Source organism: Serinus canaria, chromosome 3, assembly GCF_022539315.1.
Source record: "Serinus canaria isolate serCan28SL12 chromosome 3, serCan2020, whole genome shotgun sequence".
In the NCBI taxonomy this organism is placed as follows: Eukaryota; Metazoa; Chordata; class Aves; order Passeriformes; family Fringillidae; genus Serinus; species Serinus canaria.
The window spans coordinates 21,136,696-21,280,874 of NC_066316.1; the positions used below are offsets into that span (position 1 = coordinate 21,136,696).

Consider the following 144,179-nt stretch of genomic DNA (forward strand, 5'->3'; position numbering starts at 1 on the left):
TGTGCACGGAGAGCAGAGAAATGGGTTTGTGAATTGTAGTTTGCTACTCAGTAAATGACAGAAAACAAGCCACAGGGACTTCATCCTTCACTGTTAGCCTGTTTGCTATTTTTGACAATTCAATAAAAATTCTGTTTTCTCAGGTACCACACATAAGAAATATGAAATGGGGAGACTGCTCAACAGAGCAACTCCAGAGTTACTGGAGTTAGCCAGTGGCACTCTAAAGTTACTTAGGAGGAAAGAACTTCATGAAAGTAAGCCAAGCCAGTGAAAGCCTGCTCCAGGAGTCATGCCTTCCTTCATCAAGTCATTATGTTCCTGCACTTTTCATATGTGAATCCTTTGTGTATTTTTGGTGGTTTTTTCCCAGCTGTGGATTGTGTGTGTCCCCACACATCACTGCAACTTACACCTGTCAATCAGCATCTCCTGCCTATCTTTTATATAAATATCAAGCTTTCTGGGGCAGAAAAACCCACTTTATTTGATGTTTACAAAGCTCCTAACGCAGCAAAGATCTGGTCCAGAACTGGTTCATATAGGTAATGTGGCAATTCAGATAATTAGCAATAAAAAAATACTTCACAAACAGTGCATCTATAATTCAGCTGTAGTAGAAGGAATCAACTGTTTTTACTGAAAGGTAAATCAGTCATAGCTACTAAAGCTTGGAACTCCAAGCCTCAGGATAGCTATGGATTGTAATGTTGTTATAGATTAAAGACAGAAGAAAATCCTTTTCTATACTGGAACACTCTGCTTGGAAGAAAGAAGCAATGGCCCGTCTCAGGGAGAGGATGCAGGACAACATGGATCTTGAGCATTCTGACTACAAAACTACATATAAGCAAAAGGCTGCAACATGAACACAGTTATAAGAGAAGACCAGGACATGCCCAGCAATGCTAAACATCCATGCCTTATGTTTTCACATCAGTTTGGTTTTGTCAAATATAGCTCTTACTAATTCCTTGTCCTTTCTGTTTAGTAAAGCAGTGGCCTAATGTTCATGCCACTGAACACTACATTTTCCTTTCCCAAGGAAGCCATTAATTTATAAGCCGTGGCTTGGATCCTTAGCTGCTTGAAAGGTTAACAATTATACACCTTTGTATATTATTCATAACTATGTTAAAATAATTGCCATATTAGAAAATTTGAATTAATCTGGAAGTTTATATAGTACTAATTTTACATTAGGCTGTAAAAAGATACTTTCGAAGACCTTTTAGAACAAAATATGCTAAAATGATATTTGAGATCATTTTCTATCATAAAATGGTAGAGACATTTAGTCTATCAATTATAACTTTGATATTATTAAATAAGACTCCCTCTGAGTTAGATGAAATTAGTAGAAATATAGAATAAGATTTTAGACTTGGAGCCAGGAATTGCAGCATGCTATTGTTTATGTTCATGGCACAGGAAAAAAAAAGCCATTTCTGCAGTGATGGACTGCTCCAGCTCTCCAGCTAAAATATTTACAGACTATTTAGCAAAGAACCTCCTGATTAAGGTGGAATTTAATTTAATATATTTTGCATTCCATTACCACACTTCACAGATTTTTTCAATTCAGTAAGAATTTCTAGTGAGGGATTTAAGGCAATAAATCCAGGGATTTGTATTTCTGTGTGGGTATGTATTTTTAGCTACTTATTACAAGGTAACTTTTTCTTTTGTGTTTAAAACTGAAACCCTATGACAAATGGCCTTTCAAAAGATTATCTGGTTGAGAGACACTTAAACCCCCATGTGCTGATGTTTCACTGAGCAGGCTTTCAAAACAGTTTTTAAATTACATATTTTTCAACAAGTTGATTTTTATGAAGGAACAGCTGTTGAGTAAAGAGAAGAATGAGAAACAGAGACAATGTGAAAATGTGGGAAAACTAAGCATGCAAAACTAAATACACTTTGGTGAATGCCACCATACCTCAAAGGACCCTTTTGTTTGTAAACAAATGGGTACAACCTCTTTTTGTTATTTATGCATCAAAATATAGTTTCTCTAGATCCTGCTCAAGTCATTTCAGGTCAAAGTTTCAGCAGAAAAAGAATCAGACAAATGCAGCACAGTTTTCTGCTGGATTTGTTTCCTGGTTCAACTTGTCCAAGCAGCTTTAGGGAAAGCTCAGGTCCACAGAAAAGCACATAGATTGTGCATAGGGAGAAGTGTTCTGAGGTCAGTTTGTGAAATCTCAGTCCAATTCAAAGGCTGCTGAAGTCTACAGCCAACTTTGTCATAATTTTATAGATGAAGATTAGAGCATCACATTCACAGGGCATCAACAGGTAACCTGCAAGCAGTCACTCTACATTTCTCTAAGTGTACATGAACAAAATTCCTTCTGCAGTTACAGAAAGGGGATTCAATAAATCGTTTGAATGGGTTTTAGCTCCCCTATATCAGTATTTTTAAATTTTAGCACCGCTAGTCCAAAAGGGTGGGAGGTTTTGTGACTGGTTTGGTGGGGATGCATGATTTGGGGGTTTGGGGAAAGGGAAGTGTTTGATTTTTGTTTCTGGCAGTTTTGGCTGGGTTTTTTTGTGATTCCAACTTGGCTCGAAGATTTTTATCACTAAGTGAAATGACAGGATGGTGAAATCCATTAGGGAGGAGCAGCTGCTCAACTATTTTCCCTCACAATTCCCATTACCCCATGAGCAACCTGCTGTTTCCCACCATGAGTAACTGAGCAAGGGCAAACTGATTTAAGGAAGAGCAGCCATTTCTACAGACAGTCCAAAACACACCTCAGACACCTTTCCCTCAAAGCCACTTTGGGTCTCGGGTTGTGCAAGACTTTTTGGGTGCCAGAAGCCCCTCTGAGCAGGGGAAAAGAGGGCAGGGCACGTGTTTGCTACACCAGAGCAACAGAGGGAAAAGTTCCATCTCCTCCCTCACACTGCCCTGGCACAGTGACCATGCCAGGCAAGGGGCAGGTCACCATCTGGGGAGGGAGATTTAATGACAATAAGCATTCCTGGCTCATTAGTGATTTCATGGCGAGGGAAGAGGGAAGGTGAAGGTTGTCAACCTTAATTAATGCCTGTTTTAAAAGCACTTTACCTTCCTTGCCTGATGTGTGCTTCACAAAAGCCAAGAGTTGTTGTTGTTAACAGCTTACAACATAAACACACTTGGCCTGACTTTCCTCTCCCACACAAAAGGCTTGATGCTGGTTTAGGTCCCAACTGGGATAGAACAAGGAGGCTTTCTGTGGTCAGTGCAAGGGGAGGGCCTGAGAGGTGCCACACAAGAACCTCCAGAAGAAAAGCCAGCAGAAATAGAAAAAATTATCTTGGCTAAGTGCTCCATTTCTTGAAGGCTGAGCACAGAATCAAAACAACATCAATTGTATAAACCTTTGCTTCTGTTAGCTTCTTACTCGGTTGAGTGAAAAATTGTCTTGTTTGGAAAATTATTTTTTCACAAAGACTTTTTTCCTTTTTACTGTGTCAAACTGCTTATGATACAGCTAGAGCTAGGGAGACATCAAAGAAGCTCTGCTGAGATGCTTTGATCAGGAAAAAAAATGAACCACAAAAAAAAAAATGTAGGAAAGAAAAGAGACAGGGCTCATCAGCTTGGATCCTGAAACACTTTTCTGTAAAGCATTAAGATATTTGGAGAGAAAAAAAATCTCCACCAAACCCTATCCTGTTCTCAGATCAGTCCCAGAGGTTATAAGCTTTAATGTTCTGCAGGTCACAGGGGGCTCTTTAGTTTGTCCTTGATCCTTTCAAGTAGCTGGAAATGAAAACACGGTGCAGAAGCTGTGGCTTCAATTAGACATAATACCAAAAAAAAGGTTAATAGCTCTTCCTTGCTAATGAGGAAAAAAAAAATAAGTGCTGTGGAAGAACACCACCCCACCCTACCAGCTGACGTCAATAGAGCAATCACACACATCTAAATATCATAAGTCAGGGTAGCTCACAAACACATTTTACACCTTTTTCCTCTTCTGCCTGACTCCTTCAGAATGAAGCTAAATCTGTCCCTTTCCTAAGTTTTTAATGTTTTCCTCTCATCTTTTTAGCACTTCAGAAAAAAACAAATCAGCTGAGAAAGAAGGTGCTGGTTCCTTCCTTTTTCCCTCCTTCTCCTCTAATTTGCAAATTACAGCAAGGAACCAAAACAGCTACGTCTGAAATCACTGTTATTCTGACCAGTATGCCTTAATAGCAGAGAAGAGGTGTCTAAGCTTTCCCTGGAGAGATAATATTAATTTTGGAGAGGAGACAGTTGAGGGAGTTTAAATATCAGTTTCAGTCCTCATTCTGCTTAACATGGTTTGTGTGTGTGCAGGTGTTTATGTAAAGCACCTCTGCCTTCACTTGGTGCTTTTTTACATAACTCAGTTTATTGTCTGAAGAGCAGGAGGAGATCAGCATTAAAACCAAAATCAAACCAAACAAGCAAGCAATCAGAGGAACTATAGAATTGGGAAGAAAATTAAATGATCCATATACATTTAGACCAGATTTTAATACCACAAGAGCTTTAACTCCTGAATTACTACAATGACCAAGGTTCCTGCCAGCTTGGACCTAGGGATGGTCAGCATCCATATCCACAGGATAAGATGGCCTAAAATCAAAGCTGATGCAATGAATGACTACTGAAGCTCCTTATGAAACAGCTAAATATTTTGGTCTGCAGCAAATACCTTGAAAATATCCCTCCACTATACAATGGAACTCAGAAAAGGACCAAGAATGTGAGTATATTTGTGGGGTTTTTGAATGATTATTACTGTAGCCCCAAGTAATCAAATCTCTTTCAGTAAAAAGATATTACTTGTCCTACACTTAAGGAGAGAGTGTTGGATTCAGTTCTCTTGCCCTTGCACATGTGCAAGAAGTAGTCTTTTCCTTTCATCAACACCTGGGAAGAAGTAGTGTATTTGCTTGTGCACAATTTTACTTAGAGTTACATGTAATTTAAATAATGTACCAGTGACTTTTACGGACTATTATTACTTAAAATATAATGTAAAATGTACAGAATACAGTGATACCTTCAAGCAGTAGCTCACAGCCAGCATTTCACACATCAGTGTAGGGAAGGGCAATTTGATAGAAGGAGAGAAACAGCTTAGCCTTCCACCCCCACCTACCTCTAGTATTTCTCAAAGATATATCTTGAAAGAGTCAGGTCTGGTTTTTGGAAGGCAATAGCTTCAAGCCCAACCCCACAGCCAGGCCTTGCTCCTCTCCAGCACCACCACTGCTGCTGTCTTCTCTGGTGACCAAAGACAGAAGTGAGGGATCAAAAACAGATTTACTAAAGAAGCAAAATAATGGCTATTTCCTCAACTGAGACTTAACTAAAATAAAACAAGAAAACAATTTCTCAGAGCATTATGTATTTTAAATTCTTCAAACAATCTTTCTCCAGTCTTTAGCACTGTGGGTTTTTTTTTACAAGCCTCCTAACCCAAACTGCTAATGGAATTGCATAGCTTAGCTGTTATAATGGAAAGTGTCAGAAAACCTTCCTAAGACCCTTCTTTTGGTTAGTTATGACTTTGAAAAGCCCTAATCACTCTATGGATTTTGTGTCAAGGAGGCAGGCTCCCTAGATCCTATTAATAGTACCTTTGATAATCATTTGTTTGCAGTTAATTTCCAGAGACTTGCTGGCCCTTGACAGCTGCAATGTTTATAAACCTTGCTGAGTGTAGAGTGACCATACAGTCCTTCCTGTTGAAGGGCTCACACATTCATTAGGCTAAAACCAAAGCTGAGCATGCCCTAACCCTTTATAACCCCTTCATGGGCTCTTCCCAGAGCAGTGAAATGTTAGTGCAGTTTTCAGGCTTCTTAAATTAACTTTAGCCATGCCTCGTCGTGTAGACGTGCAATGAAAAACAAAAGTAGGAAAACTGGCTCTGTGGAAAGCTCCAAGTTCACAGCTTCCCAAGCACATTTATTCATCTCCATCTTCTCCCCTGAGCCATCCAGAAGGAATTGCAAGCACAGCAGCTCAGACTCCCAAATGACACAATTTACAGCACTTTTAATTGCTAAGGCTTTGAGGAAAAAGCCTTTTGCCCACAAAACTCAGACCCTCATTTTGTGCCACTTGTACCAAAAATCAGTTGTTATGATTGGCACTTTCACAAATGAACATGAAATTCTAGCATTACAGCCACTCATTTCAAGAAGCATCACTTCAGAAATATTGGTACACCACTACTGGTTATAATAACCTCCTTCAGTGCATATCTCTTGCTTTTTATTCTTTTGCATGGGGTGGAGTGTTTCCAATCAGACATTTCAAAGTTTATAGTCACCACTGCTCTGATGGTTCTTTTTGGGATGGCCAATGGCTACACAGGTACAGTGACTATAGACAATACTTTTTAGTTTATAAAAAAATATAGCAACTGAATGGTAAGAAACCTGCTCCTAAAGGAAGCTTTCTTTGAGGAGGGAACATTTAATTTCCAATTTAATCTCAGATAGAATAACTAGAGCACTTCTATTGCTCCCTTTTCACCACTGCATGTGGCAGAAAAAGAGGACAATTATTAGGCATTCTATTCCAGGAAAAATTCTGAAGCGAGTTGCTTGAAATTACACCTTAACTTTTTACCTCCAAGGATAAGATCACCACCATCTGTAAAATATCTGCATATATGTGGGTGTAAAATTCTGTAAATGAGTTTTGAAAATAAATCTGCTTTCAGAAATAATTAACCCTTTTTCATCATTCTTTCCTTTCTGGGTTAGAAGACAAAAAGTAAGAAAATGTTTTAGCTACCCTCAAGCAAAGGTGTGGGGTTATGCTGGTGATATTCTTATGTTTTGATCTCAACTAAATGCCAGCAAACCTCAAAAAAATGAAAATTTCAGGAACTGAAAATTATATAAGACAGTAGGTTCATGAAGACCTGGAGAGCTGCACATTCTCTGTTCATATGCTAAAAAAGGCAAGTACAGAATGCCTTTTAGTAAATCCTTAATTGTTCAAGAACAACATAATACAAACAAAATATATAAATATGGAGCTTTATTTATATCTTTCTTATCTAAACATGGTGTGTTTAGTTCCTCAGATGACAATCAGCAGAAGTTATGGTTGCCTGCAAAAGAGCTAGGCTAATGAGTAGTCAGCAACTAAGTTAGTAAAGAGTCTGGAGGGTTTTTGGCAATTCAACAAGGGAAATAACTAGCTTGATTAAGTGGTCATCCCTGAAGGACCTCAAGAAATTCTACTTTAGCAAAAAAGCAGCCTGAAACAACCCAGGCCAGCCATTAGAAAAGTTTTAATTAGAAGCAGTTATTCAGCCTTTAAAAATGTTTTGCATTTCAAGAAAAGCTCTAGAACTAGATCCAAAACACATTTTCCTATTTATACTGTTTCAAAACTCAGCAGAATTCCAATTTAAATCCAGACACATCCAGGTAAAATTTATCTATCTAAACAAAGCAGGACCTTTTCCCACACAGCAGCTGTAAAAGACAGGAATTTTAACTGCGGGAATGGGAGAGAATTCTTCTCTTCTTGAGCAAAGTAGAATGTCTTATGTTTTATTTCTATGTACATTACATTATTATTACATGCTTTATTATAACTATATAATGAATTGTATGTTGTGCATGTACTGTACTATTTTTAAAAAAACCCAAATCACTGTTTTAATATATGGTATAGGTAAAATTTGCACCCAAGTCAATTTGATGGATAATTCAAAATAAGCCTCTCCTCTCCAGCATTTAAAAAAAAAACCATGTAACTTTAGATTAGTACAGTTAAGAGGTAAACTCTACCTGATATAATAAATACAGGCCAAATAAATGGCATTGTCTTCCTGAGAAGAGTTTTTCCCTGCTTTCTTTCAGATTCTTTTCCCTCTGTGAAGAAGAGCACAAGGCTTTTTTAAGTCATTACTTCAAAATTCACAATAAATAATACACAATAAATCTTCAAAAACTTCATTTTTTATAGTACTTCCATATAAGATTAATACTGCAGCCTCATTTACTGTTAGGTAAACCTTGATCTAATTTTAGAGAATTGCTGGAAAACTTCTGTCTTCATATGCCCACCTAAACGTGAAGCCCTCTTTATGCCACAGATCCTTCAATGAGGTCCTCAGTACACAAATGGCCTCAGCCAGCTCAGATACCAAAACCCACTGATTCCTAACAGGGTGGGACACTTGCACCTTCCCCTTTCCATTTCCATCTCAAATCTCACATGGGCAGACTCTTGACATTATGGATCTGCTCTCTAAATTTGTACCACAAACAGCAATTGAAAATACAATTTCCACAAAATGAAACCTTTGCTAACTGAACTTCAGTTTTCAGAAATAAACAGCTAAAAGTACACTTGCTTAAAATTATTTCTAGAAAGAACTAAGTCATGTATCTAGGATCCATAGCACTGATTTAGAAAGTTTAGATCATCTACCACTCCAAAAAATGGCTGGAATAATAGGATTTCTTTGAAAGGGAAATAGGGTATTTCCTTACTTGAAGAAAAATGAGAAGATGCCCAGTTTACTTGAAATTTATCTCCAGGACACACACTTCTAGAACTCAAACAAATTTTTTAACAAACATATAAATTATTCTACTGGCTACTTATGGAAGCCAACAGAAAAAATAAGTCATATATAAAATTGTCAATACCCACTTTAATTTAGACTTCAAATGATGAAGAAAAGGCCTGCATATCCTTGGAGAATCCAGCTCTTAACATTACCAACTATAAATAGAAAAATAAAACCCCAGATTTAAATTGTACTGATCTTCCCTACAATTAAATTAAAAGCAGAATTAGACACTGAATTGGTAAATCCAATGACATAAAGTCCCTAAGTTTAGTCAGAGATGATCATTAGGAGGCAGCAAATTATTTCCCATCTCAATAGCAAGAGAAACATTCTCCAAACTTATTTTTTAATTGTCAGGGAAAATACCCAAAGCAAAAAGGAAAGAAAAAAAAAATGCAGGCCTCAAAACTCTTTTAACCTTTCTAAAAGAGCACAAATGTTCTGGGCTTTGCCCTTGATTAAAACAGACAGGCCACCCATGCCACAGAGAAGAGCACATACTCTCAGCTGAACTTCTACCTCTTTGGTTCAAAGGATAATATCTTGGCATTAATCAGGGAAATGCAAAGGCATAACCAGTCAACAGCAGCAAAAACCCATTGTCACTTCAGCATGATTTTCAAATGAGACAAGTTTGGCTGGCTTAGGCCAAGCTGTAGAAAGACACCCCTACCTGCAGCACAAGGTGAACATTGAGATTATTACCACAACAGCAAACCAAACCCAGCTACAAAGGGATGGGTGCTGCCACTTTGGAGATAGAACTATGAAAACACATTGAGGAGTATTGGTCATTAGAAAGGAAACAAAAGAATCCTAATTTTTTGTTGTTTGACAACAGAATTTGTTTTTCTCTTGCAAGATCTTTCCCGTTGTTTCACAAAAACTGAGGCTTTGCAAGGAAAGGATACATTTTTAGGCTGGCTATGTCCAGGAGCACTGGGAACATGATTCAACTCTCACTAACTACCCAGGCTACATTTCAGATCAAACAGGTGCCTACACACTTACATTACCATCCCCTCCTGGAAGGAGTTGAAGATTCAAAGAATAAAAAGCAAGTTTGAAGAATACCTTTGGTTTCTACCCTGACAGAATACTGATACTCAGAGAGATGAAAAGCCTCATTTTATCCAGAGGGCAAGAATAGCCCTTGGAGCACAGACAAGCACTGGAAGCTTCCTGTGTTGTCCTACCCCTCAGAAAATACTGAAACAGCAAACAACTTGGAAAAAAACCCACACTGTTTATTAATTCCAATGGATTTCAACTTCATCCTCTCCCCACTCAAATGAATCTGGAATGCCCAATATGCCATTCCAAATAATGATGATGATGATGATAAAAATAATGTATCCTCCATTTCCAAAGCACTATAGACAGCAGTAAATCATAGAACAGTACTCCTGTTCCCAAACACCAATGTCTTGGTCTTTCCTGGCTCAAATATCTCTTCCTAGTAAGGGACTAAGAAGGGTAGACACAGGGTTTATAGTCAATCACATCATTAAGAGAAATTTTGGTGGTGATTTCAGAGGTATGAAACTTTTGCTTGAAATGCTTGGTATCCTCAGATCAGCACTACTAAACCTTAAGAATTTCCTGTATAGCCCTTAATTTTTAAGAAGTCTTCTCTTCATGTAAGTAAGACTGAGAAAATTAGTACAGCAGTTCAATGTCTGTAGTCAGTGTTCTGTATTCCAGTACTTCTGTATTCAGAAATGTTTAATTGTTTTAGAAAGCAGCTTCAAGAGCACTGAGGGACATGATAAGGCTTGACAGTCACTTGCTTCAGCTGTGGATGTCCCATGAACAGATTTGCTCTCTCATCTAGCTTCAGAAGTTTCTCTGGCAGCTATAAATGATATCCAGAGGACAAGCAGATTTAGTAGAGCCAAGAGCCTTCACCACAAAAAAAATGGCCGGTGTCATCACATCATTCAGAAACAACAAAATTAAGACTAGGTAAAGATAGAAGTGACTGTTAATAACCTTAGTTTGGGTTTCATCTAATCTATAATGGTGGGATGAAATGATCAGATGTCTCTCTAGTTGGTGTTCCATCCAAGCATTTGCCATTTCAGACTGAGGAAAGTGGGTGAATAAAGGTATGACTTGCCAGCAAATGGACTGCTGCTCTTCAAGAACCCTTTTCTGGTGCTGCTTAACCTAAAAGTAGCTCCAAATGAAGGTGCAGATTTCTCAAAGGCATTGCAGATTTCCAAAAGCTGATGTAAAGCTCACAGACCTGAAAGATGGCTGGCACCTGTTGACATTTGACCCACGTAATTCATAATAGATTTTATCAGCACTTTTAAATACCCAGAAATGCATTATGTAACTGAGCTCACATTTAATTCCTACCAACTTGTCTGCTAATAAAGACAAAAAATGCAAACCAGACTCAGCATGTCAGGACAGCAGCAAGCAGAGTAGGTTTTCAGTTTCCATCATTACTTGTAGTGAGTTCCACAGGATAATTACTGCAGAGCATCACTGAGATTTGGATGAAACTCTGCCAAGCTCCAGGTTATACAAATAAAGAATTAGCTGGATATAAGAAAATGAAGAGACCATAGAGGATGTTGTTTACTAAAAGCTTCAGTATTTCAGTCTTTAATACCCTCCTTGCCACTGGCAGAAACAGAACTGTATAAAGCTACATTTAGGGAGATGTCTGCTGAAAATCCAGCCAGTACAATTACCCTCTTAGGCAGTTCAGTTGCACTGAGTTCTAGTTACTGTGAGAGTCTGTGCAAAGCAGATACACTGAGCACAGCTGCAGCTCCTTTTGGAGCTGGGCTGTTATTGAGACCATATGGCCATTTTGCTGGTGGTGTTTCCTCTTTTATTCTCTTCTCTCAACAAATATTATATCTTTAAATGTGCTAACATCCTTCAGAGCTGGCCTGAACACTGCTGTATTTTTATCCTGAGATGCTAACACTTACACATAATCAAAGACCAAGGGAAAAGTGTGCAGGTGTTCAAAATCCACCCCTCTTTTTCTTCATTAACATCAAGATTACAGCACAATTTGAAAATAAACTACAATCTTTTTTACAATGCACATATTAGTTCTAGAGCTGTTGCTTGGAATCCCAAAATCATTAACTGCAAGAGCCAAAAAATTCAAAAATTCAGGTTTTCTTGTTTAATCTTGCCCTGTTGAAGGATTTGCCAATAAGGCTGTACAAGTAATATGCAGAAATTAAATTCACTTGATTCTAAAACTAAGCTCTATATGACCACACGGTCTAAAAATATTTAACTACCTGATACAGGGTTGGGGGCAAAGCAGCCCTGTGGATATCAGAAAGATGAAGGTGGGGGATTTCCTCAGGTCATTGCTGCAGAAGGACAGAGTCAACACACACTTTAATTTCTTTACAGAGGGCAGCTCTGCATAGTCTATTCTAAACAATCTTGATTTAATTTCAAAGTCCTGTTTGCCAGCAGTTTGACTACATATTAAGCCTAATATATGTGTCCTGCTTTCCACTGGGATAGAGTTAATTTTCTTCTTAGTGGCTGGTGCAGAGCTGTGTTTTGGATTTAGGATGAGACTAATGCTGGTAACACTCTGATGGTTTAGTTGTGGCTGAGTAATGCTAAAAAAGAGTTCCTAAAATACTTGTAGAAATAGTCTAAATCAAGGCACTTTCAGCTCCCCATGCTCTGCCAGCAGCCCAAACTCACCAAGGGGATATTCCAAGCCATAGAGTATCACACTGAGGTGGTGCATCCTTCTCCCCATGCCTGCAGCACCGCAGGAGCCCTGGCAGGCCTTGACTGAACCATCTGAGCCTTGAAGTGCCCCTTTGCCAGACCAGCTGGGCAGCAGGGCATCCCTGCCCATTACAAGGAGCTCCTGCAGGATAAAGATAATGCAGGAAACAGCCCTGACCATAACAGGAACATCAGCTGCTGGACCAAGGTGGGGAACAAAGGATAATCAGACATCCCCTGGCAGCCCTGGGACATTCCCTACCCAAATCACAGCCCAGGTGAAACAGGACTGTTGTTTCCAGTAGTTCCCAACTTGGGATACAGTCAGGATGGAAACTTACTGATGACTGAAGCTAATCATCTTGAGATCTTATTAACAGCAGTCCCAAATGAGGCCCGTGGAGCTCTCCTGGATTGCAGCTGGCTGTGCCAGCACCTCCCCCTGACTGGAACACTCCCAGAGCCCGGGAGCCCTCTGGTCTGCCACACTCAAAGGACCAAGGCTGACACAAGGCTTAGGCTGATACCCCTGCCACACTGAGACTGCTCCAAGTGCAGCTCATGCCTGGTGAGAAACACCAATGGATTGGATGTGAGTATTCCCTGAGCCCTAGGGGAGTTTTGGATAGGAGCCTTTATCTTCATATAGATGTATACACACCTCTCTGCCTAGGAGTTGATTATGGGATGGGTGTTGTTATTGTGAATCTATAATGAAGTCATGGTTATAACTGTAGAAAATCCTATAGAATTGCTTTTTTAAATGTTAAATTTGCTGATGATTAAGTGCTGATAATCCCTTTTGTACCCATATTCTTTGCACCCTTTCCCTCTTGCCTCCCTGGTCCTTGTGTAAGTAATTCCAAATCGATTCTAATTCAATTTTCTTATGTGTCCTTCCCCTATGTAGTAAGTAACAGAGTGAGCCTGGCCATGGATTCATAAATTCATATTAGAACCTGCTTTTTGCCAATGCTTTTGATGGTGATTCTTTAAACAGTCAAACTACTCATCTGTGAGACAGTCCCAGTATATAAACTGGAGGGAGCTGGCCAAGAGCCATGATTGCTGTTTGGGGGCAGGCTGGGCATCAGTCAGGGGGTGGTGAGCAACTGGGTTGTGCCCCACTTGTTTCTCTTGAATTTTTTTAGTCTCTTTATCACCTTTTCATTATTATTACTATATTTTACTTTATTTCAGTCATTAAGTTTTCCTAATCTCAACCCATTAGTTTTATCTTTCTTCCCTGATTCTCCTCCCCATCCCACCATGGGCATAGGAGTGAGCAAGTGGTTGCAAGGTACTTAGTTGCTGGCTGGGAGCAGACCACAGGAGTAAGAAATATAAATACATATATAATATAAGATCAAGAAAATTGCCTGAAGGAGTACTGTAGACTAAGACCAACTAGCCAATATCAACAATAACAAAAACCCTCACTTCTTCTAAAATTTACCAGAGAAACGCATAAACACCTGCTAAGTTTATAAATATTTTTAAAATATTTGCATATTTCTGGTAAGAAGTCTACTGCAGGATGCTTTTGATTAAATGCAGAAGAGATTTTGGCATGTGACAGTGGCTCGGTGGTGCAGTCAAGCATTTTACATCTGCCCTGGAATGGTCCTCTCCGGAACGAGGGGAAAGGACCATGCCACAAAACCAGCAAAATTTACTGCTCAAGGGTTTTCCTGGTAAGGGGAGAGGGGGATATAGAAATTAATAAAAAAAAAAAAAAAAAAAAAAAGAAAAAAAGAAGAAAAAAAGAAAAAGAGGTGGAGAAAAAAAAAAACGAGGCAGCAAGGGTGGGGAAGTGCTTGTTTTATTGTTTAGCTCTCATGGGAAAGAATGCCACATGCCTCCTGTTGTTAGGATCTTTCACCAAGGAGTCATCTGCGCTGTCATCTTGCCAGCACAGTCGCAACATAAAAACCTTATTTCTCAATTTTACTTTTGGAAACAGCAACCTGGCAGCAGCATGCTTCTTTTTGGGCACAGGCCATTCTTTAGTCCTTGGTCTGATGCCTCTTCCAGCTCTTTCAGAGACATGCTTCAATTCTGATTTCACTCATGCAAAAATGCAAACTTTCTTACAAACCTCTACAGGCAGAGATTAGAACAAGGTCAGACAATCAGCGAGTAGTGACCCTAGAAATATTTTGCAGGTTGACATAAATGTGAAGTTGCCAGGGGCTGACACACACAGAAAAAAGATTCCCAGACTCTCCAAGGGCGTTCCCACAACTCCTGGCTCCCTCAGCTCATGGCAGGAATGGAGAGGGATAAGCCTGGTCATACACATGCCAGAGCAGAGAGGGATCTACCTGGGGCTAGGGGAGAGCATTTGCAGCTCCCAAAGCAATCTCAAACTGCAGTGGAGTCAGTACAAAGAGAGCACCAGAGTGGAAGCAGGCTGAGGCAGGACAGAATAAAGGAGGAGGAAGTGTCTGTTCCCCCTGAATGCAAAAAGGAAGATTTTATAATCGAGCACACGCGTCTGGCAGATGCAAACCAGAACCCAGCAATGTTTGCTTTTTAATCCATTTCTCTGCAGGAAAAGCAAACAAACATTTCTAACTCTATCAGCCCGCAATATCTCAGCTGACATTGCCATGTGGCCACCAAAAGCCCTTGACTCCAGACACTGTGGGCTCCTGCACATGGCTTTCTGTGTCCTGTTGCCATGGCCTGGCAACAATGTCAATGAACAGTCAGTTCAAAGCCAGGACTGGAACCTTTGTGCAAACATGAAAGTGAGAGCTGGAGTGCTCTGGGTGAGGAGGAAACACAGCCTTTCCCAGATGGATGTGGGACAGAACCAGGGGATGGAACCAACACAGAAGGACAAAGGGATCAACAACAGTTGTCTGGGGGAAGTTTCAAAACTAAATCTATGTATTTGTTTATTATGACCAGGTACTGGGTTTTCAAGGCTAGGTTTTGGTAGCAAGGAGGTGACAAGGGGTGGCTTCTGTGAGATGCTTCCAAGAGCTTGTCTTGTGTCCCATATAGCCAGCCAGCTCCAAGATGGACACACCACTGGCCAAGCCTGAGTCCCACAGCACTGGCAGTGGCACCTTGGGGATTATGTATTTAGGAAGGGAGGGAAAAAAACCTGTGCAACACCAACTGGAGCTGGAGAGAGGCATGAGAATAAATGAGAGGAGCAGACCTGCCAGAGCTGAGGTCAGTGAAGGAGGGGAGGGAGTGCTCCAGGCACCAGAGCAGATATTCTGGTGATGAAGACCACAGGGAGGCAGCTGCAGCCCTGAGCCCGTGAAGATCCATGGGCTCTTCCCCTGCCCATGCAGGAGTCCCTCTCTGGAGCAGGTGGATGCCTGAAAGAGGGCTGCAGCCCAGCAGGAAGCCTAAAACAAAGCAGATTTTCTGGCAGGACTTAGGACTCTGTGGGAGACCCACAGAGGCACAGCCTGCTCCTGAGGGTCTGGAACCTGTGGAAGGGACCCACACTGGAGCAGTTCACAAAGAACTGTAGCCTGTGGGAATGACACATCCTGGAGAAGCTTGTGGAGTCTCTTGTGGAGCAGGGCAAGGGTGGGAGGAGTACTCAGTACTCCCCTGAGGGGGAAAGTGCAACAGAGAGGAGTGATGAACTGATCACAACCCCCATTCCCCAGAGATCCTGGTGGGGAGAAGGTAGAGAAAATCAGGAGCAAGGTTGAGGCCAGTAAGAAGGGAGGCACGGGATGAAAGTGTTTTAAGACTTATCTTTTATTTCTCATTTTCCTGTTCCAATTTGATTGGCAATAAATTACATGAGTTTTCCCTTGAGTCTGTTTTGTCTGGGACAGTAATTGCAGACTGATCCCTCCCTGCCCTTCCTTATCTTGACCCACAAGCCTTTCAACATTCTTTCTCTCCAGCTTAGGAGGAGCTTAGGATGGAGTGAATTTGGTAGGCACTGGGCATCCAGCCAGAGCCAGCCCAACACAGCCCAAAAAGGGAGGCTTGCAGTGTGGTTTTTTTGAGAGCCAGAACAACAAAGCCATCTAATATTTTGGTTGTTTGTAGTGATTGTCCCTGAATTATCTCAGTATTGTTTTTGTATACCCAAACCTAGTGTCACTTTTTTCAGATCCACATTTAGCTTTTCCTAGTTTGATAAATTCACCTGACAGCCCTACAGATTTTATTCATTTAGAAAACAAACACACACACAAAATCATAAAAAAAATGCTCCCCTGAAAACCCAAAACAGGCAAACAGAGACACAAAAATATGACTGGGAATAATGATGTATTTTTAGATATCATTCTTCACACTGCATCAGTTCAGATGAATTTGGACCAAAGACAGAAGAGAATAGAAAACAAAGGGCCATTGGGAACTTATAGAAAAGCCAACTTGCACAGAACTTCTTCCTTTAGGAAAATGGACTAAAATGCAGACTTGCTTGACTCCTCTTCTGAGAAGCAGCAGCACACAATGATAATTACTTTGTTATTGTAATTATATCTGGCAAAACCCCACATTCATTAAGTAACCTTCAGCAATAAACTTGAAAAAGCATTTTTTTCAGCCAGCTATCAACATAAAAACCATGAAGAACTGTAACAGGCAACTCATCTGATTTTGCACAGCACATTTTCTTTTCCCCTAAGCATTTGATTAATATGCTGCTTCTGCTCAATTTCTCTCTCTGCAGCAGGGTTGCTGCTGGATTCCCTACCATGTAGTTCACTTAATATCGTTGGGACATTTCCTATAGCTCTCCAGGAATGCCATAATTGTAGGAAGAATATTAACTTGTCACCACCAGTCATAATATTTTCTGCAGCAGGCATCACTAACTTGGCTCAAGCACAAAGCAACATCAGACTTAACAAAATCCTCACTTCTAGGTAGGGAGAAAAGCAGCAACATGGTGTGTTAGGAAATATTAGTTTCTTGAATTGTGGAGCAGTACTGGTGGAGCAGTATAGCTCCCCAGCACCTGTCCCTTGATTCCCAGCCTGGATACAGCTCACCTCTGCAGAGGCCCCTCTGCTTGGCAGGCACATAAACCTGCAGTCCCTCCAGCCATGGGCAATCCCAGTGAGAACCAAAACAGCAGCAAACCCTCATCCATCTACTTAAAATGAAAGCAAACAAACAGACAGGAAAACCAAAGCAAAACAGCCACAGTCAAGACAGACCTTCCTCCCCTTTCTCCAACAAGGCCTGAAGTCAGGGCCCTCTCAAACCAGGAGCAAGGGACCACACACAACCCTCCCCTAGCTACAGCTCACTCACCACCCTTTGCTCACACACAACCCTCCCCTGGCTATAGTTCACTCACCACCCTTGGCTGGGATGCACCAGTGATGATCCAAGGGTGTTTCACACACTCACACTTCCCTGTGCAGGCCCCGGCTCTCCATGCAGCCCAGGGACTGAGATGCCTCCACAGCCACCCTGACATCACCTCCTGCACCACAATCGGTTCCAGCACCTCCAACACAGGCTCCAGCACCTGCACAGGCTGGAGTCACCTCCCCCAGCACAGCTCCCAGAGCAGAGGCCTTGAGGCCTTGCTGCAGGTCCCAATTCCACCATGTTTCCCAGACTTGGGTCCATCCTTTCCATCCTGGAGAGCTGTATTTTTGGGGATAGGCTGTTTTCCAGGTGCAGCCTGACTCCTCAGGCCGGTACCCAGGGATGTCTCTCAGGCTGGAGGCTGCCTGGCAGTCTCTGTCCCCAGAGCTGGTTAACTCTGCATCCCTCATTCACAGGGGCAGGGAGTCAGCCACGGGGCTCAGCTCTGTGGGACTCACTGCCTTGCACCTGAGCTGTGCAGGTCCTCCCACCTCTCAGCTCCGTCCTTTGCCATCTTCCACTTCAGTTTCGAGCAGAAGTTAATCATCCACTCCAGCTAATGAAGTTCAATCTCCCAGAGAGCTCCAGGGTAAGAGCTATTGTGTAAAAAGAGACAGCAGCAAAACCCACTTCAGCCCTCTGTGGCTGCACAACAAAAAGTCCTGCCAAGTGCTTTGAGGGGGCAAAACCCTCAGCAGCACATTAGTTCAAGGACTGGGAAGAAGCATGTCCCAGCATCCTCAGACACATCTTGCATATAAGGCCTCCTTCTGCTTTTTTGGCATCTCTGTTGTTTAAACAGGTCTAGACACGAGGATTAAACGGGGAGCTAAAGGAGATGGCAATTCAGCAAAGCCTGATGTTTCTTATCAGGGGGGAGGAGAGCTGAGTTGCTGCTCAGCCACCCCTCAGTGCCACATCCCCACATCATCAGCCCAGTCACGTTTAGCCTGGCTGAGTGTGGGCAGGCTGAGGGCACCAAGCTTAGCCCCCATCTGATGAGCTGAGAGATTTTCTGGACTGCTTTGTTGCTCTAGGGCCTCAGTAATATGCACAGGGCTCTGGGTCCCTATCTGGGGACCAAATGATGGAAAATTAGGTTCTGTATTTACTATTTTTAGGTACATAAATTCTTCATTGGACCTAAATCTCAGAGCTATACTGAATGAAGGCATCAATTATTAAGTCTCGCTTCAGTAATTAGTCTTTCATGTTAGCTGAAAAGCTCAGCATTCCCTCATTTGATCAGAGGTCTCTGTCTCTGTCATTTCAGATTTATTTATGTCAAGCTTGATCTTTTAAACTTGAGGACTTATGAATTGGAAGGAAAATGTACTTTAATATAATGAAAGTGAGGGCTAAAAGTTATTCTAATGTATGCTAATTAACTGTATATTTTATTCCACAAAAAACCCCAAACCAGTGGTTGGCAGGTGCTTTTACATACTGTAAGAATTCAGCAGCACAGAGGTCACTCAAAAATGGGGCAAGACTAAATAGATCAGTCCCACCACATGATATTCCAGCCTCATCTCTTGTGCTCATCATCTCCATGTGACTTGCAAAGCAAAATTTAGACATACCGTGTCCTTTCCTTTACGAGTCTTAGATACATAAAGATTGCCTTAGAAAGTGTTTTCTCAGAGTGGGTGTTTTGTTTTTTTTCTTTTAGTCAAGTGATACCATGACCTTTTTTTTTCCCTCTATGGGCCTGAAGGTTTGACAACATTTTCAGGTGGTGTGAGGAGTGACATTGGAGAAGGATGAAGATGAAGCTGAGTTCCTCCCCTTCATCCACTTCCTTTTCCTAGCTTAACTTATTTAAAAAACAAAACCAAAAAAACCAAAAAACAACAACAACAGCAAACCCCTCATCTGTCAGCCCATCTATGCTCCAACATATGGAATAAACCAAGAGTGGCAACGACAGGACAAGCACTCCCTTGGGTGGGAAAAGCATCTTCAGGTGGTTTGGCTGCTCTGCAGAATGCAGAAACTCAAAAACACTTTGAGGCAGCTCAGGACACTCACTGTCACTCATTCAGAAATCTGCAGCTGAACCAGCAAACGTCCCAGAAGCTCAGGGGGTTGGAGGTGCCACAGTAAGGTGACTATTCTGCTCCCAGCCTGAATTCATGCTTGTCACTGTGACACACAGGATGCATCTTTCCCGTGCAGAGCCAGCAGAAGAGGTCTGAAGGGAACAGGGGTTGCACAGCCTAGGACAGCTCCAGTTCAGCTCCCCTCATCGCCACAGGGCTGCTGTCCTCAGCAGCTTTGGGCCCTTCTGCCACTCAGCCACAGGGACAGTGAGCTGAGGTGGCTGCAGGTCCCCCACCAACCTGGAAGTGACTTGGGTTTGTAGATTTGATTGCCAAGCTGAATGAACATTTGGGCAGATCAGTGATGTCATTACACTTAATTGCACTGGCATTAAGCTCCCACTCACTGCATAAATTGTGCTTTTGCAATTATTAAGCCTTGTTATTGGGCTAGAGCAAACCTTTCCTGCAATGTCCTCAGTCTCCCACTTTTTTCTGAGGACAATATCTCTCCGTGGGTTATTGGAGCAGAAGCAGCTGTGATATTTATATGCACAGCTCAACTGCACAAGCAAGTGAGAAGAAACTGCAAGAAAAGTCTTTTGTTTGTATTGCCCTTATTCAGAAACTACACAATAGCATAATTTCAAAAACAGGATCAAAGAAAATGGTTGGAAAGACATTTTAACACTTTTCATCCAAATTTTAGAACCCTGGAGAGGCACACAGCATTGAAATTCTCTCCACAATCCCTGTGTTCCTATTTTTTGCCCAATCCTTCCATTCCTTTGGGTAGTAACCACCGTGTTTTACCCTACCCCAGGAGGAGACTGGGGGACAGAGTTAGTCAAAGAGGTTTAGAAATGAGATCGTGGTATTCTGCTCAGATGAAAAGACATCCATTTAAATAACTGCTTCCTGTGAGAAGAATCTCATGTTGCCTTTAGTGACAGCTTATTTGACATGAAAAACAGGACTCTGCCTCCTGGGCTTTTGATTCTTGGAGGCAACACTCAAAGCAAGACTCTCCTTTTGTATTTTCTCTTGTATATTTTTTTTATTTCATGTACCTACCAATGGACTCAGATTTTTCACCCCTGAAGCATTCCACCAATCTGGCTACCTCATGTATCAAAGCAGATTCATGTCCAGCATTTACCTGGAATTTGGCAGCACAGCTTTCTGTAAATTAATAATTGCTGTCATCTCCCATGAAAGAGAAAGGGGAATATGAAGGTAACAATTGCTCCAGCCAAAAGGATGGGTCCATGGGTCCAAGTGCATGAAGGTTCCCCTTCATGCACTTTTCAGGAGTCTGTACTCAAAGGTTTGCCTATTCTGAAGAAAAATTAGGATGTTTAATGAGTGCTGGTTTCCAGGCTAGCACTAGGAAGTTGCAGTGAGCCAGCAGTTCTCCTCAGGGGAAAAGTCCAAACCCCAAGTGCTGGTTTTAATTAAACATGCCTGTCATTATGATGACTAGACAGATGTTTGGATTGCTCTCAAATAAACCTTACAAACAGAATTTACACCCTTATCTGTAGTTCCCGTACTTCTCACTACTATTTATTTATTACATAGGCACAAATCTTTCCCAGTAAACTGCTTTAGCCAAGAATTATAGCATCATCCTAATTCCATGAACACACAGCAATACTTTTTAGCATCCTCATTCAAAAAGATTTCTTCTATGAGCAACAATTTTCCTTTTTTTTTAGTCACCCTGCACTTCACTAGATGTCCAAGGCAATAAACAAACCTAGGAATCAAGGGAATGTGAGAAGTTCCTGGGAGTCTGCATGATGGGGGTATTCAAGATGACTGCTTTGCCTTGCCACAGGAGAGGAATGAGACACTTTGGTATCCAAGCCAGTGAAAAGATAAAAACTGCCTGATCCCATCATGAATCTGCATTTCTACAGCATGAACCAGCCATGAACAGAGAACCTCTTTGGGCAGGCCAGAGAGGGGAGCAGGGAGCAAAGAGGTGGCTCTTGCCTCCAAATCCCAGGACAAGAAAAGGATTCAGAGAGATATGAAATATCTCAGCAAAATAGAAACAAACCAAAATGAGTGACCACAAGAAATTTGCTCTGGGCATGCCTGCAGCCATGAAGGACTCTTTCTTTTTACCACTGTAAAAGGGAATTTTTTAGAGATTGAAGAAAAGGGGATAAAATGCTTGTAGAGAGTTTTTCTCAAGCACAAAGGGAAGAATGTGCTGGAACTCAGCCCCTGAGATCAGCTCAGTTGGCTGGACCATGCTGCTAATAACACACACAGTAGTGGGTTCCATCCCCAGATGGAACACCCACTTAGGAGATGACCTTGATGGTCCTTGAGGGTCCCTTCCAACTCAGAATATTCTGCAACAATAAAAAGAAAACAGAAAAGCAAATCCAGAATGCTTTCCATGTAAGGTTTTTGTTTTGGTTGATTGTTTTTTGGTTTGTTTTGTTTTTAAATATATCCCAATGCAATTGTTACCTATGCTACAAAAGTTAATCTTTCTGCTCCCTAAGTAAGTCCCAAACTGGAATAGAGTACACAAACCTAACTCTCAACTTCCTCTCTGACTGCTCAACAACGCAAAAAAAAGTAAAATAAAATGGGAAAAGGGAAAGATAAAAAAAGTCACATTAGGGTGGGGGGATATTGCTGGAAAATACTGAGGAAAGAATGAATTTTCCACTGTGGGACTGTTTTAGTTTTGGGTTTTGTTCTTCAGGGATTTTTGTGAGGAATTTTCAGGCTAGTGATTTTTAATTCTAGTTTTTATCATTATCTCTCAGATGTCAAAGAAATACAAAGTCAGGTGTAAATAACCTGACTTTAGAGTATCCTGATTTTTCATGCCAATTTATAATAACCCCTTACCTCAGGTATAGCTCAAATACAGACAGACCATCAAAAGCTCCCAAGGTAATAACCATCTCCAAAACCTTGCTATTATTTCTTTGAAACCATTTTTAGTTTCTTTATTTCTGAGTTAGTGGAGGATTACAGACAGTTTCAAACCCAAGCTATATATCTGCAGAGATGAGACAGCACTTCAATTGTCAAAGGTATGTCTCTCACACAGCTCCCAAATAGTGCAGGTGGAGAAAAGGACACTTGAGAACTTGATATAATCACCACAGCTGTCCCCATTGTTCAGGTTAGTATCCCCTGTCTTCCTCTACTTCTAACTGGCTTCAAAAAAAGGGTTTTTTGCTGGTAAATTACCAAGCTGACAGGCAGACAGGCTGGAAGAAGTAGGAAGGAAGCTTTATGCTTGTTGCATGCAATTCCCACAGCTCCCTTAGGTACTGCAAGGCATGGCAGCCCCATGCTGATCTGCACGTGATCATGTCATGCTGTGGCCTCCACAATAACAGACTTTTTTGTTTTCCAAAATTTTGGCATATTAATTGGGAAAACACTAGTCAGATGCTTATTCCTTCTTAACCATTTTTCACACATGTTTTTCACAAATAGCCCGTTTTCCCCTACCCTGGAGAATGTTTTTTAACTTCTAAAAGGACCAAAATGTGCAAACCAGAGGCAAACAGCACATAAATTCAGTGAGTTACATTTAATATGCAAGATGCCACATTAAAATGTATGAAGTCTTTTAACTCTAGCCCACAGACAAACAGAAACAACAAGAAAAATAAGGAAAGGAAAATATCCTGCCCTATCTTTGTAGCCAGGGGTGCATTTCTGCACTGTGCAGGAAACTGTCTTTGGATTTGTAACAGAAAGGAAGAAAGGTTTATGGTGTGCTCTGTAGTTACAGGCTTTACATGTTCTCCTTTGTAATCCTTTACTCTTGGAGCAGGCAGCTCAGTAAGTATGGAGCAATGTGCAAATGCAGCCCTTCTATACTGACAATAAAAGTTTCTTTTCTAAACCTGATTCCATGATCACCAACCAGCAGCTTGAATTTGGAGGAATATTTTAATTTCTAACTCTGAAGGAATGGTTTTCTTGTCGTTTCTGCCTACACAAGCAGAAACCACTTCCAGTGCTAGTGCTGTGCTAGTCTTGCTCATTTAGAGACAAGCCAAGCTCAAAAGTAGCATGCAGCTGCAGTGATAAAACAAAACTGCAGCTTCTACTCTGATCTTGGTAGAGCAAATAGGAATCCATTTTTCCAAAAACAAACATTTCTTTACATAAAACAGTTTTAAGGACTTCATATTAGCAAAAGTGAAATTGGTCCAGCGTTCAGCTGTGTCCTGCCTCTTTCCAAGGCCAAGTTATTCCTACAACAGCCCAACCCATCTCTTCTTACCCCACCTGTGCTGCACAAGCAAGAGAAAGTGAACCCACCCCACCACTGCCAGCCAAGTGGCACCCAGGAAGGAACAGTGGGTGCAGTGCCTCTACAGCTGGGGCACGTTCAAAGCTTGCAAAAGAGGAAAAGCACAGTGATGTAAGGCAGGCTACACTCTGACTCTCTCCTGACAGTCCCTGAGGACACTGAGAAATGAAAAGGTCTTTGTGTCTGTACCACCTCCACTTTATGAAGTACAATGGTACGTGACACGTTACTCCCACTTTCACTTCTCACAGCAGAGCCTCATTTCTTATGCTTCTTTTTGCTACAAGCCACTGTGGTATTCTCTAAAAGAGCATTCAGACTTTGTGACTTATCAGTCTGCAGTTCAGAAGGGCCCAGCCTGCAGCTCTTGGGCTGTTATGCTGTCCAAATGTGCAACATGATGCCTTCAAATCTGTAAATTCTTTCTCTTTTGTTACAGAACAAGCAAGGTGACAAATGGTTCTGAATGCCAATACATTACAGAGAAGGATATGCTAACTACAGCTGGGATAGTTAAAGCAGAACCTCTCTTTATCACATTTCATACCACATCTAGTGGGCTTTGCATGCTTGAGCACATTAATACTGAATACTACAGTGTTGCAGAAAAAGCAAAATCCACGCAAAACAGAAGCAGACCTGTCACTGGTATCAAAGTAAAAATCAACAGTACAGTGATGTATTCTCTCGTGCTCCCATAAGAAAGTTTTCAATATATGTGTTCACTTTTCCAGTCACTCAGTATCCCCTGAGCCAAACAAGACTAAAATACATCTTTCACAGGAAGTGTATTGCTTCAGCAAAACTTCTCAGAACACCCTGTTTAATGTAAAGGATCAAATTAATAGTGAAAGAAAAAGAAATTGGGCCAACACTAAACTGCTCTTTGAGGAGTCATTTCAGGCTATTGATTATCTTCTGAAGAATATTGTTATTTATTGCTAAAGACAAATAGTATGTTCCCATCAGGATCTCTTTATACATGTGTTATATGCCTTCTCTGGAGGATGAAGATCTGGCTGCATATAATTAGTCTTGAGAATTAGCTATTATTAACAATTGAATTAACACAGTCTTCCAAAGCAGTTTCTCACTAAGTACATTTGTTTGCCAAAGTCAAACTAGAGAGGTCTATATAAACACTCTTGTGACATTCCCAGAAAAATCAGTGCACCCAGAGAATTTAATGAATGCTGCTACTGATAATTAGTAACAGTGCAGGCAGAACAGAATATCTTAGTTTTAACCACTATGAATTCTCATACCAGCAGCCCAGTCATTGTGCATTGATCACAAACCATGGAGATGAGTTGCTTTCTTCATAATGATCTGTCTCCAGCAACTGTGGTAGGAAAAGAGCTTATATTCAGCAATAACTAAAGCAGGCAATCAATAAGATATTATTTATTACATCACCAGTGCTGAGAGACTGTTATAATTCATAAAAAGTTGTGAAGTTTATTGATTTTCTAAGATACTGGCTTAAAATTGAGCTATATTTTCAAATCACTGAGTTTACATGAAACTACAGTCATTATACCAAAGTGGGTTTTTTAGACAATTTGAGATGCAACACTGTCAATACATATTAAAGGCACAAATATATCTGGGTTCTGAACATAAAGCTGCATGTGCTACTAAATCAGTTGTTATGCATGAAGGGGACTTCTTGTTCTACAATAAGTAATGTCCTTGTTTACAAGCCTATTTGATATACTCCTCTGGAAGTTCATAAAAGCATGATAAACAATGGCCTAAAATTGAAAAACTCAAGTTTTCCAAGTGCAATAAAACTATACCTATTGATTCTCACCAAGGCTCTTTACAATTGTAACAATAATTTGGCAAAGCAGAGAATGCTTGCTCAAATGAAAAAGCTGACATTTTTAATTTCCATGTAGCTCAACAGCTTGTTATTTCCAATAACACTAAACAGCATTTTGTCTACTTTTCCCAAAAGGAGCACTTTATTCACTACAAGGTTATGTTGCTCATTTAAATCTGTAGGGCAACAAAAAAAAAATCTTTTAGTGATGAAATAATTAACTGTGAAAGTCATGCAAAATGTGTATTTCTCCATATGTATGAAATCCTTTCAAACAGTACTGCAGGGTAGGAAAGAAAAGTTAATTATCACTGAAGTGTATGACAGGAATTTATTAGAAGCATTACTGCTGTGTTTCAACACTGCAGGTAGTTTCCCTGACAGGAAAATCTCCTTCCCAGGAATCAGTTCTAAATGTACATCCACTTTTGATGTGCATGTAGATTTGACTTGGCTTTTGAAAGTAGAGCAGCCTCCTTTCTTCTTCTGCAGGGTGTGTTGGGCTCCTCTTTAGAGGTCATTGGTGTAGGAAAAATGCTGGAGGAGGAAGAACTCCAAACAAATGTTCAGATCTCCCATCTGCCATCCTGGTGTCACAGTGTGACCCAAGGAAGGTCCACTTCAGGTCAAGGGTGGGAATTTAGAGGTTCCGCTTTTCTGTGGGTTTCTCTTACCCTCAAGCTTTCCTTCCAGGGAATTGGGAAGAGGTGGAGAGAGAGAGAGACTTGGCTGGGATGCTCATGAGATTCTGCAAGCTTCTGGATTTGATCCTTCCATGCTTTTCACTGCTCTGACAGCAGCACCTAAAGGCTTCCAAAATATTGGAAAAAGGGGAAGAGGCAGCTTGGGGCTACAAAGCACATGGAGGGAATGCCAAAGAAAGTTCTTGCTGGGTACTCAAGCAAGAATGGGGCATGGTACAAACTCTCTGCAACCTGATATTCCTGGCTTTCATGCAGGGCTACCCAAAAATTGAGGGTTTCATCAACATAGACACTTCATCAGGTACAGCACACCAAAAAATACAAAGAAAAAAAATTACAAGATTACCACAGCCAACAGCAAACAATACAGATCACCTCTAGCTACCACTTCAAGAGATTTCAAACTGGTTTTTTTAATTAAGTGTTTACAGTAATACTGAGAAATAAATTCTTCTGTTAGGTGGCACATGTGTCTTTATAGATTCTTATGTGCCACAATTTGTCTCTCATCCAGAAGATATTTTTCCAATGCCTTTTTTTTGGTTTTTTCAGTATTAAAGAAAACAGCCCCTTACCATTTTCACAAGCTTGCTTAAGTACCAAGCACATTAGCAGTCTGAAATGTTTCTATGGGTGACAGAAAAAATGGATCCTAATTCATACTTAGGTAGCTCCATATTTGGAAGGGAAAATAAGCTTTGCAGAATTTCCTGAGGCAAGAAAGACAGGGTTTTAATACAAAAATCTGTTCTTATGGGAATAAAGAGAAAAACCTTTGAGTTCATCAAGTATTATGAATTAACTGAGCCATCCATAGACTTTGTGGTCTCTTACTGTATGTGGAGAGGGAAGAAAAGATTAAAGTTATTAATGACACTGGACATGTTAGGATCATGATAATTTTACCTATCTATACCATCTGGACTGTGGTATCTTTTCTCCTTCAATTATTAAACTTCCAAATAAAGGATTTTATTTATTTGTGCTTTGTTCACTACAGGTAAATCAATTTTGATAAGGAAGGATAATTTAGATCTGTTACAAAAGTGAAAAAATAAATATATATAAATTAACAGGGATTTTTTCCCAGAGATCATATTCAAAAGTCAAAGCAAATAAAACCTGACTGGGTTTAAGTATCCATGCTTGTATCTCAAACATTGCCACAGGATCTCCAAAAAATATGGTGTATTTAGCAGGTCCTGAGACTCTTTTAAATGAAAGAAACCACAAAGCCCAGCACTTCCTGATAACTGGATGGTAACTGGAAACAAGCTGGTTAGAGGTTGGTAACAGGAAACAAGGCTTTAAGCTATCTCAGGGAATCATGGACAATAAACTTTGAACATTACCTGTCCCTTTCTGAAAGATCAGCTCCAAAAGGCACTAAAACACACCCCAGACACATCAGGTTGAAACAATACAAAAACCCCAGTCCTCCTCACTTACCACCAGGCTGGTGTGGGCTCCCATTCCCTTGGCCAAGACCTAATTAAAGAGGCCCCTGGAAAATATTGACTGTAGAAAAAACCACTGCAGTGTGAAGGGCTGCTGTCCTTAGAGGTTCTTGTTCACACACTCTGCAGGAAGGTGCCAGCAACCCCAGGAGTCCTGCAGCCCTGAGGGGCAGAGCCCCCTGCACCTCCCCAGGCAAGGATGGAGCAACTGCCAGGAGCTCTGGAGCACATGATGGAAGGAAGGGAATCCTGATGAGTTGTTGAAACAAAATAGCAAGAAACACAACTTGAGGTATGGCAACCAAAGAGCATATTCTTTAATATCAAGGAAAAAAAAATAGTAATTTCTGTGCTGGGTAAGTCAAGCCTTTATTGCTAAACCAGCTTAAACTAAAGCAGGTGGCAAACTGCTATACTCTGTAACCAATGAAAGCATAAAAATCAGTTTCACAAATTATTCCTTAGCATTCCAGTTGTAGCAAGCAGGAGATTCAGGAAAACTTACTTTAATTAAAAACTTTATTTTTCATTACAATTCACAGTTTATACATGGCAAGAGGAACCCTGGCCATGTGGACATTCAGAACACTGTGCTGGGGAGACAAGGGTCTTTGTTATAAGAGCATTGCTCGGTGCTGTGTCATGGAACTTTCTTAGTTTTAAAAGCATACTCTCTGTAAATGTTAATTGACTGATATTTACACTGAATGTACATATTAACTTATATTTATTAGAAAACAAGCTAAGCATCCAAAAAACATGAACATTCATATCTTGTATGTTACCTAATGGTCAGAGATGCTGTAAGATTTGCCACTTGAATCATGCCCAATCAGCAAAGTCCCATTCATTTTTAATTTACAGAGCCTAAATTTTTCTTTAAGGCCTGTTCTATTCATTTTATGTACAGCCAGGTTACAGTAGACTAACATAAGGAAAAAAATGCAAAATTATCCATTCCATCCTGCATTTCTTCTGAATCTCATGTACAACCTATAAGCAAAACAGAAGGTACAAAATTAATGTGTTTTCTTAAAACCAATAAAGAAAACCCACAGTCTGGTTTAGAGCTGCTTCTTGTCAGCCTATCCTGTCTGAACAATCATGGGTATTCAGATTGTGCTATTTATCAGCTCTTCTTCATGCCTGCATTGATATTCAGAGCCATTTCTATTTGAAATGTAGAAAGTCACAGTGATACCAGTTTCAATTGCATTCCCACGTTAGCCACAGCTCTGGCACAGGCAGCCCACGTGACATTCAGGAAAGCACTCCACCAGGATTCCTGGGTAAAATATCATGTAGCCTCTGGGGTGACTTGGCTTAAAAAGGAAATTAAGAATCCTATTCATACCAAATATCTGGCAGAAGATTTATGTTTATTAAAAATAGCAGTATTCTTCTGCATTGTTTTTTTGGATGTGATTATTAGAACACAGCAATTTAAAGCCTCCCCCTGCCTCTCGTCAAAACAATAATTTTTACTTGCTCTTGTCATCTACCAAATAATTTAGTGATAGATAAGCTGCAGATTTTTTTGGTACATCTGATGCAGAGAAAAACAACTGCTGAACACTGCTTGGAAAACTAAGACCTGAAAAGGGTCTGCAAATCCTACAAGTCAGCATGAACGAGTATCAGCTGGACCTGAGTAAAACAAAATGCTTCTGGGGGACAAGTTTGCAACTTTTGAAACTGCAGTGCCTTTAAATTTGGAGCTAACAACATCAATTGATGATTGTTGAGTTTTGGCATTCATTCATGCTGGTTGGTATCTTCACAACAGACACCTTTGAAACACCGCCATTTCAAGAAGAAAGAAAGGCTTAAATGAAATACACTTCTCATGCAAAAAACCCAAACAAACAAAAGTCATACAGGAACTGTAGAGGTTCTGGTTCTTCAAAAGATAAGGCACTGACCAAAATTTCTTAGGTAAAAGGCTGCATAAGAATTTCTTGCCATTTACAAATGTGTTGTAGTCCAGAAATTGTCCATTCCTAGGCTCAGTAAGGTAGACCCTGAAATTTTAAGGACTGATCCCTCAAAGCTACATTGTTACCATAAACAAGTGAGATTCATTCGTGAGGCCATATGGCACATTAGAAGAGAAAAACAGTCTGGGCAGATAAAGGCAGAAAACATTGCTTGTTCCAGCATCTTTCGGAAAGAGCAGTGCCGTTCATCTATGTGTCTCTGAAGAGATGCGATGGTAACTCGGGACTGGAGTTTTTCTGTGGAACACATGCACACATATAAAATGCTGCTAGCACTGGTCGTCGACAGGGTGGAAAAAAAAAGGTGTATGGCTAGTCTAAGCCAAGAGCTTCCCAAGGGCTGGGAGCCAAAGTCACGGCTACTTAATGTTCTCGATCACGGCTATCTCTTCTGCTGCACAGTGCGGCGTCAAACCATTCATGTAAATGCTGTCCGTCTTTGTCAGGGCTGGCAAGAGGTCCTTCTCGCTGGTCAGGTGGTTCACTGACAGTGTTCTCTTGCAGGGGGTCAGGTCTTGGTTGTGGTTGACAGCAAGTTCTGCAGAGAGCTTCCTTTTGATGGAGGTGGCGCGCTGGAACTTGTCGTAGATCTCCACGCTCAGGCGCCTTCGCGTCTCCTTGAACTCGGCGGTGACGTTGGCTGTCCACTCTGCAGCATGGGCTCTGAACTCCCCGACCTGCAGCAAAAATCAGCAGGGAAAAGGAAGCATTATGGCACCAAGGACTTCAGACACTGTTTATCTTCAGGAGCATGGAGAGATGCAGGGCTGCCAAAGAGTTGCCGCTGCCACTGGCACAAATTTCTCATGCCAAAGACTCACTCTTTTATTGACAGCAGCTAAAGAAGAAACATTTCACTGCTAGGAGTTAACAACAGTTCCAAAACCACAAAAATCTTTTCTGCTGTTTTTTTTTATTATTATTGTTATCATAGGCAGTCAGCAATACAGGGAAGCTGCAAAGGCTTGACAGCTGCACAATACCCAGCTGGTCAGGGGATGCTGAGATCCCAGGAATCCAGGCCGTGTTATGTATTGTTACTAGGGTGAGGGGTTATTTATGAGCTCTTTCACTGTCTCTGGAAAGATCCTTGGGAGACTTGGCAAAGAATTTTCTAAATTTAGACAGAAAAGCTTTTTCAAAGGAAACCATCAGCTGTTTGCACCCTCTTTCCTGTACCTGCTCAAAGATATCACCAGCACAGCAACTGTTAAAAGTCACCTCAGTGGCATGTCTGCTTCCCAGCCTGAATCCCAAATCATCCTTATTTTTCCTCAGATATGGCATAAGGTAGACTGAGCAGATATAATCTGGGGTAAACTGTGGCTTGTCATTTATTTATTATTTATATTTTTGCACTTGTATTTTAGTCAAACCACTGTTACATTAAATAAGTTATGTAGGTAACTAAAGGAAGCACCTTTTGTTGATATTATCTCATGGTAACTCAAAAGGAAATAGATTGTTTCTCTTTAAATCTCTTCTCCCTCAACAGCTTAATATTGGGAAGGTACAGCACAGGGAATATAGGCTACTCATAAGTATAACTCCAAAAGTGAAGCTTTCCCGGAGAACTTAACCCACAGAAATTAGTCTAACTGGTGCTGTTCAGTCCAGAATTTCAATCACTGCCAAGCAAACTCTGACTTGGTAAGCACAGAAATGAAAAAAGTATTTACACAGAGAAATACAGGGGGCAAAACATCAGAGAAAAAGCCACAAGTTTATTCATGCTTTGCAGTGCAGTGGAAAACAGGAATATAATGAAGGTAAAAATTAATCAGCTCATCCAGGAGTGAGAGAATTTCAGGAAAACTTTCCCCCCTCCAGAAACAAAACAAGATGATCTCTTTACCCGAGGATGATTTTATTACATTCATCTCCCCTTCAGTGAATTACACAGATGACAAATGTGGGCAAAGGTCTGTTTTCTAAAGCAAGGGTATTTATCTGCAATACACAGAGGACTCACTTAGCTGAATGATTATTAGTATTTAATTTGTGCAGCTAGGATCAGACACATTAAACTTCAGGTCTGAAAATAATGAAATCTGCAACGCTGAAACATGTCAGCTAGTCCAATATTTTACTTGTAGAAAACAAGTAATAAAAAAATGATAAATAGTATCAGTTCACACCCTGGGGCAGTTTTTTCCTTTTCTCAAGCCTTACTAAAGACAGGCTGCACAGGTCCTGGAGAGTGGCTCTGTCTAGGCAAGCAAAGAGCCAGTACACAGATTTCCTCTTTCCTGTATATATCTGTATCCCTCACCAGTTGTGTAAGCATTTAACAGACCAGGGATTTTGCTCAGGCACACATATCTGGCATGTGGTCACATTCAAGAGATGCTATCAGGATTTAAAATTATTATTTCAATTTTTTTCTTTTTTCTTTTTAAGCTCCCACATAATTTTATATTTGTCCAGGAGAGAAAATCAACTGGCCTTGCTTCTGAAGTAAGGAAGTTTATGTGATGAACTCTAGGATAGGCTCAAAATGTTCCTGGTGATGGACCTGTCTTGCACAGGGCAAGCTGTTTTTGGGCATTCAGGTTTTTCAGGAGAATCTTTAAATTGTTGTTGCTGGGATATCTGATGTCAGAATTCTAGTGAGATTTGTTTGGGGAAGAAAGTTTATGCAGCCAGCTGAAGAGCATCAATACCTGTGCCTTTGGAGATAGGCTCCAGTGGAACACCCTGGCATGGTGGACACACTTCTACCTGCCCATACACCAAGGCTGTAATGCTGGCTTATATTAAATTTGTAGGAGAAAAACACAAATTGAAATATGCTGTTATTAATGCTATTGCAAAGTAGAATCAAGATGCATTAGTAGAAAAACAGAGAGAATTGGAACACATTAAGAACCAGGAGTCCAGAACCAGCAGGCCCCAAATCACTGCCTTTGGCCCCTACTTTTCATGTGAACTGAAATGCATCCAAAAATATTACCTATTTGAAACAAACCTCTCAATTCCATAGCACTTACAGACTCAGGCAGGGTTGTAAGAAAAGGATTATAAGAAAAGAACTGTGCCATTTGAACCACCAGTGCACATTAGTAACTTGCTTATATAATTGGATCCCTCCTTGATCCACAGGGACATATCTGTAATATGTTCAGGTTCTTTCTGTCCTCAGGTTATGACATTTTAACACACTGCATTACAGCTCCTCTTCATCTGGGCTCTGACAACCAAAACATGTCTCATGCAGAGCAACTGAAATGCTAGTTGCCTGTGCTGCTCAAAAGAAATTAAATTCTTGGCAGAGCTACATACTGTAACAAAAATTTACTTTTCTCCAGATCTCTTGCCTCATTACAGCACAGCTCTGTCGACTCTGCAGCTGTCATAGTTGGGGGCAGTGTGACATGAGGACAAGGCCTCTTAGTCACAGAAATTATTGACAACTACATACCTAACATAAGGCTGAACGTCACAGAATATTTCAGAAGCAATAGGAAAAACATGTCTCAGTGATAGCACCTGACTCAGCCATACAAGAAGCAGCACTAATTTGGTGATGCTTCTCACTTTAACCTTCAGGGAAGAGAAATGCTACTAGTAATGGGGACATGGCCCCTATCCCAGCTCCTGAATTGACTTCCAGCACATCAAAATCCAAATTAGACTGCAAGGTGTTAGACATATTTCACAAGGAGTATCAACCTAGCTAGGCTGAACATCAACAGCAAGCAACTGCATCATGTATTTAAGAAGCAGGAAGCAGCACCCTACTGCCTTATGATTTCAGGGGAGACAAGTCTCAATAACAAGTTCTCGAGAATGATGGTATATAGTAACACAACCAAGTATTCCACACAGCACACTTCAACACAAAACAAAACCAAAAAAAAATTAAAAATAAGAAGATGCCAAAAAACAAAAACAACCCCCAGAAACCAACACCCACAGCTTTTCCAACAAATGAACAGCATTGACCCAATTCCTTGCCCAGCCCAGGTCACCTGACCTCCAGCTACCTCTGCCAGGGTATCCCATATGATCTGCACCATATCCAACAACCCTATGAGGATGTCTCAAATACCACAGATCATCTCCAGTAACACCTGCCAGTGTCTGTGCCAATTTATGTCTCTACCTGTGGTGGAGTCATCACATTTACTCATTTAGGATATAATGAGAAATTGCCTCTGAACCATTTGTGGAGAGCGTTCTACTCATTCTTGTTAAAGTCACTGCTGGGTTTTTGTGGGGGGGTTGTAGTGAAAAACAAGCAGACATCAGTGAAGTACTGCATGAACTTCCTGAATGACCAAACAGTTCCCAGGCTGCATGATCACCAATATAACTTCAAGACAGATACACTGAATTTGACAGAGCTAGAAAAAAATATGGACATTAAGCCACCACTCCTCCACCTACTCCTGCCAAAATCCATCTAAATGAATAATATCCTAGAACTGGCTCTCAGTCAATATCTCCAGTAGGGTCAAAAGTTCCTATGCAGTTTCATTGCTGCTGTGTTTTAGCTTTCTGTCTAGCTGAGCTCCACACTTGGGTAAAGGCCAACAGCATAAACCAGAATGTAAGAATGGCCAAGGGGATGCTACTGTTGAAACTAAAAAAACATTTGAACATACTGAAGCACCTGCTTCATGCTACAGTACATTTGCTCTAATTCCTTATACTTGTCAAGAGTTTGAGGTATTGAAAATCTTTCTGGACACTCACAAAATTATCCAAATACTAATGCACTCAAAACTTACCACCATTCAGGAAAACCACTCATCCTATTAAGTATCTGGAAAGCACAAGCCATGTAGCCATATACAAGTAATCTGTACTTTGAATTAAGCCACATCTGTGCTCTAGCAGGAAAACAAACAATCAAAAGCATAATTAAGGACATCCTTAAATAGGCCAAGACAAATGCACTTGCCTGACTTAACTTTGCCTTAGTTTTGCTCTACTGTCACATATTCTTGAAAAACCCCAACATCACAGTAAAATCAGTTAATCTACTTCTGCTTACAGAGGGGGAAGAAATATAATCCTGCTTGGATGGAGCTCAGATATGACATGAAAGCTATGATATACTCAGGAGGAGGTATACCACTGAGTAGTATATAAGAAAAAAATAGCATTATATATATGTCATGCAAGAAAATGAAAACATATATTTCAAAGTAATGTGTGCAGCCTTTTCTGTCATAGCTGAGCATTATGCTGTTTCCCTTTGGCATACAGGGCTCATACATTTTATGATGAGCATGTTAGTGCAAGCCAAAAAACTGAATTTAAAAAGCAAGTAGATGAGCTGGAGGTACCCATTCGACTACATTTTAGGGTGAAAAACAGGTGCCCTTCCTTACAGATATTCTTAATGGTCTAGATGTTGCCCAGGATAAAATTTCTCACATTTATCCCTAATGCATTCTCCGAATTTTCATAGCTGCATTTTTCCTCTCCAGTGTACTTTATCCTGCTACTTAAAAATAACACATCCAATAACCTCTCTATGATATGCTACTCAGACAAAACTAGAAAGTGCATTACATGTCAAATTATGCAGGCAGCAGAATATAGAGCATAACATTTTGTCTTAGCTCACAAGAAATTCAGCCAGTGTTCGCAGAAATTGTTCACAAAGCTCATTTTAAAAAATGCAGGTACAGAGAGGGGTGATGGGATTTAACAACTCAGCTGCTGGGTGTGTTTATCCCTGAGTGCATCAGAGGGGTTTCCTACCTGCCATCTCACTTTTCTGCAGTTCTGGGCAGGCATATGCTGCCTTTTCTCATGCAAGTTGCTCCTGGACAAAAATTTTTATTCACCACGTCAGTTTCTATAGGCTAGAGAAGAGCAGAGTGCAGAAGAGAAAAAGAGAAGCTTCACAAAAATTGTTAGTGAAACCTGTGCATTTGCTGCACATGAAGGGAATCTCATTTATATTCCACCTCAAATTCCCAACCCAACGATCTGGCTTTCAGTATTTCTGCTGTCATAGTGTTATTAGTATATACCCAAAATACCTGTGGAGGGTGTTTAGAGAAGAGTGTGCTCTACTTGTCTTTAAAGGTAAACAGCCACAAAAAGCAAGAAATACCACAGGCATTAATGTGACACCTATGCTGAGCTTTCCCAGGTCCACCATGCTCTATGATGAACCACCCTCTTCCATGCCTTCATCCTGTCAGGACCTCGGTTCTGTAGCAGGCAGCTCTCCTTCATCAGGTCTTCAAGGTACCAGACCTTGATTTCAAGATGAATGGCACACACGGAGCAGTAAGTGATGCCTGTTTTGATTCCACTCACTGGTATACACATCCTTCTGTTTTTTAGATAAGTATCAGAGGGGAAAAGACTCTCTTTTGTGAAATTGTTATCTTCTGGGGTAAGGCTTCAGTTACATAGACAATTGTATTTTTGTAGCCATGGTGGTCAGAAATTTTTGGGAACAATTGGGAACAAACAGCTCTCCTGATGGAAACTGGATGGTTGAGTCCCATAATAAGCAATGATTGTGAGCTCATTGTGGTGAGCAATGATTGTTTGGTTTCACCCACCTAACTTCCATGAACACATCTGATGTCTTGGATGAAATAAACCACATTCTCCAATGGGAATGCAGAGACTCCATGAATTTTGATTCTTTTATTTGTGGAGGAACATTTATGGTGGCAGCTGTGGGAATATGTTTTGTGGAGATGTAACAGATGGCAGATGCAAGAAATGGCCTTTTCCTTTATCACGGTTTGATTCAACAAAATAAAAACAGCCTGAAAAATCATGCTTACAAAACAGAAGCAGATATACTAGGAGTCAACACAGTTATTTTGTTTCACCTTTTATTTTTTCCATAAATATGAAGACTGCTATGCTAGGTATTTCCTCAGAGCTCTTATTGAGTATTGCCCATCAGATATGTCTTTTTATAGATCTGCATATGTGTAGTCTCAGTAGGGTAGACAAGTTATGGGCCTGATTATCTCACTCTCTATTGTTCTGCTTTATTATTAGCTTCCAATGGTAAAGACTGAAAATAAAAAAAAAATGTTGAAATTTTTCTTTAAAAATCAGTTCTATTTCGTGGTTTCAGCTGCCTCAGAGAGCCATCCAACCCCTCTTTCAACCTGGTGAGAGTGAATGCCATGCACCTGTATTAGCCACAAGAAACTACTTAGGTTTGCATAAAGCTCTGCCAGCTGAGCCTGAGGTGGTTCAGGGGACCAGTGTGTCTCCTCTGCCTGTGCTATACAGCCAACAACTTGGCTGCAGCCAGCAATTGCAAACATTTTAAGAACTGTACTAGAAGCATAATGAAACCCAAGCCACAGGCAGTTGAAAGACTGCCTAAACTTTCTCCCAGAGGAAAGAGACAACAATTGTTTCATAAACTCACTGGCCTTTTTTTAGCTTATAAAGATATGCTAGAAAACAACAAACATAAAAAAGGAATTTTAATTTTTACTTGGTAATAAGGAATGGATATATTAACTACTTGGTCAAGTCCCAGAAAGAACTGTTTATTTCTTAACTTTCTAGTGTCTGGAGTGATATTTGTGTGAAATATTTAAACTCCAATTTTGCTGTTCAACACTAGTATTACAACTGCACCTATCCCTTGTGAAAGGCAGCATTCTGCAGCTTTTTTGGTCCCTTTTATCTGCAATTGCAGAGCATTTTCCTCAGCATCAACACACCTACTTGCAAGGGCATTCTGCTGAACTTGCTTTGTCTGGGAACTCATCCTCAAGACAGCTATCAGATTCAAACACTCAGCATTAGTAACAATCTGGAGAATTTTCCTAACAATATCCAAGCACTGAAATTATCCTAAAAAATAAAAAAAAAGTGAGGTTTTCAGGAATATTAATCATGAAAATATCAGTGATATTTAACTTGGAATATTTTCAGCCTAGAATAAAGTAAACCACAGACATATTTTTTGCTGTAACAAAGGATCAATTACATCTTATCTCCAAAAATTAAGATTTCTCAATGTAGATCATCACAATATACATTCTGGGAATCTTCATGGGTAATTAATGCCAATAAATGCCATTGTTATAACTGATCTCTCTTTAATCAATTTCTCTTATTATGAAGTATAAGTCTCTTGCTCCAGTTTTATTTTGCGAATTCAATAGCTCTTGCCTTTGCTCCCTTGCTGCATGGAGCCTTCACTGGAATAATTCCTCCCTGAACACTGTGGGAGAGCAGGGCCAGGCACAGGGGCTGGCATGAGAGACACTGACAGTGTTCCCATGCCCTGGGCCATGCTGCTCCTCATGGAAGAGTCCTTGGCAGCACATCTCCTGTAATCAGCACCCCAGCAGGACCTGGTACTGAATATGCAGTAACAAAACAGCAGTCTCTAAATGCCTGGTATGCCCAGCTAATAGGCATGATACAAATAGAAATATAACCACAGCAAAACTGTGGAAATGTTATCTGTGTGCATGCTGAATCTGAAGTGAAGCAAGCATCAGACGTCCAAAGTACGCAAAACTACGAGGAAAGATCTCAAAAAAGTGTCAAAAGCCATCAGCTGTTTAGTTTTCCTGGAATTCTCAGAACAAGATGTTCTTTCCTATCCATTATTGTACACATTGCCACAGCAGATTTCTAAAAGACTGATCAATACAGAAAGTCAGTATTACAGACTGTTGCTAGGGCAGATTCAGGAACATCACCAGGATAACATAAACTCATAGAAAGGAAGAGAAGAAATTGCATTCAGAACCAGGCCAGTCATTTCCATCTCCTCTTACACCAAAACCACTCTTTATGCATCCCTGAGACTCTGGGCTGCTATAGACAGGCTGTACTCCCAGCTTTTAGTTTGGGTTTGTTTTGGTTGCATTTTTTGTCCTCTTGCTAGTCAAATTTGACTGGAGACATGCAGTTGTTTTGACTGGAGAAAGATTTTATATTTCTCCCCATCTCACAGAAATTATTAAAAACAATCACCTTTTTGAACATGGCTGTTCCTTCCCAAAGAGACTTTTCTGCACATCTTGGATGTACTGGAAAAAAAACCTCTTAATGCAAGACAGATTTCTCTTCAGATGCTTCCCTTGCCATTTTTGTAGCTCTCTGCATTCTTCCTGGAGTTTAGACCACAAACCTAGTGGCTGTTTTGCTGTAATATACCTTTTAACAACATCTGCAGCAGTACTACCACTTTCCTACAGAAACTTGATTAATTCCGGCTTGCACATCTTAGAATTGTTACCCTTATTAATCTATTAATTTTGCTTTGCAAAATTACTTTGCATGCCATGGCTTTGACACTGCATTTTTCTCCCACAAATATTTATAATTCAGTGCTTTCTAGGAACAGAAAGCACTGAAAGCACTTTCCATCACATCAGCCTAACCAACTCAGTGAACTTGTGGATATCAAATTTGCCAAACTGCTGCAGTTTGGTTTGGTTTTTTGGGTTTTGGTTCGTAAGGGGTTTGGGGGTTTTTTTTTGGGATTTGTTTTGAGGTGGTTTTTTATGTTTTTGCCTATTTTTCTTTTATGTTTTGGATTGTTTGTCCATTTTCTTTTGCCAGGAGGTGGGAGGGTTGGTTGATTGGGGGGAGTGGATATATGAAAAGTCCAAATAGTTGTTTTATTCAAGAGAAGCTGACCCATCTCACTTGAAACAATGTAAAATGGACCAGCAAGTGACTCTGATCACCAGCCTAAAGAGTTACTCTCTACCATCTTCATTTCTAAGGGAACAGATTTTGTTTCCTAAAACAGGGAGAGCCAGCTCAAGAGTTCCTTGAACAACTGGACAACTTCTTCCTCCATTTAGGTCAGACACCCTCTCTCAGCCTCTGAAGAGAATCTCTTTGCCTGGAGAGTGAAAACCCTTCAAAACTGTTTCTCACTTGAGTCCACTAATTTTTTTTTCATTTTTTCATGCCTACAAGCCTACATCTAGGGTCTCTCTTTGGGGGCTGTGAGAAACAAGCTCAAGTTCTCTTTACACTGGGTCCCTTATGCTGGGTGAGTGCCTTCAGCCTAAAGCTAATAAAAAGGCAACAAATTATATAGGGAGTGCAATAACCTCCACAGCATCATCATGACAAGTCTAATTCTGTTTTGACAGACTTGAGTGACAGCTCTGTCACTGGTGCCATGAAGATTCAACTGAATGATGATTCAGATGAGTCAAATTTGTTGAATTTGTTTATAAATATCAAATATAGCAGCTGCCTCTTGATTTTCCACAAGAAGTGAATGTTCTACTTCTCATGAAATTTCAGGCTTGGTCTTTAAAGCTGGCTGCTCAATGTTACTCAATTCAAAAGACAGATGGGCAGCATGAAAAAACCACTTGTCCAAACTGAGCTGATATCTAACATTAGTCCGTCACCTGGACTCCTGATACACAGAAAAGGGAACAGGATCCTCCAGGATCTATAGCCCAAATGCCCAAGATTTTTGGTTGGGTAGGCATTTTTTGCTGAAAATTCTGGAATTCAGAAGCTCTGCATACAGAAGTAAAAGAAAAAATATGACAAGGAAAAAAATCCTGCTGAAAATTTACCTTTTAAAGAGACTAAAATCAGAAGACTTTAAAAGTGCTCTGAGTAATCAGAGTGTAGAGAATAATGAAGAGGAGGGAGTTTAAGGCAAGCTAGTGTAGCTGAGGCTGAACTTCAGAGACAGATCGCCTACTTAAGATTACAGCACACAGCATGTTCCAGTGACTTTCTGACATTTCATCTATCTTACTGTATCAGCTGCTTCCAGATCTACCCTTCTAAAACTCCCACTTCTGTCTCTACTTGTCTTTCACTTCCCTCCCCATTTGATGCATTCAAAGTTCTCCAGAGTGTTTCAGGAGACAAAAGCCACCAGAGCAACTGACTGACATACTGGTAATCTGGATTTAAATAACAAAATATAGCAGTTCTCTGCATGAGTGCATTTCTGAACAGATTTTTTTTTGGTCTCAGATCCACTTGCATATGGCTAACTTTCCTGCTAGAATACTGAAAAGAATATAGATGTTTTATTTGGTTGAAACCATGAAATGCATTATTACCTCTAAGTCTTATGTAAACTGCTTCTAATAACAACACCACTACATTAAAATATATGAATATACAGATTTTAGGTGATATCCATTAAGAGCATGGTTCCTCCCTGGAATAAGGAGAATTTCCCCTTCATGCCCTAAATATGATGGTATTTATTGATACATTTTACTTTAGACTGCAGGAAAAGGCAAAAAAGAGATTATATCTGATACCAAAAGAGATGTACCTCTGATGACAGCTACTTTTGGTCCTTGGGGGGAAGTAAAGAACAACACTTGCAACCTCTCTGTCTCCCTCTGGACTCAGGTAACATTCTCTAGATTTTGCTACCTAGACTGCTGAAACCAGCACAATTGATCACTACTGAATGATCTGCTCCTTCCTGTACCTAAAACATGTTAGATCATTCTTTTCTAGGAAAGCAGGCTATAAGTCCTACACAAAACCTTGTTTATTTGTTGATACTCATAACAATCCCCATCATTTTCAGGAAAGTTTTCAGCATCCTATCTCTTAGGAAATGCATTAAACTGCTTCAGCTTTCAGAGTGCCCTGATCACAGTTCTGTAGATTTTTTCATGGGCTCTCTATCTCAATAGGTTTTACTATATAACATTGTTTCCCACTTCAAAGGCCACTTTTAGGTACAAGGAGTTATTTCCCCAAGGACTGACAGTTAAAAAATTCACTCCATACTTTGAACTAGGTTTTTTCATTGCACACATGGATATTGGAACTCTAGAGAGGTTCCTCTGCTATAATCTGCATCCATAGAAGCTGGAACAGCCCACTGTAAATTTAGGTTTAACTGAAAAAAAGACAAGACATTCAGTCTCATCTGGCTTCTGCTGGCACAGAAGTTGATAACTGCATTTCCACTAAACTCCTTCAGCATCTTCCCTCAGATTTTCCCAGGAAGATGGCAAGAATGGGCTAAGCAGTTTTTATCAAATGGAATCTGTAGAAAAGTGAATATTACTAAAATGCTTATAGCCAATCTTATAACAAAATGCAACATATTTATATTACTTCCTACAAAGTATCATCAGGATAGAAGATGGAATACTTTTTTATATTTTCTAACTACCACACAACTTAAGGTATGTCATAATTCAATTCTCAGACTGGTCTCTGCCGTTGTTAAAACCATTGAATTTTAAACTGCTGAAGCATTTTATTCCTGCTATGAATTCTCACACATGCCTGGGCAATGGCTTAAGAAGTAGGGAGGGAGAATTTCTGACCATCAGAGATATGATTAATTGAACAAATGGCACCAATTATGTTATGTCTGTCTTTAATCTAACCCAACACACATGAGACTTCTATACTGCAGAATTCCCAATACCTGCTTCAGCCAAGAGAACTCTGATATAGCTGAAGAATGAGGCTTTCCTTGCTGTAGACAAAATTAATATGCTTGTTTAGGCTATAAAGGTGAGAAAGAATGAAAAGATGGACTAGGTTACACATTCCCAGTGCCTGAGAAAACTCAGCACTGCATAACCTGGCAGAGTTTTCCCTGACAAAAATAGGAATGCTTTTGATGTGTTAGAGGTTTTCTTGGGATTCTTCAATTTATGTGTCTTTAAATCCTTTCCAGAATTAGTCTATATTGAAATGGCTTCACAAAGAGCTACAAATTTCAAACATTCTTAATATATTATCATCATTATAAGATTGAAACCTCCACTTGTTATATATTCAACTATATGGTTAAGATACTAAGATCGCTGGATAACAGAAAAGAATATGAGAAAACTGAGGTTAAAGATCAGATCAATTCTAGGAAGTAGTGTGAAGAACTAAAATGTGCCAACAGTGTAGGAGAAAACACAGCAAAAACAAGCCTGGAGAATATTTTTGCATAGTCTGAAGTCTTAGTGCCTCAGTCACATCATATTTTTTCCAAAACATCCAGACACAAGGAACCCAGGGAAACTAAAGACAGCTTAGGAAATGCCCCAAGCTGAGAAGAGTTAGACACCAGGAGACTGCCCAGAGGAAACACCACTCTTAGAACCATGGAATATCCTGAGTTCAAAGGGACCCACAAGGATAACTGAAATCCAACTCCTGGTTCTGCACAAAAATTCCAAGGTGTGCCTGAGAGCATTGTCCAAATGCTTTGTGAACTCTGGCAGGCTTGGTGCTGTGACCTCTTCCCTGGGGAGCCTGAGCCAGTGTTCTCCTACTTCTTCCTATTGCAGAAGGGAAAATGGGCAAGACCAGCCTAATTCTGAATTTCAACATAACCAAATACAATCATGCAGGTTACTGGCATTTGAGGTGATGCACTGGATTCCCTGCAGCCAGAGTAAGCCAGGTAAGGCTGGATGTTAAAGTGCTCTTCCAGAAAACAGAAATCCTGTGATCCTGCCAGCTGTTCAACCTGCAAATGAGAACACTCAGCTGATCCCTGCTGCTCCCTATCTGTGGAGGGCACTAGTAAAGCTCATTGTGGAAGGGAAGTCATAAATACCCTTTCAAATTTACAGCAAGCAGCAAAAGATGGCACTCTTGAACTGAAACTGTTTGAATAAATATTGTGCTCTGCATCAGGGCTAAGTGGTTATGAATTGCCTGCTAAAAGTGCACTTAGAGCAGACCTGTCACAGTGCTGTCTCTAACCATGAGCACAACGAGGGCAAGAGAAAAGGGCTTCCCCTTCCCCCACGTTCCTTACAAAGTCAGCTTAATCCTGCCCAGGATCCCAGCTCCCACCCTCCTGCTCAGAAGGTGCAGGCACCCCGAGGGACTGCAGCCAGTGAAAGCAAGCAGGGGGAAGCCACCCTTCAGAGCAAAGGCTTGGGAACTCCAGGATTGCCAGGAATACATCCAGGCATTGATGCCATGCCCTGCAGCTAGGAAAACTATTCAAAACAATGTAAGTAGCAGGCCACTGCACAGTAGCCAACATATTCCTTCCATCAAAAACAAATTAGTGTTTTTATGTTTGAGTAGCATAAATCAACTGAAGCGTGCAAGAGAACTCAAGCTAAATTAGAGGGAAATAATATGTTACTTCAAACAAAATTAATTTCTCAGACTTCCAGTAAAACCTGAACCATGCAAGCTACAATTGAAGGAAATTTTATTTACACTCAAACATTTTCAAAACCAGGACATTTTTTTAAAGTACAAAAGGTAAAACGTTGTATCATTAGGATTATAAACACAAGTGAAAACAAGAGAAAACAAGTGAAATTTACAAAGGAAAACTTATTTCAATTGAAAGCAACATACTTGACTACAAATATTGAATAATTATGTGGAAGATATTATGATAAAATACGCCCAGGGATAGTTAAACAATTCATTCCAATACCTTGCATGATATTAAAAAATTATTTTCTTACCACTATAGAGCATGGTATCTCAAATATAACCACCTAAGTACTTTCTTTACATACCTGCATCACTTACAGAAACAAAACAGAATTATTTTTACCTGAAAAATTAAGGCATTCTACTACCTAGAACAGTAGTTTAGGATTTTTTTCCACATAAATCAAGTGCAACTATTCACATACACCTTAATAATACATTTAGTCTCATTTTCTATGCAGACATATGAAAATTAACATTATGTTTAAATTGACTGCTACCTAGTTTCCTGCAGTTTGAGCTGCAGCATTACAGTTCATACACAAACAGTTTTGACCTATGCACCCTAAGAGCAAAAGCAGCCATAAGCTCAGCTGGCTTCTAGTCAAAGTTTTTAAAAAGGAATATTTCTTCCCTTTTCAAAATATTCTTACCTCTTCCTTTGTCTTTTTTGATATGACCCTTAGCCAGTCTCCAATCATGCTGAGGACAGCTGCAAAGTAAGCCAGCCCAACAAGGATCCAGAACCACACCACTGGCTTGTAAAAATCTAGGTATTCAATATCTGATCCCCCTGAAAAACAATAGAGTAAAAATTAATTCACACTTAAAGCTATAGAGGCAAAGATGTTTTTTAAATCAATTTTCCAAGAAAAAAAAAGTTTGGTATACCTTCTGTATTTTTACCCATGCAAAATATTTAATAGGATTTGGACAAATTATATAAATTAGTTCATTCTTTACAGTACAATCTGGAGTTTGCAAATTTTAGAGAAAGATTGTTAACAAGTCATAATAACTATTGAATGAACACAAACTGATTCAACTTCTGATACACTATCATTTAAGATAGAGGCCACTGAAGACAGCTTGAATGAAATGACTTGCCACCTGCTCCAAAAAATGATGCTGTGCCAGAGTTTAAAGTATTGTTCCAAAGAATGCAATGTGTTCATATCCTGAGAAATCTGTTTATGCAAGAACTTTAAAACACCTCAGTGCTTTATTAAAACCTTCAGCCTCAGTAAAGAAAGAGTAGCACCTGCATTAACAAGTGTCCCTGGTGGGTACTCAAACATTATCTTCTCCATTCTGCAGAAGGAAACCACAGTGCAGGGACTTGATTGAACTCATCATACCACCCCTCCAAAAAAAAAAAAAAGGTGGATAAAAGAAGTGTGCTGAAGGCAAGTTTTTCGAGTCCCACTGCCATAAGCACTAGTCACTTCTTTTCAGTGTTAAAGTATAAAAAGTATAAATTTCAGAGGTGTCTGTAATGGAGCTTTCAGGTATAATACAGCTATAAGGAACAGATGTCTTATTTCCACACAAAAATAAGTTATGTTCATCCAGAGCTCTTGACAACACCAAATTACTCACATTTCACATCTTGCCATGCAATAAAACAGAAGCCATAAACTTGTAATTCAGCTGTGTTACAACAAATGAAACCAGACTTATGAAACCAGACTTCTGGTTTGGACTGCTGCAAGAAGTTTGATGTGTGTATCTGCCCATAATTGAAGAGACTCTGCAGTAAAACCTTCTCAGGCACATTAAAGTAGCCTCTGCAGGTACACAGTACTTTGTTTTATGGATCTGCATCCTATACTGAAGTGAATCAAAGGAAAATTGTCCCCAAAATATCAAGCACCTTGTCAAGGTACTGAGATTGACTCTCATAGAGAATAATGTTTTTATTTAGCTTTATTATGACTGAGATTACATGCAAATAACAAAGAATTTTACTGATGGCTAGCTTTGTATGGAACCCCTCCCAGAGAGAAATTTTATTTTCATGTCAATTACAACTTTTCATAAAAAAAAAATTTAAAAAGCATTGAGCTGCAATGGTTTGCTCAGCTATCCAAGAGATGAATCCACATTGTGAAAGCAGATATCCTTTGTTGCCTTTGTAGTCCTGAGCAGAGGTAGAAGACAGGGCTCTGCTTAGAACAGAAGACACCCAGCCAAAGGGGCTGAGTTTGTCACAGCACAAGGCAAACAAAACACCAAATCATTTGTTATCAACATCCATCTCATGTCAATCTAGTAAAACAGTATTTTAGGGATGAATCACCCCAAATTCATTGCAACTCAAAAAAATGGTTGATTACCACAATGTCATTGCCATAGTAATGGGCCACTCTTGGTGGCTCATCCTCTTCTCCAGCTGTTCATACCATGCACAAGAAAATATCATAGAAAACACCCCTAGGGTTGGCTTTTAATTTTTGGCATATTATTTTTACAAACTGAAACTGGGACCTAACTCTGCCAGTCTACAGGAAGCACTTCCTACACAGTTTATAATTATTTTATTTACAGCAAAGTTCATCACTGGGGCAAGAGTTAGGACATATTCATGTTCAGCCAAGTTTTCTGTGCTGTCTGGCCAGGAGATGGCTCCATCTAGCCATGCCCAAAGAAGCTCAGCTCTCCTGAAGCTGAAGGGACAACAGGCACCCAAGGAAATACTCTAGGATAAGGCTTTGAAGCCAGAACCTTTATTGGCTGTTGAGCTTCTGAATTTCAAGGACTCCTCGGATGATTTTGCAATTTAATCAAATCTTAAGGGAGAGAGAGACGTACCTGAGGATGTTTGTCCTGACATAACTGTCTCTTGTGATGCTCAAACTGCCACAATGAAGTTACCTGGGAATGTCATTAAACAGGATTTCATAGAGAAATGTGATCACAACTCAACTGTACTGAATTTAAACTACAGGAATTCATTATCTACCAAATTCACTTAAATGGATATAAATGCATTTGGGTATGAGTATGCATAGCTAAATGCACTTTTACTGGAGTATATGAGGTAATCTAATGATTTTAGGGGCAACATGGTAAAAAGCATATCAGTATGCTACACTATCATGTTTCTTTTGCACAGCAAAGTGGTTCATGCAGCCCTCTAGGAAGCAAAATGCTGAGAAGGCAGAAGATGAACTTTGTTGCTTGTTTGGCAAACACAGTTTTGTGGGCTGAGGGACAAAGCTTTTCCCAGCTTTCTTTAGCCTCCACCCAAAATGGGTTGAAACCACAATGAAGAAGCAATCTAGCAGTCTCACTGCCATCATCTGTTACCAAGAGCAGACACAGTTTACTGCCAAGGTGTTTTCTGGTAAAGATTTGATCTAAAGTTGCTTGAAGACTATGACAAAAACAGGTTTCCCATCCATCAGCATCACAGGCTACTGTATTGCTGCTGCCACCATTCTCACATCTGCCAAATGCCAAACAAATTTGAATTGGGATTTTCAACACTTTGGAAAACATAAATTGTTCTATGGCCCAAACATATTCCTTACTAAGGTCAAGAACTCTGTTTCAGTGAAGAAAGGCTGTAGTGAATAGCTCAGGCATGCTTTAGGACAGATTCTGGTTCTCAGGTAAGAGATCAGGGTTTCAAGTATATATTTTTTACTTATTTATTTTTGTAAAACAAGCCCTTTGAAAGTAAATAATTGTCTTCCTTTTTGCCACACATTTTTCCCATTCTTTCTACAGTAACTGGCTCAAAATAGAAACATGTAATTATTTCTATAAAGTTGGTTGGCTTTGCATTTTTACTTCAAAATTAGAAGGAGAGAATAGAAATGCTGTCAATATTGAGTATCTTAGTTCCATACCAGCAAAAATTTCTGGGTTATTCAAAAGTTGGCACTGCAAACAAGGAAATGTCTATAATTTTTCATCAGCAGTAAAAATTACTCTAGATATAGAAAAATTGTATAATCCAGTTTTCATTGCAGAATAACAAGTAGCTGTCCACCATCCCTGCTGTGACAAACCTGGCAAACATGTTTAATCCAGAAATGCAATTTGTCCCACTCCAAAGACACATGGAGGTTCATGGAGCTTGAAAGGAATTACCTCTGAGGGCTGCAAGAAAAGGGGGGGACAGAGTAAGACTAGCTCCTGTGGCAACATGGAAATGCAGAAGGCTGGGGCCAAGGCAGCATTGCACTGCCAGAGATGGAATGTAAGAAGCCAGAGAAGCCACTTGATGCCACTCAGTGGAAAATGGAGAGCTACTTCAGAGAACAAAGCACAGACCTAAAACACTCCTCACACGCTGTCCTGCACAGACATCAGGCAAGTCAGAGCTGCATCTTCAGCTGAAAGCCCAGCTCACAGCAGAGAGCCCCTGTCACAGACACTGAGCCCCAGGGGGCAAAGAGCTCCTCCAAATGCCAAAAGGGACTCAGAGTCTCGGGAAGAGCACAGAGCTCTCCTCCAGGATGCTGGACACACCCCTGGCTCAGCATGACAGCAATTTCTCTCTGCTGGTGCGTGGCATCACACAGGGCCAGCAGATCAACTGGGCTGCTGTGACCACCGGGTCAAGTGCCCCATTGTGGTGACATTAAATGAGACTAAAATATCTCATTTCTCTACAAACTGGGTCTCAGGCCAAGCAACACAGTGCAGAGCCAGGTATGGGTATCACAGTGGCAATACAGCAGAGTTGATTACAGAATGAAACAGTGAACAAGCAGTAAGTTAAAAATCAGGGTTTAAACATGGAAAATAAACCAAGAAAAAAAAAAAAACCAAAAAAAAACCAAACAAAAAAACTCCCACTAAAGCAACAAGAGTTAGAATACATTTTTAAAGTAACATTTTCAGAATTCTGTGATCTGTTTCACCAAACCAGTTGAGACAATCTTATATCATCATTATGCTCCACTGTGAAACAGACTACTGATATGTTATTTATATTTTTGCCTTCTACTTAATTTAGTCAAGTTTTGGACATGTCACCTAATTTGGATTTGAAACCTGTTAGATTAATGCCATTAGAAATATTTGAATATACTTTCCAAACTGCACTGCATGTGAACAATATATTGCCAATTATACAGATAGATTCATGTGCCACAGTGCAAACCTTAGCAGCCAGAAATATATTTCATTGTACTGAAATCATCACACATTCAACATGAGAAGATTTCTCTTTCACAAGATAATACTTTAATACTTTTGGTTGGGTTTTCTTCTGTCATGTGAAAGTCAATGTTTTCTCTTGAAAACCAGAAAAGGGATGTTTGACTATATCCTGATATTCATAAGGCAGTGCAGGCTGTAGCACAGTTTTTCTTCTTTTTTTGCAAAAAAAGCTACAATAATTTTTCTTCAAATAAAAAAAATATTTCTCTCCCTCCAAAAAAATGAAACCATTCTAAAAACTTGAAAAATCAAGTAATTTTATAAGACAGAGAAGCAGTCAATTTGTTTGGAATACTTTTAATATATTTTCTGGAACATGAATTGCAAGGGCTTTTCATCTTTTCCTTCCTTGCATGCACCAGGAGTGATCAGTCTATTATGTTTTCCTTAAGGCTTTTCTTGCTGAAGTTTCCACAGGCTCCAAATAACACCTCAGACTCTGACTAACAAAGGCAACCTTTCCTCTTTCTGGTTTCTGTGAATAGAGCACATGGTCTGCAGGACAAAAAAGAAAGTTCCAAAAAAAATCCTGGAGAACTGAAAGAATTTCTAATATGACAGCCTGTACTACAGCCAATGATACCATTACATTCCTGGATCCCATGTTCAGCTGTTGGTTCCCTTTTGGTACAGCTGCTGAGTAACACTCTGTTCTTTACCTCCTGAAAGTTCTTCAGGGCTTTTTTACAGCTCTTGCTTGCAGTGGCACCAGAAAGCAGAACGTTTCATGTCAGTGAAAAATGATGGGTATTTTGCAAATTCTTCCCCACACACCAACACAAATGTAAACACAATCATGGGATAATCTGGGGCTTGGAAAATCATGAGTTTTTTCTCTGAGATGGCAGTTCCCAGAAAAAAACATTTCAAAGTTTTCAAATATATAGGAATTCGAGGAGTTTGAGAGAACTTTATGGGCCAAACCTGACACACATATATGGATTATCACATGGGCCTCCAGAGAGCTAAAAAGAATTATCAATTTGACTTTTATTGCAAGAAGTACAGTCTGATATAATTGCAAATCAGACCATCACTGCCCACCATTATGGTCTAAGTTTGACTATAATGCTAAGTGGAAGAAGGTAATTTTCACTGTAAGTGTTGCTTAAGGAAAAAAAGTCAGAAAAACAAACAAATAAATTAATGCCAGTGTGAGGAGTTTTTCAGAATGTGCTGCATCTAGGCACCAAACAGACTGAAACATCATTCTGTCTGCTGGTCTTTGCCTCACCATGGCAAACCAGAACCAAGACCAGCACGCTCTAGAACCACAGTACTCTAATCATGACCACCTCTTTTACAGATTTATACAGAATTACAGGTCTTAACTCTTCATGTTCCTCTCTTTTTTGTGATACCCAGTTTTCCTAAACTTCAAGGAGAGTTATCCAGACAAAGCCTACCACAAAAATATCAGTGGCCCTTACTGTCCACTCTGTAGTTATGACTTACTTAAAAGAGAAACAAACAAACCAAAAAATCATGAAGAAAAGGCACTAATTTGTTGGGGTGCAAAAAATTCTGCATACTTCCTCAAAATTAATAAGGAAGCTTAGCTCTTAGGACAAATTCTATCAGCTCTGTTGAGAATTGCAATGTCAGTTTCCTTCAAATAATTTTTTACTTATATACACACCAATGACTGAAGACTTCCACTATGCAAAGCTCAATCAATTAATACCTGACCTATTTTTCAAAAATTTTATTTAACTGGCCAATTATGTACTGCAAAGAAAACAAATTTTTGAAAAATCCTTCAAGTCCCCGGCCAAGACCAGAGTATTTTAGTTCACCTAAAGATATTATTGACTTCATCCCTGTCAGAATATATTCCCATGGGAATGTTAACCTCCCAGCTGTGATGGAGACAGCCATTTAACCCTGTTCTTTAGAGCATTGGCTTTGCAAGCACAAATCCCATTGCCCCTTTAAGTCAATAACACATTGCAGCTCAAACACAAGTCTTATGCACTTTGCTCCAAGAAACTAGACAACATTTCAGATGCATTCAAATAATGGACTTACAGTAGGATTGGAAATTAAATAAAGAACATCATTCAGGTGAACCATAAAAGACCATCAGCTATAGAACAATGTAATTCAAGGACATTCTGTAGAAAGAGAAAGTGTTTCCTGGTAGAATTAAAAAGCAGACAATGTAGGGAAAAAATTATGCTATCAAATGGTCTGAAAATAGAAAAGTCTATGGAAATTTATAATGGGAGTAATGATGAATGTACTCAGTGTTCTAGTTAGAGCCAAGTGGGCCATTTCACATAATGCTTTACAGTAAATATAACCAGGCCTTTATACACTATCATTTTTATTCCCTGTCATACACATACCCTTCAGGAATGAAAGTCTAAAACACCCCAGATTCTTGACTTAGAAACAGCTTAAATTTTTTATTTCATGCTAGTTGTTATCTGACCAGAATCACAAATTCTGAAGACAAAATGGAAAATAAGAAAACGAACAGGTTAAAAAAAATGGAAAGGCAGAAGTCAAGACAAATACAAAGACATTTGGAAACATCACAAATAACTATGTAAAAGTCAAAAGAAATCTGATTTGCTATTTTACAGTTCAGTTCTATAATTTACAAGAATCTTTGGCAAGTTTGCAAGCAGTCTAAAAATGAAGGCTGCCTGAGTAGCTTAGTATCTTCAACAACAACTAATTTTACCCCCATTTTTCCCACATCATTTATAAATATGTCAAGCAGTTCCAAAACTTTAGTGGTCCTTTTTGGACCTCACCAACCTGAAAAACCTCTGCCTGTGACAAGCCCCTTTTCTGCCATCAAGGCAAGACTTTAGGCAGATCTACAAGAGGAGTTACCCAACCTGAGAACCCCAGCTTGGCACGCCTGGACTCACACAACAGCCACGGGCACAGACAAGGCTCAGGAGGAGCCCTGAGAGGCTCTACTGAAAACAATTCTCTCCAGCAGAGTCTCTCACTGAGAGCAGACCAGCAGAAAAGGCCTTGTGAGCCACCTCTGCCTTGCACAGAGTTCAGAGGTGGGAGAGAGGCATTTCATGAGAGAAATGATGGTTCTGTATCAGCAGAAGGCCAAGGAAAAAGAGTCTCAGGTTTGGAGCACGAGGCTCTGCGTTCCTCATCCTCACCTCTACCCATCACTGACTTGGATCCATGTGCTTCCTCAGCACAAACAGCAAATGCTTACACAAATCTGAGAGGTGAACTAACACCTCTGACGTATTTTCAAGAAAAAAGTTGACACAGAGAACTGGCCCAGACTTTTTTTTAGCTCAGTATATCAAAGTAATTTACAGATAATTCAGCTTAATGGAACCATAAGAATTGGACATGTTATCTATGGCTTGTGCTAAAACTTCTCCTGACATTACAAAAAACACATGGGCAAATGTGTACTGGCAGAGTCACAGAGGAGGATGCAGCAGATCCGATAGAATACAGACATTTCAATGGCAGAAAAAGAGCTCTGGAATATTTTGAAAGTAATGGATGCACACAAAACTTCTATCACTTCACAGGGTGAGGCATTTCAAACAAGTCCAGCTGAAAAATGTATTCAGAATAAAATGTTCTATTAGTGCTTGCACTTTGTAACCTGTAAGAAAAATAAATCAAAACCCTTACCTAAATGATACTCTACTTAATTTTTAATAATACAGGGAGAGAAAAAAAACTTGGCAGAGGAATGCACCATAAATTTCACAGTCCCACCTCCCATCTCTACACTGCCACATCAACCAAAATGAGGACAGGCCCCACCACATGAATGATGAAGGATTAATCTAGGAGAGGGGTACCTCAAGAGAGACACATCTGTCCAAAAGCTAAGAAAAAAAAATGCAGAATAAATATCATTGTGCAAAACATTATAAGACAGAGTTATGAAAAAAAATCTTACCTGCAACATAGTCACCAAATCCAATGGTGGTTAAAGTGATAACCACAAAGTAAATTGCATCTAATGTGTTCCAGCCTTCTATGTGCTTGAAGATCACTGCAGGAAGGGCAACAAACAGCACGCAGCCAAACAGAATGAATATTATTGTTGAAATGATGCGAATCTTTGTCTGACTCACATTCCATTTCTGGAAAGGAAAGGGGAAAGAGAAGAAACCCATTGATAACAAAACTGCAGCCATGCACATCAGCACCCATCACCCCCCAGTGTGCACTACACAGCCCTAGAGGACACTGCATTATAATTCTCCAACCAGCAGGAAAACTCAAGCAGGATTTTATTCTGAAAGGGGTTTCAAAGCAAGCATGACTATCCTGGGAAACATTTGCCAGCAGTAAATGCAGAGCAGGGCGGGACTCTTCACAGGGGAGCAGGATATGCAGCATTCAGTAACACCAGCAGCTGGTGGTATAAAAGTTTTGAGGGCTGTCTAGATATTCGAGTGAGTTACAAGTAGTGCATGCACCTGCAATGTCTCTTATTTTGTACATCCACAAATAATCAACTAAATAAGGTGAATTTTAATCATACAGTTCTCTGCAATCAAATAATCAGCTAAACCATATCCTACAAAGCAGAGCTGGAAAGGATGTAAGAGAGCCAAACCTGTCCAAGGACAAAATAAACCTGCCTAGGCCACTGCAAATACATTGCTGGCCAGGCAACCTGTGATCATACTCTTGTAATCTGATAATTTTCCTGATGCTTAACCTACATTTCAACTCCTTCTGTTTAAGTGTACTGTTTATGATCTTATCCAAGACAAATACAGAAATTGTTAATTTTCTCTTTCCAGCAAATTTTCATATGTGTTCTCTTTCAGTTAGGTTTTCTTTAAACCAAATTTATTTATTTCCTTTTCTTCCCCTTCCTATTTTTTTTGCAATCCCTTGGCACCAACAAACTAGCCCATGTTTCACTAAGTGTTGTACTCAAAAGTAGACATGAAAAAATAGCACAAAACTGAATGGAATGAGCCTTTCTTATGCTTTGCCTATTTTTCATGGCAGTATGACATTAACCCATGTTAGCATGGTAACTTCTAGAGTCCACAGAGCATTTCCACAAAATTACACCTAGACAGCTGTTTCCTGACATGCAGCTGCATATTTTATTATTCCTTCATATATTACTTTGAATTTGTCCTGCTTAAATTTAATCCTGTCTAGTCAGACTTCTTTTCAAAAATTGAGATCATTTTGATCCTCCAAGTTTTAGTTGTCTCCCCAGCTTGAGACCATCTGCAGATTTAATGAACCACGTCATTTAGCTGTTGTGTATGCTATTAACATTTTTTTAAACTGCACTACAGCTAGAACAGACCCCTGCAAAATTCCATTTTGCATGCCCAGACAATTTGACATTTTTCATCCATCCAATGCATGTCAGTTCAACCTAAAAAGAAGGGATTAAACTTCCACAGAAATCGACTGAAAATGAAATCATGCTGTTCACAATGGATGTTTTCTTGTTTTTAAGTTTCAGTGGGAACTGTGTTTACAGTCAGCATGACCAAGGTCGAGCTTTTGTAACCCAAAACAGAGTAATAGATTGTGTTATGGCAACACAAGCTATTACACCTGCTCTGACCCATCAGCATCTCTCAGCTCTTTAGCCAAGCTAATAAACAGAATTAGAGAGTGTTCCAGACTGCAACATCTAGATCAATGTTTTCACTCAGATATTGTCATAAGAGGGAATGATACTGCTTTTTATCTTGGGGCATTCTTTTTGTAGGGATACACTCAAAATAAAAAAATGGAAAATCATTATCTGTACAAGCAAAAGAGAGGCACAAATTGATCTCAGAACTTCTATACCTTTCTGGAAAAAAAAAATCAGCTATGAAGAACCAGAAATTATAATATGTTCTTATGGAATGTTCTTGCCTTTTTCAGACAAATCTCAGTGGGAATCTATGCTGTTCACCAGTACCTTGTCTGGACTCAAACTGATGTTTCAAAGCTGAAAATGCATGCCTTCTCTTGAAAAGCTTTCAAGCTTGTGTTTGCCTATTACATAAGACTACTTAGCACAGGCCCAGTTTGCTTTGCACCAAAAACAAAGCCATGTCAGACCTTTTCCATACAGAAAAGGTGCCCTGCATGCAAGGGTAGGGCTTGGTGTGGAAAACCAGTCCTAACTCTTGCAGTGCTGATGCAAACAGCTTAAAAAATGGTTACTAAGCATCCATTGCTTCAAAAATCTCAGTGAATACATTTCTTATCACAGTCTAGCTAAAAACCTTGAAGGGCAAGCATCACAGCAAGCCTACGAGTAACAAGGACAGAGCAAAACCAAAATTCTTTGGGTCTTATTCCTCCTCCCAACCATAACAATGGCAGGGAATATGTCTTCACCCAATTCTCAGAGGTGTTCATTAGCGAGTTCAGACTGTGCCAAGTCCTTCCTACTTTTTCCTGTTCATCTGATTGCAACAATGAGCTATACCCTGGTTTTCAGGCTTTTCATTTCACTTGTGAGAGTCAGAACAAGCAGCAAAAGAACAAAATGAGGCAGTCAGCATACTCACAACAAAGGTATCTTCTACTTTGGCAATTCCTTTTCCAAAGATTGTCCCTAGTTGATCTCCAACACCAGCCAACAGAAAACCAAACAGAGGAATTCCCAATAAGGCATAGATGATACAGAATATCTTTCCACCTTGTGTGCGTGGGGAGATGTTTCCAAAGCCTAAATTACAAACAACTTGAGATGTTTAATAGGTTACACATAATACATTGTAAGTTTTAAAAGAACTGTGGGAACAGAACAGTTAAAAACAGGCTAACCAGGTTAACCATATAACACAGCAAACATTGTGAGAAATTAGGTGAAAATGTAGGTTGTAAAATCCTCTCTGAGCTACTCTCTTACCATCTGCTACATGCAGTTAATAGCAATTGATTGATCTATGCCTGAGACTGCCAGTGTTTGTCACTGGGCATTTAACAGGCTGCAGCACCAGTAAATTACACAGGTGCAAACACAACACAGCACCTGTAGGCAGCACAATTTTCCTTTACAAGGGCCAAGTTTCAAAGTGAAGCAGCTTTAAAAAAGCCCAAACCACTTGGATGAGCAAAACAGGGATTTCTACCGTAAATGGGATTGCCTAGATTCTTCATTATTAAAGGCTTTGGTTCCTTCAAAGTTAGAGATACAGCTCATGGCTCTGTCCTTGTGAAAGGGGAAATCATTTTGTCTTCACAGGCTTTTGTAAAAGAGCACCCCAAATTCCTCTGATGGGGGGATTGCTGCTGGTCCACTCGGACCAGAGAAAGTGAAACACAGAGAGCTCAGGGCCCAGCACCTGTGGAATGCCCTCAGTACATCTCCCAGGATCAGTATTTAATGATTTTGGACAAGGTCACACAGGCAGAACCCTACAAAAAAGTTTCACAAGCTTAAGCCCTGATTTTTAATTTAAATGTTTTTCTCCTCCAAAGGATCAGTCGAGTTTTGAGGGAGCAGCAGCAGTAACACTCCAGATTTCCTGACATTATTTCACTTTTTAGCAGAACAACATGCCCTTCAAAGGAGGCAAAAGGGAAAACTTGTCATAAAAAGACTTATCTTTAGAAATTAAGACAAAATCTTCTTTTAACATTACCTTCTTCCTAGAAAAATAACTTGCAAATAAAAAGCAAAGTGGTTTGGCATGTAGTTGAGACATTTGTCTTAGTGTCCTAAATTTTTCATAAGAAAAATACCACAGGTACAAAAATCTCTCAAAGAAAATCTATTTTTCTGGAAACAATCTGAAAAATTTTATTTTTAAAGTAGCTTAACATTTTTTCACTACCTGACAAAAATTCCTAGAATATAAAACACATTTAATGAATGTCTTAACTATTTATCAGCATTTGTAATTAAAGATTCTGAGCATGAAGGTTTAAAATGTAGATTTTCTTTATGAAATTTATTATCTTAATTTCTGGTTCTGCTCTCATGTAGGTAAGCTACACCAAAGCTCTGTTGCTAAAACTACTTTTTCCTCCCAGAACACACAAGACAAAACTGTCCCTCACTTAACTTGGAATGGAATGCTCAGAGAAGCTGTGGATGCCCCATCCCTGGAAGTGTTCAAGGCCAGGCTGGATGGAGCTCTGAGGAATGTGATCTAGTGTAAGGCGTCCCTGCCCATGGCAGGGAAGTAAGAACTAGATGATCTTTAAGATCCCTTCCAATCCAGGCCACTTTATGATTCATTACCATAAAATTAAATGCCAATGAGAATATATTTTACTCCTAGATAATTCTCTCTGAAATGAGTTTTCAGATTGCACTTCTGTAAACAACAAATGCAATATTGATAGAATTCAGTCACAGAAAAGAAAGTTCATATTTAAATTTTCCCTAAATCTTGCCTCATAAATCTTATAAAAAAAAAAAAAAAAGAAAAAAAAAGGGAACAAAATCACAGGAAATACCAATTACAGGTTGCAGAGTCCTACAATCTTGCAAATGTTCCCTGAACTAATATGTGAAAGAAAGCCTGACTCAGAAAACTGGGAAAAAGTCACAGCAACTTTAGACCAACCCAATGTGCTTCCTTAAACCAGAGTCAGGGTTAAAATTATAATTCAGGAAATTTCAGCTCCACTGAGTTCACTCTGTCCCTTCGTGCACCAAGGAGCAAAGTTTTAAAATAAAATTAGCTCATCACCAATCAAATAGGGACAAACAGATCCAAGCTACTCTGTTTTCATAAACATGCCTGTTTATGCATCAACAGAAGCTTGAATTGTTCCAGGTTATAATTCCTGGGAGGTCTTAATGCAATTCAGAATCAGGGGTCTGGATACACCAGATTTAGAAAACTCATGCTAGGGGATTTGGCAGTCACGTTTTATTTACTTCTCTACAAAAGCAATGTCTTGCAGTGGTGACAAAACACCAGCCCAGTGGAGCACATGCCAAGCAGGCAGTTTTGCTTGGCTGGCCCCATAAAACAAGCAGGCACTCTGAGAGCATCCCAGAGCTCTTCCAGAGGCTGTTGCTCTGCTGCACGCTTCTCATCTGCTGCTAATTGGTACGCGGACACCGCGTCCACATCCAGCTCTGGGTGTTCTCCCCAAATCAGGTTTATATCTTCTTTAAAGGAAGGATGGTAGCTCACTTTTATGCTCAAATTCTTGTTTTTTATCCTAAAAACTGCCAAATGCTTTCCTTCCACAAACACAGAAAAGGTATTGTGTGATAACTGTATGATTAAATCCCACATTACTGGATAAAACAGCACTCCACCAGGTAGCAGTTCCTTTCTGTCCAGATGCTCACTGAGCATAACACAAACCATGGCTAGGGCACATACTTTAGTGACCTGATCTACCAAGGGGTTTCCATCACACATTAATCACATTTCCTACTGTGTCATGTTTTATAACAGTCTGCTGCTGTACACCACAGCCTACTTTGAGAGTTACACAAGTTGTCCTTAAATCCTACTCTCAGCTTCTCCAGTGAAAACCTAATCCATTATTTATACAACGGCAGAGAAAACGTATTTATATTTCATATGGTTGATGTAATTCCCAAGAGGTTTGTGTCAGAAAAGTAGTATTTCTTTCTTTAAATAATTATAATAAAGACAAAAAAAAAGAATTCTGTTGCTAGGTAAAAACCAAGGAAACCTTAATTTTGGCCCTGTGCTGGTGGAAAAGAACATGGTCACAGGAATTCTGCTGCACATCCCTGTGTACCACAGAGCTCCTGCATGTGGAGGGCAGGAATGTCTGGCCCCAGTAGCAGTGCAGTAGCTCCCTGGCATATTTTCACTTCAGAGTTCCCCTTTCCACTCAAGAGGCAGCATAAAGTCTGGCTAGGACTGCCTTGCTCACAGACAAACCTTGGGGAATCAGCCACATGGCCTGCTGGCTCTTCCCTGCCTCGGAGCTCCTTGCTTGGATGGGATGGGGACAGGATGTGCCCACTGCAACTGCACAGGCAGCCTCAGTGCCTTGCTTATCCTTCACATCTTCAGTCCTGTGCAGCTCATCCCTTCCCCTCTTTCTAAGGGGGAAATTCCTAGAACTGGTCCATTCCCCACTTCAACCCAATATACTTGGGTTTGATTGTGGAAATTGCTTCATTTAAACTTCTACATTCATCAGACTGCTTCTCTCAAAGCTTTTAATCAGTGCTATCTGCCATGAGCAGTGCAGAGTACAAAATTTAACTTGCTAAATGGGATCTGTTTCATCCAAAATACTGTCAGCATCCTTTTCACACTGTCCTTCCCCAATGCATCTCCACACTTCACTTCCATAACCAGGAGGATTATTTCCTCCTAATTTCACCAAATCCTTTTCATGTTCTGCTAAATTCTCAGTATGCTTTTAATGAACAAAGGACTTGTCTCTGACAAGCAGCTGTGGACAAGAAATGCATTTTACAAGGAGCTTCCAGTAACCCTAGAGTGAATTCTGATTCTTTGATTCTGTGTGAATTAAGAATAAAATCCCATTGTAAGTAGATTGTAACTAATTGCTCCACTCAAAAAAAGTAACATATTCCAGGGTTTCAGCTCCAAACTCCCAGGAGTCTCTGAGATTCAAATCAGGATCAAAGGAAATCTGTATCCCTTTGGTCAGCTATAGAGGTGGAAGCAGGGGTATGCAAAATGAAAAGGATTTAAAAAAAATAAAAACAAAAAAACCCAAACAAAGAAATATTTTATAGGATTCTTTACTTTCATATAGTCTTTTTTGACATATTTCTGGGAGAATGAAAGCATCTGTAACTTTCCCATGAGAAGCAGACTCGCTGTGAAGCAGATATAAGTAACTTTAATAACTATATATCACTGCTTTTGAGCAAAACAATGTTTGAAGTTTCAAATTCTAGTTGAGTCTACTCTCATGACAAACAATAGATTATATTGCAAATATGAAAAATCTTGAAATGCTATAAATTCTCATACAATTGACATGATACTTTTGTAGGTGGCAAGCATCCCTGTATTCAAACCTTCATAAAAAGGAAGACTGAAAACTAATTTAATTTTTTTCCAATTTTAAAACTAATTAAAATTAATTTGAATTTTTTTTCTAATTAAACCTTTTTTTTTTTCTGCTATAACTAGAGAGAGCAATTCCTTTGCTTTCTAGTTAACCAATACCTTCAGAAAACTCTTGTGGATACACATTTTCAAAATGGAGTTAGAAATACAGAGATTCCAAATATGCATGTTTTTTACATAAAATTCCTAGACAAAGCAGGGCACTTACTGAAACTCTAGCTGCAATTATTTCTCATGTGATAGATTCTGGGTGCTTTTGAGAATTCTAAGACTAGATTTTACTTGCTAAATTGACTGGAAGAAAGTGCTACCACCTATGATTCATTTATTTCAAGTACCTCAGGTGGGATTGAAAGTTCTGGGGAAGTTCTGAAACATCTTCTTTCTATACAAGGAAATGTAAATTCAAGTACAAGCAAATGTTTTCTCCATGTTTATGACAAACCTCAGATTAAACAAGGCATCATTCACGAGCTATCAAAAATAAATAAAGTTTAAATTAATGCTGTATATTTTAAGGTATGAGAAACTACTCTCAGCAGTAAGTTTGCATATGCAGCCCATTGGTGGAAGGGCTCAATACTGAGGATAAATGATTTGGTGAACAGGCACACTCTGAATTACACAAAAGTGGGTTACAGAAAGTTGATACTGAGATTTCACAGAGTCAGAGAAAAGGGAGAGCTCCTGGCTGCTGACTGCCAGGAGGCTGGAGCCACAGGAAGCAGCTGCCATGGCCTTGGCCTCAGCCACCAAACTGTGTGTGCCACTGCCAGTGGTGTTTCCATGGTTCACACGCACCCTGACCACGCCGCTCAGTCACAGCGACTGCCCTTCTCAAAGGGCACACGGGGCTTTGGACACTGAATGTCAAACTGATTTTAAGAGACAAAAGATGCTTTCTCCAGGCCCTGAGGAGCTATCTGGTAAAATCTTTATAAAAGGCACCTCACTGAATTTCTAGAAGATAAAATGCTTTCTTTCTTCCCTTTGGATCTGCACTGGGGCTCAGGAGATTGGCATTAAATACACCCCCACCCAACAGTGCCAAAGTAGAGATATGCACTTAATCAGATGAATAAAATAATCTTTTTAGCATAAATAATGGTCTAGACATGATGATTAAACAAAAAGGCAATGTTTGTACCCATACTGACTATGGGGAAATCCCTGCATACACTGCAGAAATAGCAAAACTTCCATGTTTGTGCTCATTGTTTGAAAAACAATCCCCATTTTTACACTGATCTCTTTTCCTTTCCTTCTCTTAACTCTTTCCTACACCTCCAGTTTGACATGCTTTTGTATGCCTGTGCAATATATTTGCATATTTATAAACACATGTTCCATGAGGTTTTATGGCTTTGGATAGTACAACTATAAGGGCTTTTCCAGTTCTCCATGTTACTTTCCTCCCAACATCACCAAGTAGGTAGAATATTCCTATTTCCCTTTTTATAGGTAGGTAAGTGAAGCACAGAAGGAAGGAAAGTCCAAAATTCTCTGTATCATTTAGGTCCATAACTGACACCAAATCAATGGTTGAGCACTATGCATTACAGTGACCTTTAATTACTGAAAGTCTGTCATCTGAAGCCCTCAAAGACCCCCAGGCTTGCTCAAGCTAGAGATACACAGAGATGGGTGTTGCCCATAGCTAGAAACTCTGGACTCCCCTCCTGTCAGGGCCAACACATGTGCATGCACACACGTCCCTGAACATAGAGCAGGAGAATTTGAAGGTTGAACAAGTACAAGGATTACTTTAAAATCTAAACCCCAAATGAATTGAATACAAATTCTTTTGCTTTGAAAGTACATTTCTGTGCTATATATACACATGAATTCTTTCACCCATGCACATACTATGTGTCACAGCCCCTGCTCACAAGCTGCTGCCTGTGGAATCCCACCATGAGTAGACAGTGCTCCTCCTTCAAGTTAATTCATCATTGCATCCACAGAAAATAATTTAACTTTCCAATTTAAGAAATTCCTGCAAGAATCCTCCTGATGGAAGAGCCCTGTGCAATAACACAGATGAAGATCTCTCTGTTTTAGACCATGGTCTGCTAAGAAACCAAAACTCTTTGCTTTACAGAAGTTTGGTGTAATTTCTTCATAGAATTGTTAAGGGAGGGAAAGACCTTTGAAGACTGAGTCCAACCATTAAGCTAACACCACCAAGCCCATCATTAAACCATGTCCCTAGGTGCCACTTCCACACATCATTTATATGCCTCCAGGGCTGGTGACTCAACCACTTCACTCACCCACTCCAGCTTCCAGAAGCCAATTCTCACAGTTTTGTCAGGGATTTGGGAACCACATTAGCACAAATTGCTGCTGTTTATTGAGTGTTTGGTATTCTCTGGATCCCCAACTACAAGATCCTGATTTTTAGCACTGGCCCAAAATTCTGTGTCACAAAACTGCAAATAGATTATTTAGAGGGTTTTGATGTTCTGTCTCAAAAATAAAATACATTAAAAATACTGATTTTTAATCTGTCTGAAAAAAAGACATTACCAATACTTCTCTTATAACTAGGAATAATAACAGGAAAGCCTAGACTGACATTAATAAAGTGTGCAATATTCAAGAACTGACAAGACAGAGGTTGATCTCCTTTCAGTGGTTTCTTTTCATCTGTGTTCTGTGGGAGCACTAATCAAATCAATAAAACTTCTTGTAAAAGAACAGGCTATAAATATTCATAGAAAGTAAGTTTCCTTCAAGTCAAAGTGCTGTACTGGAGAGGTGAAGGAGTATTCCAAGCAAGGTCTCTGTATGGATATGGCAGTATTCAATAGCTCACAATGAGTTGCTAAGGCAATTTCTAAAGGAACTGGGTAATGATTATTAAAATATTCTTAGAAGCTTAAACATCAACTCAGATGGCTCTGCCTCCCAGCACAGATTCTGCATTTCATTCAGCTGTCACTTTGCCCAGTAAAGAGTATCTACATCTCATCAGTAGTAGAACTTCCGTGCTTTCTTCAATTATTTCCTTTTTGTTGCTGTTGTTGTTATTGTTTGCATTAATTTTACCTCTAATTCTGATTCTAACAAAATTGAATCAGCTCCAAAAACCAGAAATTCCCACTTGCTTATTTCCTCTGAGATTGCTTCATGGGAACAAGATGCCAGGCTAACACAGCTAGCAAAAACATGATGCACTTTAAAGTGAAAAGTTGATATTCCATCATTTTGTGAAACTTTTACTAGCCACATATTCTTATCAAGTGTGAACACATATCAAATACGACAAAGCAACATTCATTCTGCAAAAAACTTCATTACTGATGTGTGATAAAATACATTGTTCCTGTTGATCCACAGAAAAACAAAAATGGTGAATTTTACATGTAGTGACAAAAACAACCTGGTGCTGCAACTTTAATGGAAATCTGAAATAACTTTTTTCTAGTGTTTGATGGCTTTCTTACAATCCTTTTGTTTCCTAGAAACAAGTTGGCATTTTTGTTTACAAGAAAATCAATTCTCAGTGAGTGCTGGGTAAAACAGGCTCTTGCTGGCCTCTCCATCCTAGGGGCAAGGCAATCCAAATGCTGCCCTGCAGAACAGAAAACTACCCTGCCTGGACATGTTTCTACCTTCTCTAGAAAAAAATAAAATGTGGTAGAAGCACTCAGAAATTAAGCTATGCCAGACTTAAAGCAACAAACTGTAAAAACACCTTGGTGCCAGTGAAGTCACAGATTTCAAACAAGAACTGCAGATCCCATAACCCTGCACTCAGCAGACTGGGATCAGACCATGACAAGCTGATACAAGTGGTCAAAATGACTGCAGGTACCCTGACCTGCTAGGTAAGCTACAATCCTCTCTCTGGTTTTAAACCATTCACACACCCTGTCTCACTTCAAAAGGCCTTTCCCCAGGTCAGTGTTCAAAAATGCATGCTTATTTTGCCTCATCAGTTTTTCTTCCTGTATCTATCCTTCCTTGTAAGCCACACATATACAGCCCATGTATCCAGGGAAAACCTGGCAAAAACAGCAGTCCAGGGGAGATGGGCAGCAATGATAGAAATACCTATAGAGGCATCTATACCAGGATAGAAAAATTCCTCATTTGCACATATTTAATACAGATTTGCTAAATATTTATAAGACAAATAATAGGAAAGAGAAAGAGAAAATATATACACACACATTATTTTGTGCATAATGTCAAATAGCTGAATATTTTATTTTACTAGCAAAAATGCTTCTCTCCACAGTCCTACCAACATATTATAAAACAAACAAAAAAAAAAGGTTAAGGTTAAAAAAGAAGAAATACTACCAAGTTTCTAAAATAAAAGGCTCTGAAGGTTTTTGTTCATATTATTATTTTCTTTAAAAAGAAAATTAATATTTTGCCAGTGAGGTTCACCAGGCGCATGAAGGTGTGAGCCTCTTCTTCCTTGTTATTCTCTTTTTTCTCCTCCAATAATCTTTGGAATTAAAACTAATACAGAATCTTACAAAAAGAAAAAAAAAAATGAACTTCCACTGAATTTTCCCTTTGACTTCCAAGTAGTTATGTGGTACATGCCTGATTCAGCAAAGCAAGTGACATGTTTAACTTTAAAAATGTTTAAATTTATCTCTCTTGAGGTTAAATAACTGAGCATGAGCATACACTTTCTTTTAGTATATACATCTGCAAAGATGAACAACACATAGTTTGTCAAAGGAAACTCTTAGCAAATTTTCAACTGATTTTTCAACACTGCCATGAGAGAAATCACACTGTCACCAGCTCTTTAATTTCACAGAATTCCACACCATGTAACAAAAGATTTTTGATAAAATGTCATTAACCAAGCAATTCAAGAAAGAGCAATTACAAGACTGCAGAAATATTCTGAGGAACAAGTATTAATTTCTGCTTCCAGAGCTTTCAGTTTTTAGTGACTTTAAACGATGCAGGTGTGTGGGATTTTCCTCTGCAGTGAGAGTGCTCCAAAAGGCAGTGGAGGATGAGCCCTCTGTGCCTCACCAGCACCCTAGCAATGCCTCTTCCACTGAGACAAGGGTCTTGCCCTGCCTCTGCCATGCCTCCATCCAAGACACTCAGTGAGCTGCCACCCTAGACATTCTCACTGATTCTTTGGCAAAGAGAGCACTCTAAAGACAGGGATCTACAGAAAAGAAGTTTCTTATAAAAGTTTATGATTCTAAACAGAGGTTTCTAGCAGAGAAGTAATTGAATGTAAAATTTTCTCTGTGCATGTTGTAAAGCCATTTAAATTATTATTGTCAGGAGGTGCAAAATAAATTCCAAATGTTTTTTGCTTTTAGTACACTGAAGTATTTTGTTTATATTCCCTGCTTGCTTTTGAAAAAAGCCAGGATGATTTACAGTAGATTAACAGGAATTTCAGCACACAGCAAAATTGTGAGCAATTATTACCTTCACACCTTTTTTTTAAGTATATAGGCTGTGATTTTTGTTTTACAAAGCAAGTGGAATCTTTCAGAAGTCTCTAATCACCTCACCGGCACATATGGAAGTAGTTCAAATGGGGATAGAATGCTTCATGAGACAGAGAAGAAGGCTTTCAGCTAAAGATCTTATATTTATAAAATCTTCTATTCCAGTTTATAAGGGAAAGAAACACTAAAACAATAATATATAAAAGTTGTCTGTAAAGATTAAAAAAAAGTTTACACGTAAAGATACTTCCCAAGCATTATTCTAACCTTCTTTTCCTACCCTCCAAAGCCCTCAGCTGGAATATAAATAGCTAAGTGTGGACTGAGCCATCTGCCTCTACAAACACAGCTTGGGGCTTCTTTGGACTATGGGATATGCATTCACCCTGCTCTAGACCTGTGGGGAACATGGTCTCAGACCAATCACACCAACCTAGAGCAAAACAAAAAAAAAAAAAAAAAAAAGAAATATGAAGCAAAGGGAAAATCAAACGGAAAACAAGTTGAGCATCTGACTTCAAATCACCAGCTCACATATTTATTGTTTCTCACCCTCATGGCTGTGAGGCACAAGGTACAACCTTTCTCTTCCCTGGTCTTCCCAAAAACCCCCAGGTGTTCCCCCAAGCCCAGCTTTAGATCCCAGTGGAGACTCTCAGCCTTCTGTGCTATTTAAATCTGAAGTCCTTGAGGGCATTTTGTGCAGAGTCTGAGAGCAAATGATGACCCAGGGAAAATCCCAGAAGCTAATGAAGTCCTGGATTGCATTACCACTGCCAAACAGTAAAATGAAGGCAGAAAAGGAGAAGGAATGGCCTTTGAGGAGTACATATTGATGCTGTTCAACATAAAAGTTTTAAGTTTAATGGATGAAGGTTTGATCTAGCTCCTACTTTGAATAAATAGTTCTGCCAATTTTAAATCACAAAAGCCTCCATTTACTTTTTTCTGTCTCTCCTTAAGTGTCAGTACATGTTCTGAAAGCCACAGCTCCCTTTTCATCAAAAGCACAATATCTCTTTGAACTGAAAAACAAGTTAAGCATTTTCCTGAATATAAAATAATATTGTTTCTCTTCCCCTAAAACACGAAAGTACATATGGAGATATGGACAGCACAGCAATCATTCCAGCTAAGGACAATACATCTTAATGACTTTTAATTAGAATTGTCCCTGCACTGAGAAGACACATTAATTAAAGCATACCCTATGCTCTTTTTCAGCCTTTTAAGGTGGATTTAAAAAAGGAGGTAAGAACAGTAATATTTATATATATTCCGATAAGAAGAGCATTAGTAGCATTTTCAGCAGATAGCATAGATTGATGTTAATTTTTCTATTGTTATTATCACACTCTGAAATGTGTTCAGAAAATAACATCTGCCAATTAGACCCACTGAAGGTCACTACTATTCTACTACTACCAGAATAAGCAAATAGCAGATCAGGCTCATCCTTAATTATAGGGGAAGCTTCATCAACATTGTAGCTGCTTTGAATTCCATAAAGGGTCAGTTTGGGAAAGAAAATGCATAGAATTTAAAATTCCCCACTATATATTTCAGGGGAAAAAAAAATCTGTATAGAGAAAGAAAGCTGCTCTCATTTTCTTTAAATGCCTTTGTATTTTCACTTAGAAGCTATTTGCCAGAACAAAAAAATTTAGATGTTGTCATCTCCCTCCAAAGATTCACATCTTTTTAGGAGTATGTGATCTTGCAAATCAAACCAACATAAGCAAGAATGTCTATCCAAAGAGTTTCTAAGAAGTCAAATGCTGCAAATTAGTTTCTTCTCTTTTTTTTTGGCAAATAGCAACAGCTGATTTTGCAGAAGCCTGCTTAACAACTGCAAACAGAGAAAACAGTGCAATATATACTTCCCCAATATGACTTGGTTTATACTCAGCTAGAACAAGGAAGTTAGAGTTACTAGCTAGTGTCCAAATATGAGAACAAAACAGTCTCCTATTTTAAATGTGACTCCTAAGCGGAATTAGCATGGAAAGATATTGCTCAAAACATTTTGCAACTCCAGCTGCTTTTGCTTATGGGATCTCATTTTCCTCAAGCAGCCAGAATGGAACCTAACTGGTGTAACTGGGAAAACAGTTACTGTTTTAAAAACATCCCACCCAATGCCTACATTAATTGGTTTATGCTGCAATCGGCTGATTCTACTGGAGACTATTCATCAAGAGAATTCCATAATCCTCAGATTATGAGAATAATTTCCCAGCAAGGAATGAAGATATGAAGCCTAAAAATGCTTAGCCCACTTTAACCAGGACTTTTTTGGGGGGACCAGAAGTATTCATGAGAGCATTTTGTGTCAGTTAGTTAGGTATATCTTGCAGCTTAATCAGTCCACACGAAAACGGGGGGCAGGGGGGGAGTGTTTGTTGCCATTTTGCTTTTTCAGGATGGCTCTGTGACTCTTGGCAGGAAAAGAGCCATCAAATGAATTATTTATGTTTACACACCAACAGATGGAAGCTAAATGACCAAGCAATATGTGCTGGCAGCCCAGAAAGCCAACCATATCCTGGGCTGCATCAAAAGAAGTGTGACCAGCACACTGAGAGTGATCTCCCCCTCTACTCTGCTCTGGTGAGACCTCACCTGAATAGCTGCATCCAGCTCGGGGGTCTCCAAAAGGGGGATGTGAAAGTGCTGGTGCCAGTGTAAGGAGGCCATGATCAGAGGGCTGGAGCACCTCTCCCATGTAAACAGGCTGAGAGAACTGGGATTGTTCAGCCTGGGGAAGAGAAGGCCTGAGGAGACCTTACAGCACCTTTGGTACCCAAAGGGAGCTACAAGAGGGCTGGAGAGGGACATTTTACAAGGGCTTGCAGGAATAGGATAAGGGAGAATGGGTTTAAGCTAACAGAGGGCAGGTTTAGATCGGGTATTAGGAAGATGTTTTTTGCTGTGAGAGTGGTGAGGCACTGGAGCAGGTTGTCCAGAGAAGCTGTGGATACCCCATCCTTGGAAGTGTTCAAGGCCAGGTCGGATGGGGCTTTGAGCAAACCGTGTCTAGTGGAACGTGTTCCTGCCCACGGTGGTGATGTTGGAAAGAATCAGATGATCTTTAAGGTCCTTTCCAACTCAGGCCATTCTATGAGTCTATAAATTATATGTCTATTCATATTCCCAAAGTGGGATTCAGCAGTGTAAATCCTCTGCCTTCTTTCTTTAAGTGATCATGTACAAGTATTACAATATTTCTCATATCATATTTTAAATTTTTCCGCACCAAAATCAAAATATCTTGAGGCTCTGAGCTGGCTACCAAGACATTAATCAAACCCCTACTGCATCCTAGGTATTTAAGTTAAAATAACTTAAGCAACAAATTTTTCTTCCCAAAATAAGGCCTCAAAACTACTGTCCTGTGTTTCTGTGGTCCAACATATGCTAGCCCCAAGCAAAAGGATGAACCCCTAGGACCTAAAGGTTTTCCCATACTGTAGTTTCTAAAATCAATTTGAAGTAGTGTTTTTGTATTCAGAACATAGCAAAAGAAAGAAAACAAAGAGGATAACATCCCACACTGTAAGAATTATAAATGCTTGAATGGCCATAACATTTCTTCCAGAAGGGATGCTGGTAATTTGGGTTCCTTGGTACCTGAAGCCTAGAGCACTAGACACATTAAAATTATAAACAAACAGACTAGAAATAGTTTTTCTAAACAATTCTACTTTAGTTTACACATAGTTCTATGATTTAGAAGGATCAATATAGATAAAGTTTTTGAGCTAAATAAATCCTTAATTAAATACCTACAGATGGAACCTATTCTCAAAAGAAATACTGTTCTCAAATTCATCCTTCAGTAGAATAAAATGGGTGAGGATGCTTTCTATAGGAAGGCACACAAGTAAAACTGAATGATCCAAAGCTGCCTCAAATTGAAATAGCCATTATGAGAACATGTAGACATAGGACTGGCATGCAACCACACTCAGGAAACAGAGAGGACATAAAAAGATTCTACATAATAGTATCATATTCTTTTCATGTCTTCAATTATACTAATGTAGCATCCACGCACAAAAATTAATTAGGTGCAACAGATGTGCCTCTCCTTGTTGCTTGTGCCAAGAAAATTGCTCCAGAAATTAGCTCAAGCTAAATCAAAGTGTTCCAGAAATACAGTAACAGTAGCTCTTATGAATCCATATTGCTGCATTTATAGAAGCAAACGAGAAATGTCCTTCAAAAAGATAGTGAGACTAAGCTTTGAGCACTCTTGCCCTCAGTATTCACTTATACAGGTTACAAATTCATGCACACTATAATGAAAACAGACCAAATCATGAGACTCCATAAAAAGAGTCAGTCTCCTATCTGTTGAAGTGAAAAATAGGAATCAAATTTAAAGATCAGAATCTTCAATGGTATGTAAAACCCCTCAAAAAACCACCATCATATACTGGACACAGTTCTGAAAGTGAAATTTCAGGTCACCTGTGCTGATGAGATGCCTTAGAACTTAGACATATGTTGATGATGAAACAGAAACTGCTTTCCTTATCTTGAGAAGACTTTTGCCAATTAAAATGTAAATCAACTACTAGAATAATATAACCATTTTCAACAAATATCTCTGAAAAAAATAATCTGCCTTTGAGGTTAAATATATTTTCTGGTGAGTATTGACAAAAAAAAAGAAAAAGAAAAAAATAAACTTAGGACATTTAAATTATATATTTATCTCTTTCTAAATAGGCAATGCTTCTTCCAATTCAAGCAAAGAACACAGTGACCTGAAAATAAGTGTATGCAATTCTAGAGAGGGAGTAACTGGCTCTATATACCAAAATTATTTCCCTGCACATCTTTAAAAAGGCTACTGGATATGACTAAGCCACTTGATGCTACCTCCTCTATCCTGAACAATAGCCTCCAGATGTTCATTTTCATATATCAGTAGAACTGGAGGGAAAAAAGTATATATCATAACTGATGTCTGCAGTGGAGAAATACAGAGGCCGGAATTGAGCTTTCCATGGAGCCCTCTTCAGCTGAAAACTCCATGGTGTGCCTCAGCTGCACTGCTCAGCCCTGTGCTCATAAAGCCTTGGTACCCACTACAGAGTCCTAATAAACACCCAGAGCACTGCCAGTCTTCCCTACTGCTCCCCACTGTTAACCATCATTTTGGTCAACTGAGAATCTACAAATTACCACACAATTTAGATTAGGAAATGCAGGTTTCCACATGAAAATATCACCAAACCCAAAGTTTTCTTTATTCAGTATCTAATCTTTGCACATGGCAGCATTTAGCCAACAAAAAATTAATTTCCTACTTGGCATCAATATTCTTGGATGCAGGCTTGCCTGTAACAATGGTGCAAGACTAGGAGAAACTTTGCTCTCAAACCAGCTTGAGAGAGAAGGAACTTCAAATCAATTTTTTAGGATGGAACTAAAAGTTACACACTTCTTTAAGTGGGTAATGTTTCCCTTTTACTATCACTCATTTTAAATCCTACCACTCTCAAGCTGATTCAAGAACAAATATCACCCTGCAAAGTTAATGTCATGCAAATGAAAAATACAGACCTTGAAACTGAATGTATACCCTGGCCTTTGGACTGTCATGTAATAAAATTAAGAATATAAATTATAACGCAACTTCTTCCTGTAAGAGCTCCCTGATGAACAAAATCAGCTATTCAAAATTTCTCCAGGTTCCTTGTGACAAAAAGTAAGCCAGACATGCTGCTAACTCAATTCCTCTTTTTCAGGGAAGCCACGAGTGGTGTCCTTCTGCCCCACTGCATTTCTAAGCTGGTACAAAGGCTACATCTGCTCACCCACCATCCTCAGATGTTACTCCCCACAGCTGTTTCTGGCATCAGCTACCAGTTACCCCTGTGCTGCTTGTTATCTTCTACAAAATGTATAGGAAATTGCATCTTTTATAGAAGTGACATGAGATGTCCCAGCTGAAGAGCCTTGAAACCTCAAAACATGAAGAGCAGGAAAAAAAAGGCAGAAAACTCTTCTTCACCTACAGTTACTGAGTTAATTTTCTTTTCTTTTCTCCCACTCCTGTTTTGTAACACCCCCTGCAGAGAAGTCTGACAAACTCTTGAACCCCACAGAATTTAGCTCCAATAAAACCCCCCTGACCGAAACCAGGACCAGGATCCAGGGCTCAGCCAGAGGCACTGACCACAGTATGGAACCTCAGCAAAGTTGCTAAGACATTATCCTCTAGAAGATGAATTTATTTAGTTTTTCTACCAGAGATTAGACCTGCATAAACCAGATCCTTTCTAGGCCTCCCAAGACCCTTGAAAAACCCCTCAGAGACGTTGCATAACGCTAGGCTGTTCTCAAAGGGACCGATGACATGCATCCAAGATCACTGCAGCTATCACTCAAAACCATAAATCAGAAACTCAAGCTCACCTGTCAGCTGAGAGCTTCAGAAGGACAAAACTGCAGAGCAGGAAGTGCTTTCACCTTCCCACCAGCCAGGGAAGTATCAGGGTAAAGAGAAGATCAAAATGTCACCACATCAACACTGCAAGTTACAGGTAACTATTGGGGAAGCCATTTGGCTATGAAATCCTCTGTCACCCCAGCTCAGACTGGAACTTCAGGTACCAGAGGTTTCAAATCAGTGCCTACTTATATACACACACCAGCTGAGGGGATCATTTTTGTCTTTGCATCCCAGAGACAAATACATTCAATAGACTTAATACAGCAGCTACCAGGGCGTATCAGGTGCATGTGAACTAACACGTAAAACATCATCCAGAACATGATCTTAGGCACAAAATGCATCTAAGAGAGCTCTGATTTTTCGCAGCTGTTCAGCCTCTCTCCTGTTTGCAGGAGAGCAACCAATTTGAAGAGAAATTTCTGTTTGAACAGAAGCTGTTAACATACACTTATTTGTCTGGAGGTGGCTACAATAAGGGACCATTAAAAGGCAAAGCCATATATTTCTTGGAGAGATGCCAACACATACATACATTTAAAAGACCTTGATGCAAACATATATGTATATAAACATATGTTTGTACCTTTAAATATACATTATTTGTGCCATCAGGAAATAAAGAATTTTATTGTACACAGATTGTGTCATACTGTTCTTCCTATGGCATAGATGATCCATGTTATTGTAGCCAAATACCAGAAGTCTTCATATTCCTACATACAAAGACGTTTTCTGAAGGTCTTTCACTGTTCTATTTAAGTTGTTCTAATACCTCATTAGCTCTGAGGAAGCTTTTGGTTGGATTTGAAAAATCCCTCCGAGACATTGCGTTGGACTTGAAATCTTTTTACATGAAAGGACAGATTGTCAGAGAATACTTTAGCAGCATCAAAATAAAATAATGAAAATCTAAAGTATAAACAACAGAAAACTAGAATGGCATAGAGTTGAAGAAATTAAGAATATATATAGCCGAGAAACCTAGAAGTAGTTTCAGTAAAAGTACATTTACTCTTGACCCTGGTGGTATTCCCCAGATTGAAGGAAAAAAAAGGATACTATTTTTTCCAGCATATTTGAATTAATTTGTATTAATATTCCCAGAGTGCCTCACAGCAAGAACAAAATGTCATAACGACAGAAAGCCTTGAGAAGCATATGTCTCTACCACAGATCAAAACAGGAGAGTGAAGAACTCTGGGGTTAGGCATTACTGAACTCATAAATATTGAACTCCAGGTATACTTCCATGCACATGTTGTCTTCTAGCCTCAAAATCATCCCTTTTCCACAAGAGTCTGCCAAGGCTGTGACTCACAGAGAACTCCCTCATGCCTCTCAAAGCGGGCATGCACACAGATGTTTGTAGGCTCAGGACCCAGCATTTTAACTACAGCACATGTCACACAGGCATTATTTTTAAATTTCCATGGTTGGATATGATTCTATCTGACTCATGTTTAGATTTACTAGCTGCATGTATCAATGTTGTCAGATGTTAAATCTGCTTTTCTCTCTGGAATGTTTAGATTACAACTTCTCCAGAAATTTCTTTGTGATTTAGTATCTAGCTATATTTAATGATAGTGCCATATAAAATGTATTATGTGACAGATTTATTACTAGGCTCTCATCACTGGACTAGCCCAAAAAGGAGGCGATAAAAGTGATAAAATGAAGCATCCCCAGATGGTGGCCCTGCTGTCTCTAGGTTCCCTCCTCATTCAGATGTAGGCTGCAGCCTTCCCTGGTAAGGTGCTTCTGTTTCATCTGTGGTCACTTTTCCAAGTGAGTTCAGAGCGGGGGCTGACAGAAAAGGAGACAAGGTGGGTACAGATGAACCAACACAAAAATGATGTTATCAAAAGATATCAAAAGCTGGGGAGAGAAGGAAAGAGGCTGGAAGAAGCTGCCAGCACAGGATCATGAACACCCATTTGGGCTTCCAGATAAGTCAGAGGAACAGCCCACTTTTGTACGTGCATCCTCTTTATAATTTTTCCAGAAGCCGTATGCCAGACAGAGGCACAGCACCCCCAGAGACAGAACTCACTTTGCACCACTCTGTGTCCAATGGTCCCTTGTCAATGAAGCATTCACCATCCCAGCTGCTTTCTTGGCTTCCCTTGTTATGAATTTTTGGTGTTAGTTAATAAGCAGATCTCTGTGGGAGCATTTTCACAGGGGCTGCAGTTGAAGTTTCCATCATCTCTCTGTGTGACTACTTAGCAACACGCTGTTCTAGCAGGCATCTGGCAATCTTTCACGTCTTCCAACAGCTTTCAGTACTTCCTTCCTCTGGCCCATCATTAAACAGGTGCTTTAAGTAGATCACAAAAAATTATCTTTTGGATGAGGGGGGAGAATGAAACAGTTCAGTCTTTGCTTCCAGTGAATGAACCATCCTACAACCTCAGGAGCTGTGAGAGACAGGGACAATGCTATCACATATTTGTCACTCCTCTGAAACACAGCCCAGCACGTGTCCTCAGCAGGGACATGCTGCTCACTGCTGCAAGCACCTCTGCTGGCAGGGAGCACACCATGCCTGGGGGCTGACAGGCCACTTCCAAAGTGGATAACTTTTTATATTTATATCCATGCACACGCATTTGGATGTCTGTCAAACGTAGGGTTTACAGAGCACCGCAGTGTAAAGCCTCCCACTCCCACCAACTCATGAGGGGTTGGTTTCTCTAAAAGTCAGATACAAAATTTCTCAATGCTAATGAGAGCTGAATATGGCTCTCATCCTGCCATCAACATCTAATTTCTAGTTCTAGGGGAATGTCTCTGCATTTCTTTGATTCCCACCCCTATTGCTCTCTCAAGGCTGCAGAGCACAGGACAGGACTCGTTCAGCTAGACGGAGCCTGGAGAGGGGATATCTCTAAAATGAAACCAAAGTACTACAAAATATGTTCTTGACTGACAAGTAATTATGAATGCTTCATTACCTATCATATCTCCAAATTAATTTATTCTTATACTGATCTCTTATTTTCAGCAAATTACAGAAAGGATGATCGCTTTTAATTACTCTCCATGAGTTACCACTCAGAGAAGCATTAGACAATTAATATATAAGGTTGGGGTGCTCTAAATATTAAACATAAAACATGGTGGGAGAAAAAAAATGAGTAGCACAGATGGGTCTTTACACTTCCACTGTCAGTTCTGTACTTGCTATTTTTATGATGATGCAGTAGCATGTCATTATGGAAATCTGATTTTTAAAATTAAATGAGAACAATACATATTTTAAAATGTTTTGTTCTAAGAGTGGAGGCATAAGCCTCTCAATACCTGCAAGATGGTTCAAACAATTCATAGGGAGTCCTCTTATTATCAGGATGGTAGAAGAACATAAGTGGAGTAAAATGATAGGAGAGCAAAGTGTCATGGGATAGAATTAGAAAAACAACAGTATTTTGTGTAAATTAGACCTTCCTCAGCCAAGCCCAAAAAGCTTATCTTTTCATCCAGCTGTTTTGAGTGGCTCTAGTAAAAGATAGTCCTTCTTTTTTACAAATCATACCTCTTCGGTCACCTGTTAGTGAATTCAAGTCATATTACAGCCATTTTTCTCAATCATAATTTGCTATGGTTTTTATCAGTATGTAGCAAGACTTGCTCATAAAAGCACAAATCCCTAAAAAACACATTTTTCCAAACTCTTAATACATGACAGGGTAATAGTGATCTTACTCTACTGCAATCTATTCCTGCATACAACCATTCCCACACTTAGGAACAACCTTCACTGGACTCGCCTGAGAAGTCCTAATTTTATAGATAATTTTAAAAATTAAGTTTGAATTAATGTTTTAAATTATCAGTTCCTTTCCTGCCCATCTCTCCTTTGCTATAGTTGCCATTGATCTCCAAAGGTGTTTTAAACTCCGTAAATCTCTCTCTGTATGGGATTGAATATCCTCCATAATAAATCATCATGTAGCTTCATCAAGCTCACTACCACTGGGGCAACTGCCAGGGCTGGTTAACCTGAAGGGTGGCAGAACACAGCATTAAATACAGAGCACAATCCTTGGTTTCTGCAGCACACTGATGGGCTTTAATACAAAAAATTCTTCTTCTGCACCAAGCTCCAGACAAACTGACAGTGTACACTTGCACATAAAAGCAATTCAGCTTTCTCACCACAGCAGTGGGGTATCCTATTGTTCTCTCCTAAAATAATTCAAAGAAAACTAAAATAAAGAAGAAAAAGCTGATATCTTATGCTGTACACTAACCCAAAAATCAGCAGGGATGCCAGCATTTTTTTTTCCTGTGAGACCTACCAAAACCACTCTGCAGCTTCAGTTACCTGTGAATCTACATATTTAACAAGACACCTAGCAATGAAATCTTTAATTCTTGCATTTCAGTGTCTTCCCTCCCATCTGACAACTATCTTGATCTTAATACTCTACTTGCAGCAATTGCTCAGTTATAACATGTGTGCACTTCTGATAGCACTGACTCATTTCTTCTCTAATTACTGCTGCAGAACCACACTGGCTACTGCTCCTTTTACCCCAATTATAGCTACAGCACAGCTTGAAAATTGCAAGATAAAACCACAGACCAAAGGGTACCAAATAACCTCTCCAAGTCTCCACTGACCTATAGTGGACAAAGGGCCTATGGGTTTAGCTGAAAAATCAAATCTACCTTTCATATTTGTCTGTAGATGTGAAAATTCTGAACAATTTAACAGCAATGACTAATTAGCAGTCAAAAGTTCGGACAAGAGCATGAAATGCTCCCAAGTACAGATTTGAAAGCTATTGACTAAGGTGAAAAGTATATTCATCATAAGTCATTACAAATTTATAGAAGTCTCTTCACACAGATGATCTACAAACCATCTCATAGCAAAATAAGGCATTTTAGGCAAGTGCAAACCTAAATTACATTTTTATGTCGCCTAAGAAAACATCTCTTCAGGGCTCAGATGAAGCTCAATCAATCCCATAAGGAGACAAAAATTAAAAATTTCTCAGTCTGGATGATCTATAATGCAGCAGTGATTCAGATAATGGATTCTTGTTCTGGTGAGAACATTTTCTCTGCCCAGTTTTTAACTAGACAGTAGACAGATATATGGTCAGAGAAGTTCTTTCTCAGGCTGTGGAATTTCACTTTGCAATTGTGCTGTAAAATCATGGAGCAAAGTTAACAGCCCCTAGTACCATGTCCTTTCTTATCGACCATTCTTTCTTCCAACAAGGAAAACATAGAGCAAGACAGACAGAAAAAGTTTCTTGCCTTCACAAGGCTCACTGCCACAGCTCTCAGTGCCCTAACACGTGCCAAACTCCAGGAGATGTATTTTCATGCACCCATTTCTCCAAGCAGCAACCATGGTTGTTCAACAAGCTCAGATGCTGGGCTTTTTGCAAGTAATCTGTGCTTTGCTGACCAGAGGGATTCATCAATCTGTGGTGCAATAAATGCATGAATTGCTATCTGCAGGCCAGTCTGAAGAGAAAAAACAATTTAAGCCAACACTGATGCTGGCAGATTTCCAAAAGCATTTGATGATATCAGCATTTGATGATTTCAGCATATTGCAATCAAGAACTGGAACAGGCCACCCAGGGGAATTACTGTCCCTGGAAGTGTTTTAAAAACATGTAAGTGTGGCACTTGAGGACACAGTTTAGTTGGTTAACAGTTGAACTACATTTCTTCCAACCTTAACTGTTCTATAATTATATGATTCTATATTTATGTCCAAACCTATGACTATATTCAGAGTGCCAACAGAACTTTGGAATGGGTGCCAAAAATGTATAATCAAAGACCTTTATAAGCAATTAAAATAAAGGGAATTCTTGCCTATAGAGGATGTTATCTACTTAAAAATTGAAAAGAGAAGCTTTAATAGCCCCTGACATTCCTTTATCTTATTTAACTAAAATATTATAGAGTAAGAATGAAAGATTTGCCACTACAGTAGGAAAAAAGTTCCAGTCTTTTTAAGTTAGTGTGTTGTGGAATTTTTAAAATAGTATTGAAATATCACAAATATAGGTTATGTAAATTAAAAGTAGTACAGCTCCTTAATCTGAGAGAACTTTGATGTCAAAATATTTTTTTGCAGAGCTAGGAGATAAAAATCAGCAGTTTTAACTACAAAACACAAGATACTTCTCTAACACATCATCAGTTAAAGTAAGCAACACAGACATCGGGATGCTTGGCTCTGTTGTTACCTTTATGACCCAAAATAATTGCTTCCAAGAGTTTGCTATCAAAATAAACAAGACAGAAAAGCACAGCACAGAGACCAGCACAGCAGATGGCAAGCACCATGCATCACACAGCAAGAAAGCCTCAAGGACCTGCCAGCCAAAGTCACCCATCCATCCATCCCTGCTTTCCCCAGCACCAGTTTGGTGCCACACTCTCCAAAGAATTCAGCTAAACTGATCAAGTCCCCACTAATACAGGATCAAATAACCTGACTTTAGAATCAAAGTCTGCAGAATTCACAGGTGAATGAATAATCCTCACTATGGCTAATGGTGGTGGTTGAGAAGTTAAAAAAGACAACTAAAATATTCTGAATTTGGAAAAGTAGAAAAGAGGAGAAATTCCTTCCTATGCAGCCTCTTCAGGCAGAAGAAGTTATCATAGTTTACAAAATGCTAACAAATACTAAAAGCAACTTGATCCTTCAAGTATCTATCTTTACCAAAAAGAAAAATCCTTCCTGAACTAAAATAAACTCCAAAACTAATGCCAGTGACAGAAGATTTTATTTGTTACGCCCACAAGTAGCAAGTGTTGTCCATCCATTCTGGAGAGGTATTTAATTCAGATTATAAACCTGGAGAAAGGAAATGAGATGAAAAATCTGTACAGCAACATGGGATGACAGCAAGGAAGCAATTCTTCAGAACTCAGTTGGAGCCTGGCTATCAGAAACAAGGAAGAGCTAAGCCAACATATTGAGTTATTCCTTTTGGTTACAACCTCAGAAATCCTCATGACATTTTAGCAGGTACAAAATACCACCAGTGTTTTCAAATCAGATCATCTTTAACCAGATATAGATTCAAAACTGGATTCTAGAACTTAAAACACACAATTTATAAAGAATGCCAAGTTCTGTGGAATGGAAACAGTGCTTACATTCAAAGCATTAAAAGCCACCTCAGCATAGCTGGATTTTGTAAAGCATTTAAGTTTCCAAGATTGCAGTTCTTTTTGCTGCTCACATAGCTAAATACTTTCATTATTATCCCTCTAAATATTAGAGTGATACTCCCATACCCCCAGTATCTGAGCATATTTAATTACTGATTTCAGGCAGACAACTGGTTTTGGGTAAGGATCCCTGCAGGTAAGGTAGGCTAACTGAAAACATGGACCAATTTCTGCCCAGGGAGACTTGAATTCACACAGTTTGTGTTGTTGCTATGAAGCAACCACAGCAGAGATGCCCAAATGAAGTAGTGCCTTGTCTTTAATTACACTTGACTTTCTCCCTGCTCTGGTTACTGGTTCAGCAAAACTCATCAGAATCCCACACAAGTGCAGGAAAAGGAGGAAATCACACCTCCAGTGAAGCCATGAAGGAGCAACAATCTGCAGATTTGTCCCCACAGAATGAAAAATCAGAACACTTAAGATACTAATTTCTTACAAAGCATTTCTAACTGCATTAAAAAAAAAAAGCCTACCAAACAAAAACAAAATAAAAAAAAAAACCCAAACAAAAACTGTCTCACCTAGAAGAGAATGATTTTCACAAAGTACATTATCTAGAAGGACAAAGATGTTGTTCTCCCCAGTCCTGCTGTGCAAGCCCAGACTAAAGTTTTAACCAGTAATACTCAATATAAGAACACCTTGAGCAAGACAGTAACTCATCATATGTTTTACAGGCTAATAGCTGTACTACCACACAATTTATTTGCTTTTAGCTGATATAACATTGATAATTATCCTTCCTTTAGCTTACACCACATTTTTTCACACCTGGAAAAGCATCTATACATTGGTAAAACTCAGCATGACCAGAAGGTACGTAAGCACATACAGGACTTTTCTACACCATCACCTAATTTATGCATCCCTCAAGTGCTCCTTGCTACCTAGCTTACTTTTAATTTGCAATTAACATGCCTTCTGTAACCATCTGCTTCTGCCAAATGAAAAATTGGAGTCATCAGACTGTAATGTTATACTGAACAATTATATTTGCACTAGCAGTTCAAATCAGATAAATCAAAATGCATCAATTTTTATCCTCTTGATCTTGTGATGTATCTGCCTATGCAATGCTTGTTGCTGTAGATATCAACTTTTACTCTTGAAAAATATGGATTTGAACACACACTGAGATGCAAACTACAACTTTGCTTGCAGTCATACCAACTCATACAGCTCTTGCAAAAAGATGACACCAGAGAGGGAGATTCTCCAAAGCACAAGAGGATTCAATGCAGACAAAAAATCACTGAAAAATGTTAATGGATTTTGTTAATTTCCCCTTTGCCTGTATTTCTACCCAGCTTCCCTTCTGGTTTTCAAGGTTTTTTTTAATGGAATCAAGCTGCTGGCAGTAATGAGAAATCTATAAAGTATAGAGAGCTCTCATTGTATAAAAAGGAAACACTTTCATGAAATGCTAATGGATATTCCCATTTGCAGTAGTGATACTTGAATGATATTTTACTCCATAATGCTGTTGGCACAAGGCAGCAGATTCTATACTGGTGGCAGTTCAAGACATCTCTAAGGTCTTTTACACTGTCAGTACTACATCCTACCTACATTCTCGAGGGGGGGAAAAAGGTTATCTTTCTGAATCATTGAAATAGAATCAGCTGGTAACCCTGACCAAGGGTGCATGAAAGCATTTGGGTGAATGCAGGTTAAAGGGGCTACCTAGCCCCTTTCCTTAAGCAGACCTTAGCTCTCCAATTCAGCACACCACTGGAATATCCAGGCCCAGCAATGCCCCATGAGCACTAGTGCCTACCCTGCTCTGACCAGCCAGGATGCCAAGGGACATTCCTGGCACTTGGGAATTGTACAGGTGATGTGTACATCAACCAAAGCCTCAATAAAACACAAGCAACCTTCTTCAGATCCTAATTTCCAGGGAGATAAACCACCTCATCCTACACTCAGATTAACACAATAGGCAAATAGAGTGTGATTGATATTAGGTAGGTACTCACCTGGTATAAAAAGCACATGCAGTTCAGCCAGATCTACAAAAACTGCTCAACATCCAGAACCATGCTAGGAGTACCTAAAAAGTGTCTACTTTCTGTGGTGACCAGTAGGCAGCAATTCCAGCTGATAGTGAGCTTTGCTTTCAGGAGAGCTTACATGCCCCATGCCAGTCTTACATCATGAGTCCCCACCCAAAACAACAACAACAACAACAACAAACCCAAACCAAAAAACAAACTAACCAATCTGTGATGGATTACAGCTGCCTTTCCCTCTTTAAAAGCCACTTCTGCTTAGCAGCTCAACCACACAAACTGGAAACTGCTGTGAATGAAGCAGCACATAAAGATAAACAGCTTAACATGGTCAAAACTTACCAACAGACCATCCTGAGGGGATACACACTGTGAACAGGTGCTTTTATTTTGGCCTCTAAATCTCACCCACTCAGTGACCCCGATGTAGAGGCAAAGCACAAAACATTCTCTTTTTTTCAGTGTTTTCCAAAATCCTGCACCACTGTTCACTTATAGGATTTGAGGATCTTTCTCATGGTTGGTTGCACCACTCCTTATCCCATTACAAAAATAAACAAAAAGGGAGCAGGAAATAATGCCATTCATCCTAGCACACAGTGTAACCCTACTTGGCAATTCTTCCTTGCATCCTTTCCTTTATTGATAGCAACAAGCTTTTGTAAACTGGGAATGGAAATGGACATGATCAGGAGGCTCAGAAACCCTTTTCTAATCAGCCAGTGATGAGAAATCTGAATAAAGAAAACAAAATTCAATTTCATTAGCACACTGGAATTACCAGAGCAAGCTGTGAAAACTTCACTGCTCATTTGCAGTGTGAATTGGGGACTGTCACAACTGACAAATTGACATTTTCACTCCACAACATGACTTGAAGTTCTAAGCAGAACTGCTTTAAGCATAGTCTGTTGTTTAGGAAATTACCAAAGGTAATGGAGTGATGGAAAGCTGCAAACCTGGCAATTTGTTTTAACACAACTATTTTCAGGTTTTAAGCAAAACAAAAAGAAGATAAAAGCTCAAAAAGTGCAAGACATCAAACTGCAAAAATGGTATGTCTGCTTTCTTGCTTGGCAAGATCCAGCAACAAATAGACACCACACCAAAACAAAACTGTCAGTGCTGCCTAGCAGGAAGCTTATCAAAGACATTTAAAAGGGTTTTTTATGAAAAACTAACTTTAATGAAGTCACATCAGTGTAGAAGAACATTCCAGGTGGTCAGAAAAAATATTCGAGAACTTAAATGTAGTCAGAAAGTGTTATAAGCAAAGAAAGTAGTTAACAGAGCCCTGAATCTAAATTCTAAAAGAATAAAAATTTGTAAAGAGAAAGATCAGGCCAAAAAATATAAGGAATGTCACTGATGCCACCACCTTCCCTAAAAACAGCATCCCTTCATACCATCCATTGCCAAATTTCTTGTCCAGAATTCATAAGTTAGCAGATAAATAAACCTCCTTTGTATGTTCACACAACTAAGAGGCTGCAGCACCCTAACCTATTCCAATATAGCTGATAACTAAAGTGACAATATCACCAGAAATATCAGACCCTGATTATGGCCCACAGAACATGCAAGTGCTTGCAATTTACCACAGGCCTGCACATCAGATTCCTGTGTGTCAAATCAGAGCTGGTAGGAAAAAAAAATCACTTTTCTGTATAATTAAAGCTGTGTATCATTCCATAAACTTGCACTTTTTCAGTTTCAGAGCTACCCTTGGCAATTCTGAGTATTTTCTGAGTCCCAATCATTTTGGTCAGCAAGGCTCAATTTGTTTTCTGTGATTTGCTCATTCAATTTAATTCAATTTTTCTGATAGACAAGCCCTCAATGTCTCTAACTGAGCTCTTCATCTAATATAATTTCCTTTCAGCTCTTCAACATCGTCCTTTCTCCACCACTGTCCCAGGTTCCCCAGCTCTCAGCAGTCTTATCCTAATTATTGCTCCTGCATCTTGTACAGTCCACGTATTAGTTCTTTGGCATTCAAGTCAGATAAGCCCTTTCCCACTGCCTGAGCAAATGCAGGAGAAAATTGAGGCCACAGTGGTAATACACTTTCAACTCACTCTTCCTGGGAGAAATAATTACAGGGGAAATCTTGTTTAGTCACTACTGCCCTGGGAGAGAGTGTGCTCAGTTCAGATGAAATATTTGGAGGATTGTGTTGCCAAATCCTAACAGGTGTCTCCAGAGCACAATTGAAGCACTGTTTGTCAACAGCCAATAACTGGGTCAAATTCAGACACTTCTTCAAAAGTGCAACAAGAGAAGCAAAGGAAATAAATTAGAATGGAGCAAAGAGAGACTAAAAACCTAATTTAGTTCCAACAATGATTAAGGACAGCAGCACAGGGACGGGAAGATAGGCACAACGTTAACCTGGAGGAAAGAATGAGTTCTGAAGAGATCTCAGGGGGATTTTTTTAAACCTAAAAATTCTTTTTGTTGACATCTTATCAGATGAGATATACATGTTTAACACACTTTCAGAGTCAACATGACTCTCAGGAGAGCAGCAGGAGTTTTCAATGGAGTCCTCTGCAGAGCAAGAGATGGAAAGAGCATTTCCACTTGGTTCCCCAGTGACCTCTGTAGCATGTCCCTTACTACCACATTTTCACAGACCATCAATTTTAACCACTTTTGTTCCTGCATTGCTCTGCAGCTGGTCTTATCAGCTGGTTATACTCAGCCTTGCCACCCACAAACTCCTGCAAGAAGCTCTATAAAGTCTGGACCTGTGCAGCCAGGCTATCAGTAGAGGCTGAGATCCTTGATCTTGCCTTGATGAAGATTATTTCTAGTAGAGGAGCCCTGAAAGAAACAGGTCCTTGGAAGCCCTATAGTCAAATATCCACCAAGAGTTAAGTTCATTTAAGTCATGGACGCAAATGAAGATTTAATTGCTGATATGATGGAGAAAAGTCACATACAGGAATATTTTTCAGACAAATGTATTTTATGTTTTTTAATTTCAGGAGTTTTTCTCCAATCCCCTCCTCAATCACCTCAGCACTCACTCAGTTTGCACTTCACTTTCTTTTGCTTGCTTCTTCTCTCTTCCCTTACAATTACATAAACAGAAATCCAAGTATTTACACTCTAATAAGTTGCAATCTTGCAAAATGAAGCTTTTATGTTCATCCTCAAAACCCTTGTTTCTTCTTTGGTGGCACAAACAAATAAAAAATGTAACATGTTCTAAGATAAGCACGTGATGTTTCTCACTTTTCGGAACTAGGGGAACAAATTTTTCAATGCCATTTGCACATTTTTAGCTTTATGATTATCTGACATAATAGGTAACACGTCTCATTATGAACAATATTTGTCTTTTTGTAACGTTGAAAGTGTTTTGTATATTTTAGTTGTCAGCACATTATTCTGTTACCTTGTATTTCAAAAATGCACTGGAATGGTGCCAGAAGGGACAGTTTTAGCAGCAGGATTTTATTATTGTTTCAAATCAACCAGCAATGTAGTAAGACTTTCTAAAATATGCTGCCTTCACAAGCAAATCTTTTGTCCAGCCAGTGGGAAAATGACAGAAGGAATGGTTCCTCCAAGTGAAATTGCATTTGAAGCTACATAACTAATTGCAGCTTTAAAAATGACAAATCAGGTTGAAATTTCTAGTCAGAAACATAACTCTATTTTTCAGTATCTTAGCTGCTCGCTATTCACATCTGTTCCCTAAAATGTAAATATTTACAAATATATTTTCTTTTTCTATTTCTTTTGTGGTTTGGTTTGGGTTTTGTTTGTTTGTTTGGGGTTTTTTTTTTTTGGTTTTTTTTTTTGAATTCACATTCTTTTGCACACTATAATAATGGTTGCTACACTTTTGGACCCCAAAACCCCATATTCCCATAGCTAGCTTCATGAACCTAAATTAAAGACATTTGTCATGGGTGAACTTCTCAAGAGGTTCAGTGTCCAGTGAACACGAGATGTTGGGTTCAAAAGTCAAGGGCTGGTGGCAAGGAAAGTGGAAAAGGACAAGAAGAAATGATGTGCTCTTCCTTTTTGGCTGGACCCAGTTTTTGGCAACTGTTGGATTTGGACATCCATGGGGCTGTGGTGCTGAGGCACCCTCAAGTGCTGAGGCACTAAAGGAGCTCTGTTTGAAAGGATGCACTCCAGGAAAACCACAGCTACCAGCGAGGCTGCTGGCACTGCCTCCGGGCTCTCAGCTGCCACCCAAGGCACTCCATCTTCCAGGAGGCTCAACAAACACTCTTCCCATACGTCTACCTTGCAGTGCTTGAAAAAATCCTGACTGCAATAAGGCTGCCTGGAATAAGAGTGGAAATAATGCAGCTCTTTTAGATGAAGATCCATAGCAGGCTAGCAGAGGTGCTCGTGATGCAGTTTCTTATATTACAGAAGACACTGTAATTTTTTATGTGCTGAGACACCAGACATTTGGGAAAAAAACTTGCTGAGCTCAAGGCCTTGGCATGCCTTTGTTTTTGCATTTTACTAGACACAGGTCCCAAGCTTCAAAATGACAGGCCTGTTTTTTTACCCTGCTGCCAATATAAAACTTTCCCCACCCCAAAAACATAAATCAGGGGGAAATTGGGGTGTGTACAGGTTGTGTCTGTATGCCCATTTCTGAGTTCAGCTACCTGTTGAAGGAAATGAACCAGAGGTTACAAACCATGCACAGTACCATGCACAGCAATGAACTCAGAATGAAAAGACAGGCAAAAAAAAAAAAAAAAAAAAAAGGTATAAAGGTTATTTTCCCTTCCTCCTCAGCACTATCTCCAGCTTTATGATTAAGTTACCATTTTTCTTGCTTTTCTCCTCAACCCTCTTTTTTCTTTTCTTTGATCATGTGGTCTTGGAGCAGGACTGACTGGATAATGACATTTCCAGGTAGACAAAAAGAGGTTCTTTTGTACTTTGCAGCATGCACAGTATCCCAGGGAACAATGCAACAATATTTTTCATAGATAATTTCATATTCCTATTTACCTCTGTTACCCTTTTCCCTCTAAGAGACTGTCTGAAACCATTCCATATGCACAGACTAATAACCATGCAATTTCACATCTCTTGGTTGAGATGAGGTATATTTGTTCTGGAAACATATTCACAAGCAAGAACACCTAACTACGCCAGCTAAAGCCATAACCCTTCCTGAAACAAGTTCTGTGCTGTAGCACAGTAGCAAATTCAAAGCTAAAACCAAGGGCCTCTTCTAAAGGAAGGCTTGTGACACTGTTTGATCATGACTCTCAACTAAATCCACTTTTTAGAATAGATCTAGTAGCAGTATCACATCCTCTCCTATTCAAACCGATTTTGCTAATTTTATATGAGGCACTGTAACATTTATTGAGTCGCATGAAGGATTATAACAGATTTCAAAAAATGTTACATAAATACTAAGCCACATTTTCTGAAGTGTTGCCTCTGTGTGAGTTGGCTGTGGAACTCTAGAGACATAATGGCACCATAAGAGTGCCTTTCAGAAACCTACAGGAGATCCAGAAGGTGGTTCTAGCCTGCTCCAGCAGCCACCAAAACAGATAGCCAATATTTTTCAGGTCAGTGTTCACTCCTGGGATACAACAAGAACAGAAAATGCAAAGCAGTTATTTATTGCTTAGGCAGATGCTAAAGGCTGTATTTATTATCCTCTCCCCAGAAACCAAATATTTGTGGGATGCAAGTGCTACTGCCAGTAAGAAAAAACTTTGCTCTCATTAAAGGAAGGTTTGAAAAATTCTATTCATAGACTACTGGTTTCATTTGAACGTCTAAAATTCTTACATACCACCAGGAAGAGTGTGGGCTAAGTGAGATGGTAAAATTAATAGTAATACGTGGTTTGGAAAGCTACACAATCTGCTGCAACAGAACATGGTGGAAAGCCTTCATTGTCCCTAAATGTTAGTGATCCCTTTTCTCATCTGCAAGTACTTCTTGAGGTATACAGACTAAAGGATATAATATTTACAGATTTTATTCATATTTATCAAACCTCATTTACATATTGTATCAGTAAAGTTGTTCTATGAATTTACACAGTCCTGTCTTTGTCCACAGAGAATATCTGTAGTGCTTGTCTGAAACCTATGGCAGCTCCCTGGAGATGCTCCTAAACCACATTTTGACTCCCTTGAGAAATCAAGTTATTATTACTATATGCCCTCTAGCTGGAAGGAATGCCTTCATGTTCAAAAAGTTACTCATATACTCCTGTATGCATACTCATATACATACACATGAGTATGCATACACTCATATATACACTCATACACTCCAAGGTACTGCTCTCAACACAAAATCACTTGCTGGCACCTAATCACCCAAAGATTAAGAGAAAGCACACCCAGCTGTGCTGCTCACCACCCTTTTCCCAGGTAATTCACTTTTCCAAGTGCTTTTCCCCCCAGCACCACCTTCTGTCCCACCACAAGCCCTGAGAGCCATGGGAAAGGTGGCTCACAGCAATAAGACAATGCCAACACACTACAGCTTCCACATAAGCTTGGATCCAGAGGAAAGCTCAAAAGTGCAACTGGCTGGGAGCTTCTCACCAGAAAGGGACCATGATGAAAGAAACCCAGCCACTCCAAAGCCAAAATATTTTATGGAAGACCTTTTTCCCCCATTTTTTTCTCAGGCTGCTATCATAAAACTTGAAACAAATATTTAATGTTGCCCAGTTTGACCTGCTTCTGACAACCCTGGTCTGCAGAAACAATCTGAAATATTAATTTTCAAATGTATTTCCTATTGGGTTATCTTTCCTCTTGGGAACAGAGGATCACAGGCCTGGATACCTTTGCAGATCTCTGCTCTCTCCTAAGCTGGACTTACATGTGGCTTGGTAGAATCAGGTCAGAAAATTAAATCAGAAAACATTTTGATTTAGAAAAGCCTTAGTTTTACTTAGAAAAAAAGACAGTGAGACAAAATGTTCCACTGCTTTAAAATAATTTTTGAACTTAAAATTCCTTGAACACTTTTCATATGTTAACTTTTGTCTTTATTAGGAAGTGAAACAATTATTCTGCATTTTCTATAGGACCAGGGATGTTCACAACATTACGTTTAGTGCTGCCCAAAGAGGATAACATAAGACTGATCACAAATCTGTCCTTTCAAAGTTCTTGCTCTTTTTGGTTATAACCTTTAATTTAAATTAGATTTTTCAATACTTGAGGGTTTTTATCACCATGAGGAGGTGCTACTATAAAATCAGCAAGTTTGCTGCAAATCAAGGAGGTAAGAATTTCTCTGGTTTCACTAAACCTGTGTTTCAGTTACTCTAGATGTGGAAAACATCACCTAGGCACAATATTCATACAAATAAATGTAGACATGTTTATACTCAAACACACACAAAAAAAATGTATTTATGCACTTCTACATAAAGAAAGAAAAAAGGTGCAGGCAACACTTGAAAAGAACATCCTCTTCCACCACAATATGCATATAAATATCATGTAGTGATAGTTATTGCTACAATTCCTTATATATCACTTTCAATTTTTTTCTCATGATTTCATCTCCGGGTTTCAATCTATTTTTGTGGATATCCTTTTGTGAGCTATGAGCTACATAAAAATTTTAAATGTTTTAACTCCATACCATGGTACAATATTGTGGTCAAAGGGAAGAAACTGAAATACCAAACACTGTTTCTTTTTGCACCTGCTCAGAGGGACAGTGACTCTTTCAGAATTTAGATAAAATAACAATATCGAATGGGAGAACACAGGCTTTTAATTCCATACATCTCAGTCATGGTTTAATGCACATGTGCTTTAAATCATGCCCTATTTAACACTTGTGACTGTACAGTTGACCAAATTTTCCCCAGAAAATATTTCCACAACCTCTTCCAGTTACTTGAGAGAAATGTAGAGCAACATTTTTTTTCTACAGAAAAATCACTCAGCTAGGGCTCCTTTACAGACAGCTATTATTTCTGCCCCTGCAGCTAGAAAATAACTCTCTACTTAAAACAGAAGATTTGGAAGATTTACCATTAACAAATATATGCACACACTGGAAATCAAGAGTTTCAGCTCATTGAATATAAAAAGATAATAAGCTGGGTCCTACCTATGGTGGTAATAACAGTGCCAGCAAAGAAGAAGGAACTTCCCAAGTCCCAGTGACTGTTCTGAGCAGATGTGTTTCCTAAAGGTATGATTCCTGCATTTATTGCTGCCACTACTTGCTGCAAGTTTAAAAAGATTTTGTCAATATTCATGAAACAATTGTATTCATATATATATATATATATATAATACAGTAAATTGATTAAATCATTTATTTGATGCATTTATTTGAAACCAGAAAAGGATCTCTGTTGCTTTACTTGAGCTTTTTCACTCTGTCAGGCTACAATTTATTCTTCAGCAACCAAGCAACCACCCCAGGCAATTCAGAAGAGCTGTAAAGTCCAGACCATTGGGGAGAATATAAAATCTGTGATATTACTATCTTAGTTAGAAGACAAACACAATTATTTTTACTGCTGTAACTATCTGGTGAAGAAAAACATGCATTAGACAAAATTTATAATGAGAGTTTCCCACAATGTTCCTGTGTTGTGTTAGGCAAGGAAATGGACTTCTAAAAAACAATCATTTTAAGAAATCAAGGAAAAATGCCCATGCATTGCTCTGTATCAAATTAATTCCAAAGAAAGAAAACACTTTTATAAAACAGACATTTCAATAATTAAAGCAATTACACATACAATTATAGAACTTTCACTATTGCAGCAAAAATTGAGTCAAATACCAAACAGGTATCTCTATACAACTATATACTTCAGAAATGTTCTTGGAAAATTCAGTCCTAGCAAATAAAACCAACAAGCTTGCCACTAGTGACATCTTCATGGTCTCAAGAAATTGGACACTTTTCTTCTTTCAGCTGTATCAACTACTGTGAATTCTTATTACAAAACATATTACTGTTTTGTTATATCATAGTTGCAGATATATACTGGTACTTGAGTTAAAGAAAAAGTATTTTTAAACTTGTGATAAATATTTTTAAAAAATATAAGTTTTCATTTAATTCTCAAACTTTAAAACAGGATTTATTTCTAAGTATGGTACTTGTCATAATTGGCGTCTAACAAAATAAAAACCAGTGAAGGAATATCTCAAAGAGAAAATGAGCATTTCAACTGACTAGTAGCTCCTGCTTGGCAAGATGTACAACAATAATTAGGTACATAAATATATTCAGTGATAGGACAGAGCAGAGCCATCTTCCCTTTAGGCAGTCTGTTGCAGAGGAGCAGTGTTGAACAGTAGTAAGAATTTTTTCAATTCCAAATCACATCGATTATTTGGAAATTAAAACGTTTCTGTTACTAAACAGTCACCACAGAAGTCACTTGACCTGGGCAGAGATTATGAAGTAACAATGTGGGATTAACTAGGACATATATTTTCTTATTATGGGACTTAAATCCAACATGAAATCCAGCTTAAATCCAACACTTCCAGTTTGCCTTTTCAAAGCTCAGATGCACAAAAGTAACCATTCTGAAGTCCCCTGGTGCACCTCTGCAGCCACAGGGATCTTCCTGCCAAACCTAAACCATTTCCACCATCCAGGGCTGTCAACAGAAAACCAGCTGGGGTATCTCTACACAAACTTTAAACTTTTTTTTTTTTTCTAACAGAGAGACAGACATCAAAGAAGTGGAATTTTCAATCATACTGAGGAAGGAAAAAGGTTAGGGAAAGTGAGGGGGATGAGAGTTTAATTCTCCTTTGTGTTGGAAGGATAAATCTTCTGCATTAGTATATGATGTCCAGCTTGGCAGGAGCAAACACAGCAGCACTGATACTGACAGGTGTTTCCACCTGTGTAGGAAGGGACACACCAGACTGAGAGGCATGTGAAAATCATCAGCTGAATTGATTTCATAATTTACACAGCACAGATAATCCTTTGATTTACAAGGAAGCGTGCTGTGTTCCACAGGGCTCACTGAGTACAGCCTGAGTGCTGCTACATTTCAGGGGACCAAGAAGTGCCACCACAAGCCCTGGTACCTGCACATGGCAGCACACTCTCCAGGGAGGACATTCTGTGATACAGCTCTGGGTCAAGGTCATTTTTTGGAACCATTCTTGTTTTCTTACAGTTTCTTGTACTGGATGAAGGCACTCCCAGAGCAATGCACCTCTTCAGACAGTCCAGCAAGACCGAGTTTTATACAAATCCAGATGTAAATTGGATTTGTAAAATTCAGAGCTTTTACCATCACTGCAGGTTTTTAAAGCCATCTGTACCTCAAGGCCTTTTATATGAAAGGTGCTCCAATCTAAACTGCTCAAGGACCCACTACAGCTATGCATTTCCTGACTTCATCTACCACACCTACATTTTTCCTGGAAAAAAAAAATACATCTTAACCCAAAACTGCCCAAGGCACAACAGATGGTACAAAAGACAATTAGCTGCTATTATTATGTCTCTGATTTTATCCAACTGCTAATCAGAAAAATAATCAGAGCTGCTTTCAGAGATGCTTCCTTTTTGTACAGCCTCCTAAGTTCTGACTGTGCACACTTTTAGGGACTTTCTGAGTAGGAGGCTGCATCTGCATCGTGGTGTTCAGATAGGCTTGGGTGAATTGCTTTGCCACTTATTTATCTAATTACTTTTGGAGCTCACTTGTTTTTTGGGAGCCAAGTCGTTCTGAGGCAGTAAGATCTTCAAATTACTTGTGGATCATTTAAAGCATATTTCCCTTTTGAGAGGTTGTATGTACTTCAAAGTAATTTTTTAATTTCTTATGTTATGAGGAACCCTTGAATAGCAATTTCTGATTTGTCTCCTTCGAGAAATTAATGATCTTACAGACCACTCAGCTTCCTTTTTCTTTCCAAACTGAAAACTCTTTCTTATTAAATAATATATTCAACTATTTAAACAAATCTGTTGTACATCACATATAATTTAAGAAGAAAATATGTTTTTTAAATAAGTTTTTTTTTTTTACTGCCAGTATTTCTCATTGACTTTCTTTGTACATTTACTGATTCACATCTGTAAATTTGTTGATTGTTTTCAGCATAGTTTTGTTCATAAAGGGCCAGATGATGCCTTTTTCATCACTGGGCTGTTGTTTCCAAGCACACAGTGTTATGCTTTCTTCTGGGCTGTGACCGTGTTTGGGAGAAGCCAGACTAGATAACAACAAAGCTGCTGCATTTCATTCCTTCAGGGTCATCTGTGAGAGTCTTCCTGACTAACAGGGGTGACAGGTGGGTAAGGTTGCTGGTCTGCTGTGGTTAACACTACTGTCTCATAAAGTCTGCAGGCAACATTCATTGCCTGCAGATTTTTCAGGAAGGATGGCTGCATTTAAAGTTCTTCAGATCAGAGGATGACTTTTCTTCTTAGTCTGGTCAGCAATCATAAGAAGATCATCATCTTTTCCCAAGAAGATTTAAGAAGAAAATAATATATATAACTTCTAACACTTGTACATTTCAGGGTAATAATTTTAGGGTAGCATTTTCATGACATGTCCACCACACAAACTTACCCTGAGGATTGGATAGTAACACTTCTCTAGCCCTGAATGAAAACCTGGGCTCCACTAACTTCACTAAGGGGCAGGATCTCAGCCTTAGCCTTCAAATAAAAGGCTTTTTATTTGCTGTCAGAGCTGTCTGCCACCTTAATTCATGGCTTTCAGCCTATTTTTTGATTTATGCCTTACTACTACTGCAAACTTCATTTGTCATGAGTTTGCCTTCCTTCCTTCCTTCCTTCCTTCCTTCCTTCCTTCCTTCCTTCCTTCACCTTCCTTCCTCCTTCCTTCCTTGCCTTCCTTCCTGTCCTTCCTTCCTTCCTTCCTTCCTTCCTTCCTTCCTTCCTTCCTTCCTTCCTTCCTCTTCCTTCCTTCCTTCCTTCCTTCCTTCCTTCCTTCCTTCCCTCCTTCCCTCCTTCCCTCCATCCCTAAGTTCTTGCTGTCACCTGAGACCTTTGGTTTATCCTAACTGAAATGGTAGTGAGAGTAACTCTGTGCATTTTGAATCTAAAAGCAGAATCATGGAAACTCTATTATTTGTACAGTCATCACATGCTGCAGCCTTTAGACACTTTGTGTGATTTTAACATGGGAACTTCTTGACTTATAAAAATTATTTTCCATTATTAAAGTTAACTGACCTCCTCAGTGGGAATTTTTCTACTATTTTATTCCATATACAAAATAAATAGTTTTAAAAATCAGTGTTGTTTCAACACTACAGAATTGGTCAGCATTAGAACAGGGATGTGGACAGATTAAATTCTAACTATTTCACTTGCCTTACCTGGTCCAGAGTCTTTGCCTAGTGCTTGTTTCATATGAGGTGACAGAGGACTGAGCAGAGGGTGGGTCACCCAGCACATGGCACCCAATCAAGGCCTCCATGAACAATGATTTTTAAAATGATAGTATATAAGTTATACTTACAGTAATATGGTTTTTTTCTTTAATTATCTTTATAAAGGTGAAAAAAAATCAGGCCTCTTTTTTGGTAGTGAAGAGAATTGAGATAAAATTTTGACACATTTTAAAATTTTAGAAAATTCCCATTTTCTGAGTTAAGTGAATTCTTAGGCTGCCTCTGTACTGTATCTTAGGACAGGTATGAAGTGTGTCTGAGATCAAGTCCTCACTTGCACTACACCTACACATCCCAACTAGCTGGCTTTGCAGGCACATTTGGGAACAAGCTTTAGCAGAGTATCAGAGAAAAGAGGCAGAGATGATTGAGCCCAGAGTGGACAGGCCAGGCATGACCAGAACTCCAAAAGCACATAAGCATTGCTTTCACTGCACACATTTTTTGAAATCAGAACACTGGGAAAAGGAGCTTGAGAACACAAATCACATTTTAATTGAATGTCAGTATTTCATTTCCTATATAATTTAGAAACACTTTCTAATAAATACATTGTGCAGTTTTGTCCTATTCCTGTGGTTATGCAGGCATCTCTCTGTAGAGGCCATGCTGAACTTAACTTTGCAGATTAAGACATAGAATACTGTGACTTTTCTCCTGTCAAAACAAGAGATAAAACAGTCCTTTGAACAGCACAGTCATTTTCTGAGAACAGAAGACAATTGTAGGGCAGGGATTTCATCCTGGTGCTCTGACCCTGCAAGGAGTCAATGGCATTGACTGAGAAAAGGCAGGCTGCTGGCCAGAGAGCTACATCCAGTAAGGGGATGCAGAGACACAGGAAAATGAGGAGAGTTTATAAAGTATGAAGGCTGGCCTCTGGTAGTCAACTGTTGTCTCACATGGAAATCAAGCAGAAATAAGTATGTGTCAAACCAGACACTCCAGTGCTCATCTCCTTGTTCCACACCAGGCTCTGAATACATGTTTTTGAACCATCTTCCAGTCACTTCACTTCTATGAAATGATGTAACACAACAGTTCATTACTCTCAGCTCTCCTACTGAAAGATTAAAATAGAATCACCTCAAATTATGCTTCTGATAAGATCCAGAGTGTGCTTTCTTTCGTTACCCAGCTTGTCAGGAGTTAGCTTGTGCTTCCTGGCAGGCACTTGACAAGCGGTGTCAAAAAGTCAGATGTGCCTCAAAGTTTCTGAAAACCATTTCTCAGCCTGGATTTCTTCCTTCACTGCTATAGTTCTACTGCCATTTGACAAGGGCACTCTCCCTTTACACCTCATATGGCCCAGCTACTGCACAAGTCCAGTGTTTTTATTTCAGCTTTGGTTTACAAGGAGTGGAAATCCTAGTTCTCAGTTCAAAGGCACACCAGGATGCTTTTAACACTTAACAAACAACTCTTCAGCCTCAAAACACATGGTTTTGGGCCTTGATGTTGAAAGAGATTGCAATATTATTTGTATTATAATTCTGTGACTCCTTGCTTTTCTTTTTAGTTAGTATAACATACGAGTGTGTTCTACACTGGAGATTCGTACCCCACATACTGAAGAACTGAAGGATTCTTTGCACTCTCTTTCACAGCTACTTAAACTAAAACATGCAGAAACAAATTGAAGAACATTTCTCTTTCTAAATATGCATTACAAACCCCATGGGTTTCTGTGTGTACAAATTCTCTGTGTGTACATACACACATATATGCATGTATATACACACGCACATTCAGGGAAGAAGGCTTTTCTTTGCTCCTTGAGATTACAGACTGGAAGAATTATGCAAACAGCTGTTCTGCAGAACTGACTTACTAATGAGTCATATCTGCCACCCTTTCTAAGACAAAAGCTGGCATTCAGATGCAATCAGGCTAAGCTAAGTTCTAGGTCCATAAAACAGTTCATCTGAAGGAAATGTAATCTTTACGGGTCTCAGCACCGGAAGCAGCAATAAAAGTTTGAACAAAAAAGGGACAAGAGCAGTTGGAATTTATTTGTAATCCTCCCCCAAAATGATGCTTGTGAAAGATAAAAACTGCCTAAAAAACTTTGAAATATCCTTTTGGCTTAGGGACCTGTCCTGTCCCTGGAGAAAATGCTCCCAGGTAAGAGAAAGTTTGGCAAAAAAAAAAAATCCTTGCAGGAGCTGAGTACAGAACCTGCTGTTCTGAGAGAGAACATCAGGAGCCTAAGCAAGGAGTGCACACAGTCCAGGGGCTGCTGCAACCCATGCACATCCAACCACAGCAGGTGGGTGTCTGTGTGAAGTACAGGTCTGGCTAAGGGTGTGGTCAAAGGTCTTTCACAGAAATCTTTAATAAATATTTCTCTGATCTGGAGATTCAGGTAGAACTGGGTGGGTGGGGGGAGGGGTTCAAAATGCATTTGAACATTTATTTCTGACAGAGTGAAGCAGAAAAGAGACAGACACAGCAAGAGAAAAAGAGACACAGGATGTTACTGTACAAGTTAGGACTGCCAGGACACTTAGAGCGAAGAGTACAGAAAGCCCAACTGCTCTGATGGGCAGACATTGTACCAAGGACAGACGCATGCACAGGCCAACAACTCAAACTACAGCTCCTGTACCCCATGTTTTAACTGCTTTGGAAGTCCTTCATTCCTTCTTTCATTGCTTTGAAAACATCAACAGGCAGCTCTGCTACTGATATTTGCAATTTGTCATAAGCTTCATAACTGAAATGCAGATGGCACGTTAAAAAAAAATGATGCAATCTTGCTTTGGATCCTCAGATAAATAAATAAAATAGAATGCAGCCTCAATTTCTTCTATGCTGGTCTATCAGTCTTTTTAAGGCTTTAAGTTTTACAAAGCATTTATAAATGCTGCTTCCAGGTTAGGATCATGACATGGGACAGTTTCTGTTTTCTTTTGGAGAGCTGGAAGGAATTACAAAAAGAGAGACTAAGAATATTTAGGGTTTAAACTGGTACGTTCAAATTATCTCAAAAAGTTTCTGCTTAGAGTAGCTGGAAGCTACAGCTCACAGGACTGGAAACATCTACAAATGCTGTGATTCAAAGAATTAATAAAATTTGTTTCAAGCCTAATAGGTTTAGTTAATAAGTTTTAATCATGTCTAAATAAATGTAGTATTTGTCTGAAAATGAGATCTTTGCATCTCTGTGTTTCCCTATATTAAAAAATTACACAGCATACTTAAATATCTTATAATCTCTTGGAGAGAAAGGATTTACACTTCTTTATTTTAACAGTTTTCTACATAATCAGGGCTCAAAGAGCTTATCTGATTGAAATTAAATATATACCTGAAAAACTATTTTTTTCAGGCAAATATATTTTCTTGTGGTTACAATTCAAATTGTAAAAAAGCCTGTGAAAGAGCCAAATCAGTTACTGGTGGAGGTGCAACTTAATGTAGTTACCTACCTTCAACGACAAAAATGGAACCACAGCAAATGCATATTTTAAAGGAAAATATTTTTACAAGAAATTAATCACAGAAGAAGCCATGATGACTTTCTGGTGATGCCGGTTTGAAAAAAGAAACATTGCTCCCATGTCATTCATAATTATGTCAGGCTTCCCTCGAGAGAGAGATAAAGAGGAAAAAAAAGCATTTGTCCTCAAGGGAGAGTAAAAAATAATCCCCATCTTGGTCTCATTCATAATCTAAGAGATGAATGGAAAGAAAAGGGGCAATGCAGCTGACACAAATGTGAGATGAAAAGAGGAATGGCACAGAAGTCTGGATCCCTGCACGGAGAGCTGCTCTCCCCATGTTAGCCACAAGCCTGCACAGAACCTGATCAGGTCAGTTCAGCTGATCCTGGTGGCTCATTAACTCTTTTGGTTTGTTTGTTTTAAATGCAAGCACATTTTTGTGGGCATTCTGTTTTCAGAAGAAGCCACATGCTCTGAAAGGGGCTGGATTTAAAACCCTACAAAAGTATTACTGCTGAGACAGCTTGGTGCAGCACCCTGCAAACTTGTTCAGATTTCAAAATGAAGGTTTTATAAAGCAAGAATTACCACACATAGCACTTGGAACACGCAAAAAGGTTGTGCTTTTTAGTGTAAGACTATTTTTTCCCACTTGTTAGGGTTTCAGAATAAATATATTTGAAGGATCTTTCTGCTAAAGGAAATTACCAATGTTCTATTATTAACTTATGTTCCATTGTACCTTTACTTGAAAGCACTCTATTAATTTTCATAATTAACTCGCTAAAATAATTATAATAATTCACACCAGCTTGCTGAGACATTCTAGATATTTAAAATAATAGAACTAAAATTTTTCTTATTTCTCTTTTTTGTATGCAAAAATAATGCATTAAGCAACTTGCTTGGATATTAAAAGGAATTTTTTTTCCATTTTGGTTTAAAAAGGTCAATGTGAACACATAACTACTGAGCAATATATAATTAGGTGGTATTTACATAAGAAGTTGTTCTCCTCTTTTTTCCTAATGTTTTTTTCTTTGGCAGGGGGACAAACAGTTGTTTCTAATTGCCAAGACATCCCACAACACAAAATATTGGCCACATCCCTACGTCCTAGGAACAATATGAGTTCTGAGCAAGGAGAAAGCAAATTGACTGTTTTTTCATGCACCTTATTTCCTCCATAGGATCTTTGGGATCCTCTAGAGGGAATGATGTGTATGAAATGACAGTAATGACAATTTTGTGACATTGCTGAATCCCAAATTCAGTTAGGCTCACCTGTTCCCAGAGACAACCCCAGGAGATGCCATGAAGGAAGACACAAGTGTCTCGTGGCTGCACAGCACTGCATGAGGACATGAGTGCCACCAGAACATCAGCAGTGTAACTTCAGGTGACTTTACCATTTGTCACCATTCACAGGTGCATAGATATAGCAGGAATTTTTTCAAAGTTATTGGCATTACATTTTGTGCATCCGAGTTTGGAGGAGGTCTCTAACATTTTAAATGCCTAGTGGCAAGCTTGCTATAAGAAACAGTCAATAAACTAAAAGAAAATTAGAATTAGATCAAAATAATTAGATACAAGAGCTCCAGTTAGAGAATTATTTCATTCTTTAATGCTTATTGTTATTTGTCTGTATAGCTGGAGTACTCCCAGGTTTCTATCAGCTTCTACCAACAAAAAGCTCAGTGGAGAGAGAAAAATTGTTGGACACAAGACACAAAAATCTTTAGTGTAAATAAAGATCAGGTTTATATACTTTGTCACACATTGATTAAATCCACACAGTCTGAACTACATTTACTCTTTTCTTCTGTCACCTGACAGTCACTTTGCATTGCATGGCAGGGCCAAGTTGAGAGCAGGCACAGACAGAGAAACCAAACCACCACTCATGATGAATTGTAGAGAGCTCTAATCCAAAAGAAGAAAAAGTAGGAAAGAACCTGGCCAGATTCCTTTTTGCAGCTTTATAATGTATTAGATATCCCAGATAAATAACCCTTACCAAACAAATGTTCTCTCATCTGTTACCAAATTAGATCCTTGCAAGACCTTCCAACTGAAAGTTTTTAAAAGTGAAGTTTAGCATCAGACCATGCACAGCTTGCTGCTCTGTTGTATTCTCATTACTCACCCAGGTAGTGTTTGTACTTTTACAAGCCTCCCTCCTGGGCTATTTTCCTAGTTGTAAATTTAGATATACCACCACTGAGTGCTGTGCACTGCCCACCTCAGCACCACTGGGGACAGCATCCAGTGATCCACTTAATGCTCTTGTTAATGCTGGCTTCAGGCTACAGCAAAAGGAGTTGGAATTGCCTGGAAAAACTGGTCTCTTGGGTGTACAGACAGGCTCTGCATGACTTGTGCACATTTTTAATATGCTACTAAATGGAAGTGCTCACAAAATCTCAAATTATGTACCTGGAGATACCTCTCAAGGTCATGCATTGCTGTTGCTCATTTCAGGTATATTCTGTGAAAGATTTGCAATACTGGACCATGGAAGTCTGAGACAGAAGTCATAAAGACCATGCCTTTTTTTTTTTTTTTTTTTTTTTTTTTTTTGTCAGCACAGGAATAATGCTGCTGGACTGGACAGGGCTGAAAAGTTATGAGGAAAATACAGGTCCTTTTTCTGAGGCAGCTGAATTTACCTCGCTGCCATCCTCATAGCACTCTATTCCATTACCTTTGCACGTTTTCTAGGCTGCATAGCAGCTCTCTGTTGCCCCATATTTTATATCTATATAAAATACATGATGTCTGTAAAAGTATAATTCTCACCTAGTACACCCAGAGGGGCCACACAATCAATGTGACAATACAAAGTTTCAGGAATTCAAAACCCAGGGAATAAACTTGTGCCTCCTGAAGAGTTGGCAACAGTATATATTGTTGTACCAGGACAGGTTCTGGGGATTGGTGAGATAAAATAAGGATTGAGAAAACAGGAAGGGAAAAATCCCTATCCTGTATGTATATACAGAAACACACAACAATGTTTTAAACAGTTTTGTGACAAAAGGAATATTTTAGCCAAGGTGCTGGAAACTCCATGGTTCCTGGGTGCTGGAAACTGGACTGTCATTGCACTTGTGCTTCTATTTTTTTGAGCTGAATTTGTACTCTCCAACTAGTCTCTCTGATGTGCTCACCTGAATAAACTACCACATATTGAACTGCCTGTGGACAGCCTTGGGGTAGCCAAGCCTGCTTCAGAGTAAGGATTAAACTACAGAGCAGAAGTTTGTGAAGACTGAAAAAGCTTGGTATGACAAGCACCTTCAGCCATGACTAGCATGAAAGAGCCAAAACAGTATCTGGATTCCCAGAACACAAAGTTCAAAAAGAAAAGTTGCAATGAATTTCATTATAGTTTGACTCAAGGTAAATACTTGATTAAAGAAGACATGAGTATGTAAGCTCTGTAATTTTCTTCACACAAACTAATTATTCCAGCTCCCCTCTACTCTAGTACATATTAATTTTCAGTTTTATAGCTTTCAGTGAATTCTTAAATAACATTTACTTTTTCCTTGCACACACTATTTATTTTTATTCATGCAGAAATTCAACAAAAACTGAAGAAACACTGCATTATATTGTAATAGCAGTCAGACATAATCCCAGGGAGACAAAATGTATTTCACTAACTTAGTTTTTGTGGCAAAGTGGCAACAAGGGAAGATATATAATGCCAGTGAGTAAGATAGTAGCCTAGACCTGGAAAAATTATTTTGAGACTTTTTTACCATTGCTTTTCCATTTTACTTTGGGAAAGCAGAATTTCCCAACCTTTAATGTCACTGACTTGATGTCATTGACTAACACTCTGCATAAAGCAAGGCACCCAAGCAGGGTCCCTGTGCCCCAGCTCTGCTCCTGTGAAAGGATTGGAACATCCCATTCCTACCTCCACCTCTTGGTGCTCTTTACAGAGAAGCAGATGGGATCAAGGGCAAATTAAGTTTTCCATTTACCCCAATAGCAAGCAGAGCAAACTCTTTCCACAATTCTCTCTCATCCATGTGCCGTGGGAGGCTGTGTCACCTCCCCATGCTTCACATGCCTGTGTTTTTCTGGTTGTGGCAAGATCATTAGTGGAGATGGAAGCTAATGCTGATATGGTTATCTGTTCTCTGATGGTTGTACTGAAACTCATTTATTTTACACAGAACAACAAATGGGCATTGAATGCTGATGAAGTGGTTTTTTATTATCAATCTGTGCTTCTGGGCAGAGAATCATAAATGCTAAAATATCTAAGTACTCCAGAGCAAACTTCAACAGTTTTGCCTTAAGGTCCATCTCGCAGATGATGTAAGATAATATTGCTTCAAAATTTCTTTTTTTATCTTCACAAGTACAGTATCTGACCTAAAAATTTCATAGGAGGATATTTATAGTAGCTACAAGAGTTATTTTTCATCAGAATGTGCTTGTGTATTTCTCTGAAAGATTGTCTCACATTCTGCTGGTCAAACCACTGGAACACAGTTATTACACAGCATCTAAATCACTATCAGCAGCATCTCCTCAGGCATGCCTGGCTGGACTCGTTGAGAGAGGAACTGTCTGACAGGCATTTTAAGGGTAGCAGTCTTGGAATATGTTTTAGCAACAAGGTAGGGGAGAAACCACAAAATACAAGACATTTTCCCAGCTTACCTTTAAAATTCAGAAGTAGTGTACCATAAAAATAACTCAGCACATCAGAACTCTATATTTAAAACTGAAAAAAGAAAACAAGTCCATGCTGATGCTCAAGGCAGATTGGTCTAGAGAGGTAAAATCAGCTTCTAAACTCCCAGCCATACCTGCTGACAAAAAGCACTTCCAGAATTTTTTTCTGCCCATGCATCTGACACGCTCCAGAGCTCCTGCTCGCCATAGTCTGGGTGCCCAACACCTTCTCCTGCTCTCCCTGCCCCATCTTGGGCTCTGTAGACCCAGATAGCCCCATGGCCACTTCAGAGAAAGGAGTCAATCCTTGCCAACCCTTGACTGTTCACTTGAGTCTCCCATTTCATTGTCCCATGCCCAGAACCAATGTGATTTGGCAGCTCCCTGCAATTCCCTCCAGTGCCACTGGATATTCATAAGAACACAGTAGTTAAGTTGGAAGGGGATTTATGAGGCTCCAGATCTAGATCTGTGCTACTGCAAATAAGTATCTCCCATGGTTCTGAGGCAGGTGACCTGCAAGGGTAAAGTCATGTTAATAGGAACACACCAATGTACATCGTTTGTGGATGTGCCTTTAAGAAGCAGAGAAAATTGAGATTTAAGATCAAAGTAGGAAGTCCATGGTGCTTTCCTGTATTTAAAACGAAATCAATATAAAGAAACATACAGCTGGAAGGAATGCTAGCTTGATAAAATCACAGTAAATTAGGAGTCCTTTAAGGCAATGGATGGCGTAGCTTCTTCCTCAGAATTAGGCACTTCAAATATTGACAGAACTTGCAAAGCACAATCAATATACCAATTCCTTTGTGAACTATTAATTATATATATTGCTGATGAATAATCATTTAATTAGCATAATGGGAGGCTTCAGTGAAAGGCCCACTACCAAGCATACTAGACCTAAAAATAGCAATAGCTTTTCAACCATGACGCTTTGCATGAAAATGCAAATGCTCAGCTTCTGGTCTTAACACTTGTTACATCGCTTGGCCAATACAGAGCTCTGACTATAAAGGTTTTGCCCCTTATCACTGCAGTACTGCCATGTATAATTTGTTCCTCTAAGGCAAGGTGATGAGGGGTTTGGTATGGATTACCTGAATCAGTTCATCAAGCTCTGTTGCATTCACACAGGAATGCTGAGATACAAACGTCTGCTTCTGAATCACAATGGTGGTTCTCTGGGAGGTCTCATGAGGCTGCTCCAGGGCTTTAAATACTGTTGCTCCAATTATTAAATACACGACTACCACCAGAAAAATTGTTGAGACTGTCTTCCATTTCATAACATTAATGGCTGAATCGTTTTCCTCCCGTGAAGTGAGCACGGTAGGCTTGGTGGAAAATGATAATCTTGGTTTGGAGTTCTGAGTGGCCGATTTGGGATCCAGCAAGTCAGGTGCCGCCACTGGCAAAAATAGAGAAAGAAAGTTAATGTTTACAGTGCCACTCTGATTTCACTAACTCAACTTCTTGCCAAGAGACTACACAAATTCTGCTGCTTCTAAATGGAATTCTTAAACTGCTTCTTCTTTCTCTTAATCCCATAACACCTTACAACTCAGATCTTACTCAGATCTGTTGCTCTGAGTAGTAGTGTCCATCTTACATGTATAAGCACATTTGCAACATTTTCTATGTCTGTCCCCATATGATATTGAATCATTTCCAAAAGCATACTTCCCCTACATCCTTGCATTTCATTAAATTACTCTAAGGTAGTATTTTGCTGCAGAGATTTTTTATGTCTGCTGTTCTCTCAAGCACTGCTAAGCAGCCTTCCAGCTGTGCTCTACCTCAGCATTACAGAAGTATCAGGAAAATACAAAACCGCGTCTCTTTCAGCTATTTTGTCCTATGGTCCAACAAATGCTCCCAGAGAACAGCTGTGTGATCATTTCTAAACTCTCCAGACATAAGACATTGCTCATCATACTGGTCTTAACGGGCTGATTGTTTATTGATTACACCTTTCAGAAAAGAGTAGCACAACACATGTGTGCTTACTGGAAGAGTCGTGCATTTGTTACAGCAGGTACTTCTATTTACAGCTACAAAAACCCCATCGGGTTAGGAAAAGGGTGGCTGAGTGTGTTAATCAAGTACTTGGATAACTCATGTGACTACCAGTAACTACATGGGCACTAAAAAAAATCCTCCACATCAAGTCCAGATAAAGGTCTCCTGCAGGAAGATGGTCACGGCAGTAACCACACAAGCTATATTTAAATTGTTTTGAATAACCAGTACGTTTTAAATGGCCAAGACAGCTCTTCCAGCCGCTGGTGGGAAAAGCTCAGATCTAAATCTAGAGGAAAGTCTCCCACAGGACAGCGGACATGGGATGCGTCCCTGCAGGGAAGGCGGTGGTACTTGGCAGAGTCACCGCCTGGGAACACGCCGGGCTCCGGCACACACCGCTGCTCCGGGAGAAGGGGTCGGGGACAGAGTGGCAACCCCGGGCTGGGCCGGGCGGGGACCCGGGGCACCCCTGGCAGCCCGCGGGGTGGGCGCCGGGCGCTCCACGCGCGCCGCGGTCACGCCTCCCACAGCTCCGGCCCCCGCCCCACGGGCACCGGCGGCTGGGGCACGGCCCCCCCGTCCCGCACCTTGCCGGGGGAGCCCCTTTCCCGCCTCCGCCTTCTCTCCTGCGGCAGCCCCCGAGCCCTCCCGATCCCCCAGGGCCGGTGCCGGGGAGCGCTCTCAGCGCGGCCGGGGCCGCCGAGCCCGCCCGGAGCAGCGCCGACCCGCCGCGGCCGCCAGCGGCGAACAAAGGAGCGGGCACCGGGCACCGCCGCTCCGCCGCCGGCCCCGCAGCCCCCTCCCCGCGGCCGGTGCAATGCGCCGGGGGACGCCGCCGCCCCCGCGGGGTGCAGCCCCGGTAGCCCCCGGGAAGCGGCGGCCAGCTGGGATGCTCCGCCGCGGGGAGCGGCGCGGGGGCGAGGCGGCCGGCGGCGGAGCCGGGGCGCGGCGAGAGCGGGTCCGGGAAGGGAGGGGAAAGGAGCCAGGCAAGGTACAAAGGAGCCCCGGGCCAACGCGAGGAGCATCCCGGTGACCGGTGCGGGGGAAGCAGGGGCGCATGCAGCATCCGCAGGGCTGGGAGCGGGGAGGCACGCCATTGTGCTCGTACTCACTTCTTATTTACCGACCCGGTGCCCTCTCCTCGCTTCACGGGCAGGCATTTTTTCTATGCTTGGATAGATACAGTTAGAGCAAATTAAAAAAAAAAAAAATTAAAAAAAAAAAAAAAGGAAAAGAAAAGAAAGGCAGGAGCAGACCGATAGGAAGAGACTGATGGATGGGTCTGGAGGAGAGGGAGCGGCAGGGGCGGGCGGGCTGGCAACACGGATCCCGCCGGCTCTCCCCGGCCCCGCGGCGTGCGAGGTGCCTCACGTCGCGCATCGCGCATCGCACATCGCGGCGCTCCGTGTGTGCGAGTGCGTGCGAGTGTGTCCGTGTGTGCCCGAGTGCCCGTGTGTCTGTGTGTCTCTCTCTGTGTGTGTGTGTGTGTGTGTGTGTGTGTGTGTGTGTGTGTGTGTGTATGCGTGTCCGTGCGCGCTCCGGTGCGCCGGGCGTGCGGAGCAGCCCGAGCCCGGCGGTGCCTTTTGTGGGGCGGCGAGCAGCCGCACCGCTGCTCGCCCCCCCCGCCCTTCCGCGCCCCCTTCCGCGCCCCCCGCCGGCGGGGGGGCAGCCGCTCCTCGCCGCTCCCGGCCCGCCGGGGCTCCGCGCCCCTCCGCGCAGCCTGCCCGGCTGGGCGGCCGGCAGAAGCTGCAGGGGCGCCCGGGGGGAAGATGGAAGGAGAGCCGGGGGGGAGGCAGAGCGGTACCTGCGGAGAGCAAGGTCTCGCCTGGAAACAAGCGAGGAGAGAGGAGGGAGAGAGGGAGGAGGAGAAGGCACCGGCCAACCCCGCCGGCGAGGCTGGACCTGCCGGCGGTCCCCGCTCCGGCCCCACAAACCGGTCGCCTCGCCAGAGCCTCCCCGTGAACTTTTGAACTGTCCGAAATGTCACCCAATTAGCAGGAGAGGGGGTACAAGCGGGGACACCTCGGCCCTCGCCGGAGAACGGCGCGGGGCTGAAGGGCCAGGCGGTTCCGTCCTTCCCGGATCGCTCTGATTTTAACCCGGTGCTGGGCAGATCTGGTGTGCTGCTGCAAGGAGTTAACTAGGTGGGATCTGGGAGTCAGGGATGGTAGCTGCTCTCCTATCGCACGCGCCGCCTGCGCACCGCCTTCTTCCATTTCTGTCTGATAGATACATCAGAAATGCTGCTTCAACTGCGCTTTCTGCCACTAAAAAGCCTGAAATTATCCTTGCTATCTTTGCCGTCGGCTAGCTCCCCTATTTCCCAGTCATCTGTCACCTCTGACACTATCCATGGGTCAGTTGTTCACACTGAGGTGAAGAGCATGAAGACAAATCCTAGAAGAGGATTTACCAAGAGAAACCAAAAACTGCCCCCACAGACCCTCTCTAAAAAGTCTAAAAAATTACTCACTGTAACAAATGGGTATAAGTCTCAAGCATTTAAAGCCAGAGGCTGTATCTGTAAAATGGCCAAAGACAGTCATACATCGGGTGTTTAATGGGCTATAATCCCACTTAAATCAGCAGCACCATCAGCAAACACTTGAGAAGTCACTTATTTTAACGCTTCTCCATATCAATGTGACATAATACAAATGAGTGTAATATTGAGTTCCTTAGGCCTCCAATTTCAGCAACATCAATCACACCACTCTCGCCCTGCGTGTCCACATGTCTCCAGAAGATGCAGCACAGGGCAGGAAGCTGCCCCTGCTATTTCAGAGAGAGCTGTAGCTCATTGCTGCCCATCCCTGGGAACCAGCACAGCCCTTGTCGAGTAAGGAGAGCCTCTGGGCCCAGTCCAACAACCCCCTGCAAGCAGATCTTTGGTCACAGGGTTGGCTTCATCAACACAGACCCAATACTCAAACACAAGAGAAATGTCTGCTTCTGACTGCTGATACTCCCTCATTCAAGGAATTCTCAAAGATGTAAGATTCTCACACCTGAATATTTTTAATATAAAATACTCTCCCCCAAAAAATCATATTTTCTCCTTTCTTTCCAGCAGATTTCTTAATCATTAGCCTATGTAAACACTGCTAGGCTGCTCCTATCTCATGGAAAAGAATAATTTTGCAGGATTTCTTTGAACATCCTATGGAAAAACAGGCGTGAACATTTTTCCCCATGCTGACCTGTGTCTCCATAATATACTGTGGAAAATACTACATGCCTTTCTTTAGCAATCTAAATATTTGGAATGAGATTTTGTTTTCCTTTGAGTGAAGGAATTATTATTAAAAGCTTTAAAAGGCTCATATTTATTGTCTACAAATTGAAATCCATGGGAAGCTTTCCAATAGCTTCAGGAGGGTTTGGAGCAGGCCTTAAATTTAGGGATTCCACCCAATGGGAAGAAACCATTTTGAGATCTGCTCCAGGAATAACTGCATTGGTGCCTTAACCTTAAGACCTGAAGAGCTATCTCTGGGGAAGCAGTTATTTCCAACAATTACCTAGTAAGTATCTCCAATGTCTACTTTAGGTTGGCTGATATTTTCCACCTATTGGGATCTCAGATGCAATCCTCAGCTGGATCCTCATCTTACTTTGAGTGGACTTGAGCTGTGCATTCTCATTTCTAACAGGGATATAAGCACTCCACATACAACACTGATCTTCAAATTCAGCAAGAAAACCAGTAATTCTTTTTGTAGTCTACAATAAAAACCATTGTGTACAGCAAGTCCTATTTTCAGGAGGCCTTTTACAGCACTAGCCTTTACTCTATGGAGTCGTGCCCATCAATTTTTTTGGTTTTTTTTTTTTTTTGCAATGTACACCCCACATTGTTGGAATAATGTGTTTGACCACTTTGCCCTCAAATTTGGAAATGACATTTGACCAGCTTGACACATCCGCCCTGAGCTTTGCTAAACAAACGCACTTAAATGCAGAGCTGACAAAACTTCCCACTAACCAACAAAGGCAAAATTAAGTAATAAAAGGGGCTAAAGCACAGAGCTCCAGCCTTGCAAGCAAATGGATTTGCTGCTGAGCCAAGGAGATTTATCTGAACAAACTGGAAAAAAATTTCTAAGATTAAGTATAAGCGAGTTTGTGTATTTCATGCTAACATGAGAAAAACAATGTACAGGACCGTCAAATGCTGTCTAAAAATGTACTGGCATGAGTTTGGGATGACCACAATACTCACAGACGGAGGGTGCTGGAAGCTGCTCAACTCTTTGAAATGTTAAAAGTAGGCACTGCCAAGATAGACAGGCATGCAGCATGCAGAGGAAGTTGAAATTGCATGATAAACACAGCAATCCCATATTTATGGAAATAACAGCTACAGATGACCTAGACATAGCTTTGATAGGACACAAGGTCACTTGCAGGGAAATAGTTATTCCAGAGAACTATTATCCTATAAAGACCAATTTGAAAGTCTCAAGTAAAAAGTACTCTCACCTGTCACTAAGAGTTTATTTTCTTCTTCCTAATGCAGGGGCCATCCCTTCCCTGGGAGGTCATCAAGAACACTTGCTTTGTGCCCAGAACAAAAGGCTTCTGCTAAGCCCACACCTCTGTGACCAATAAATGCTCTTCTCCTTTAAGGAGCTGTGTAATGGGAGGCACCACAGGTTCTAGCCTTCTTCAGTCTTATTTAGCTGCTGAGAATTTCTGCACTCCCAAGGGATTGCTGTGACAAGGGTTCCAGTGAGGGCACTTGCCTCGCTGTCTTCAACAGCAGCTTATTCCTGTGGGCACCTGGGTAATTGACCCCAGGGAACCTGTGCCTCTGATCAAACAGTGTATTGCTCCAGGCTTTGGGACCTCCTGAACACAGCATCCCCTCTTCCTCATCACATGATAGCAGGAAAACTCTGCCTCTCTTCAGAATTTGACCAAACTGTACACCCAGTTATAGTCAAGGATAAACCTTTGCTACTGCTAGGTTGTATTACCAGAAAGCTTTGCAGAAACACTACTGGACTTACATAATAAGTTAATTTTAAGCTTCATTTTACTTATTCAGCAGAACTCACAAATTACTCGTCTCTTGACTTCTTTGGAGACATTAAAAGATCTCTGTCAGTTCTTTATGGATAATTATGACATGAAGGCCATGCCATGCCACTGTATGTCACCATAAACCATTAGTTGTATCCTGCTATGGGAATTTAAACTAAATGAGGGACTAATGGCACACAGCCTGCTCCTCTGTGGAGCAAAGGAGAAGGCAGACCATGTTCTTCACAGGCAGCAAGGACGCCAGGCTGCTTCGAGCGACTATGCTGAACACACACCTCCCAGCACTGGGGAGAAGGCAATAGGCCAGGGACACTTGCAGCTGAGTGGTACTCAGCCCTCCTCTGCCTCTGAAAATGGCAAAGCCCTAAAACAGACCCATTGAAAAATACATGATCTCATCTAATTCAAATTTTGAAATGAGTTAAGCATACATAGGGCAACTAGAATATGTACTGCAGAATCACAGAATTGTAGAATGTTAAGGGTTGGCAGCAACCCTAAAGACCATCTGGTCCCAACCCACCTGCCATGAGCAGGGACACCTCCTACTAGACCAAATTGCTCAAAGCTGTATCCAACCTGGCCTTGGACAGCTCCAGGGTTTGGCATCCACAACCTCTCTGGGACACCTGTTCCAGTGCCTCACCACCCTCAGAGTAAAGGATTTCTCCCTAATACCTACATTAAAATTCCCCTCTTTCTAAGTTATACCATTCCCTCTCGTCCTATCACTGCAGTTCCTGACAGAGTCCCTCTCCTGCTTCCCTGTGGGGCCCTTCAGATACTGGAATGTTGCTATGAGTTCTCCATGCAGCCTTCTCTGAGCTGAGCTGAACAGCCCCAAATTTTTCAGCCTGTCTTTGTAGGGCAGGTTCTCCAGTCCTGTTATCAACTTCATTACCCCTCTGGACTTGCTCCACCAGTTCCATGTCCTTCTTATGTTGGGGTCCCCAGATCTGGATGCAGCACTGCAGGTGAGGACTCACCAGAGCAGGGTAAGAGGGGGAGAATCACCTCCTTTGACCTGCTGCCCATGTTCCTTTGGATGCAGCCCAGGATTTGGTTAGGGTTTCTGGGCTGTGAGTGCACATTGCCAGCTCAGGTTGAGTGACACCTCCCAAGCATGTCAGGGTCCCTCTGGATGGCATCCCTTCCCTCCAGAGTGTCGACTGCACCACGCAATATTAATGAGTTCTACCTCACTAACAAGTTATTACACCCACCAGGAGCGTCTGTCCTACAGTGTGACAAATTATTTATTCAGCAGAAAAGCCATTGTTTCTCACCTCATCAATTACTAGAAAAAATGTTTACATGTGCTCATCTATTTTTATACAGCTCAGTTGTCAGTCTTAATCATGTTCTAATTCTTTCCATTGCTAGCAAGTCTTATCTATTTATCCACTTGCAGCAAGAGGAAAGTTGTTTTAGAACCTGTAAAGCACTGACTGTTGTAATTAATATTGTGAATGTGTATTTTTCTTTACTGACTTGCAAATCTCCCAGTGGGTTTCCTCCCTGCCTATGTCATATTATCAGACCTAATGGGATTTATTTATCACATGTTCTGCCACTGGTTTTTTTCATATTTGTTTCCAAAATCTATTATGCTTGGAGTGCTTCAGAAGCAATGATTATAACTAACTTACAGTGCCATTTTCATCAATGATAAATGTGAATTGCCATGTGTCACCATTATTATGGATTATTTATGCACAGAAAATCTTACCACTACTTTGAATTACTGATGTCCTTGATGGACAGCTAGTAGTGCTTTGGGATGATTACAAAATGCTTTTCTGTAATCATCAAAATGTTCTACAAAATTGCTGGTTTGTAATTTGTTTTCCATTTTTGCCATTGTGGTCTCTTCAAATAAGGAGGCTGACAATGGGAATAACTAGATTTCATATCTGTCTGTCCACACCCAATAGTACCAACCGTGCAACTGATTGTCATGGTGCTACTGGATGAGATGAGATGGAAACCTAATCTCCATATTGTCTTTGCAGACTGGAAAAAACCAGGGAATATTTTGAAAGAAAAAACCATATGTATGATTGCACACCTCAGGCCTGATGAGAATTGCCAAAGTTTGTGCTGACTCTAAAGGGGGTTTTCCTTGAGTCAGTAAGCTTACTTTTAAATCATGCCTTGAGGAGCTGAGGACTTTCTGTATTTGTAAAATACTATATCCACATTTTAGGGAACTCTGGAATTAGTGACACAGACCTATGACACAGCAATCTGAAAATAAAATAAAATACAGACAGAGGACACTGGAAATCACCTAAAATAGCATTAGTGCTTTTCTTTTCGAGTAATCCACAAATCAAATTTGGAAGAAACAAAACAAAACAGAGAAAGAGAAAACAAGAGAAAATAGCCCTGGCAATACTAAATAAGTATCATGCAGGGCTAATGAAAGAACTTGCTAGCAGAAATAAAGAATACAAATGAGGTGATGAAAAAGGAGAACATTAAGTATCTATGTTTTAAAACCACCAGACTCGACTCTACCTGGCTTTAGCCATAAAGTGTAATGAAATCTATGAATTATTTTCAAATATGCACAAGAGACTATTTTCTGGCAAACTCTATGTTCAGCTACATGGAGAGAGATGTCTGGAAAGGATGTTACATGTTTTTTAAAGAAATATAGCATTTGGTAGTCTTTTTAATTTATTTTTTTATTTAATTCAGTAGATTGTTCTAGTGCTTGTTCTTTCTGCTGTGACAAAGATGTCACTAACACCATGCAGGCAGAAAGCTAGGTGAGCAGAGCCCAGTTTTCATAAGGTATTTGTGCAGTAAGAAACATAAATCCCTGCCATTCAGATGCATCATGCATTGGCATTGCTCAGCACCTCCATCCTTGAAGGCACTTCATTCTATTTTCTTTAAAGTGTGATCTTGAAATTGAGGGCTTAGTGGTTTAATCTTTGACTGGCAGTTATGGACTGTGTTGGCAGGAGAACAGGCTACTCATACTCATCTCTTCAGCTTTGAAGTTGCTTCTAATCTATGTACTTTTGCTGGAAGAAAGATGTTTCTGTTGTGTCCTGCCACTGATGTTAAGCATGCAAGGAAACTCAGCCATGAGCTTGTACAGTCTTATATTTTATTTTCTCTTGGTAGAGGGAACATTAAAAGCTGGACTCTGGCTCCAAGAAAAATATAGGTAGAAAATACAGGGTGAGATTGGCCCTTATTTTCCTCTTTGCACAGCAAATATAAATATACCCCAGATGTAATACCCCAGGCACCAAATAGAACCAGATGCGCTCAGGGCTGTGACTGGTGAGAAAGTTATTTTGTATGATCCCTTCACATAAAACAGCTAAAATTAATATTATGAAATTTCCATTACATTTTAGCAGCCTGGACATAAAAGCTGCTCTATTTCTAAAATTCTCAGCAGATTAATATTTTTGTAATCATTTGCCCTAAAAGATCAATTGCCCCATCACAAAAAAGAGTGAGTAAAATTGCAAAAAAATTGTTATGTTAGTGTAAAAGGTACTCTTCAATAAAAATAATTATTTTTCTAAATTATTTATATTGGCAACAAACACAGCCTAAGTGACCTCCTATAACAATTTATGTAAACTTTCGGTGATTTTGTGTGCATTGTGTGTTAAAAAGGGGAGTATACCAAATTAATGAGCATGATTGCCAGGAAAAAGTTAATAGAAAATCCATAAAGGAACCAATTTCTGAAAGTATTGCTTTCTTCGCTTTTCATGTTCTCTCTCATAACAACTTCAGATATTAAGGGGATTATGACTCAAAAAATTTACCTAAGGCTTTATCCAGTAAGAGTATCTCAATGAAAGACATGCAACAAAAGCAGTGACTAAAGAAGCCTCAGGCTGAATATTTGCACCAGAGTCTTGGGGACTTAATGGCAATTTCTTTATTTTAGAGAGAAGATCTGGTGATTTTACTAACTCATAAAAACTGCCTAGAATATTTTGAAAAGTCAGCTGTGATCACAATATTATAACTAGTAAAGTAGATTTGTGAGGGAAAAACCCCATCCCTTGTTCCTAACTTCCAGGGTCACAGGGAGCGCTAGCAAACCCACAGAAAATGCATGCAATCCAGATGTGATGGATTTCAGGTATCTTGGATATATCTGCTGTACGTCAGAGCAGAACCCCACATAAAGAGCAGTGTGGGAATTTAGAGGCAGCTGCTGCATGCAAAGGATTGTGCAGCATAACAAAAGAGTATTTCCAGCTTCTGGAAATAATCTTCCAGCAGCACATTCAAACTGGGAACCCTGACCCCTCAGCATGGCAAACTCCCCTAGTTATGGTATTTCCATGGCATGTAAGTGTTGCCTCCATTTCTGGAGTTACCTTTTTGTCAGCTAATTTTGGGGTTTTTATATAATTTTGCAGGTGAAAGATGTAACATCTGACGTGGAGGTGTCTAGAAGCAAAATAGTGACCCCCCAAAGAAAGCAATTTATTTTAATTTCTGTGTGGCTCAGTTTGCACCACCGGTGTTCTTGAACAAGCTTTCTGCTTCTGGACACAAACACACTTCCCACCATGCTGCTCAGCATTATGCCCAATTCTTATGCCCAATTGATCCAGAAAATAGCCCTTCATTTGGCTTGGTTGGAAGGCTAGCAGAACAAACTTTATGCAAACAGTAGATATGGTTACTGCTTTCTTTGAAAACAGAAACAGAATAAAGCCTCCAGATTTTACATAATAGTACAGTGATTGCAAGACTTTCTCAGGATAAGCAAAAAGAACTTTATTATTTCTTCTGCATAAAGGCATTTCTTCTGCATAAAGGCATTTAAATCCACATCTTTAACCTTCCTGGAGAGAGCCTATCATTCCCTTGTTCAAGTAAGCCCAGTTCAAGCAAGTCACACTCAGAGATCACTGATCTTAGCACTTTACTGGACTCCAGGGCAGTGCCCTGTGATTTCGCCTGATCTCTAGGAAATATTACTGAGCTATATTTGTTGTTCTCACTTATATGTTTGGGCACAAGAGGTTTTACACTTGAGTTTTATAAATAGCAATACACTCACATGGGTGCTTAGCAAGTTTTACCTAGCAAGTTTCCCCTGCCATCAGCAAAAAAAAATTTACTGAAAACAGGTAAATGACCTGTTTACCCCCAGAGCAAATACTGAACTTGTCAGGATGTTTTGCCATCCTATTGCATAAAGGGTTTCTTCAGAGTCAATTACTGCTGACTGCCAGCTGAGCTACAGTGTCACAGAAGGGCACTCCAAAGGCATCTTTACAGAGCAGAGACTAACCTGTATCCGGCAGGATGCAATAAAACTGGATCCCAGCACCAGAGAGCTGTGGCAGGTATTTTGGAAATTATTTCGGCTCAAGTCCCTACTAGCCACATGGGAAAGACAAACCAGTTTGAAGCTTAGCTAGAATAAGATGTACTTGTGTTTTATTGTTTGATTTCTTATACCTCTCTCCAGAAATACTCACAGATAATTTTTTTAATAATAACATTTTAGCACAATAAATTAGTTTCCTTTTTGACTGAAGGCTTGATAGAGCAAACACAGGTCTCAGGATGGCTGACAAACCTGAAGCAGCAGTGTCCTCAGTATGTGGCAAATCCTTCAGTGTATATCAGTCTATTTGTACATTTCCAAGCACTCCAAATATCTCCTCTAGCTCGTAACATTCAGTTTGCTAACAGAAAAAAAAAGATTCCAGATAGGAAGTTAGTCCTGCACTATCAATGTTTATCTGAACATTTCTAGCAGGCACCAGGAATAAGGAGATGGCAGAAAACTTGGGGGAACACCCTAGATCTGCAACAATCCCATAGTCCAGCAGGTGTTAAAGAACTCTAATGTAACCCCAGTTCTTGCTATAGGATTAAAGATTCATGAGGTACGAAATGGACAGAGGGAGAAAGAGGGAAAATATTCCTACCTTAGTGATTATGCATTTCCTTGGCAGAAGAATTCATGAGTTCCTGCCCCAAGGACTGTTTATGTCTTTTAAACAATGACAGTTTCAGCAAAGAATCAAAGGACAGAAACAAATTACATCTGATCATTTCTACAGATATTTATCACTGATAGTCACGATCAGTCTAAGTCAGCAAACACTAGGTTGACATCATCTCCTTTCACATTCTTTACCAAGTTTTCTTGTTTGGCATGCAAGAAGGCAAACCATCAAGGATGCTGCAACACGCAGAAAATTCCTGCTAACTCAGTTCAAACAGAGTAATTAACAGAATTAATCAATTTCAATTGAATGAGATCAAAGAAATCTCCTATCAGTTGACTCTTTAGAATAACTCAAGGAAGATTAATTTCTATCCTAGTGTTCTCTTGATCCCAATAGGTTGCTGATGACAGGAGAGTAGAAAGCAAGCTTTTTATCATCAATCATTTTCGTTATTACTTGGCCACCTGCTGTGTACAAGGATCCACACATTCTTCTATTTTTAAACCAGAAAGCAACCTGTCAATAAGTGCTAAACCGCTTGCCATTCAAAATGACCACTTAGGGAAGAACCTAAGCATAGTGGCTGCCGTGTAGAATATTTAACAGGAAGCTATATATGGAAAAACACAACTTATACTTCAAGAGTCCCAGCCAGCCATGTTTCTCTCAAAGTAAGTAACATTGAAGCTGCATGTAACAATTACTGATGTCTTAACTGCAATGCACGCTCAATATACCTCTTGCACATACAAGACATCTGTTTTATCTGCATATTTATCTACGTGTAACTGCACTTACAACCAAGCTATAAGCTCTAGTTATTACTTATACAGAATGTATAATGTCAGGCTGGAGGGTCACCAGCTTGTGAAAGGAATTTCATGGTCTAGTTGCCTTCAATAAGGGAGGACAAGGGTAACTGACCCTGTCTTTCTTCCAGTCCAGACTCACATCTCATCAGTGACTGTGTATTGATGCAGCACATTTTATTTACATCACTAAAATAAAATCAGCCATCATTATCTCTCTCTTATGGCCATTATCTCTTGTGATTTCACTTCAGCTCTTCTGGGCTTTGGGCTGAGACAACACAGTAAATTAAGAGTCACCTTGCTCTGCACTGATGCATTTAGTTTTAGTTAAACACAGCAGATGCAGACCAAAGTTCCTGAGTTCCTGTGTTCCCTGTGTGGGGAAAGTCAGTCACCCACGAGAGGAACTCATAGTGGTCTTCCAGGAACTGCTAGCAGCTAGGCACTGAGCAACACCAAGGAGAACAAGTGCACTAAACCCTGTCAGGTTCTGGCATTTAAATCACCCAAGGGAGGAAGTGTCCCCACTTCAGATTCCAGGTGTTGTTTTGGTGGGCTTTTTTAAAGTGCTTAACAAGGAGAGAGTAAAAAATGGAAAGAAATGGAGGAAAAAGGGAGAGAAAAAAGTCACCACTTAGGGCAAGTCAGTGGCTGAAACACCCACTCAGGAGGCAGGAGAGGAGATCTACCTCATCTTCTACCTCCTTGTGAACACCCTAACCAGCAAGCCGTTGGGTGGAGTATTCTTAAACCCCAAATATTTAGCCAGCTGCTTATGATTTCAGCAATGAAGTATTTTCTATCGACACCCATGTCCTAACAGGCCAAAACTGAACACTTCTATTCCATTTTCATGTGTACCTTACTCAGGCGAGTTCCCATCGACTTCAAAGGAAACCTGGAAACTTGGAGCAGTCGTTTCTCACATTTGGAGTGTCAGTGCCTGTGCTTAGGCTGCCCTGCATGCCTTGGCACGCCCCAGGGTCCTGCTGCACAGATCCTGCAGACCAACGCCCAGCTACAGTGTGCTGTGGCTCATCTTCCAGCCCGGCCTGGGCTTCCCTTGCTATGGGAAATGGGTCTGCAGGACTCAGGGACAAAGGATTGGTGCACACCTGGGTCTTGCCCCACTGTACTCAGCAGTGACAGTCAGCCTGCACCTGCTTCTGAGCACCAGGAAACGGGAAGCACTCGCACACACCGCGGCACAGGAGCAGCCTGCACACTTAAGAAGTTTCCAGGGGTGTTCAGCAGAGCACAGGTCTGAGAAAATACTCGCTGCAGGAAAGCACAAAAGGCAAACACTAATATAAACTGTGCCTGAAAAAAAGTGTATGCCTCCTGGGTTTGGATAAAGCAGAACTATGGCAGAAACCACTTACCCTTCCTATTTAAATTCAGTGTATGAATCAAGCCAAAACACAGTCACATATTAACTTAGAATGCCAATTATTCAAAGTGAGTTATTATTTTATTCCTTAATGTAAGTTTTCTCCCTAGTACAGACTACCAAGTTTAGGTAGCCAGATGTGTGCACTGGCCTCATTACAATAGCATATATATGCTAAACATTGTGAAGTGCTCTCTGCTTCAGTAATTCTTTGAGGTGAAAAAGTACTGTTATGTCCATTTTTATCTAGGGGATCTAGAAAACAGTGACTTGAGAGCACTATATAAGGAATTTCCTTTGAAAGGTTGGGGTTTATCTCTTTGTGTGGTAAATGTGCACTGAGACAACTGGGCCATTCTTCCCCTTTGTAACAGACATTTGTTTCTAATACCTCCAAAACATATAAAGGATATCATGATCATGGATAGAAAATTTCTTTCATCATGCACATCTTTAAATATTTACAATTTCCATTCTACATTTTCCTCAGAGTTCTTTTGCAACCATAATGACAACTTTAATTTTCTTTTTTGTGTGTGTGCATGTGAAATTTCCCTCCTAATTTTTCCTTTGCTGCCTATATCTTATTTTAGAGTTTTCTAATCTGTTTTTCTTTCTATCTCCAGGTTCCTCTGGGTTTCTAGCTTATACATTCTCCCTAGGAGAGGAAGCACCACACATATTTCCAGCTTCTATCTTTCTCAGTAATAAGGAAAATTCTGTTTTCACAGCCTTGAAATTGCATTTAGTTTGTATACAGCTGTGATTGAACTGACTTTGTCATTGTACAACCTGGGCTTTTTTTTCTGTATCCAAATTGATTTAAAGTTTCATATTGATCTGAGTATCAATATCTAGTTCGTAAGCAACAATACCACTCATGTTCAAGGGCACATTTCAGTCATCTCATACAGAGCTCAATCTAAGCAACCTCCATGGGAAAAGCTTCTTTGCTGTGCAGAATACTTTTACTTATTTTCCTTTTAGGCTTCCTATAGATAGCTTTGTTTCTTGCAAAACAGTAGCTCAAAGGCCAGGCATTGCTTTGTTCCCATTTGCTCTGACAAGCTGAAACTTTCACATTACTTCTTAGAAATTTGCTCCATATGAGAACTTAATCACTGAAGGGGTTTTTAATTATTTTGTCAACCCCTTTTTTTTTTTTAAGATTTGTCAGCCCAATCTTATGTAGCATCACCTGTTTTCTTTCTAAAACTTGCATTCCCATGCAAAAGTGCTCTCCAGACTGGCACACTGACACAGCTGTTTCAAAATGTGAGTCAGAATCTCATTCCATATTTCTCTCTCAATTTTGATCTCTCTACTGCAATCTGATCTCAAAATTAGGATCCCATAAACAGAAAAATTTGGGGTTTTTTTTTACAATATTAAGTACACTTCTCTTTGGGGTATTTCACTTGCAATTAATCCTCTCAGAATTTCATTTTTCAAAGAGTTTGATTCTCCTGACATTTTTTTTATCACAAACTTGTAATTAGACTGCTCTTCTTTAATTGTAGGTTATTAAATTACATCCACTGCCTCTGGCTTGAGGTTAATGGAAAAGAAGAGTAGCTAGCTTTTGCCCACCTCACTCTTTAGAAACTTTTCATTTTGAAGGGCAAAAACCACTTCTTTGATCCCTGTCTGATTAATTTCATAAGAAGCCCAGAGGCAATAGCTGTAGTCATTACCTGCTATTCCAATTCCTTCATCCCTCACATTTCCTTTTGCTGTTCTGACACCAAATGTATGCTCTTTTTCCTGTTTCTTCTTCAGATACCATAGAGTGCTCTTAGGGGTAATTATTGCAAGTGCCTGGGTTGGATCTTACAATCCTGATGAATCTTTCTAGTGGCTAACGGGTAAACCAACAAATATTTAGCAGGGATATTTAACACTGGAGCTTGGAAGAAAGGGAAGCTGATGCTTCTGTTCTTCCTCTTGGTGTTGATCTGTTCTGGTTCAAAGCAACACATTGCACAGGGAATGTTACACTTCTGACTTAGATTCAGGCTGAAGCAAGGATTTAAGCTCAGCTAGACCCAGAATACTCTTAAGATAATCTTTGTGGCCACAGGTGGCAGGGAAGAAATTTTTACAGGCAGTAAGTCTCCAATAACTGGATGGGGAGATTCAGTACACAATGGATAGAACCCAAAGGGGCCAGCTCCTTGAGCAAAAAGCAGAAAAGATCACACATTTGTGGTACTGATCCTTTCAGATGACCTACAAATAGCACTGCCCATGTGGGCCACTGTGTCCTGGTTCCTGATCCTCGTGTTGCCACTGTATAAATACAAAGATAAGCCACATCATAATCTCAGCCCTTGTAGTCTGATTTTACCAAATTTATTAGAGGTTCTGTTAAATCCACCATTTTTCTGATACTGATTATTTTTGTTAGTATCAACAGTACATAGGAGGTGAGGTTTGGCCAGCAAGTGCTATCAGAGTGCTGTTTGCCAACCCTGGTGAAGTGTCAGAGGGAACATGCACTTAATTCTAATCATCGGTGATCCACAAAAATTAATCCAAAGAGGAACAGTGAAGATTTCTAGATGAATCATGTCAAAAGAAACTGGAAGAGCTCAGCTCACTTAGTCTGGCAAAATGAACACTGAGAAGGCTTTGATTGCTGTGCGTAGATCAATCAAAGAGTCTTTTTTGAGCTAAGGAACCGTGTTGGCAACAAAACTGGAATTTATTCTGTGAATAAATTTTGGCTGGGAATCACAAAAAAGCAAGAGAAGAGCCAACTTTTGGAGCAATCTCTCAATAAGGAGGATTAGAACGAAAACTTAACATTGTAAAATAGAGGGTGGCCAATTTATAGAAAAAATATTTATCTGACAGGCTGCCTGCAAAAACAGGAGTTTGGTCTCAGAGGCTCAGGGGAAAGATGGTCAGCTTTCTTGAACCCATAAATCACATTCCCTAGTCATCACAGAACCACACAGACGTCAGAGAGCTGTGGGGGGAGACATAGCTCAGCAAGCCCCAGATCTTTTAGTGTTCCCTGGTGGGTTTGGGCTGGATGGCCCCTGTTCCCCAGCAGCCTCCAAACCATTGCAGCTCAGTGCCACACGAGAGCTGTAACCCCAGCAAGGGAGTTCATCTGGCATGCAGCTCAAAAAAAACCCCAAGTCCTTCATCCCAAACCCTGCCAGCCACACATAGAGATGTAACATTCTTCCAGCCCACAGCTCCCAGGTACCAGACTGTCTCTTCTCCAGACTGAGAAGAAAAATCATCTGGAAGAATATTTTTCGGAGTAAGATTTTTTTATAAGTACTTGTTCTCTGATCTTCTGCAATTTTAGCAGCAGTAGCATTAAGTTCAGTGAAGGCTGAACATTTTTATGCTAAATTATTATCATCAGGGTTAAATGCTGTACTGATAATTTAAGAAGATTTGAGCTTTAAGATGCAATAACAGTGTCCTGAACTGCATGTTCTACCAAAGCTGAAACACTCACAGCAAGAAAGTGTCAAGGCCAAGGGTATGTGCCATTTATTAATAGAAGATGAAGCTATTGCTGAATTAAGAAGTAGCCTCAAGTTACTAGTATAATTAAAAACTGTGATTAAATATTAAGATGAATGAAATAATTTAAATTGTGAGCTGTCAAAGTGCCAAGTAAATAATTTAAAGACAGATTTAAAAAGCAGTGGGAACACCCTTTTTCTGCTTTTGCTACTTCTTCATATTACTAAAGCATTTTTACCCTTTCTAATCTAATCCTCACATTCTTCTCTGCTATTTGCATATGTTAGCAAGGTTACTTTCTGCTACAATATATTCTGTTTATAGTATGTGCTCGTAAACTGCAGAAGAGGTTGTGCTTTGTCCTATGTGAAAATGAAAAAAAAAATCATTGGGAATGGAAGGACAACCCTTTCTGGGGCAGCCACAGGGAACAAAATAGATGTTTATGGATAGAGCAAGGAAAATGAATCGGGAAAGTGGATATGGGCTGACTGTTGGTTGCTTGGTTATCTAAATATTTTCTTTTCAGGACTTTTCCATCTTTATTTTCTCTGCTGTTAAGAGTTATTTTTCTCACTTTGGATAAATAATACCCTTTTTTTCTTTCATCAAAGGGCATCAGAGGCCGATGCTGATGAGGAGGGTAAAAAAGGAAGGCAACTGCTGGCACTAAAGTAAGAAGGAAGTGTGTGCACTGACTGCACGGGCTGTCAGAAGATGGATTGCTGCAGGTCAGGGCCCTCACCTGGAATACTGAACAGTCAAGAGAGTTTTACTCTGCTTGATCCAGCACCTTAGCTAGTCTGGCAGTTCATTGCCCTATTATCTCCAAGGTGGAGCTGAAATGCAGGTTCCCATGGGAAGCTTCAGTTAGACCTTTTCTGTGAGCAAAGTTTTTTTTCCTTGAAGAACTGGCTTCTGTCATCAAAGACATTTTAATACACCTCAAAAGAATTTCTCACCATCTCCAACTCAAGGCAGCAAAGAATAGAAATAGAGCCTTGTTCCCACTCTGCCAGATGTGCATCCTGATGCCTTGCTCTCTCTGCCACCAGCCTGGATGAGGGCACTGGTCTTTCATGAGTGTTGTAAATCCCCATGTGCCCTCTCTGCAGAGAGGCTAATAGACACCCATAGCTAAAGTACAGGGCTTATTACATCCATGCAGAAAAAGCATGCATGGCTAAGGCTCTCTGAAAGGTTGAATAAGCTCAGTAAAAGCAAAGTTCCCATCCCATGGTTTTTCCCACAGATTATAGGAAACAGATTTCTGATGCCCATTTTAATGATAGCTTAAAAGTGCACAGTGCCCAACAGATCAGTAAATATATTTTTGAGAAGCCAAAACAGAGGTTTCTAGATAGAAGCCTGCCTAGCTGTAGTATTTTGAAAGAATGTTTGAGAGTTAAGTAAAGAACCAATTGACTTTTTCCCCATTCTTAACCTGTGCAAGGAAGGTTTAAGTTCTTCTCTGCTAAAGAGCTGGTGATTTTTCCCTAGACATCTGTCATAGAGCCTGCTTTACAACACTCTCTAGTGAGTGGAGGTATCCACAGTTCTGTTTGCCTATACCTTTGAATACACTTGAGCTTTTGGAGAAGCTGTTCTCCACCCACACCTAAACCCAGAATTTCTGGAGAGTTATTACTAGGAATCCCAAATACTTTAGCAAAGCTTGTTGGTAAGAATATTTCTTATTTCTATATTTCCTGGATATAGAAGCATTTTCTTTCCTGTCACTATATCTCTATTGAGAGACATTTCACATCCACCTGTTTTAAAAATGATCTTTTAAGCCACCCTACTCCATGCCTTTACACTTGTGAAGTGTACAAGTCCTTGCACAAGGGTTCAGTTTTCTGTGGAAGCAGTAGCATCTGTAACTTATAGAAGACTTCTACACAGGACTCCATTCCTCATCTGAGTGCCTTCTTTTTACCACACAATAGCAGTCTGGGTGAGCTTTTCATGGGGCTGTCCCCTTCAGCTGGATACTTATCTCAGTTGCATAGAAACCTGAATTAGATTCTTGAATACAAGTATCCCAGCCTCCTTACAGGCTGCAAAAAGGCAGGAGTAATGGAATGAAGCACACAAAAGACCAAAGATGTATATTTTGCAAAGTGGGTAACATATGGCTTCTTCTCACTGAGGATTTTACTTATGCTAAAAGAGTTTTTTCTTATTATTAATATAAAGAATAGGATTTTCAGATGCATTTTTTTTATATATTATGTATTGTTGATGAATACCAGAAATATATGGATTGCTACAAATTCCTTTTTCTTTAAATTAATATTTTATTACCTTTGGAAAAAAGGCAGAGGTTATATTCACCTTATTTTTGATTTTTAATATCAAGCTATATTCATTCAGTAAAAGAACCAATGCTCTTGCAGCAGTTGTAAGCAAGATTTCCAGAACACTTGCTGTCCAGGCAAATGGCATCACAGTTCATGTGCAGGGCCCAGGACTGTCTTTTTAAACACCTGCAGTGAAATACTGATTTCACTAAGCTTCAGCACTAATCTCAATTGAGTTTTACAATTAATTTTACTTTTGTATCATGCACTTTGGCAAAGGCAATAATTCTGCCCCACCTCGAAAAGGATAAATACTGTCACTTTCTCCTTTGGTTTTGTGGCCTTTATTTCAGAGGCTGAGAGTGGCCCTTTCTCAGTAACTCACAGAACCACTGTAAAGCCACAGCTGTCCCTTCAGGTAGCAATTTCACAGGCTCAAAAAGGACTCAACCACAAGCAGCACAGACAAAGAACAAGGGAAGCAGTAGCATGTGATATCTCCCGAGTGTCTTGTCCTTGTTGCTGATGGTCTGAAGATACCCAGTTGTGGCAAAAGTATGAGAATGCTTATCATTTTTCACATATTATTTCTATATATACACCTTTCCACTTCAGATTATATATGCAATTGTGGGTTTTTTATACTCTTCATGACTGATGGCTTTCAAAATTCCTTAAAATTATTACAATGGCATTTGAAAGTAGTCAATGTCTTACCTGAAGCACCAGAGCATCCTATAAAAGGCCTCAGGAAATTTTAGTCGTAGCAGATATCACTTCATAGAATCGCAGAATGGTTTGCATTCGAAGGGACCTTAAAGACCACATAGTTCCAACCCCCCTGCCATGGGCAGGGACACATCCCACTAGACCAGGCTGCTCAGAGCCCCATCCATCCTGGCCTTAAATGCTTCCAGGGATAGGGCATCCACAGCTTCTCTGGGCAACCTGTTCCAGTGCCTCACCACCCTCATAGTAAAGAATTTCTTCCTATCATCTAATCTAAACCTATTCTGTCCCAGGTTGAAGCCATTCCTCTTTCTTCTGTCTCTACATACTGCTGTAAAAAGACTCTGTCCATCTTTCTTGTGGGTTCCCTTCAGGTTCAGGTTGTGATCAGGTCACTCCAAAGCCAGGCTGAATAAACCATGTTCTCTCAGACCTTCCCTGCAGGACAGGTGCCCCATCCCTCTTATCACCTTGATAGCCTCCTCTGGATTTGCTCCAACACATCCATGTCCTTCCTGTGCTGGAGACCCCAGAGCTGGGTGCAACATACCAGGTGGGGTCTCAGCTGAGAGTAGTAGAGGGACAGAATCACCTCTCTAAATCTGCAAATTCTGTTTTGTTCTTTTCTGGAAGTACATCTTTCCCAAAATTTTGTAATATAGTTAATAGTGATTTTCAAAATATTGCACCCATCTCCAGTGTTTCTGCCTGCCTAGACTCCTTCAGAAGCAAATACTTGTTCTGGGAGAGATCAGACTATGTACCCAAGGCTCAGCCAGTAACATGCATGTTACAGATGGACCCTGCTGATCTGCCTGCCTTTCTTCTGGAGAGCTGGCCAGAGGCAGTTTGGGCAGCTGTGGTGTTGCAATAACCACCTAGAATCTCATACAGATTTGTAACCACGAGTTCAAGGTTCTGCCTTGTTCACACGAGAGGAGCACTGGAGTGAAGGCAGATCTGTTCTGCCCCATGGATAGGGTAACAGGTACACAAGAGCTGCCACTGCTTGTCTTTCCTGTGAACCTATCCATGACTCACACCATGAGAGCTCTCCCAAAGGAGGTGAAGATTCAACCCTCAGAGCTATTGAGGCTGCACAGCCTCAAGCCATGTGTTTATGGTTGGGGGTATGGCCTGAGCTCTTGTCTTCTGTGTGACAAAGATCAACTTGCACAACTTCTGGTACACTCCCTGCATCCCTCCTGCCACTTCAAGGCTGGTTCTAACATCCCTGAACATATCCTTGTCAACCAAGGAACGGGGGCAGAACAAGATTTTGAAGGGATCCTGCAGCAGCCTCCAGAGAGTTCTTTAGAGGTAGAGTTGCAAGCCTGAGGAAACAAAGTGTAGTGCCAACACTTGCTTTTCCCTTCCACCAACTTTCCCGTGTGTACATGAGTGCTCACAATAAGATAAGTTGTTTTGTGAGCAAATATAAAGCAAATGGGAGGTGGGAAAATTGAAAGATCTATTTGAGGGAATTATGGCAATATCAGCAAGATAAAATCATTATGTAGGCATGTCTCCCAGTGAGGAAGTTTTGTTTTGTACATGTATTTTTGTTCAGAGCAGGAACAAATGAAGGAGATATTAGATAGAGCAGAGGAAATCCGAGCAGATGTTCTTAACCAACCAAGAATCCAGCACACATCTAAAGCCAAGTCAGTGGGAATTTTGCCTTATATATGAATGCTATAGTTCCAAGCACTCTTAATGACAACATTCCTAATTTTATAAATCATACTACAACCCATATAGTCTATATCTCTGCTCATGCAATGTGGTTTTTATTTAAATTTAAGTTATTAATTTCACCAGTTTGCAAGAGATTTGACCTTTCATTTGCCTTTCTCTATTACCTACCAACATACCTTTCAGACAGTGAAAGATTTCTGGTTTGGAACATGATGAAAATGAAAAGATAACAACACAACAGCAAGCATTTTTCAGTGGCATAAAGGATAATAAAGCTGGAGATTCTGTGATTACTTTGCAACTCAATGAATTTTCAAATGATCAGTTCAGCTAACAACACTCCATTATTCAAATGATTGTTAAGAAATATTTTTTTTTCTAGTATTAACAGACACTCAGTTTATAATATGATACACCATTTATTAGTCCAAAGCTGTGAGGGAGAGAATGAGATAAAATAATATTTCTCTTTAATAACCTACTGACACCATTTTTTTTAGTATAAACACACAAAATTAACATATGATCTTCCCTAAGTTCTTTTCCAGCTGATCTATTTGTGTCCAATACATTGTCCCAGTACAACAACATCAACTAAAAGTACCAATTAATTTTGTGGAAAAAATGTTCTTCTCTGGGCTTCTCTTCTCACTACATGCCATCAGTAAAAAGCATTATATTTTAATCTGAATTCTGATTCCAAAGTAAATAAAATACTTTCCTAGTTTAGCCATCAAGCTTTTAAATAAGTGACTATTTTAACTTGTGAAGAGTCCAAGATTAGGAAAAAAAACTTAATCAAGATGCAAAGAGATGTTAAGTTATATTTGGGGCTTTTAAATTGTTTCATAGCCATGCTCAGTCTTAAAGGGAAATTCTGGGGGTTTTGTTACATGTAAGCAGCAATAGGCATCCTTCATCTAACAGAGCCAGGTAAATGTTTAAGCAAGTTGTGTGGGATCTCCCAGAAATTCCCTTTATCAAGGATACTCCAAATGATGGTAATAGCCTTTAATTTGACCCCAAACCTCTAGGTTTTGATAACATTTCACTAACATATATCTAATTTCCAGGCAACCAAATTCTTTTGGGTATTGTTTCAAAGAAGAAATACCCTGCAGCAATGAAACCAACCTTTGATTCTATGGGACAAATTTTAACGCATTTCAAAGGAGTTTCCCTTAGTTGGAAAGTGATGTTTGTGGGTCTATAAATGCATGATATAATTTGTTTAAAATCAAAACTTAAAATATCCTAATTTTTGCTGAAAACAGGCAGAGCATATGAACCAGCTTCACACAGACACACTTTTGCTGTTTACTCTCTCTGGCAGAGATTTACCAGCCCTGTGGCCTCACATTTGCACAGAGCCCTACATAGACAACACACTTCTAGAGCACAGCCCTACACAGAAAACACACTTCCAGAGCACAGTTTCCTGCCTGCTGGAAGCAGACTTCAAAGCAGACTTTTGCCATTGTCACTTGTTTGTAAATCCATTTCATAAGCCAGAATTGAAGATGGGACTCCACACTTAAAACAAGAAAGCTGCCTGGAAATTCAACTTTGTGGCCCCTGGCTACAAAAAATGTGAAGTTGTCTGCTACAAAAGGTCTATTCTTTCAGGAAAATAAAAAAGCTCTGCAGTCTTAGCATTAATTCAAGGAGAAAAGAGGTCCTCCATGTACCTTGGTATTTATTATGTATGCTACATAGGGGTAAAAACATCTTCCTTTTAACTTTAACATTAGTTGAAGCATTTTAGACATTGTGGAGCAAAGGAGTAATGTTCTTTTTCTTTTAAAAAACATATTGGGGATTTCTTTTTAACTTGTTTTAACTTGAAATTTGAAAAAATTGATGTTTCAAGCTCACTAGTTGGTAATTTAATGTTTCTTCTGTTTCATGCATTCTGAGTACTCTTTTTAATTTCATATTTTTTCTGAAGTGAATGTAGTCATGAAAATGGATTTCTGCTTGAAACATTATTGACTGGCAAAGGAATTTTGCTTTTATGTGTAAGAACAGCCTGTCTTTATTGTTCTGAGTCCAGATTCTGGAAGGATGCGTGTTAAAGCATATTTTAGACTGCAATTATTAAAACCTCTTTCAGTGTTACATGACATAGAACACAAGTCTTTCTTAAAAAAAAATAAATAAAAACCATTGATTACTTAGATTGCAGTGTCCCTGCAATGCAATGGATTTATTTCAAGAACTAAAATACAGTTTTCCTTTTGGAATGCTGGTTTCACTAAACCTTTACTAAAAAAAAAAAAAAAAAAAAAAAAAAAAAAAAAGGCTTACTGTTGATGATGCTCTGTAAATTATCAGTGTTTCAGCAAAGAGATTAAAGTAAAAATCCAGAAAAATATGAAAGCAAAAAATCCAGACTTTTTCAGCCACAATTTCCTCCTATTTTACTGAAGTGGGGTTGCTTTACTTTAAGCACAGAAAGTATACAGGAGTCAAAAGTTAGAGAGTTGTACAAAGGTCAGTTTGGTGCAGCTTGACAGAGGCAGGAGTTGAAGAGCTCCCTGCAGAAAGCTCTGTCTCTTATTGACAGATTAGTTTGCCTAGATAAGTACTCCATTCTTCTCTCTTTTTCCCCAGACCATACAGACTGAGCACTAAATGTCACAGCCTTGTCACCGCTAGTCTGGGCCACTCACCTTGTGGAAAGAACCAGAAATAAGTGTGTTTTGGGTCAAACCTTCTGACTGTTGTGGCAGAAAAGATGTAATGGGAGGAGGGGGTGTTGCCCTGCCCTGAGACTGCTCATCTTGAGACCCTTGCTCAGTCCACCCCCCTCAGCTCACTTCCTGGAGGAGGGCACTAAGGGCTGGCTTTGTACAGGTGAATAAAATGCATGAAGTATCTGGTTTGCAAAAGAAAGGGGATTGGGCCCCCTTGCTCTCTTTCACTTCTGCCTCCCACCCCCAGCTCTGGACCATCATAGCAGGATCAACACTGGATCTAAGGATTGCTGATATTCTTTGGTTTTCCTCCCTTTTCTGTCTTTTTTTCTCTCCTTCTTTGCTTTGCCATGGCTGTCACGTTCTACCCCATGCCCCAAACTGAAGTTTGTTGTGGGATTGGGAGATTGTGGCAGTCTGCTGTGGCTTGTGAGCCAGGATCTCCGAGAAGGCTGCTGTGGGACTTGAGAGTTTATTGAAATGTACTCTACACAATCCAAGGGCTTGTGGAAGTCTACCGTAGAATTGAAGAGCTAGTGAGCCAGCAGCTTTTGTGTTTACACAGTGGGCTGGGTGCTGGAGTTATGGTGACTGCACAACAAAGCACAAGAGCTCCCAGACATGTGGTCCAATGTCTTTGGTTAGCCTGATGAGAATTTATAAGGAACATCACAGCCACTGCTGGTGCATTGGGGACACCTTGCTCCCACCACCAGAACCCCTTGCTTTGACACTGTATCATCACACACCTGCAGGGCAGCACTTTGTCTATCACAGTTACAGTCATTTATGGAGAATAGAGCATCTACTTAGTCCAATCAGTCCTGCTCATGCCATTTCAAACAATAAACAGTGGCCAAATAAAGCTAAACTCCATCTCCTGCCAAAGCACTGGACCTGAAGCTGAACACTGAAGGTAGGCTGGTGTCCCACAACTGTTACCACTGATTTTAGGTCAGGAGAGTGCTAATGCAGCAATGCTTTGAAGGCCAAAACTCAAAAGTCTCAGGCAATTTTTACTCAGTACTTATTCTGAAAAATCACGTTGGACAATTTTGCCCCAAGATTTTGGATTGTCTGTATCAATAGGAAACATCCTGCCCAAAGTTTTTGGGTTTTCTTAGTCAACATGAGCGGGCAGAACAGTTAGGAAAACAATTCTTAGTTCCTGGCCTAAACTCTTGGGGCTCTGAATGAGGAAGGAGAAAAAAACCAAGCAAAGTTGTGCTGTGGAAACCTGGACTACATTGCACCTTGAACATGCACTTTATCTTAACAGGAAATACTGCAGCAATAAAAATATCCCTCTCCCAACTCACTCTGACCTCCCTTTAGAAAGACAGGCTCTCTTTGAGTAAGTCAGAAAATTATAGATGGACAACTCTATGCACTGTAATGTTTCATGAAGAAAAGTATTGTCTCAAAACTTGAAACTGCTTAGAAGTGGTCATACCTCTTTTAAATCATGTACTTCTTTTTCCTCTCCACCAGTGAAAAATAAAGAAGTATGTAATAAATAAAACAGTGGAAGGAAGCCAAAAAGGTATTTGTCTTCATGTTATTTTGTGGCTTACCACATCACACTGAAGATTTCAGCATTATACCATGTTGAACGTTTTCTCAATTTGCCTGCCAGCAGAGAGTGGTTCCTTTCTCTTCCAAAAGTGGATGTAGGAAGTAAATCCATTCTTTTAATTGCAGATTAGTTCAGATGGGAAGTGGTTATACAAACAAGAAAGTTAAACTACCATCTATTTTGTCTGTGTCAATCAATCATATTAAAATCAAAGTGTGAAAAGTCTGCTTAATCTCAACATGATGCCTCTCAAATCCTCAAACATGCTTTGTCGGCAGTGCAGATCTTTTTGACTTCATACTTGACAGGTATTGGGAATTAATTTCCATCTGGTTTTTTTGCTCAATCTTTTTCAAACCCCGACACATTATCTTCTTCCAGACATCTTTCAGCTTTCCCCTGCACTTGGTATACCTCCAAATTCAAGATCTTGACCAAGTGGATTTCTCACCAAGGTCCAGGAGAAACATCCAACACACATAGTAAGCATACATAAATTTAAATAATCTTTGAAAACTAAGTACAGCTGTAGGGGGCTGACAAATGCATGGCTGTATGCATTGGTGCAGCTCCTTAACTAATCTAGAAAACTAGAACAGTTGAAGACCAATGAACAAAACATCAGAAACAGAAACAGGAACAAAACCATCATTCATTTGGCTGGAGCATGATCTAGGATGTTCAGAAAAATATTTGCAAGGTGAAAAATTAGAATGACTGCCAGTTCTGGGTCAGTCTTTTACTCTTTTTCCTCCACTTTCCAACATAATACTTTTTTCTAAGGCATTTAGAAGTACCAGAAATACTTTTTCTTTCCGTCCTCCTAAAAGACTTTTACCTCAGCTTCTCCAATATCCTCAGAGAAAGATGCTGAGTTGCAGTTTGTGCTATTAGACTGTTTATGATTTTTCCTTATTTCTATTTTTGGTTCACCTTTCTCATTTTGAATATGTCTTTTCTGGAAACAACTATAAATACTATAGCATGTAAATAATAAAATAGCCCTATAATCCTAACGATGTATATATTAAATGCTCATTACACACAACTTTCAAATCCCATCTGATCTTGTTGGCTTGTTTGGATTATGCTTTGTTTTTCATATTTAAAAGGGTTTTATGGTATTTACACCCACACTCCCATGGTGCAGCTACTTCATTTTGAGATACAGTCTCATATTTTAATTATTAATAAATCTAAGAATAGATTTAGTGCCACAGATAAGTTAAAGAAAAGGTCTATTTTTCACTAATCCAAGCTCCTATATGAAACTTCCGTTTCAGAGAAGACAGAGGTGCTGCTTCCTTCTCTTTACTTTTGAAAAATACTTTTTGGTTTTGAACATTAAGTTGGTGCAATTTCTCCCAATAGGCAGCAAATAACTGAATTTATATTCACACAGTCTATAAAATGCAGCTTGCATAATACAGCATGATGGCTCTATTCCATTATGCTTCATTACTAGGTTGGAAATTACTCACACAGTATGTTTTTCCCTTTAGTACTCTATCATTCTAAATTATGGCTGCACTGTAGGTTACTCTCTCTAGTAAATAAACACAATTCCTGCCTGGCAGCCTACTAGCAGTGAGCAACTCTTTCCTTCCCAGGTGGTCCTGGGGCCTTACTTGAATTCCAGCTATGTAATTACATTCAACCTGCCTGAGGTCTCCTTTAGACATTGCAAATGTATTCTTCATTTGTCATGATTTTACAGTGGTGCCTCAAGCAGTGGAACAGCTACACTTGGATGCTACAGCAATCTTGGTACTTCAGTATAACTTACCTCAGCTGTTTTTCCATACTTTCTAGAATCATGGGAAAAAAAACTGATCATGGGGAAAAAACCTATAGAAAACAACTGTTTTCAGTATTTAAAAGTGAATGACTGAGTGCTTTATCTTCCTAAAGAAGTAAAACTGCTCATTCTTCAGCTTTAATGCTCATGATTGATAGGCTATCTAAAGCCCCTGACATTGCTTGAGAAAGCAGTGTTAAAATAAATCTAGAGAAAAATATGTATTCACTCATAACTCAGAGACAACAGATTAGGGAAGGAAGTATAACAAGGAGAAATCACCAGCAGGCTGTGACTTTTTAATCAGCAACTCCAAAGTGAGCATCCATCTCTGCAGTATACTCCTTAAAGCAGTAAAATTATCTAAGGTTACAGTTCTATTATTTCAAGGAGGAGTGATCCTTCAGTTAAGAGGGTTAAGTATTTTGGAAGGCATCACTTCATGATTATCCATATAAAGAAAAGACAAATTCTACTTCACTTTCAGAAATTTTGAACAGCAGACAGTGATGCAAAAGAAGACACAAAACTCTGCAATCAACAGAACTGCATCAGAGAATAGAGTTCTGTTGTGTGGCACTAAAGATTCCACTGTGAAGGTAGTAAGTCATTTATGTCCAATCCAAGACTATTTATTACTCAAATTGTGTTTACTCTCGTGTGAGGACAAACAAGCAGGAGGAGAAAATTCCTGTTTACAAACAAAAGCCACATACATAACACTGGAAAAAGCAGACATTTTCTAAATTTTTGGGGAGGAAAAAAGGCAAAAAAAAGTCCTCAAAAAAGTAAGGGAAATATTCTGAACCCACCTCCTTCTTCTAGTAGTTCATAAGACTCATGCCTAATTCAGAAACTACAGTACAAATGATCATTCCTTGTCTGATAGAAATCTGCAAACAGGTTTTCCTGTATCATGTGGTCTAAGCACTGAAGCATTAATTTTTTCTAAGATTTAGACTGATATGTCCTCAGGGCCTGAGAAAACTTTGTAGTCCAAACTTACATACCTGCTGTTAATTCCCACATAAAAACACAGACTTCCAATATCTGACTGCAATAGTAACTATTCACTTAAGGTATTTAAATGAAAGTATTGTTTAAAGTGTCATTTTCTAGAAAAAGATCACTCTATTCATCAGTTTCTTAATTTCCATGCTCCAAATTGATCATCACACTGCTACACATAACATATGCACAGTATAAAAGTGATATTTGTGATCAGGGTAAAGTTACAGATCTCTCCAGCTTCCCAAATAAGCATTCTCAAGAATCATACACTGGATAATGGGTCTAATTTTCCTAAATACCATGCAGATATAGGAAACATAAAATACATACACAAGAGTTGTGACGAAAAAGACCTTCCTACAAAATTGACATTTCAAAGGAAACCCATCAACAAAAATAGGACACACATATTTTAAATGCATATGTGTGTCTTTCCAGCTTTTCCTAAAATTTATTTCTTAATCAATTATCTAATTCTGCATTCTAGTTCACCATCTGAAGAGGGTTCAACATCTACTCAACAATTACTGAGATGAAATTGGGTGTAGGGAAATAGCCAAAAACATGCCAAAACTCCTCCATTTGAAACCCTTAAAATCTGTAAAGAAAAGCAAAAAAGAGACAGAAGGGACACAGAAGAACTGAAATATTTTTAAAAAACAAACAGAAACAACGTGAAAACAAGAAAAGCCAAAGGGATGACATGAAGGCCAAGAATATGTACCAAAGCTTGACCAATTTATCCACATTGAAATCTTGAAATTGGAGGACAGAGTTGAACAAACGCTCCAAAAAGGAGATAGTATCATTCAAAAAGGAAACCGAAAAATACAGAAAATTTGAAACTCAGTGACTACAGCCAATGGTACTGAGAAGAAATGTGGTGCAGTAAGAAGGACCAAAACTTGCCAAAACTAATCCAACTGACATCCCTAAACTCTGGGAAGAAAGGGAAACAAAAAGACAGATGTGAAACTAAATAATTAAAAAAAAAAAAAAAAAAAAAAAAAGGGACAGATAAACAGGAAAAGCCAATGAGAGGACATGAAGTGCAGGAATATGGACCACAGCTTGCCCAATTTGATCCTCATTGGAATTGCAAGATTTCATTCCCTCCCCTAAAAGGAAATCCTTCCTTCCAGGAAAGAGAATGAAATCCTGAAATCAAAAGACAGGATTGAACAAACACTCCAGAAAAGAGATATGGTCATTCAAAAATGAAATTGAAAAATCCTGAAAGTTTGACATGAAGTGACTATAACCAATGGTACTGAGATGAAATGTGGTGAAGTGAGAAGGACCAAAACTTGCTAAAATTATTCCCATTGAAATCCCTAAAATCTGGTAAGAAAGGGAAACAAAGCAACAGAAGAGAAACACAAGAATTGAAATTTGAAAATAAAAAACAGAATAAAAGCTTAGAGGGCATAAAGACAAGAAAAGCCAATGGGATGAAAAGAAGTGCAGGAATATGGACAAAAGCTTGCCCAAGTAATCCTCATTGAAATCGCTGGATTTCATTCCCTCTCCTGAAAGGGAATGAAATCTTGAAATTGGAAGACAGGGCTAAATAAGGAAAGGTGATATGGTCATTCAAAAATAAAATTAAAAAATCCTGAAAATTTGAAATGGAATGACTACAACTAAGGGTACTGAGAATAAATGTGGTGAAGTGAGAAGGACCAAAGCTTGCCAAAATCACTCAAATTGAAATCCCTAAAATCTGAGATAGAAACAACAAGCAACAAGACAGATGTGAAAAAGAAGAATTGAAACAAAAAAAAAAAAAAAAAAAAAAAAAAAAAAAAAAAAAAAAAAAAAGAAAACCTCAATAGGACAGATAAACTGGAAATGCCAACAGGATGACCTGAAGTGCAGGAGTATGGACCACAGCTTGTCCTCATTTCCTCATTGAAATCACTGGATTTCATGTCCTTGCCTGAAAGGAAATTCTTAAAAAATGAAGGTGAAGTATCAAAAAAATCTGTAATGGAGACTGATTAAAACTGTTAATGCTTAACTAAACAGTGTATTTGTCTTTAGTAGCAGTACTTACAGTAAAAGTTATGTCTTGCTTGTGGGTTCCTCATTTGGTGATGCAATATTCTGGAGTCACCATGCTTTTGTTCTAAGATAAAGCATTTTCTTTATTGCTGCATTTAAGAAGCCTTCTAAACAAGTCATCTCTTCATAACATATTCTCTTTTGAAGCACAGTTATTTCCTCTCTCTGTATTTCCTGTCCAACATAGTAAATGTACAAATAAAGGTAAGGTGGTAAGTTAGTAATTAGGACACATGGCATTTATATAATGTTGTAAATTTTCATAGTACTTTACAGATGGTCACAGACACAACATGTTAGGAAGTACCTACAGACCTGAACTAAAATTACTTGGGTCTCAAACGATTGAATAATTGCACCTGAAGTGTTCCAGAAGGTTTGAAAGGACATACCTTCTTTAAATTAGTAAATGAAAACTAGCATTCCCAATAATTCTTTCTTTCTCAAGCATCATTCACATGAACCATTTGCAGCATGCAGTCCAATTGTTGCTAAAGGCCCCCAGGATGTCAGGTGTGCCTCCAAGGAGAAAATTTGTTTCATTGTTTATTGAAGGAAGATGGGCATTGGTACAATTCCTTTTCTTATTTATGATTTTCCTAAGGAGCACTCACAAAATAGGTTGTTAAGCATCTTTTCTCAACTGTATCAATAGTTACGGATCAGGATGCTGACGAGGAGTAAGTGGTTTTCAGGAGGGAATAACAAACTTTAGAATTCAGTTTTCTTTTTTTTTTTTAAATTTGTCTTTCCCATCCCCTCCCATGTGCTGCAATATTATGAATATGTCAGAGACACATTTTTAAAAAGGATCCTGATTCATTTAGGTCCTTACCTTCAGCTGTTCACAGACTTGCCAAGTTCAGATGTCATTAATTTGAGGCATATTTCTTATAGTTTCATTGAATTCCCTAAAAGAAAATGATGTGTTGCAATTATTCCATATTCTAGAAAATCATATCACAGAGCAATCTTACATAGAAAATCTGGTCTGTTAGTCACAATATTTGTGAAAATATACTTGCCACTACAGTCACGTACTAAAGGAGACAAAGAAGAGCATTTTAAGTAATGTGGTAATATGGCAGTAACATAGCCTTTTTCTTAAACTTCTCACACAATTTTAAATACTTAAAGATGTCATGGGGGATTAAGAGAATGCCTGTAATCATCTTTCCCTCTCTCTTAAATATTCTATATAATCCATTTGTAAATATATGCAGGCACAAGCAAAGGAATATCTTCATCAGCAAAAGAAAGTCTAGCTTGACCTCTGGGATTCTAAAATGTAACCAAACAACTATGCATGCTTCATTTTCAAGCCCCTATTTAATATCAAAGTCTTTTTGGCCAAGTGATGAACTCAAAATAATACAATCAGAAAAAAGCAGCACCTGTTTCTGAAGGCTGTGTCACAGAGAACCCATTCCCACTCCTATTCAATGAAAAATGAACTTTTTCTCATTAATTTCACAGATTGCTAATACGGACCCAGACTCCAGAAACTGAACCACAAGAGAGAGAATTCAAACATAGTGCTCATATGCAGTCAGATGATGTCATTTCTTAAGATTTTCATAGAACTTCTTAGGGAGAAGCACCATGTGTCAGTCCCTGTGATAGATACTGCAATTATTTCACACACCCAAATTTCACAACTTTCCACCAGGAGATCTAACATTTTGCTTAAAGCCCTGGAGTCAGGCAAACATTTTAGACTACTAGAGTTTTGGTTTTAATCTTTGATTGTTAGTCCTTTTTTTTGTAGTTAAAAGTTGGAAGTATGAGTTGTAGTTGACAAAGACCAAACAAAACAGGAACATAGCAGTATTTTTTATTGACTTTGAAACTTTGTTCTTCCCAAGAGCCATATAGCTATGGTGGAGATGGACATGCAAATTCAAGGAAAATGTGTCTTGCAGCAGGACTTATTTGTGTGTTGTTACTAATCACTAGTGTAAGAACTTTAAATTAGAGAATACTTTCTACTTTTGCACATTTATAATGCAGCATCCCAGCTATTCTGTAAGTAACTCAGCTGTTTTAATAGACAATGCTTCTCTGCTCCCATTTAATTTGAAGTGAAACAGATCTTTTGATCCATCCTTCAGTCTCTGTGAAAATAAACCTGTACATGCTACCACCTAAGAACCAACCAAAATCAATACCACAGAAAACCATGCCCCAGGAATTTTGGGTGAAAAACAAATACGAAATTCTTAGAACTGCAAGAACCACCAAAGGTGGTCAAAGTAAGCCTAAAAGCATAGATGATCATTAAAGATTTTCCACATAATATGTGTTTCTGCCCTAATTCTGTTTTGATTGCTTGTCTTTTTTTTTTTTTTCCTACAGGCAAACTCATTTGTCTGAGGTGCAGATTTATGAAAATGCTTTCAGATGATCGATTCTCTTTACTGAAGCTATTTTTGATCATTTTGTTATTACTGAAGCACACAAATTGCCTGGTCTCATTTCTGTTAAATTGTGCATCTCAGTTCTGTGAGCAACTGCCACAACTCCCTGTAAATCTTGTGTGCCTGCACTTGGGGACTGACAATAATTAGGAAAGTATGAATTACGTTCACTTCATATGAGACAGTTAATGAAAATCTTCACATGTAAATCCAGAGTAGAAGAAGAGTTAGACTCTATGAAAAAGAGACTAATTGACAAGTTTTCTTGGAATTCCTAATGGAATGGGATCTCTGCTGGTTTTCCACTGAGAATTAGGGGAGATCAAATTATCTTTTCATTGATTAAATATTGCAAATCTCATTCATAGTCTAAGACTATGCAGTCATAACTCTGCTATCAAGTCTCTTCACGATCTTCAATTTCATTAATTTGCATTTTCTAGAAACTGAAAGAAATATTACAGCTAGTAATATATAGTAATAGAGGCTATATTGATTTCAATCTGGTCCTTACAGCCTGTTTCCTCCCTTTCTTTTCCCTACTCTTTTCTCCTCAACCCTGTCACCAAAAACAATTTTCAGGGATCTCTTTAATGTCATGTGTAGAATACACTTAGATAGTCCAGAAGATTTTCACCTCAGATAGAGAAAATTAGGTTTAGAAAACACATAAAAATTAGTTCCATAAGTTTATCTGCTTTATGAAAAGGTTTTTGCCTTTTTTAAAATTTATTCTGTATTTCTGTCCATTTATCTATATTTTTTTCCTGTGGGGATCGCAATTTGCAGCTGTGAATATATTTTCCCCTGAAGTTTTAAATCAAGCATTTCAGTAGAGTTCAAGAACATTCTTAACCCCTCAAAATCACTTTACATGTCTCTCTTTTTCCATCAAAAACTCCATGAATGAAATCCAAGTTCCTCTTGGCAGAACATCAGCACATGAAAACACACAGTTTGACTGGTGGGCCACAACCACACACAATGCAAACACACAGCAACCTAGGCTTTGGAGCACAGCAGCCAAACACACCTAACTGTTGCAGCACGTGTCACAGTCCAGACAGCCACAATACACACAGCACCATCATAAAATTTCAGAAAGCATCAACCCATACAAAATAACACCACACCAAAAGGCTGCAAACATCCCCCCCTCCTGCTTCTTTAGCCCAACCTTTTATACCCCTCATGCTGATGCATGGCATCTGTGTGCCCTCTGTTCCCTTTGGTGGTTGGCCAGCACACCTGGGCACTCATTGCTTTCAATGCTGCTCACCTGCTCCTCACAGCTGTAGCCCTTTAGGGATGAGGCTCAGCCACAAGCCCCACTCCCAATGACCACAAAGGGTGTACCCTTGGAATTGACCCCACAACCATTTTTTTTAATCTACAGAGAATTTTTTACTGTGTTGTATCAGCTAATAGAAGTCAGAAAGCATTCAAAGTTTCTACCATGAGGTTTAAACCTGTTGACGTATTGTAACAAAACCAATTACTCAAATTGCCCTTCTCTGAAGAAGCTAATAAAAGACTTTACTGCTGACAAAGTTCAGCAAAGTTCAGACGCTTCCCTCCCACCTAAGACATGGAAAACTACCAAAAAAGACAGAGGAAACACTTGAATGTCCCACAAGACGATTCACACCAGCCAGTTACTAAAAGTACTAGGCTAAAGATATCCACTTACTTCATCATCTGGAGTAACTGGCCTCAGTGCCCAGTATGTGAGAAAATGGGCCAATTCCAAACACAGCCCAGGTTCAAAGCCAGGGTACAGAGACACCTGAGCACATGGGAAAGTTGCTCCCTCAAAGTTTTATCCCATGAGCACATGTAATGCTTTTCAAGGGGATGAAAACCCGATAATCAGACCTCAACATCTTCCTAAACATCAACATTTTCCTGTCTCTTGGTACCTGAAGTTATGTCCTTTCGTCTTGACCAAAACCAGCTGAGTTTCAGGAATTGCAGGTGTTAATTTTAACCAAACTCACAGATTGTGTGAGTCACATGCTGCCTGAAAGTAATCAGCTTTTATTGAGCTGTTGTTTGCTGCCTCTTAGTTTCTAGCTATTACAATGCATGAAAATTGTCCCACAGGTAGGCTGTAAACCTGCTAACCCTTGAAATGGCAAGTTTAGCATTTCAGCAAGTCAGCCCTAAATGAGAGTGGGTAAAGGAGTGCACTCTTTTATTGAATCTGTGACTGCCTTCATTGAAATGACAAATGCTTTCCTTATTTAAATAAAGACATTGGCTACATTGCCCTGTGAAGATTCAACTTTCCTATAAGTGTATTGTTTTATAGATACATACCAGATATGCCATTTATGGGGATAAACTGCACCACTGAAAGAGTGACATTATTATGTCATGAATAAAATTTTCAAAGCAAGGGTTTTTCTTATCAAATCTTACCAGATGAATTGAATTCCTTTAGAAATCAATGACAAAGAGCACTTTGGAAAATCCCATGTACAACCCCTTAGAGTTAGAAATGTAAACTAATTTTCTAAATAAAAATTTGTCCTCTGTCAAAGACATATGGAGCCTAAATAACCGGTCCTCTATATACAGGTTCTCTAATAATGCTTCTGTATACAATCTCATTTTACTGGAGCAATATTGACTGTATTCCACGGTAGAAATACAAATCATTGGACATAAAAAGGTCCTTTGACTGTGCCAGACCTGGAAAAATTAGGGTTAAAAACTGCTCCTGTATAATTCTTCAGTCCCTCAATTACACTGCAATTACAGAAAAGTCCTGCAATGCCTACAAAATTCTGATCTACTGAAACTGTTGGAGGATAAGGGTTTGAACCTATGGATCTTTAGTAGCACCACAGGTAAAACTGTAGTATCAGCACCATTTATTTCAGGTATAATTAAATTACGTGCAATGATGATTTTGGTTTCATCTAAGGAATAAGAAACAGATCCACTGGAACCAAATAGTGAATTTTAGATGCAAAATAATATGTTTTAAAGGCATAAGCACCTGTTGGCACAATAAGTATTATTAAACAATAGGAATTTTTTGTGTTTTCATATTACATATTATACTGACACAAAACCACAGCTGCAGTGAAAGTAAAAGTGACAAGTCCAAAACTAAAGAGAAATTTCTTTTCACTCAGTGTGATAATAATTTTAAAAAATCCAAATGACTGCAAGTATTTATGTGATTATTTTTTATGTAGAAGAAGATCCAGAATTATGTACTTGTCATGAAAGGTGCAGAAGAAATTATTATTATCTCAATAAAATTTCTATTTCTTAATTTAAATATTTATTGATATTTAGGATTATAAATCATGCAAAACGTGCAAGAATGACACAGGTCAAAGGATGAATATGGAAAAACCAGAAGAATGAATATGAGGAAATAGCATTAAAATACAATAACAGAATCAGAAAGGCTAAGAAGCAAAATGAGTTTTAAAAGCAACAATTGATAGAGAAAAAAAAAGCAACCAAGGGGAGGTTCAATTAATACTTTAAAATTCAGTGAAAAACAAAGGACTCATTACTCCCTAAGGGAAAAAGAAAACAACAGATGACTCAGAAAGGTTGAATTCTAACGAAATAAGGAAAACTGTGCAATTAACATCATCGACTCACCTTACCAAGCTGGAGTTCCCCCCAAGAATAAGACACCCCATGTCTCCGTGGAAAAATCTATGTACCCGTGAGGTAAGTTAATGGCAGTCACCAGGTTGCTGTAAAACTAATATTTATGCTTTGGCCATTAAAGTCTGGGAAGGAAAAATGAACCGTTTCAGCCATTTTACATGGAACAGTGTGGCATGAGAATGTATTTGGCTTTTAAGGGAAAGGATAGGAGTATGACAATTTGTGTTTCTAAGAAAAGCACTCTCATCATGAATGATACTGCAGCAGCTTTAGATATGGCCTCTTAGCCAACAGTTAGGGGAAGGAATGAGTGCTCATGAAAAGGCTGCCAATTTGGAGGAGAGAATGGAGTACAAAAAAAGAAATCTGGGTAACCAACAATCCAATTCTGTCCTGTTTTAATCTGGCACAGCTTTCAACTATTTACTGCATTCATTTTTTCTTGTAAGATCATCCTCCTCCAAAGAAGAGAGAAACAGCCTTTCCTTAAGCAGATGATCTCTTCATACATGCTCACGAACTCCCAATTTCAGCCCAGCCAAGGATGGATTTTGAAAGCTGGATTCTGTTCCTGCTGGATGAACAGAATCAGATGGATGCTGTCTGCAGCTAGATCTGCAGTAACTTGCTATGCCCAACAGATCTGTGGAGCCAGGATTAATTTGAAGACTGTGAGACTGTATCACCAGAAAGAGACAGCATAAATCCATATCCCTAGCATGAAAATGGAGTTATTTACTGTCACTTTTCAGAAACTGACTAAAACTTTGTTTCCATTATACAAGAGTACATTTCAGTTAAAGAAAAAATGGGTGCTTTTGTATATTTGAGGCAGATGGATGGCTGCTCTGTCTTAGAAAAACAGAGCTCCATGTTAGAGATACAATACCCCATAAGACAAAATTTAAATATTTATACATAAAATAGGTAATGCCAGACACTCAAACACTGCACACATGTCGTTTGCATTCAATTAAGCTGTTGTGTTGGATGATGGCAATGTGATATTAGGAAATTGTAATGAGCCTTCTGCCATCCAAGTAGCATCTCTGGAGCAAGACTGGCTTCCTAAGTTGTTCATATCCCCACCACCCACTCAGAATTTTTTGTGTAAGTCTCAAATCTACATTGTTATAGTAGAGAGGTGAAAAATCTTACCCGAGAAACATCAACACTTAAATGGGTTGAACCAAGAGCCTGTCTAATTGCTATATTTCTCTTTCAGTGCTGTTGGGCAGTGTATTCCAGATGGTGTGGGTGCTGTGAACATCTCCCTTTGCCTTCATCTGAAGGAAGGCAAAAGCTCCATGGTCCTTTGAAAAGGTCAATATTAGTAATTCTCTCGGTAACAGCGTTAAGAAAATCCAAGCCTGCAGGTTGTCTATTAAATACAATAATTATATTAATGGACATCCATTACAGATGTACCTCATCCTTTCTAATGATTTCATAACCACGAGGAACAAAATGATTTCTATTTCCCATGGAGTACATATGTCAGATTTAATGGTCTAAAAGATGAATAAGTACTGAGCTGCTAAATCCAAACTAGCATCCATGAAAATCAAAGTGTTATCCATTGCACTGAAACAAAAGGCATTAGATATTTTCAGGTCATGATCTGAAACATAATATAATCTCCTGACCAGCAAGCAAAAGGAGTAAACAGGAATATTTCCAGCCATTTCTATAAAAAGTATAGAGAATTGCTGCTAAAATGTGAATCTGTTTAAATCCGTACTCGAACTATTCCCAGGGACAAGGAACTCCAAAGTTGCTGTACTCCATAACAAGAAACTCTACTGTTCTTCCATGGACTTACAGATATTTGGGTTCTATAAATAGATAGTTGAAAGCACGCATTTCCTCCTACAGCAATACAGGGAGATGCTGGTAACTGGTGTGCTTGAGGAAGGGAATTTACTCTTTGCCAATTCACCAGGTGAGGGAAGAGTCATACCAAAAATGGATCCTGTTCCTACTTCCTCCTGTAGTGTTAGTTCAACAGTCAAGAAAAAGCTTTATGGGGATACAGAGGTGTTCTCCCACTCCTGTGACAAACAAATTTACATTTCAAGGCCAGCAACAATCGTACTAGATGGGGAAAAAAATACAGGCTAGGATGAATACAGGAGAGGACTCCATCTCTACTGTGTGGACTGTACCAACTTGGAAAAGCAAGTCAAAGACAGGAACAGGAAAACTGCAGAAGCTTTCACACCTTTTGTTCCTCCAAATCCTTTCTAAGCTAAGATGTTTTCAACTGTCCCAGGGAAAGCTGAGGAATAAGTCAACAGGGCAATGTAAGTAAGCAAACTCAATTTCCTTGCCACCACTTATAATCACAACAAGGAGCAGTTAACCCAATTCCAGTCTTAGCCTCAAACATTAACTTTTGCAACAGAAATAAATTTTCCTTCCCACATTGCTAGAAATCTTTGCAGCAGCTCAGTCACAACACAAGTAGCAAGAGAAAAACTGTTTGACAACCTTGTTTAGCCTCTATCTTCCCTGTGATGTGGGAATTATATCTTTCTGACCTTTCTTCTCACCAACCTATCATTTTACATGTTGTTTCTGCATTTCATCTGAATGTTGCCAGTTACCAGAAGAAAAATACAAATCATCACACATATCCCTAAATCCAGCTGAAGGCACTAAATGTAACAGTGTGATAAAATGATACCAATTACATTACATTAAAAATCCAAGCACCTAAAAGCATGAAAATTAATAATTAAGAACATCAAACTGCTGCCCATGATATCACCACATTATGCCTATTTCAACATAACACCATTAACTGTCACACCTTGATTGTTTTAAAAGTGTATAATTTTGTTTTCTTGATGTAAGTAGCTAAAAGTGTTCACTGAAAAGAGTAGGTTCTGGGTGGAATGTCCAGAGAAACAGGGAAAAAAAAAGAAGGAAACATTACTTAGCTGTTAGAAATAAGTTGTATTGAGTACTCCACCTTGGCTTCTACTAATGGACAATGAAAGACATTAAGTACATCAACTCAAGCAGATAATGCCACGGAGGTCTAGCAAAACCAGAAGCCCAAAATACAAAGACAACCAGAAGCAGGATGGTCATTTAGTCCAGGCATAGGACTGCTATAGAACAGCTTCTCCAGCAAAGACATTCTAAACTTGCAAATGACTATCCCCAGCCCTAAATCTCAGCATTTTCCACCAAGTTTATATTGCATCTACAAAGTCAGGCCATGCTTTTGGAAAGGGGAATGAATCATCTGTTATTATTTTACACCAGGTCATTCAAAATAGAAAACTTAACCTGACCTCCTTAATGTAAGAATGTCATTATTTCAGTCATGCCAACCTGAATTTTTTGGCATAAAACTTGTATAAAGGAGTTTGAATAAGCATTCGTACAAATTTTTATGATTCAACAATTGCAGTTATCTTTGTATTCTCTTTCTTTAAACCAACAAGAGAAATTCCATAGAGCTGAACATGGAAAGCACATTTCAAAACTCTGTTCACAACTCCGAATTTCACATTCTCACGCGCAGGAACTGGGACCTAATCTGAAGCCAGTCTCTTTTA

The 144,179-nt window shown here is 39.6% G+C and overlaps 1 protein-coding gene across 1 annotated transcript; it reads right to left on the reverse strand.

Annotated features, from left to right (window-relative positions):
• Positions 1-28,298: 28,298 nt before the first annotated feature.
• KCNK2 (potassium two pore domain channel subfamily K member 2) lies at positions 28,299-105,171 on the reverse strand. Its single transcript, XM_050973058.1, has 7 exons — positions 105,095-105,171; positions 103,058-103,368; positions 89,495-89,612; positions 55,752-55,912; positions 53,159-53,345; positions 44,733-44,872; positions 28,299-30,635 (listed from the first exon to the last, which is right to left on the reverse strand). Coding segments are annotated over exons 1-7 (1,236 nt in total). The 5' UTR covers positions 105,096-105,171; the 3' UTR covers positions 28,299-30,317.
• Positions 105,172-144,179: the final 39,008 nt, after the last annotated feature.

Coding starts and splice junctions, on each gene's coding strand:
- KCNK2 (XM_050973058.1), bottom strand. Junction 89,613..103,057: donor AGCTTGATGAACTGATTCAG/GTAATCCATACC, acceptor TTAAACTTGCAG/CAAGTAGTGGCAGCAATAAA. Junction 44,873..53,158: donor ATTTGGTGACTATGTTGCAG/GTAAGATTTTTT, acceptor ATTGTTTTTCAG/GGGGATCAGATATTGAATAC.